This window comes from Periplaneta americana, chromosome 14, assembly GCF_040183065.1.
Source record: "Periplaneta americana isolate PAMFEO1 chromosome 14, P.americana_PAMFEO1_priV1, whole genome shotgun sequence".
NCBI classification, from domain to species: domain Eukaryota; kingdom Metazoa; phylum Arthropoda; class Insecta; order Blattodea; family Blattidae; genus Periplaneta; species Periplaneta americana.
The window spans coordinates 66,488,148-66,604,577 of NC_091130.1; the positions used below are offsets into that span (position 1 = coordinate 66,488,148).

General features: G+C 35.4%; 1 pseudogene; it reads right to left on the reverse strand.

Moving 5' to 3' along the window:
- Positions 1-1,144: 1,144 nt before the first annotated feature.
- LOC138713004 (vacuolar protein sorting-associated protein 52 homolog) lies at positions 1,145-108,282 on the reverse strand (annotated as a pseudogene).
- Between the last annotated feature and the right edge of the window lie 8,148 nt (positions 108,283-116,430).

Sequence of the window (116,430 nt, forward strand, 5' to 3'; positions counted from 1 at the left end):
AATGTAGTTGAAAGAGCATGATATTGTAAACATGAGTCTCAGCAATAAAATAAAAGGGAGAGAACATGAAAAAGTTAACAAGTTTATGAGTTATGAGAAAAATGCTTCATCACTGTACAGTGAACTGCCACCATTTTGAATTCTGAAAAAAAAAAAAAAAAAAAAAATTTAAATCGTAAAAATATATTTTTTTTTTTCATATAGCAGAAGGACAGTGTTTTACATATACCAATTTTCATTATTATACAAGATACAGTAATGGAGGAAAAAAAATTAATATTTCCAAACATTTTTACTCCTGTAAGCTGTACCTAACTCCTTAAGTACTGCATTTTAGCTTTGTTGAAACAGCAGCAGCTCTGTTAAAATTTTGAAATACATGCACACTCGCACACACAAACACACACACATACACACAAACACGGATAATAGCTGAGCATTGTCCCAAATCAAGGGCATCTACCATGGTGATACAAATTGTTACTAAATATATTTTACTGGTCTTAAAAATGACTAATAATTTTTGACAGAAGGCATGAAAGTGAAGGCCAACATGGGTTAATAAGCTAAGGATGCATAACTTCAACAAAAATAAAAAGAACTGGGAAGAATCGTCAAGATTTACGGATGCAAGGTGAGCAACTGGAAACACAGTTGAGACTGTACTGTAAGAGAACAGCAAACTAAAAGATATGTCCAGAAGTCTGCTCAGACAATTGTAGAAGTACTAACACCTTTTTCGCTCATTATCAGGCATCTTCACAGACTTTGAGGGTTACAATCTCCCCAGATAGGAGAATTTCGATCATGTTATAGGAAACTACATGGACTCCGTAACTGAAGTGGACACCACCATCATTGAACTGTGATTGTAACCTCTGAGAAGTGCATAATTTTGAAATGCAGATTTATACCTGTGACTTGTTGACTACTAGAAATGGGGTACAGATCCCTTTCCTTTGATAATGCAAGTCATCTACTGCTGTCAATGAGAATGCCCATGAGTGCTGTTGTGTGTAAAACTAGTCTATTCAAAGCCAATATTTCATTTTAAAAATGTCTGGGGGCAAACATGGCAATTATTTCATTTATTTCATCTCATGCAAGAAGAAAATAAAAATGGAGTCAATTTCGTGTTGACTGCTTTTTTTTTTTTTTTTCATTATTTATTTCAAATAAATATCTATTAATTTCTTTGCTAAAATGATTGTAATTCACGTGCATCATTCTAAGATAAACTGATTTGTGACTACTGAATATGAACAAAATCCGTCAAATAGTTTATACCTTATAAGACTTCTCTGGTGCCGATAATATTAATAATGATTAAATATGCTTGCAACTAATTAAAGTAGGCCTACCGCACATTAAATCTATTAAACACATTTTAAAATTCGGTCATATACCTAACTGAAAAAAAGGCACAGAAATAAATATAACAACTACAGAGGAATCAGCATTTTGTATATAATATGTTGTATTATAAAACATATGCGACAATAATAAAATAAACTAGTTCGAAATAATAATAGATATTAATATACAGCAGAACCACTATTATCAGTGGTAATAAAAGGGATGGAATGAACGGTTAATTGAAAACATCAGATAATCCGTACCACAAAATATTTTCGTAAATTAAGTGAACAATACTTGAACTTTAGGAATTTCCTCCGTGGTCTTGTATTTTACATGCCAGGTAGTGACTCAGAAGTTCATTAATTTAAGTTCAGTTGTCAACGACGTGTTTTTAAGGGGCAATGAAAGTCCTTGTAATGGCTTCCAGCAGAAAGATGCGAATACTAGAGGTCTCATGTTATAGATTTACATACTTTATACACACTTTATCCTTGATACTTATCAAATCGAGCACAGTTGTAACATCAGTTTCGTATTCTGATGCGAGATGAGCCAGTTTCTCTTTCCCCAAACCACTAAAGTATTTGCATTTTTTTTTTCGACATTTAGCACAAACACGTTTTCTTTTGACACGGAATACATTTTGTCTTGAAATTGTACAGTACGACAACTTAACAGTAGACCAAACTGTGTAAATGTAAAGACTTGTAATAACACTCTAGATAAAATACGTACTAATATAATATACAGTAGTACTTCATATGTAGCAAAAAAAGAATAAGAAAAAAGGAGCGAGAAAAAGACAGTCAGATAATCCGCCAATCGGTTAATAGGGAGACGGATAATCGAGGTTCTACTGTACTACTTTAGAAGTTTAAGACGGATTCTGAAAATGCAAGTTTATGCAGAATGCATATTCACAATCAAGTAATTAAAATCAGAGTTTAACATAACACGTACGGTTTTTATGAATTTTAAAGAAGCTTTTGATAATTTCAATAAAACCATATTATGGATTATAATAAAACAAAAAGGCATAACATAACATTTAATAGTAGTGATGATAATAATAATAATAATAATAATAATAATAATAATAATAATAATAATAATAATAATAATAATAACAATAACAACAATAATAAATTTGTAAAAATTTAATTGACGACAGATTAAAAAGAGTGAGAAAGAAGAAAAGATGTACAGACCGATTATTTAGTCCTGACAGCTCGACGACGCGAAAGAGGGGAAGTAATATGAATAGTGGGGAGAGCTCTGGAGTAGAGATAAGAGTAAGCGGTCAGTAAAGGAATGCAGTACAGCTTAATTGTACTAGACACATACCGCTCTACCGCAAGCGACTGACTAACCCAAACACCCCTTGGCATAACTAAATGGACTCGCCTGACCCAGGCACACACTGCTGGTGACTGTCAGGACTAAATAATTGTACTGTAACATAAAGGTGTCATTTTCACCACCATAAGAGCTATACAAGGAAGACATTATAAATACATTTATCGTATTTTCTCGAATACTTCAAATCCTCGCATAAGCTGCACACCCCACTTTTGAAAGGCAAAAAATATAAATAAAATAAACAAAATTACAAAAATGAAACTTCGGAAAAAATGTATTCACGACAAATTAAAACACAGATACAATTCAGTTAATAAATAAATAAGTACATTTTATACTGGAATAAGACGCATTTCAAACCCATCTTATGCACACACACTGCACACATGTCAGCTGTCGTCTTAATTGTCCTTTTACATGATATCCTGAAACATTATTAGCATGCATTACGATTTCCATGTTCCTCAGCATCTTTGATCATTTTAAGATTTTTGCTGTAAGTAAAGGATCACAGTCTCATACTTTAGTGGTACTGATTTTATTCTTAATTCAGCTATCCACTTTTCAGTGGTTGCTTCTAATTCCTGTCCACCATAAGGATCTATCATTCCACTGTCCAGCTTCTAAGTCGAATTTAATCATAACTTTTTCCACACTACCACACCAACTTAAACGAGTCCTTCCTCTTTTCCTTCTGTCCTTGTGTGGGGGACCAATGAATTATCTGTCTGGACCATCTCTCCTCCTCCATTCTTTGTACATTTCCATACCTCTGCAGTATCCGTTTTTCATTCCTGTTTACTACAATTTCTTCTGCTTCCATCTCTGCTCTAATAAAATCATTTCTTACATGCTGCAACCGAGACACTCTCATACTTCGACGTAACCCATCCATCTCAGTGCTCTCTAACTTTTTCATCTATCTGTCATTCCATGTCCAACACTCTGACCCATATATAAGGACACTCTCTACCGCTGTTTTCAAGATACGTTTTTAGTTGCTTTTGTCATTTCTCTGTTCCAAAGGATATCATTCAAGGATCTAGTTATTTTTCTCTTTTCTAGTTATTGTCCTTTTCACAAGTACCAGAACTATCTATAATTGATCCTGAATATTTAAACTGGCTGACATTCTTAATTGTTACACCATTTACAACCGAATCCTCTCCTTTCCCTCCAACAACCATATATTCTGTCTTCATAAAATTCACTTTCAATCCGTGTAGACTATATTCACTTACAAGCTTGCGGAACATATACTCAATATCTTACTGATCTTGTCCCACTATTACCTGGTCGTCGGCAAATAGCAAGGTATGCAACATATGGCTATTAATATTTATGCCCATACCTCTGCATGAGTCATTCCATTTCTTCGAGGCATCCTCTAGGAAGATTTTAAATAAAGGTGGTAACATTCCATGCCTTTGCCTCAAACCTTTTGTAGTACAAAATTCTGCTGATAGATTTTCCCCCATTTTGACACATGCTATACACTTATACATTCTCCTTATGAGGTCTATGAGACGAGCTGGGACTCCATTTTTTTGTAGGGCAGTCCAAAGTCGATTAACTGGTACTGTGTCATATGCCTTTTCTAGATCAATGAAGATAAAATGTATCTCTTTTCCTTTGGTTAACATTCTTTCCATCATCTGTCTAATTGTAAATATATGGTCTACACAGGATTTGTCTGTTGTAAATCCAGCTTGCTCTTTGGATATCTTATTTTGTATTAAAGACTCCAATCGTATCTTGATTAATTTACTGAGTATCCTACTCACTGATGCCAAGACATTGATACCTCGATAATTCATTGGGTTCCTCTTTGTATATTGTACTTATATATGATAAGGTCCATTCTGGTGGAATAGTATCACCCTCTATGATCTGGTTGAAGAGTTTGGTTAAGATGATACTGATTTTCAGAATTGAAAATATAAGACGCACAAACTATACATTTATCACACTTGAACTTGATTCTGATACATGTACTGCTAATTCAAATGCCAATTAACAATGTTAACAATATTGACATACTCACGTGGAAAGTTAGTGGTATGTACTATCACCTTAGGAGTTGCGCAGGAGGAAAATTGGACAATGTTGCCAACTTTACTTAGAATAAGCCACGTACCCGTATTTTTTACTTGTATATTTCGGAAAGAAAAGTGCGTGGGGTATTCGAGAAATTACATTTAATTATGTGTGCGGCACAATAAAAATATAACTTAAGAATACTGGAAAGGAAACTAGACTAAAACTGTATGAACTAATGGCAGTTAAAGTGAAGTTCAGAATTATGGACATTAAGCAAGAATAAGGAAAGAAAAATTGAGGTCGAAGAAATTAGATTTTTAAGAAATGTTGCTGGATATACTCTACTAGACAAGAACAGGAACAAGGATATCAGGAGAGAACTCAATATCTGCAAATCAACAAAAAAAAAAAAAAAATACACCAATACAGAAATGTTGGAAGGAATATGGAGGTCAGATACAGAAACACCACATTATGAAATTAACATTAAATTATAAGGATATAAGATATGTTGGCAGACAGAAGAAGAGGTGGGTACAACAATTCTAATTCATGAAATTTGGAACTGGCCTTGCGAGGCTTAATCCCTGAAAATGATGATGACGACAAGGATGATGATGATAATTAAATTAGTTTCACACATTCAGCAATATCGCAGAAATTATGAAAGGTATAAAAAATATACCCTTACTCTTTTTTATTCTTTATCTTATTAGGAACAAAAACGTTTATTAGGACAATTGTTGTAGAACCGACCTGAGCCAAGTTACAGAGAAGAAAAGAGATAAGTGTCTGTTACGTCACACATCTTGAAATGGCGACTTCACACAGGCTCTCTGCCACAGATTCAGACAAAACACCTCTCACTCATAAGCTGTACATGCTCAGTAGTCATGCTGTTCCTTCATTTAAAATTTTACGGACTAGGATATATGAACGTATACCCTTCCACTATACTGGGTGTAAAAAAATATATGCTACAAGGCTCGGTGGTAGGTAGGTGCGTACTACGTGATCATATTTTGTTAATAAACTCATGTCCGGAAACACTTTGTTTACATGCTAGCGTCTCTGAAATGTGGAAGAGAATATAGGCAGTACGGATCACAAAAACTAGGAAAGAAGTACAGTAAAAAAGACAATTGAAATTGAAATTGCACCCATGTCCAGAGACCCATGCCCAATAGTCTGGCCTCTTCGCTCACCTGACCTGACACCATTGGATTTCTTTGTACATGAAAACCCTGGTGTACGAGACTCCCATGGAGACACAACAAGATCTTGTGGCACGAATTCAGGTAGCAGCTGGAGACATCCGAGATATGCCAAGAATATTTCCAAGAGTTCGACATGACATAACCAGGCAATGCACAAAATGTATCGAAATTGGTGGCAGCCATTTGGAGCACCTTCTGTAGTTGATTAAAATAATGTTTACTTACAGTATTTCAATTGTCTTTTCAACTTCTTTCTTAGTTTTTGTGATCCGTACTACCTATGTCTTCCTCCACATCTCAGAGATGCTAGCATGTAAACAAAGTGTTTCTGGACATGGGTTTATTTAACAAAATATGATCACATGGTACTCATCTACCTACTACCGAGGCTTGTAACTTTTTTTTTTTACATCCTGTATATGTTGTTAAAAACTTGCTACACTACAATCATTTAATACAGTTGATATTAGCATTGTGCATTACAGGCGCTATGTTTGGTTCAAGTTTGTCAAGTACAACGAAGTTCGATATTTGCCAATGTTTGCTCTGCAGGAGGAGGCTGTCGTGTTTGTTCCATCTTGTTAAAAAATATTCTCTGTTCTCCCCTCCCACCCATTCATGTTTTAATCGCTTAAGCATTTTAGCACAGATCTTGCGATTAGTTTTTCATATGAAATAAGGCGAAATTTTTAATGTCTTATTGTCTCTCTCATGTTCAAACATTGCAGACACTAACTGGTACAACTTCCACAAACTGAAGCACCACAAAAGCAGCATGATTGTCGCACGTGATTTGAGAACAATGCTCAACTATGATATGATTCCAATTTTAAATCTTGTTCACATTTTTGTAAATAATTCATAAATAACACCTGAACCACATTACTGCGGATGGGTATCTAGCATTCAAACACTAAAACAAAAATTATATCAACACATTAATTGTTCATATATGATTAATTAAACAGTGATTATATATACACAATTCTCCCACTGTTCAGATCTAACAAATATTTAAATATATTAATTTAAAAAAGTCAAATATTCCTAACTTAAATATATTAAGCTCTTCATCAAACTATTCCCTTATTTACCTATCACAGCAGCCCACAATATATCTTCAGAAATTTGTCTTGTATTTCTTTAGCTCCACCTTGATGTGATGAATATTCATCAGCTGCGCACGAGCATTTGGTGTTAATAATTTTTGGAAACGGAGATAGTACTGTACCAACTGGGTGAGAGCCAACTGCAGAAGTGAGGAACCAGTCACCAAATTGGGAAATGAAGACAGGATCTCTCGATTCAACTCCTCCAAAGATCGTTTCCATTCCACAGAGAAAGACCGAACAAGTGCCAATGCTTTTTCTGGAAAGAAGATATAAACTTTTAACCTTTCAGAACATTTCGCAAAATATACAGTCATTAGGACTGGCTATGTTTACTAAATTTTGAGCTCTCAAGTTCCAGTCATCACTTATCAGGAAAAATGAGAGAATTCAGAAATAGGTGGCATACCTCTTGTTGCATAGGTCTATGTTTTGTGTCACCAAATCCTATCATCGGAATTTCAATTCTTTCATTTTCTGTTAACATTTGAAGGGTACACAGGAATAACGATCAAGGTCCATTTTAGAAAGTTTCAAGAAAAACGAATTTTAAAGTTTTAGTACTTAGTTATATGTGTATTCAATAGAAATTGATGTGGTGGAACGTAAAGAACGATTATTTCTTATTAATTATACAATGCCATTTTGTTCTAAATTTGGATGGCAACAATGGAAAATGCAATATAAACAAACAATGTGTAAACTTCCAAAATAAGAACGATCAAGATCCAAATACGAAACTTCGAGATACATGGGATACAGCGTGCATTAGTGATACACCACTTCTACCTCAGACATTTAATTTGCTTTTGATCGTTTTACATATAATTTCAAAATATAATTCTCGTTTTCCTTTCATTGGTCTTGTACTGCAGGACTGCAGAACTGCTTCTTTATTTGAAAGTCATTGAATGTTGCCGTTTTCAAATCTAATAATCCTTGGCGCTACAGCTCATGAAGGGCCCAGACCGACCAGCCAGTTGCTGGCCTCACGTCCACATGCCAAAACAGAGGCAGACGATCATCCAATCAGAATGGAGGTACCGTGTGGTTAGCACAATGAACCCCCAGCCATTATAGCTGGCTTTCGCAACCGGATTTCGCTACCTATCGTAGCTTCCCAAGTGCATCATGATGCTGGGTGGGCACCGGTCCCATACACTGGCCCAAATTTCATGAGAAAATTTCTTTCCCCATGAGGACTCAAACCAGCACGCATTCCGTAATGCAAGTCTTAGGCAGAACGTCTGAGACCACGACGTCACAGTGCAGGACTTGAAATATGTCATCATATAAAGCGGTTGAAGATTTTCAACTCTTTCACAATGTTCTTCTTCTGATTTCTTTTCAGTGGCTTGAAATATAATTAAAATAATGTTAGAAAATGACTATTATAGACTAATTTGGATGTTTAATAGCATTTGAAATTAAAATGCGATAAATAAAATTAAAGATAAAATAATTTTGACAAATAAAATAGAAACTCACTATATAGCTTTCATATCATCCGCTTGATGATAATCAGGAACACATTTTTAGTATGGTATCTTATTTTACATTGTAGATTGCAATGGACCTCTAGGCGAAAGGGCTTTCTTTTTGCAGTAGCTATTCAGAAATTCTCTCCATCCATAAAATACTTCTTTTTTTTTTTATTGAGTTATTTTACGACGCTGTATTAACATCTCAGGTTATGTAGCGTCTGAATGAAATGAAGGTGATAATGCCAGTGAAATGAGTCCAGGGCCCAGCATTTGCTTATATTGGGTTGAGGGAAAACCCCGGAAAAAACCTCAATCAGGTAACTTTCCCCGACCAGGATTCGAACCCAGGCCACCTGATTTTGCGGCCAGACGTGCTGACCGTTACTCCACAGGCGTGGACTAAAATACTTCTTCTATTTTGCAGTAAACTATGAAGAATGGTTCAGGTTCCTTCCTAGGATTGGCAATCTCATGTCATTAGTCATCAGAAAACTCGTATCTCTTCTTCTGGTTTATAAATTCTACATTATTATTGCACTTGAGGTACGAATGGCCTCTTTTTGGAAATGTTGCCAACAAACAAAATTTCTTCACTATATGCACTAAGAAATGGAAAAATCGAATCACAATAAAATTTGTTATTCTGTCATCAGCAGGATTCACAGAACATATTGAATTCACGCATAGTCAGGCAAAATTTCAAAACAGGAATACCACAACATTAAGCATACTTCATCACGCGCTTTGTTCGAAACCATTTCATCATGTGTACAAAATACAGATTTCCAGTAGAAAGTGTATGGACTTAGTACGAAAAGACTATAGTTGCCTGGAGTAATATGCTTCACTTGTTGAAAGTTTAGGAATTGAAAGATTCTTCCGGTAATCCATAGAAACTGCTTCCTTAATCATAGACTTTCTGGATTTGAAAGGTATCCAAACATTCAGAACACTTTACCTCATACAAAGTATCTCTTTTCCTCTTATGTAGTTCATTTTGAGTCGCTGTTGTTTTTGCCTATTCAAATTGTGTATCTGAGTTGCATCTTTATCATTGTTTATTTCTAATTCAAGTTGAGATATATTGGTTCTAAATTTATCGCAAATACATGCGTCACTTCTGAAATACCCAAAACTTATGCTGTACTAATTAAAAAAAAAATCAATTAATATTTCTTGTAGGACATCATAGTATTTACAATGATAAGTCCTGTCAGGTGAGCATTCTATGTAGCACAGGAAGCCATAAGATTTCATTCGCTCATTAATCTACTCCTTTCTATAAGTAAAATATTCTGAGAACATCTCAATCCTCAACACTTAAACAAGCGTCTTCTGTAATTTATTTGACTCATGATCTGTATTCTTTACGATGAGTTAGAAGTACATCAAAAAATTTTTATTTTCTTTGTACTAGCATTCTGCATAGCTATAATCTCTGTTATTTCTGATATCTCCATTTCACTTATGACTTAATTTTAAGACAACATCTGGAACAACTAACACAAGCCTGAAAGAATGTCCATGAAACAAGCTGCAAATAAGACCTTGTTTACTTTAGTGCAAAAAATAATCATTGCATTCTTACTCAACAGTGGAAAAGTAATGAAATTGTCGTCAGTGGCGCAGTCAACGGGTGGGCCTGGGCCCAAAAAAAATTTGTGAATTTTTAGTTTTTTTTTTTTTACAGAAAACACTCAACATCATAAATAAACCATGGATCCAGAGCAATAATTAAGATAAGTAAAAAATGCGTTCATTGACACCTTATTTTATTTGGTTTATTTAGACCATGTTCTTGCTCTTGCAAATTCATTATCGGAAGCACCTCAGTTTTCAAAAATGGATATTAGTAAATGTTCGTCCCTCATTAAGGCAATGATAGAAAACTTTTCAAAGCTCCGAAACGAAGAAAAATTCGAAGAATTTTATTCTAGTGCTGTTTGTATGACAGAAGTTTTCGGAATCAGTGTCTCTGCACAAGAAGAAAGAAATCATTGATCACCTCAAATGCCACAGGCTCATGTCAGTAGATTTACTGGCATGTAAAAGAACTCCTGCGGGACAAAATTTCGGCACACCGGCGATGCTGATATAACCTCTGCAGTTGTGAGCGTCGTTAAATAAACCATACCGTAATTAAATTAAATCGATCACCTCAGTCTCTGGTAAGAGACTATTTCGTTACTGATGATGGTGAAGCTATGCTGAAGAGTTCCGATTCAGAACAACAAGATAAGATTTTGCTGAGAGCAAGTTTATATAATATACTTGATAATGTCATATCAGAAATGAAAAGATGGTTTGAAGAAAATTCTGTTTTCTGCGAAGCAGTATCAGTTGGTGATCCAAAGTCTTCTGATTTCATGAACTTCAAGACACTGCCAGAACTGGCTGACTTGTATGGATCTTCAAATTGTGTGTTAAACATAAACAAGGAACTTCTAGAGAAACAGTGTTCCCTGTGAATATTAAATCAAAACATGTGTGTGACCTATATTCTAAACTAAAGAACATAAGCATGGGTTTGGCTTCCAGGAACTACTCCAAGTGTTACAAATTATAGGCCTACTGATCTGTTCCATCACGACTGCATCCGCAGAAAGGAATTTTTCTGCATCATGACGAATAAAAACTTACACCAGGACAGCCATGTCAAGCACAAGGCTTTGTAATCTAGCAATTTTATCCATCGAGAGGAAGAAAAGTTGGAATTTGTTGAAGGACCCATCATCAGTGGTCAACAGATTCGTGCTAGGAAATCTCGACAGCTCCAGATCAACTTATGAAGCGTTTGTATGACCTGCATGATTGTTTATCATAATTTTGCATGTTATTCAATAATACTTCCGAGAATGAGTTTCAAGAGAGTTGACGACAGCGTCATTGTCAGGTACTTTATAAGATCCTGTCTTGTAAACGCAGTACCAATCTAAGATAATAGCTCAACCATTACCTTTCTGATTATCCAAGTAGAGCCACAATAATTTTGGTGTCAGAACTGATCATAACAAAACTGATGACCGGTAGAACCAGCCATAACAGCATGTTGGAAGTATCAAATATCTATAGTGTCAGTAACAAAATTAAATGATATGCAACAAAGATACTCACTTTCATGATTTTTCAGTTCATCTGCTTGTCCCTTGTCAACCAGCACTTCACCTTCCTTCACAAACTGCAATATGCCACCAAAGTGAGGTGACAAGATTTCTTCCACATATTCTGCACTGCGAGTATTGAACTGTTCATGGAAGCTTTCTGCCTCTTTAGAATTGTCCCGAGTGCGTTCCTTAATGCAAACATCAATATTTTACTTTACATTTGTTTGTTCATCAACTGTCAGAAGACAGGTCTGAACCTCTTTAGTGACATCAATAAAGGTGCGTACACACATAGGGAACGAACAATGAACAAGTGATGAAGCAAACTTTCACTGTTTGGAGCAAGATACAAATAATCAGCAAATGGTCAGGGAACATTCATGTTTGCTGGTTATTCACAATAATAGTAGACGATTTATTATAGTAAGTGCAGCAGTTATTATGGGCTGTCTAACAAAAATAAAGTTGAAAAATAAAGGGTGATTGTGACAGATTCCACTATACAAAAGTCGCAATTGGTATAGAATAGAAGCATTGACTTGTTTAATTACTTACGTTAAATTCAGTGGGATAGTTTTAAAACTTGTCGAATTTCAGCAACAGACTTTGAAATGTTACTATGCAAAATAGGCTAACACTTTGCAAGAAAGATAGATTGGTGAGAAGCAATACCTGTTCATGAAAGATTAGCACTAACACTTCAATATCTGGCAACAGAGGATTCGTATAAAAGTTTTATGTATTTATTCGAAGTTTCCAAACAGCCGAGTTCCATGATTTTTCCAAAAATTTCCTGGTCCCGATATAATTCAATAAGGTTCATGCGGGACTGTATTTAAAATTTTTGCCACCTCAGGCAACTAAAGAAATGTTGCCCCCTCTACATAAATAACGAATTATGAAAATTAGTCAAAATTAAGACAGAGAATCGAATAATCAATATTCAAATGGAATTAATTAGTAAAAAAGGGAAAATAATACAAAAAAAATAAAATTGAATATAACTTTAAATGTCAGTAATGTATTACAGTACATTCAGTGATCACCGCCCTGCTTTTTGTTGGATCTGAAATCTTCTAGAGGGGCCTATGTTTCACTCCTTGACTGGTGAAATAGTCTCTAGTTACTTCATTTATTGCTCAGAATGCTGGATCTAATATTACTTATTTCATTTCCATACTCATCAGTCATTATTTTAATTACATGGGTGCTGATCAATACTGCCATTCATTTCACTTTCATTATCGTACTTATTGTTAGTTTAGAAGATGTATCACATAACAGTGATGATGTACTCACATCAGTTTTTGAAAGAATACCTCAGTTTCATTTTGAACAACTCAATTTTGTGTCAGTGGCGTATACTGGTTTAAGGACCTGGGCTACCACTGACCCTATTATTACACAAAATATATTTCAAAGTCCCTATAATAAAATTCCTTACCTCTTTATATATGAATTTCAGACGTCTTGATTGGGACGAAAATACTTTGATGACTTCGTCATTGAAATTACAGTTGGGCCGCTTGCGAAGTTTCTGTAGAAATGACTTTTCAATGGACATCAGTGCCAAGCCGGATAAACGTTCTTGTGTACAAGTTGATCTACAGTAGGATTTTATTCTCTTCAACGCAGAAAATGTTCTTTCTACTGATGCTGACGTAGCTGGTATTGTCACAATTAATGTTGCCAATTTAAGGACTTCAGGAATAACTTGGTTCAGCTGGTTTACATATATGGCAGATAATATTTCATGGATAGGTTTGTTCGAAAAATCAAAGACTTCTGCTGAATATATTACACTTAATTCATTTTTCAAACGTACTTGATCAAAGTGACTGTTATAGGACTGAAATAATTTGTTTAGTGCCTCATTCGGGAAGTTTTCTCTATAAGCAGAAAATTTTTGAGAATCTAGAAGATATGTGAACTGAAGCTTTCCATAATCAGAAAATCTGTCAGTAATTTCCATGTGCATACGATCTAGTATGCTGTAGTACAGCTGCCTGTATTTCAATTCATCATCTCCTTTTCTTCGCTTTAATGGTGGTTCCATTGTATTGTCTGAAGAATTTTCATTTTCCATATTACTCCATATGGACGGAAACCCACTAAGTCTGAACTCGAATATAGTATTTTTTAACTTTGATACCTCTTGCAAGCAGTATGCTATGTCTAGACTTTTTGTCTGAAGAATATTGTAGAGCACATCTGTATGTGCGAACACTCTAGCATAGACTTCAAGAAGAAATATATTCTGAAACTGTGTGAAAAAATACAAATATCCTTGAGCCTGCACAATTACATCATCAACCCAGTTTTCTTCAGAGTCATTACAAATGATATTTTCAAAGAAAGCAGTCAGTTGTTCTCTGTATTACTTTACTGTATTTACAAGCCGAGATGTAAAATTGCATCTAGTTGGTGCTACTTTTGGGAGTTTCTTTTTCATAAATTCTTGAGTTTTTCTGATCTTTTAGGAGATGATGAGAAAAATGCAGCTAAACCCGACAGTGTTTTGAAAAAAAAAATGCGGCATTCTGGAATGGATGAAGTAGTTTGTTGCAAAACTAAATTGAGAACATGGCTGTAACAATGGACAAATAGTGCTTGAGGATACTTTTCTTGAACTTTTGTTTTCAAGCCATTAATATTTCCCGCCATAACTGAAGCACCATCGTATGTCTGTGCAATTAACTTATTGCCGACATTGTATTCTGCTTTAACACCTTCCACATGCTGAAACAAAGCAGCAGCAGTTTTGTCCGAACTGACATTTGTGAATCCTATAAACTGTTCTTGAACATTGGCAGTACTGTCGACGTATCTTAAAACAGTGGACAATTGACTCTGATTAGAGCAGTAACTTATTTCATCAACAACAATGGCCACAAAAGGTTTTATGTTCTTTATCATAACCCCACTTATAGCAAATATTAAGTCATTCTGAATTGCGGGAGAAGTACCACGAAATACTGTTGAACTCTCAAGATGATTGGCCAGTAAATGGTCAAATTCACTTAAGGAACTTAAATATTCAATATAATTTCCTCTATTGCCTGATTCCACACTCTCATTATGATCCCGAAAAGCCAATTCTTGTTTTCCTAGAAAGCAGACTGCATTAATAAGATGCAGTAAAATCTCCCGATTTTTTTTCCACAGGAGCATTGTGTTGGTTGATATGTAGAGCTTTTTGCTTATCTAGCTGTAAATCAATTCTTGTCTTCCCAAAGTTTGCAAAGTTCATGCTACTACAAATATGAGCTTTTGATTTGTCGAGTTTTAGGACTGCCGTTCGAAGGGAGTTGATATTAGAAAACCCTCTTTTGACCACACATTAGTTTCGCAGCTAAATAACAAACATGGCCAGCAAAATAGTTTAGACAGTTTAGAACTACCACACAACCAATTCCACTTACCATATGATGTTGAAGTGAAATGGCGTGTGTACTCACGCTGTTTTTCTTTTACGTCCATGGACAAATTTAACTCAGGAGTTGGTCTTTCCATTTTCACAATTTCAACTTCCTCGTTGTATGTACGACGGTTAAAAGGCACTTTGAATAAACCTTCTATTACACAGTCATTTTCAACACAAACCTCTCCAGAAACTTGTTCTGCCATATTTTTCACAATATCACTTAATTGGGAAATTAAAAACTTAATAATTCACAATTAATATAACTCTTAGACACTCGAACAAATCACAAATTTAAAATACTGCACTGCAAGAACACAATTACATTCATGAGCTAGCGTGCTAAGCATACTGTTGCTTCGCGCCTGCGAAGAAACCGATCACGAGAGCAACAACTCACCCGGCCTTACACTGCATGTTGGAAACAGAAGAGAGCGGGGGGGGATGGGCAGTTGTGCGACCGGACAGCGTGCACGGTACGGTCACAGGCTACCTCATGTAGCAAGCGGTTTCTCCAGTGATGCCGCCCTGACAACTTGTTTCTTTTCGAGAGCAGAGAGCGCATATAAATCTAACAATTACTTTAATTTTAATTACTGTGGTAAAACTAATAATACAAAATTATTACATTATGTTATGTTATAAACTTTTTCTTTTGTAATTTCCTTGGGCTACCGCCGGTAGCCCCGGTAGTCCGCAGAATACGCCCCTGTTTTGTGTGTCTTACTACATAAGCACTTTTTATTTCTTTTCTAATTATTTTAAGTTTTCACTGTTTTCTATATTCAGCCTCAATTCTTTTCGTATCCAAACTTAATAATACTAATAACTTAAAACTTCATAATTTAACAACTGCAGACAGTCATTTTAAACCTGTAACTTGTGTACTAGTTCATTACAACTGATAATAATAATAATAATAATAATAATAATAATAATAATAATAATAATAATAATAAAATTTCAAGTATTTAATCAATAAGTTACCAATTTTTGCATAGAACAAGTATTATTTTGCTTTGAGATGTTATGAGCTGCCATGTAAAATTAAGTACGGTAACTTACAAGCTTTAATTATGTGATGCACATGTGAAATAAAGCTTGACTGGTATATTATAATCAGACAACCTTACTACCTTTTACTAATTAGTTAATTAATTACATCCTGTTCGCATATAGTATAAAAATACCTATTGTTCGGATATATAAAAATTAATGTAAAATGTTTGTCATAAATGCACATGTGTATAAAATTTCTCAAATTTTCACAGCTTGAGTATGGTACTCTTAATCCCAAAAATTTGCCATCCAGTGCCATGGCTCATGTTGGTCCATGCGTAAATATGGCCCTTTGTTGATGACATCATCTTCAATCCATTCCAGTTTTGATATACTAGTACTGGTTTGTGAAATTAGGTATATTAACCACTGCGATCTGCTGCTACAACAAACTACGAAAAAGTGACAAATCCCATCCATAGCGAATACCAATTTCCTTTGATGTACTGACAAGCAATGGATCACATACGAAGCAAACCAAATGACTGGTTTACCTTTGCTGTACCATCCACATGTTCCGAATTCAGTCAGCAAATGCATTTGTTCATTGTTCAGTCGGTTAATAGGCTTAAAACTAATTGATAAATTTCTGTTGTAAGATTAATCGATCAAAAATATTTAATCAGTATTCCTCTCTCGGAAATTGCTTACTTAAAAAGCACAACAATACTGTTATTTTTTTATTGCAAAGCAGGTAGCGTAGGGAAAATCTTTGCACAAACACTTCAGAAAGAGATGGAAATATGAGGACAGTGACCTAGTCTACCTCTATTGAAAGTTGAAACACAATGCGAAACCCTTATTAAGTTTTATGGTTTTCCAAGAAAACTTCCACCTTGTTGTCAGCTCATCTCCCTAGCATATGAAATACATACTTTTCAAAATAGCCATGTCTATACTGTGTGCAAGTGAGAGCATAACTACCTTCTTCTCTTTTTAAAATCTGGTAATTCGATTACAACAGGGGCCAGTCTTCTGTTTCGACAGCTGTACTTTTGCAGTTGCAGTTTCTGTACTGGGTTGGTATATGAAGGTTGTGTGTTTAGTTTGATAAAGAAAAAAAAAATCAGTTTTCTATGGTTTGTGAAAAGTGTAAACTCCATTATGTCATATGAGAATTTGAGAAGTAAACTTGGTGAAATGTTAGGATTTAAATTAAACGATCGTGGAGAAGTGCTTGACAGAAAAAAAGTTTTTTCGTGTTTAGTGATGCAGGCACTTAATTCGGAGCATGCGAATGCACTCACATGTTTAAAATCATGGATGAAGCAGTATTAACTAGGTGAGTCTTCATACTTTTTGTTATTTATGCTTGTCTCAAAAATTCCTGGAGAAACTGACACAATAAATTATAAGCCTCATAATAAATATGTTAATAGGTAATTAAAATAGTTGTTCTGTAATTTATAACAATACAATATATACAGGTATACAACATTTAATACTCATGCTAATCGCCTAACACAAATTAAATTTAACAATAATTGAGTGGCTCAGTGCCAGACTTGCCTAAACCACAATTACACTGAAAAGAGTTATTCAACTCTAAATTTGGACGTCATTTTTTTAAATAATCACATGTCAAAAGAAAATTATTTCCCTTTTACCGTAATCTAGTACCGTATGTATCTAGTCCATGTAAAAAAGTAAGTTGAAAAATATCATTAACCCAGAAATGTGTTAACTGTAAAACGAATGATAGGCAAGTTTAGCTCTAAAACAAATTATATTTCAAGCCCAAACATGTGGCATAGGAGTCATTCCATGTCAAAGGACCCTGAATGCAAAAAAAATTAAAATATTTCAAAGTAATTGTAATATTCATATTTCTAGAGTAGATGAACCTTTATACCAGATAAACGGTTAATTTCATGAAAATATTAAATTATTTAATGTCTATGCACATTTGACTTTAGTATTAATAGTACTGCTGACAAAAGGAAAAATACACCTCATATGTTGCCTGCTTTGATCATCTTTGCTTGTCTTCTGATTTTTTGTTGCGTGAGAAACTTGCTGTGTAGATGTTCCACAATCTACTGTGAAATTTTGAAGCAAATCAGATGAGTTTTGCAAGTACATGGGACTAAATCAAAATATTACGATCATATGTCACACCCGCAACACAAAACATGATTTTATTTATCCCCATAAGAAAGTAATTAACTTAGCAAAGTAAAACTTTCAGAAAGTAAGGTTATCCACAAGATCTAAATTTTAACATATAACAACTTTTTTGGTAGCATGACTATTTTGCACTCAAAATTGCGTTGCATGTGTGACATTAGCCTCATATTATCAAACGTCACACCCACAACACAAAACATGAAAAAACAGGGAAAGACAAAAACAAGCTCTTCAAACTGATGAAATAAAGTTAACGCTAAAGCGCAAACAAGATAGAATAAGACAGAGGTGGCACAGAGAAAAACTAAAGTGGGTACCTGAGATAAATAATGCATCTCCAACAAGGGGTTCATATAGGAGTAACAGATCACTAGGGAAAGCAGTTTTTTCAAGTGAATAGAGGTTTACCAAACAGCCTAAGGAAAAGGAAAACAGTGGTATCGAAATTTATATTTGAGGAATTGCCAGAATTTGCAAAAAGACTAAATCTACTACAAATATTAAAAAAAGAAGTACCGTAAAAGATTGAATGATGAAACAAAAGATAACATGGTGCAGTTCTATCTTCATGGTGACATAAGCAGGACTGAGCTAGGTAAAAAAGACAAAGTCACCATAAAGAATGTTCAAACCGACAAGAAAGAAGTGGTACAGAAACGTACTATGATGATGACGACCACTGCTGAAGCCTATGAAGAGTTTGTGAAGGAATATCCTCATTGTGTGATAAAGAAATTCAAGTTTTTCGAGCTTCACCAACCATTTGTATTTCCCGTTTCCTCTATGACCCATAACACATGTATATCATTACCATGGGAACATGCAGTTTTTGGTGGAAAGTGTAGGAAAGAAACTGGTGTATTTCCACGTAGTAAACAAGATTTATTAGCCATCCTTGTATGTGACATTGAAAGCTTTGAATGCATGTCAGATACATGTGAGAAATGCAAGTCGGCCTGCAATTCTGTTCAAAATATCATTAGTGATGAAGAAACAGTTAATAATGAAATGAAATGGCCTCAGTGTAGAGACGTGGAAGGACATCCTCAAATTGTCCTGGAAACTGGGACTGTATCTGAATATGTCAAGAAAATACAAATCCAGTTGAACGGCATACAAGCTCCATAGTTACGTGAAAAGAAAACAGTCCAAACACTTTGAAGAGGTGAAGAAAAAATGTCTAATTCATGATGCAGTCATCCAAATTGATTTTGCAAAAAACTACATATCTTTGAGCTAAGATGAAATTCAAAGTGCTGACTGGAGTCAGTGACAAACCACCATTTTCACTGCTGCTGTTTGGTTGAAATGCGGGAAGAACTATAATTATGTCATTATAAGTGATGACTTGTCACACAGCAAATATTCCTTAAAACCCTTCTCTAAGACTTGAAACTGAAACAAGTTCCGAATATTCAACATGTGAAGATATTCTCTGATGGCTGTGCTGCACAGTTCAAGAATTGCATCGCAATGTTGAACCTCACATATTTTCAGTCTGACTTCAATATTTCTGAAGACTGGAATTTTTTGTCACTTCCCATGGCAAAGGAGCAGTTGATGATGTTGGGAGAACTTTGAAAAGAACTGTTTAGAAAATGCTGAAATCACGCCAAGTAATTATAAATTCGCCTTACGAATTCTATGAATGTACCCAAAGAGAGTGTAAAAGGTGTAACAACACTATTTACATCTGCAGAAGATGTGAATTCATTATCATAATTCCTGGATAATCGTTGGAAAAATGTACAGCCAATTCCAAGCCTGCATAAAGTTTGCTTTGTGTCTCCTATTAATGAAAATTTGGTGAAGGTTTCTGTAAGTTCTCAACAAGAAGAATTAACAACAGTCCAATTATTACATCTTGAAGAAGAAGAAGAAGAAGAAGAAGAAGAAGAAGAAGAAGAAGAAGAAGAGAAGTCTAGATCTTCATGCAACAACAAGGACAATACCAAACTTGAGCCAGGGGACTTTGTACGGTACTTGTATCTTTAACTGCAACAGGAAAGTCTAACAGGAAACAAGACGTCTTCTTTGCTATTGTGATGGAGTATGAGGAAGTGTTGGGTGTTGCAAGTAAATGAGAACAATTTTGGGAGGACTTGTCAGTGATCCTGAAGAAAGTGAAACCTCCTAATTTGCTTAATAACAGGAGTCAATATACCTTTAGCTGACTATGCTTGCGTTTTAGCCTACATGAATGTTTGTAAAAATTTTTGAAATTTGTATGTGTTTTTTTAATTAATTTCAATAGCAGTGGTATTATTTGGGTTAGTTCGTAAATAAAAAATATCTATGTCACATTCCTGCTGATAAAAATATGTAAACTTAACATGTCTTCAAGTGTCACACACGCAACATTTTCAAATTAGAATTTATGTTGAATGTTAATGTTCCTCAGCAACTTCTATTATATCATCTCAAAAGTATACATTTTATTTATGTCACCAACAAGTTACAATCATATTCATAATCCAAGAGAATAGAATTGTAATAAAATCTTCACTTGCGTGAGCAGGAGTTGTATCATTTTGTCACACACGCAACAAAGATTGACATTTTATTTTTGTTAAGTGCATTCTTCTTAACCAACTCAAAACTTCATAACTGTGATGGTTAATATAATATATAAAAATAAAAATGTTAGCTCTTAAAACATTTAATCTACAGTGTCTTTTGTAAGTGAATCTGCTGTTAAAATGTCACACACGCAACCATGGAATGACCCATAGGCAATGTTAGGCAAGTTTGGCCCTCGTAAAAAAATTTGAAACCCAAATAAGTGAGATATGAAAGTTAAGTTCAAAAGTATAAGACATTAAAATCATTGCAGGTCAGTGGTATGATGACCGATTTATTGGACTAATTAACAAAGTTACGAACTATAAATCTTTGGAACACAAAGAAAAATATGGAACTCTTTATTCATTATCCCCGTCAGTTGCTTCCATGTCTGGATTGTTGAAACCTTCTCCTTCTACTTTCAGATTTCGGTATTAATTGTGGTAAATTGGAGGGATATATTTGAGTAGTGACATTAAATCTTTCTTCTTCTCTTTCGTGATTGGCCGACCTCTGGGATACAGGAGGTTCAATTTCTGAGAAAAGTTTCGCGATGGGCGCCCTCAGATCCCTTTCCGTGCTATATCGACCACATCAAAATCTATGCAGTCAGACACACTGTATGTTTTGTAGAAAAGTTTCTTGGGTTCATCTTTCTGAAACTGTAACCATCGAATCTTGAGCCATTCCACTTTTTGTTTATTTTCTGATATCTTTCTGTTTGTTATTTCATTTTCTAAAGTATCTCAACTATAGAATAGTTCGCTAGTCATACGATGGACCTGAAATTTTGGATTTCTTTTCTTCGCATCAGCTATTACTCTTTCCCACTTTTCAGGAACATATACTTCTTCGTGATAGAGTTTAGACCTCTCGATGACTCCAAAGTCTATGTCACAGATATCAAAACTGTGGCCAGGAATGAAAAATTTTTGATTGGGCACTTCAAGGGTTCGATGGTTTTGCAATGCATAAGATAAGAAGAGAGCTGTTTTAATATTACGATTCTGCCCTCCACAGCTGTCAATATAGATTGTAAGAACTTTGGTTGTCTGTGGGAGAAAATTGTTGATATGATTCAGAAGGCATGCCATTCCGAACTCCATAGTCATCAAAAATGACAAAATAAAATGGTACATGTGGTGACATAAGCTGTAAATTTTAGCCAAACAACAACAATTATTCGTACTTAGCACTAAGCTTGCCTAACCAACCTCATCAAGGGATTTTAATAGATTTGATTTCGTAAAATAAGTTACTACCTTTAATTATGTTTCATACGCATGCAAATAGAGCTAAACTTGCTTACATTATAAAATATTAATTGAAAATATAAACGAAAATATCCACCAAAAATAGTGCCTAACCCTCTGCATTTCTTATGAGTTTTGAAAAAATGTAAGAGACAAACTTGCCTAAGCGTCACATTATATAAACTTTGCAAAAAATACAATTAAAAATAAGAAATCATCCATTAAAATATACTTATTACAAAAATAACTTACCTGATGAAGTCAGATCACCATAATTGGGTTGATAATCTTTGTCAGCATCACTGTTATCTTCAAACATGTTGTGAATGGACTCCAGGTCTGACTCTTCATATGCCAGTTTTGTTTGTTTGTTGCTTAGGCAACTGTCGCACAACTTGCATCTAGAGCCTCACCTATCAAAAGCTTCCACTTGAGTAAATAGTTAGAATTTCATTCGCCAGGTGGCAGTGGTGTTACAGTTTTCGTATTAATAGAATCTTTTGACACTAGATGGCGGCAACACTAAAGCCGAAAAATAGAGATGTGTGGATAGTTGTATTACAGCTGTTTGCGTATTGACTGAAACCACGTAATCTGAATTTAAAAAACTAATTTATCTTATTAATTAAGTGTGTTTAGCATTGTATGTGTTAATAAGCGAGATATTGTGTTTTTATTTGTTGTGTGATATTAGGCAAATGCCGGGTAATATTTTGGCGAATCCTCGGACCTCATCTCATCTCACTACATCTCGCCAAAATGTAAATGTAAAAAAAAAAAATGTAAAAAAATTGTACAAAATTGTAAAAATTGTAGAAAATTACTAAATTGTAAAACTATAAAAATTTGTAAAAATTGTAATTGTAATATTGTAAAATGTTGACATGTTCCACATCTTAAAGCTTCATTGCTCATGTAAGATCTATGGAATAAAATAAATGAATGAATGAATGAATGAATGAATGAATGAATGAATGAATGAATGAATGAATGAATGAATGAATGAATGAATGAATGAATGAATGAATGAATGAATGAATGAATTAAGAAGAGAAACTTTGTGTAAATAGTGAATACAGTTTTATTTTAAAGGACAGACTAGTATCCAAACATTGAGATTGGTATTATCCAGTAGTTTAATATAATTACGCCTTTTCTTTTTCTTTCACATACCATACTGTCTTTCAAATCACGCAACACAGATCAAGGTTCCCCGCAAGGGGACTCAAATTCAGATGTGAATTCAAATCAGCTTCATGGTGTAGAAGACGATACTTCTCATCTTGTCTTATTAAGAAGTCAAAAACCAAAAACTTATCTCACGACTGGAGGGCAGGAAGTTATCCCCCTTGCAAAAGTAAATAGTAAAAAAGATAAAGTGAAAAGAATGCTTCCAACTGACGAAAACACCTTCAGAAATATAAACGCATCACAATTACAGACGCAACTATGAGGACACCTTCAAACCAAATCTTCACTGCAACATATTCGGTCATAATACCAGGTAACGAGAACTCATCTGAGAACCACAATCCTCCAACTAATTCCATTTCTACCACAGAAAGTCACATTGTAGCTGCCGTCCGTACACATAACTATTATGATCCACTTAACCAAACTGTAGACGAAGAAATGCAAACAAATGAACCAAGTACCATGAACGAAGATTACTCTCAAAGCAATGACAAACAGAATACGAAAAGATTTCTCCCTATTATAGTTCCAATTCTCCCATCCCATAATAACTACTTTGAATATCATAGGCAACTTGAAAAGGAATTAGGACACACCCTGAAAATAATTTACCATCAGAAACAGGGAACCAAATACCATGTTACTTCGCAAGAAGCTTTTGATAAATTGCAAAATATTTTTCGCGAAAAGCATATAGGTTATTTCACATTTACACCAAAATTTCAAAAGCCACTTCAAATTGTTATCAAAAGGCTCCCAACTCATGTTACAGCCCAACAACTTCAGGAAGAACTGGAAGTCCTTGATTTCCCTGTTATAAATGTCAGACAGTTGACAATTTCTAAGCAAGAAAATGGAACATTTATTAAATGTCCTATTCCAGTCTGGGTTGTATCTCTAACCAACAATGATTATGGCAGGAGTATATACGACTTTAAGGCTATTCAGTATCAACCAGTTTTAATTGAATCATATAATCCAGAATCTAAAATATACCAGTGTTTTAATTGTCAACAATATGGACACACTTCTGCAGGATGCCATCTGCCATCCAAATGTGTTAAATGTAGCCAAAACCACAGAATAGCAGAATGTCCAATAAAAGGACATTCAGTCGAACCCAAATGTGCAAATTGTGGTCAGCCCCATACACCTAATTTCAGGCAATGTGAAGTAGCCATTCAACAAAAAAAAAAACGCCCTTCAACAAAGGAAAATGAACAAACAACAAAGGTTGCAAAACAGAGAAGCTCTCTTTAAATTCTATGAAAAAGACTTCCTACGACTTCCATCAGTTCAGCCTCCACCAGAATGGACGTCTAATGTACCCAACAATCAAGCGACCCCAAAAATTGAAATCATGGAAGATATCAAAGAGTTATATACATTTATTAAAGGTTTAGGACTAAACAAAATTGTAGCCCAATTAAAACTCGTCACGCAAAAACTCAAACAAGCTCCCGATACATTTTCTAAAATGTTCATATTATTTGAGGCTGTAACTGAAATTTTAACTCCTATCCATGCAGCACCATAAACAGACAAATCTCAGGGAACTTTGGCTCATTGCTTTTAAAGCCAATGGTTTAAAAAGACAAATCTTCGAATTCCAGTATTTCCTTGTGCAAAATAATATCGACATCACTCTTATTAGTGAATCTCATTTACAATCGACAGATAGACTGAGCATTAGAAATTACGAAATAATTCGCACAGACAGGCCCTATGGAAGAGGTGGTGGGACAGCTGTTATCATCAAGAGTAATATAACGTACACTCCAGTCCAAATTCACGGCCTCACATCAGCAGAAATTACAGCAATAAAGATCCTATTGCACAACAATGAAGAAGTGATGGTAGCAGATATGTACTTCCCTCCCAATAAAATTCTCACACCAAATGAAATGTCCATCATCACAAACACACACACAAAATGTATCATAGGGGGAGATTTAAATGCAAAACACAGAATATGGAACTCCAAAGTAATTAATCCAAAAGAGTTTTACAAAAACATGCCGATCAAGAAAATTATCTACTCATTATCCTTACAATAAAGAACAAACTCCAGACGTCCTTGACATATTCCTCCTAAAAACATCGGTAATTCCAGGCAATGTTCAAACAATAAATGCCCTTGACTCTGACCATCTTCCGACTCTTGTCCATTTCATCTCTTCTGCTGTTATACGAACTTTTAAAACTTACAGAAAACCTTGTACAGATTGGTCACAATACAAAAATGATCTAAGTGAAGTTGTTCCAGGTAATCCGATATTAAACACTACACAAGATATTGAGGGAGGGATAAAAATTTTCTCAGATACCTTGGTAGATTCTTACAGCAAAGCTTCCCACTTTTCCAAAGGAGATATCAGTGACACAACTGACAATACAGAACTCATATTCCTCATAAAAGCAAAGCACAGAGCACGAAAAAAATGGCAAGATACTGGTGATCCGCAGTCAAAAAGATGCTACAATAGACTGAACAAAGCCGTCCAAAATAAAACTAAACTTCATAAAATTTCTCAATTTGAATCAGTAGTAAAGGAAATATCTGAAAACCCAGATAAGATGTGGACCTTACACAAAAGATTGTTAGGAAAAACAACAAAGACATCAAACACAACAATAAAAGATGAGGCAGGAAGAGTACATTATTCCCCAATAGATAAAGTAAACATTATTGCTCATTCCTTAGAAAACAGATTTAGACCGAATACCTTTCCAATCAATCAGACATTTATTGACAATATAGAATGTCAAGTTCAACAATATCTCAGCCTTTCATCAAGGAATACTATTACTCCTACATCACCATCAGAGTTAAAATCTATAATTGCGGAACTCAAACGTAAGAAATCTGCAGGACCTGATAAAGTGACAACAGAAATGCTTGTGTATATTCCAAAAAATGCTACTACATATCTTACAAAAATATACAACACTTGTCTAAAATTGCAGTATTTTCCTAAAGCCTGGAAACATGCTCACATAGTCACTTTTCCCAAACCAAGAAAAGATCCAATGATTCCAAATAATAGAAGACCGATTAGTCTACTGAACATTCAAGGAAAAATTCTAGAGAAAATTATTGCAAGAAGACTTCTACCAATTCTTCAAATTCCATCAAAAGTACATCACGAACAGTTCGGTTTCGAGAAACATCATTCAACAATTCATCAACTTAAAAGAATCACAACCCATATCATAATTAACTTTCAAGCCGGCCAACATACAATAGCTACATTTCTGAATATAGCATATGCTTTTGACACAGTTTGGCACTCGGGTCTTTTATTCAAATTAATTAAACTGTCAATAGATGATAGCCTTATTCATCTAATACATAGTTTCTTAACAGATAGAACTTTTCAAGTCAAAATGGATGGCACATTATCAATAATCAAGAATATCAAAGCCGGAGTTCCACAGGGTTCCGTCTTATCACCGCATTTATATTCAGTTTATGTACATGATATTCCATTGATTGCAGAATGCAATATGGGATTATACGCAGATGACACCACCTACTTCACCAGTGACATTTCAATCAACATCGCACAACATACTATGCAAAAACAACTCAAAATATTGGAAATGTGGCTAAGTAACTGGAGAATAAAAGTCAATATAAGTAAAACTCAAGCCATCATTTTTACCAGAAGAAAGCCAAAAATACCAGATCATCTCAATCTCTTCTCCGAAGATATCTACTATAAACAATCTGTAAAATACTTCGGCATCACACTTGATAAACAACTTCGATTTCATCACCATGTTGAAGCAGCTCGTAACAAAGCATTAGCCAGATTCATTCATCTATATCCATTGCTGAAGTCACCTTACATCAGACTGCCCTTGAAAAAAATCCTTTACACTTCTGTTATTAGATCTCAAATGACCTATGACTGCGAAATCTGGAGCAATGCAAAATTCCAAATTACACTGGTAAACAAGATTTTGCTTATCATTGTTTTTTGATCATTACTTACAGATTTCGACACGCTGAACATGAATCCGTTAATGGTTTTGTCGTAGTGTCAATATTTTGGATTATATCGGGATATTTTATTTCTCAGAATACTGGTTTAGCAATATGTACATGGAAGTATTTATGTTGATATCCGCTAGGTGGCAACATGGCTCTGGCGTATAAATATCTGCTGGTGACGCTCAGTCACGATAGTAGGTTCGTTATCTTTGCAGTCGTATGTATCTTTGTGTTTAGTAGTTCTTTACACCATGTCTACAGGGCGGAAGTGCAAATTACACTTTCTGCTATGTATGTGGATATTACATTGGACCAAAGCAAGTTAAATACACCATTGCGCCTGGAACAAAGTTCTGTGAGGCATACAAGGTGTGGCCGTAGGTGACCTTGACAAGGCAGTTAATGCAACATCTGGAGCCGGATGAGAAACCCAAACGAGTAGAATTCGCCAATACGATGCTAGACCATCTCGGCACTGATCCTGACTTTAGAGGACCAATCGCACGATGCTAGACCATCTCGGCGCTGATCCTGACTTTAGAGGACCAATCGCTTGGCCCCCAAGATCTCCGGATTTAACACTGCTCGATTTCTTTCTCTGGAGCTACGTCAAAGATAAAGTGTACGCCACCCCAGTCAGAGACCTTCGTGATCTTCGGGAGCGCATCATAAAGGCTATTAGAGCATTCCAGAAGACATGCTCCAACGTGCTTGGCAAGAAATAGTTCATCGCTCGATATCGTCACAGTGACAGCTGGAGCTCACGTAGAGATATGGTGATGTGCATATCGAAACTTGTTGAGTTTTCCTTTCATATAAACGTTACTGTAGGTTTCTATCTTCAACCGTTTACCAGTCACATACAATTGAAATTAGGTACATTTGAGCGGTCCACCCTGTATATTTTCTAAGTCATTCTAGGTCATAGGAGTTAACTATTTTGCATTCCTGTATTGTATTTGTGTATTTACATGTCACGCATGGTTTATTGAAGTAGTGCTAATGACTGTCCTAGGTTTGAAACTGTTTTCATACAATGTTACAAATAAATATCATTTACTGTGTTAATCAAATTTAAATTGCTTACATCATCCAAACTGTTGAAACTACAGAAAAACTGATGTGATATTCGTGATCAGCGGGTCAGAGTTATTGGTATAACCCTAAAAAATCAACATAAGCAAAACATTTATTGGAATTTTTATATGTTACAAATTAACTAATTTACTGCTTTAATCAAATATAAATTGCTTATATCATCCAAACCGTTGACACTATGAAAAAACTGATGTGATATTCGTGATCAGCGGGTCAGAGTTATTAATAAACCACTAAAAAATCAACATAAGCAGAAAGTTGATTAAAATTTGTTTACCAGTGTTATCAGACGTCCTCATGCTATACAGAGAAAAGTATCCCTAACTATCACTGGTGCAGACTATAGAACCACCAATAAACAACTACAAGACATGCTTGAAATAGAATCATTCTACGACATTATACAGAAATTTACAGAAAACTTTCATAAGGACTTGCTGTACCACCCCAATCCTCTGATAAGAGCCCTGGCAACAAGAGTATAAAATAACAACTACTGTCAAGATCGGTCACCTCAATTAAAAATATAAATGTTCCTGTTTGTTAACCATCTCTGTTAAAGTAAAAGCCTTTTAAGGCTGACACTTATGTACCATACATGTTCCTGTTAATTACAAAAAGAAAAAAAAAAAAAAAGATGTGTATTGTTTTATTAAGTCTTGCTGCTTTAGGCCGGGTGCACACAGAATCAGATGTGGCGCGGCGCGACGCGACGCGACATTTTGTCTCATGGTACTTGTCTCCCATTGATTTCTTATGATGCAATGCACACAGAATCAGACGCGGCGCGATGGTCGCTAGGAGACACAAGGCGACATGAAGAGACAACATCGAATGACTGCTAGAACTTCGTCGCGAGGAGACTGTCTGATAGCTGCAGTGTACTGCGCATGCGTTAGTAGTGGCTATGATTGCACGCTTTCATTATCTACAAAAAATACTATTGTTGTGTAGTGCACATTATTCATAACGGAGCTCGATGCGGATAAATCAGTTGTTTTAGTACAGGAAAGATACATTCTATACAATCTTTGAAACAATATCATGAGAATAATATGGTTTTTGAAAATATGTGAAAAATTGCAAATGAGATGAAAGCACCAGGTGAATAATAATTTATAATAATAACACTGTGTAACAAATGTTAACATTTTTTTTTTTTTTGCGCTAGGCATGTGATATTATGTTTTCTATATAATTTGAGCCTCCTGAATACGAATATGACAATAAAAACAGTTGTTGGTTACGGTTTTTGAGAAATTTTGGAATTTATATCTATTCAAAATATTGTTTTATGTAATGACAATAAGGCTAAATATTCACTGTTCAGAAGATTACAGCTTTCTTTTTCTGCATTTTCTTTTACACTGGGCATCAGGTACATCACGAGCTAAAGTCCAACAACAGTCTGCTAACATATTGGTACTCAATTGTCCTTGGTATCTTTTTTCCATAGCTAAAATTTCTTCATGGAAGCACTCATCATGTTCATCACTGAAATCGCACAATTCTCGGGAAAAAAAAGTCAAGATGTGAGTGAAGGAAGTGAATTTTCAGGGAAATTTTACAACCCCTAGTTTAATACGCCAACAGTAAATTTTTCACTAGTTCTTCATAGTTCTCACTTCTACAGTTATCCAGAAAATTAATTCGACCTCCTTGAATGCAATCCAGACGGCTGTCTCTTTTCCTTCCAGCAAAGATTCGAAGTGATTGTCCATTATTTCTCTAATTTGTGGCCCATTGAGAAATCCCTCTTTTATTTTTGAATCACTAATAGCAGGAAATGTTAAGGAATGCGTGCTGGTCCGAGTTCTCATTGGGGAAGAAATTTTCTCATGAAATTTCGGCTAGTGTATGAGACCGGTGCCCACCTAGCATCGTGATGCACTTGGGGAGCTACGATAGGTAGCGAAAGCCGGTTACGAAAGCCAGATATAACGACTGGGGGGATCATCGTGCTAACCACACGATACCTCCATTCTAGTTGGATGATCGTCCACCTCTGTTTTGGCATGTGGACGTGAGGCCAGCAGCCGGCTGGTTGGTCTGGGCTCTTCACGGGGTGTAGCGCCACGGATTATTAATAGCAGGAAATTTTTCCTGGATATTTTAAATTCCTTCAGTTTTATAATTTATCCCTTTAACAAAATTCTTCATTAACCGTAACTTATTGTGTAAAAGGGGTAAAATTACTTCGCTTTGAGGTACAAGAGGTTGATGTACAATATTTTTCTTCCTTGGCTCAAGTGATTTTCGTTTTATTTTATAATGCTTATCTACAGCGCGAGTCCACACCTGTGGAGTAACGGTCAGTGCATCTGGCCGCGAAACCAGGTGGCCTGGGTTCGAATCCCGGTCGGGGCAAGTTACCTGGTTGAGGTTTTTTCTGGGGTTTTCCCTCAACCCAATACAAGCAAATGCTGGATAACTTTCGGTGCTGGACCCAGGACTCATTTCACCGGCATTATCACCTTCATTTCATTCAGACGCTAAATAACCTAGATGTTGATACAGCGTCGTAAAATAACCCAATAAAATAAAACAAAAATAAAATATCTCGAGCGCGACTGTCCAATTCGTACAGAAAGCAGCAAAATTTTATGTAGCCTAATTGCATTCCAAAAAACAATGCTACAACCTTCAAATCCCCACATATAAACCATTCGTATTTTGAATATTATTATTAAAGCACACTTTAAAGAAACTCACGTCTTACACAGAATACTAACACCACATAAATATCCTGGTAAACTAAAGCATTTTCATACGGCGAACCTGTTTCTTCCCCTCTAAATGGAAACGAAAAGGGCAATAAAACAATTTCTGCTTCTAGAAGTGGTTTTGACATGGTGATATATTGCAAAATATAAACTACAGTAATGTAATTAAAGCTCACCGTGAAAGAAATGCACATCTCAAGTAAAATCAGGTAAACTCAAGTGAACTTATACAATGAACCTGTTTCACTCCCTCGAAATAGACTTGTAGAAGGGCAATAAAATAATTTCCCTTTCTACAAGTGCTTCTAACATGGTGCCCTACTTATACTAATATTGTTTTCACATAATGGGTATTCACATTTGTGAAACAAAATAGTTACACACAAAATACGGCGATTTTTTTAATAAAATGCATAGAAAATTAATTATATTGTGCATCTCGAAAACCCGAAGTGATGGAACATTTTGCTTGTTATTTTTTAATTCAGAAGGTCAAAATTAGTAAGAATTTGTTAGTTTTATGTCTGGCGCAAAATGACTGTTGACCAGTGTAATTTGTAGTAAGCCTAATTCTCTGCTCTATACTCTCACTCATTATTGATTTAATATATTATTTTTCTTTATTGTGAGTCGTGAAGTAATCATAAACATAAAAAATGACGTTTGTGCAGTACATTCTAATTTTAAGACTCTTTCAATCGTACAGATTTTTAGGAGCTTGCGTCCTTAGGAAATAATAAGCAAATACAATAGAATTTTTCATATAGACAGTCCTCTATTATTGACGCCATTTTCTAGCCTAGACCAGTTTTCCAATCCCACAGCCAGCAAATCAGTTGTCGCGAGCAGACAGTTTTAAGCTGTCGCGAGGCGTTGTAAAGCAAAACGTAGTGTCACGCCGCACCGCGTCGCGTTTGATTCTGTGTGCACCCGGTCTTACACTCTATTCCCTACTCTATTCAGCAAATATGTTAAAGGTTAAACAATAATTGGCAAAAAATATTAATTTACAAGCTGTCAGACAGGGAATATGATTATTGTAGGTCTACTAATCAAAACCAAGTAATTGCAAACAGAAAGAAAAACCATCATTCTGATGACAAAATGTAGGCCTATTCTGATTTCCTGAAATATAATGATTTAACATAATATACCATTTTATGAGGTCAAACACTGGTCTGAAAATGTCGATTCCTCAACATACTCTCAAATACTTCAAAACAAAATCTCATCTAGCTCTGATAGAAATTAAAAATCAGAAGAATTCAACACAAGGCAGTAATACCAAGCCAAAAAGTTATGTTTCCAATAATATTGCACAATGCAATACAGTCTCATAGCAACACTTTATTGGAGGGGAACAATATTTCAAGATATAAATCTCATAAATTAGATTCTACTTGTGTAAAAGTAGGATCCCATTATGTAAAATTTATCCTTCAACAATTTGATGAATTCTGGAAATAAACAGCTAATGAACAACTTTCTAAAACAAAAAATACGACAATTAAAGGATATAATTAGCCACCCTACCCATTTTCTCCTGGTTTAGTTGCTTTATAGGTGGTGCCTTGATATCATTTGTGACCTGTCTTCGGACAGTTGACTAAACAACAACAAAACAAGGGATCAAGATGTAAAAACAAGGGATATAATTATGCGTTTACTGAAATCAGACGTTTTCCCTAGGACTGGTATTTAATTTTAATATTATGATAAATTACTATCTTGGAAATTTCAAGCTCATAGGGAACTTGCACTCTAAATATCATTCAGTCGAATACAGGGGCGTTTTAAATGAAAATAATACTAATTGATCTTATTTCTCATTACAAATGTCATAATTCTAATAACAATAGAAACTTGTTAAAACTAGGGTTGCCATAATGAAGAAACAAAGAAACCAGTACATGATTCACAAGTCAATTTGATCGACAGGAAAAAACGTACGAATTTATAAGAAACTTGTATATATCATCTATTTTTCATAGACACGAGTACTTTAATATCACTTGTTTACTTAATGTGGACGAGACTGGCCACTTCAGTAATACACTTTACCTTATCTAGCACATTATTTGGCATGCAATTTACATTATTACCATTTATTTTAGCACCACACCATTCATGTCTGTATATCACCATCACAGAACCTCTCATACTTCTCAGAAATGTGAAGAGAAGAAAGGAACTTTATTCGTTTGTGGATGAGTTTGTGAAACTAACTGCAATTTACATTTACCATATTATACTCTATCTGCAGATGAGTTTACTAACTTAAGTGATAATTTGTTTCTTTCTTGTATCCACTGACCATTCATCAAAGAAAATTATCTTTGAACTTTGGCATTATATCCACGTAGAGAGAAATATCAATTCTACAGTTTGCAGCAGTTCTAAGTACTGCACCACGGAAATGCAACTGCGACAAAAATTTACCGAGATTTCGTGGGAAACCATATTTTTAGAAATTTCCTCTTTGTTGTGCAGTAGGAAAAAATTAAATTTTATCACCTAGTCTGACAGAAGGCTCTTACTGAGTTCGTAAGATGTATTATCTTGCATCCATTTGAGTATCATTTGAACACTATCTTACAAATTACTGCATTTTTCCAGATTTCTGTCCTACTTCATTCAAAATCGTGGACATCCGTCTTTTAGGCCCAGACTTCTCCTTACACTAAAAAGCCATGGACTGTCCGCAAAATCCGCGGCATATGGCAGCCCCTTGTTACAACCCAATTCCAATGAAATTTAATGCATTTTCTCAATCCTCTTCATCACATAAATCAGATCATTATGAAGGGATATATGTTTACATCAGAGAGCTGCATCAGAGCGAGTGCGGGATATCGTTATCAGTCCAGGAAGGCACTGACGGAATGAATAACGATCATCTACGAATATTTCCGATAAATCACGAAGTAAAGCAACACAACGAGCAATCGGGTCTGAGGACGAGCGCTCGGTGTTCATGAGTGATCTTCCGGTAGCAGTAAGTGAATGTAGGCTAGTCTAATCAGTACGTTTCATCAAAACGAATGTTGAAGATGATTCAATAGTATCGACGTCGATCTCAAGCAGAGGCTCGGACACCGTCTCTGTTGATGGTAAAAGATTACAAGACCGATGTCAAAAGTATATGCCGAAAATAAAGTTAAATCAGCAGAGTCAGAGTAGTGGAAAAAAAGGGAAAGCAGTTACTAGCTCTGCTTGGACTAAATTCGGAGAAGTATGGGATAAGAATACCTTAAAGTACATAGGATTGTCCACACCTGTGGAGTAAAGGTCAGCGCTTCTGGCCGCGAAACCAGGTGGCCTGGGTTCGAATCCCGGTCGGGGCAAGTTACTTGGTTGAGGTTTTTTCCGGGGTTTTCCCTCAACCCAATACGAGCAAATGCTGGGTAACTTTCGGTGCTGGACCCCAGACTCATTTCACCGGCATTATCACCTTCATTTCATTCAGATGCTAAATAACCTAGATGTTGATACAGCGTCGTAAAATAACCCAGTAAAATAAAAAATACATAGGATTTGTTCAGTGCTTCTGATGTAAAACAGTTGGGCCGAATGTTCTTGCAAGACACATATATTCCCAAGTGTCCACACCTGTGGAATAACGGTTAGCGCGTCTAGCCGCGAACCCAGGTGGCTGGGTTCGATTCCCGGTCAGAGCGAGTTACCTGGTTGACGTTTTTTTCGGGGTTTTCCCTCAACGCAATATGAGCAAATGCTGGGTAACTTTCGGTGTTGGACCCTGGACTCATTTCACCGGCATTATCATCTTCATCTCATTCAGACGCTAAATAACCTAAGCTGTTGATAAAGCATCGTAAAATAACCTACTAAAAAAATAAATAAATGTTAAACTGAGTATACAGAAAATCATTTCAGGCTGTTTCAATCTAAACAAAGAAAATGTGTAATTAATTAAATTTCCACTAAAATATATAATTGTTGAGAACAATCGAATGATTTCTATAATGATTATTCCATTGGAGGATTAAATCATTCGAATGCATGAATGAATTGTTCAATAAAATTACAGTATTGATTACTCATTCTATACATAGGCCTATAGCCAGAGAGCAGAGCTCTTTTTTCTTATCGGCATGTAGGTCCGGTGTTTAAATTACTGAAGATCAGGGTCAGATATTGGGGCTGTTAGAAGAGTCAGTTCGCAACACCACACAGAACATTCGAAGCTTATCATTCTATTGTTGCGTCATGATTCTGAACTCGAAGCTCTTATCATTATCATAAAATGGAACATATTATGTTATGCGAGTACATATTTTGTATAACTTCATATGGCTTGTTGTGGTGGTAAGCAAAGTCAATGAATAATCGAGTGATATTGTGAATACTTCTATTATTTCGAATGGTTTTGATAATCAAATATTCGAATGAATTCATTCGATTTTTACGTAGTGCTGTAGCATACTGCTTCGCGTACAGTGGTTGAAGCGAGCGCTCGTTCTGACTGGGGAGTGATCTCCCGGGCGATCTCGAGCGAGTGGAGGCCAAACCCGAGCTCAAGCGATTACACATGAAGAGCATTCGGTAAAACCGATCTCAGATATCGTTAAGCATCGCTCTCTTGCAGGTCTCTGGTTTACATTCACAAAAATATACAAGTAAGCCCTTGAAGGATGTTTAATTTACATTCAAACAATATAATTTATTGTAAACAATAAATGCATAATTATATCCCTTGTTTTGTTGTCGTTTAGTTAACTGTCCGAAGACAGGTCACAAGTGATACAGACAAGGAACCACCCATGAAGCAACTAAACCAGGAGATAATGGGTAGGTGGCTAATTATATCCTTTAATTGTTGTATTTTTTGTTTTATAAAATTGTTCATTAGCTTTTTTTTCCAGAATTCATCAAATTGTTGGAGGATAAATTTTACATAATGGGATCTAATTTATGAGAATTATATCGTCGGTGAAGAAATAATACCGCATAAGTAACAAAATGCAAATTTTACAGGGCAAACAAAAAACGTAATTTAAAAAAAAAATAATCACTTCCGCAATGTGAAATTCGGCATGGCATTAGTACGGTATCCAAAAATGAAATTATATTCCAATTTTAAGTTATTTATGTTAGTTACATGGTATTGCACTAAATTAGTTTTCACTTAATTTTCAATGATAGAACATTTGTAAAGTGAAGAAGTGTTATAATTAAAAGAAGTAAGCAATGTTTTGGTACTCTTAATTTCTATTTTTGATATTACTTAAGTTTTTTACAGAAAAATATTGTAATTGTTAAACAATATTTGGAAAGGTTTCCTATAAAACAATCACCTTGAAAAAGATCAATATGATGTAATTATAATTATGTTTATTATTTTGTGAGACGTGTTAATGAATTATAGTGTTGCTTTTAAGATTGTCATTTATGACATAAGGAAATACACCTTGCTCATAAACAAAATTACACATAACCAATGTTATCATAGAATACATGACAGTACTTTGGCAAAACACTTTTTATTTGCTGCAAGTGATTTCACTTTGACTTTTTTTATTCTCAGTGGTTGAGAATATAATTTCTTGCAGTCACTTGTGTACTTTGTTTTCTGGGATGCCTTGGCATTACTTGCCAGTCTAAAGCAAAACGAAACTTGAAAAAAAAAAATTGTACCATTAGGACGATATTGTATTGCCCTCGGATCAGTTACAGTGAGTTCATTAGTTCCTCTTCCTGGGCGAATTGAATAATAAATCCAAAATATTTTGTCACCATAATTTCTGAAGAAAGAATAATTTAAATGCTTAACTTAGTAAGGTGTGGGTTTCTTTCTTGCTTCTCTTGTTATTGAAACATTTTAACTTGCATTCAATTGCACTGTGAACTGAGTCACACTCCATCTGAGTGTGACCCTTCTCTAGATATTTTTGGGTAATCAACACAGAAATTGCTAGACCAAGGAGGGCATTAAACATGACTGTATTTCTATTTTGGTATGTACATTCATCAGAGTACAAAATTACTGGCAGATTTTCTTTTATGCAGTCAGTCAATGCATCTATGACACAACAGATGAAAACCAATGCCACCAGTTCTGCCTGCGTTTCGTCAAACCAGTAACATACGACATCATGATTTTTCAAGTTGTAAATTGTAAAGTTATGCACACATTACTTAGTCTTATAATACACAGAGCTTGCCTGTAAGTATGGAACTATTTTGACTGCCTGGAGATCCATGGTGAATACATTGCCCAGTTCCATTTCAGCATCCTCTTTATCCTTTTCTTTTTCTTTTCGAGGTTCCTTCTTCTTTCCATCATGTTGCAGCCATAAAGTTTCACTTTTTTTTCCCGGTTTTGTAACTACAACAATGTCACATTGATTTTTCTTCGGGCTATAAATGCTGATGTTACTTTCCTGGAAAAGCAGGTTGAAATATCTCTGCTCAGAGGGTCAGTATTTTCATGTGCACATATCTGTTTATACAAATCATGTACTGAATTTTGGAATGAACTGTAGACTCTAAATAAAGTTTGCTTGATGACTGTCGACAATAATGGGAAGGTAGTTTAGGGAGACTATCAAAAAATGTCCAGAGAAATTGTGTACCTTCTTCCTTTTTGTCCTTTTTGGCATGAGTGTGGAAAACAGTAAAAGAAGAGGACATCCCATGCTTTGAATTTTCTAAACAATACCTCATACTCCAATCTTTTATTGCAAGAGTATTCAAGAACAGTTTCTTGCACACTTGAAACTTTTCACTGCCCACATGGAAATGATACAACAAAGTACCTTTTCTTCTTGACTCACTAGTACTCTTTCCAGGACGTTTTGTCGGGATTACATCCACAAGACCGTTCACGTATTGTTTTCTCTGATCCCAGGTCATTTTATTCCAAGATATATAAAAAAATCTCTTGTCTTTCAGCATTCCCAATTACATTGCAGTGTCTGAATTTTGATTTTTGACACATTTTGGAATTACATGATGCCCCTAGTTTCCTTGCGTCCCTGTATGTGTCATGCGTTACTTTTCCAGTTTTCAGCCTTTTATACCCAACGTAGGCTCTCCCTTTCTTGCAGTTTTCACAGAATATTGTGTACACTTATTACAACGAAACTCAGTAACTAATAGGTACAGAAGCACTGATGTGTCAGATAAGTGCATACAGCTCGAATTGTCGGGAAAAACGATGCTTTGTGGCACACAGATTGACATGCGTGTTTCCGTAGCATTGCTGAGAAATATTAAATTCAGTCTTTTCCTTCGATGACCCATATCAACTCATCCATATTAAATGAGCATGTATTACATTTCAATTTGTTACTGAAAGAAATGTAAAACTCCTTTAATTCAGTTTCGTTATATTAAACTATTTTCCGCCATACGCATTACTGTAAGAAGATATCTAATTTGAGGTACACAGCTCGCACACTTTGTCCATAAAATAGCCTACAGCATTATTTTATTCTTCAGTGTTGAAATCTTTCTTATTCAGTTATGCGGTATTTCCAACAAATGTACCCTGAATGCAGTTAGGCAGTATTGCATGTAGTGTAGTTACGCGGAATTTCAGTAATATTTTCAGAAATTCAGATATGCGGTATTGTTTCAAATCCTTTTTCTCACATTTGAGTCATTCCACGTCAAATCACACAGCAATAAAACACGACCTTCTCAGAAATGGTCGAATTTTTTTTCATGAATTCCAGACATCAAATAAGGAGACCCGTATTGTTTTATTTTCACAATTATTAATTATTTGTGTAGTTATGACTATTTGAAGTTATGCAAATTATGCGCGCATTGTTACATAAATTCACTTGGAACTCTGTGTCTACATATAATTGAGATTTGCGGTTTGGCGCATTTGAAAGACTAAATACAACACTTTTTATTAATTTAGGCCTATCACAAATAAATTTAAAATTTGGCCTATTTTTTTAATCATTTCTTTTTCAAAACAAAATTACTATATTAAATAGCCAAGTTAAAAATCTGAAAAAAATATAGACTTGTTTGCTGGTGTATTATCTGTAAACTACTGCATTTATAAATATGGGATCGGCACCCATACATTTGTAACAATTTATTTTCCGGAGGCATCCACGCGCTCGCAATGCCCAGCTAATGAACTGCTTGCAGCCATAGCCTACAAGGCTGCCCAGGGAAAGTTTTACGAAATCCCCCGTTGCATCTGATGTCACCATACTAATCATCAAATGATTAATACCTTAACCTTCCTATTGTGAATGGGTCTAACTGACCCATTGCACTTACTAAAATTAACACAAAACGTACAAAAACAGAGATAATGTGACAGGGCTTTGAGTAATCCTAAAAAACATCATTACGAATATTTCCTATTACTTTTATCCAGAAAAATATAGTACTTCGTCATATATTTCACTTTGACACATCTATTGTGATTGGGTCATTTAGACTCAGTCACGGATTTTGATTTTAATTATGAGTTACGTACTGTTGTTGTGTTCCGATACATTTCCGATATACGCTCTCACCCTCTCACACACAGTCACACACTCTCACACAGTCACACAATCTCACACACTTTCATACACTCTCGCACACAGTCACACAATCTCACACACTCTCACCCTCTCACACAGTCACACAATCTCACACACTCTCATACACTCTCACACACTCACTCACACACACACACACACACACACACACACTCACTCACTCACTCACACTGATATTAGCCGGTATGTATAGATTTGCTGGATAATCACTTCAAGAACTGTGGGACAGTATGTATGGTAGACCTGTTTTCTGTGCAACAGCATCACTTCAATTTTTCCTTACTACTAGCAAGTTTCTCAGGTTTGACAAAACTCAGTCTGACCAATTAGGTAACGTCATGATACATTGGCTGCTATTATATTTTATTTCTCCTATATTTGTGGAACAAATGCCAAAAATGTTCTTACCCTACCAAGATATCATAGTATATGAGCAGTTGGAGCCATTTCGAGACAAATATCCCTTCCGCCAGTACACACTTTCAAAACCCAGAGGGTAGTATGGTATAAAATTGTGATGTAAAAACAGCATAATGTTTGTGCAGCAGAAGTTTGCAAAGCAAAACCAGAAAGTGGACCACGAGAAACAAACCAAGGCAGAAATGTTGGTAGCATTGAAAAGACTGATCGAAACATCACCACGGGCAATTTTTTTACCGGCTATATTTTGGCATTTCCCACACATTGACGTCGTGGTTTAAGGCTTCCTGCCTAGGACTCGCGTTACGGAATGCGCACTGGTTCGAGTCCTCATGGGGGAAGACTTCTCATAAAATTTCGGCCAGTGTATGGGACCGGTGCACACCCAACATCGTGATGCACTTGGGGAGCTACGACAGGTAACGAAATCCAGTTACGCAAACCAGCTATAACGGCTGGGGGGGGGGGATCATCGTGCTAACCACACGATACCTCCATTCTGGTTGGATGATCGTCCACCTCTGCTTCGGCATGTGGCCGTGAGGCCAGCAGCCGGCTGGTCGGTCTTGGCCCTTCATGGGCTGTAGCGCCACGGATTATTATATTTTGGCCGAGGAACTTCTCAAGAGGAATCTAACGTCAGTCAGAACTCTGAGAAAAAGCAAACCATAAGATATGCAGCTAAACTGTACGAGACCTGGGTGTCCAAGCATTTTCGGATTTCAGCCCGACGTAACTATGGTGTCAAATGTGTCTTAGAGGAATAAATCAGTGATTTTGCTGTCCACAGTGCATCACGACTGCAGTCCATCTTCAGAAGAGCACAGAAAGCCTGAAATCATATTACATTACAACAAAACGAAGGGAGAAATTGTCACCACACATGTGCGTGCCAGTACCTATTCTTGCAAAAGGAGTGCCAAAAGATGGTCTGATTGTGTGTTTTATAATGTACTCGATATTGAAGGAATAAGTGCTTATGCATTCTATGCTCATGCGAGTACAATCGAAATAAATTGTACAGACGAAGTTTGTTCCTGAAGGGATTGGACTAGGCCTACAATTAACACAAGCAATGCGAGAAAAAAAGGATGACAAGAAGCCTGCCTCAGAAGATAAAACTAAGTTTGGAAAATGTTCCAGGAACGAGTTCAGGAGAATGTGCAACAAAAAGGAATGTAGACCGAAGAAAGACCAAAAGACTGTCAAAAAGGCAATATTTGCAAAGCATTTCTCTGCAAAGATCATGCAAACATTTTAGGCCTAATGCAACATTTGCATAGACTAAATTGGTAATTATTTTGTGTTCACACATTGGAAAATAAGACATTAATTGCTTTTTTTGAACCAAGACATAAATAAAAGTAGATGTTTTACTATTACATCATTTTTCAAATCCTGGGTCAAACTGACTCATTCACAACATGGGTGACAAAGTTTCGAACATAATAGGAAGGTTAAGGAACAGTAAATATCTTATCTAAAGTTATTTTATTATTGTCAGCTCAGCTAAGAGGGGAAGCCCTTCACAGTGCTATATGTTTATACTATAATATAGCCAAGTGTTTGATGATAGCAAGGCTGGGTAAGGCAGTAAACAGATGGCAGGAGACAAAATATAGAAGACAAAAATAATCACTTTGGGTTTGAATTTCATGGAGAGACGTGACTTCTATACAACATGAGTGATGGTAAAGATCGCGTAATATATAACAAGTGTTTAAATCCATTTACCTTCCTAATCACTCTTTTACTCGTAAAAAGGAAAGTACACTAAGACGCTTAAGTCGCGACCAATTGATAAAGCTCAATTTAAAGGAGTCTTTGAATGTGCAAATATGTGATTCGTTCCGTAAAAATCAATCAATTTCCGGATAGGTCAGGTTAAATTATATGTGAAGCCGGTAGTTCTTGTGATATTAATAAACATGAATCGAATGAAAGTGCGGACAGAGAAAGTGATTATCCCAGTTCTTCTTCTAGCAATTCTATGGATACAGTGCTAGAAATCACTAATATTGAGGAATTAAACAAGAGTTTGATGTCAATAGAATCCTCTATCAAAAAAAGAAAGCTACAACAAAAACGATACCACCATGCAAATTTTCAAAAAGTAAAAGGCTCCCTAGCATGTAAAGTTTTTCATGTAGAAGATGCATCGTCATCCCTTCAAAAGTCAACCATATTTTATTTTTGACGGAATGCAAAGAAATGTACAACCTGAAAATTACATAGTCATTGCAGACTTTTCTGAAAATTATTCATTTGTAATACAAGATTCAATACAAGGTGTGCATTGGAACATATGCCAATCCACAATACATCCTTTTGTAGTATATTTCAAAAGAGATACACAAACTCGTCACAAAAGTATTGTCATCTCAGAAACCATGAAACATGACACCGATACCTTTCACTTTTTTCAATCCGAAGCAATCAATTTCTTAAAGCAAGAATTCAACGATATGAAAAAAAATCATCTACTTTTCCAATGGATCAAGTTCATAATACAAAAAAAAAAAAAAAAAAAGAATTTTAAAAATAATTGCTTACATGAAGATGATTATGGAATTAGTGCTGAATGACACTTTTTTGCAACGTTGCATGGTAAAGGTCCATGTGATGGCACTGGAGAAACTGTTAAAAGACTTGCCACGAGAGCCAGCCTATACAAGATCCTATAACAACACAAAAAAAAAAAACTGTTTGCTTGGTCACAAAAAACATTTCTAACGTGTCATTTATATTTTGTCGATTGAATAAGCACAAAAACCACACTGAAAATTTTCAGGCCAGATACCATAATCTAAAACCAATAACTGGTACATTAAAATTACATTCTTTCATTCCGTTGTCAAAAACTGAAGGTTTAGTAAAACAATTTTCTTTCAAGAAAGGCGAATGAAAATTTAAAGTGTGAATGAAAAGAAACATTTAAAAAGCATAATGTACAAATATTTGAAGATATCATAATAAGTAAATTAGCAGCATTTCCTCAAGTGACTTGATCCGTACTGGGTGTAATGTTGCAACGTTCAGTCAATCATCCAGCGCCGATAAACGTCCCAATGCGCTTTAACGCTTCCCATCCACTGCTGCTGCACTGACCACTACACATTGTGTCGTAAGTAATTAAATTTCCATTAAACTATTGGAGATCCCATTCTGATTTTTTCTGGAATTATTAAGAATACTTCAGTGCACCTAGTAAGAATTTTTTTAGATTTTTAATAGGGCTATTTCACATTGATATATAACTTTTAAAAATTGAATTATAAAAAAATATTTGCAATAATTATATTAAAATTAGTTAGTAAATATTTAATAAAAGACAGTACTTTAAGCTTTTAAATGCATTTTTTCAAAAAAATTTTAACATCAATATCGTCAGAAATATGACGCTTTAAATGTTGTATTGTACGACATTTTTAACGAATTTTAACATGTAATATTTTAAAAATATGTGGACTTAGGAGGAAATAAAAATACACTTGTTGGTTTATTAGACCCAGAGAGTTGGTAAAAAAAAATATAAACGCAATCAGAAATATGAAGGTCAAAATTTGTATAATTTTGTCCGATTTGACATGGAATGACTCATTTACATGGTGAAATTACACTTTCCCGCACTATCAAATGGTGCTCGCAGTGTCAGGGATGCCAACGCACTAAAAAACAAAAAATCGTCAAAAAGTCAGTTATGCAGTATTGTTTCTTCACCGACGATATCTTGAAATATTGTTCCTCTCCAATGAAGTGTTGCTATGAGACTGTATTGCATCGTACATTATTGGAAACATAACTTTTCGGCTTGGTATTACCGGTACTGCCTTGTGTTGAATTCTTCTGATTTTTAATTTCTATCAGAGCTAGATGAGATTTTGTTTTGAAGTATTTGAGAATATGTTGAGTGGGAGTGATAACCTGAAGAGGATGTTGCTAAAGACTGGAATTAGAAACCCAAACACAGCTTTATCCATTCTAAAACATTTTCGAAGTGTTGTTGTTATTGTTATCCAATGTTCAGCTATCTTAGCAATGAAGCCATAAACTGTCTTGCAGTCCAATATTTTTCATAGACATTAAAAGTATTTGGGAGAGACTTGCAGTTAAGATATGGTTTTTATCCATGGCTTCATCCCTTCTACACAGAACACAATTTGATGATGAAACAATGCCAATCTAGCTACCACAGCAGTCTAGTGACTACAGCGCTGGACTTATAATCCTGTTGATCCGGGTTCGATCCCTGGTATACCCCCGATTTATAACTTGTGCTGGGCAAGCCCCTGGACCAGGTAATACAGGAATTTTTTCCAGGAATTTCGGTTCCCCTGTGGCATCCCAACAAATCTCCATAATCATCTCATCACGGGTGTAGCGTAGACCAGCCTCCTATGGCACATCTTGGACAATGACTGTGTCGGTAAATTGGTCTACATAACTGACTTCATATGGGTGAATTGACATACGTCAAGTACTCGTCATTAGCTTAAAAAAATGCCAATCTTATAATTTTATGCAGGTGTTTTGCTAGGCAATCATGTCCAGTCAGGAGACGAAAAGCTGATACAGCAGAATTCCTTGTATTATCTGGTATGAGACTGGGGATGAGTAAAAGTTGGACCCATGCACGAACTTTAGACGATTCCTTCATTGTATCCATAAACCTTTGCCTATACAGTGAATGTATATTTGATTTTACAGAAATAAAAGGTTGGATTGTAATATTTGATATTTATTTGTCAGTCAACTTTACAATTCATAGTTATGGTGGATCTTTACATTTCTGCTTTTTGATCCATCATCTCTTTAATAGATACCACCCTTTTATGTTAATATATTTATTTGCCAAGTATTTCCTGATTAATTTCTATTCTTCTGCTTTAACTGAACTGCTATGTATCCTGTTCTATACTTTTATTTTTATTCTCTATTCTCAAATCAATCTGCTCGTACTCATTCTTTCCCAGCTATTTTCTCTTAAATTATTTGTCTGCATTTCCATTTTCTGTATTTTACAACACTTTCATCACTTACTATTTCCCTACTCTTCCAGCCTCTATTTATTTACATATTATCTCTTTCTCTTTGCTTCACTCCTAAATTCCCCTCCTTTATTGCCTCTTTCCATAAATTTATTTCTATAATACTCCTACAATTATAGGACTCCTAATGCTACTCCCAACCCACAATACTGAAACATAAATCTCTAATTTACTTAATTACATTTCCAATTTCTCTCTCCTTCACTTATCATTTGTTCAGATGTTCTTTCATTTTAATTCTCGTTTGATCATTGTTTGTATGACTATCTTACACTATCTTCTTACAATTAGGCCTAAAACTTTCTTCTCTATTCCTATTCTAACGCTTTTGCCATCCCTGACTTTCTGACACTCACTTTTAGCATTCTTCTTCCTCGCTAATTCCATCCTCCTTACTATTCTGTACTCCGTTTCGCCATTTAATAACCTTTCAAAAGTCCTATCTATTCTGTCCTCACAATCACTAATACTGGTAATTGCTTCATTCCTTTGCTCGTTCTTATCAGGTCTTCTCTTTTATTTCTTCTGTTAGTCTTGTCTATGCTGGCCACAGACACTTCCACCTGTTTCCATAATCCTCGTCAGCAGTATCTCCTTCTATCTGCCTCACGTTTTGTTTTTCTCCATGGTTTATTCTGGTCAGTTGTTTCACTTCAATTCCTTCCATTATTAATATTATCACTATAACTGCTCTAATCGCCCATTTTAATTCTTTCTTCTCCTCCTCACTCTCTCGTCTTCTCTTTTCTTTAATTCTCTTTATGCTGAACCTTCCAATTCTTGATCTATACACACATAAATCCACAACCATTTTATTTCCGTTTATTGCTGTTCCTGTTGCCCGACCAGTTGTAATATAGTATTGTAGTTGGAAACATCCTTTCTTAGCAAGTTGGTCTGCTGATTCATTGCCTTCAATTCCATAGTGAGTGGGAATCCTTTGTAGAATTACTTCCTTACTAAGATTATGGAACTGTTTAATCATGAAACTACATTGGTATGCTTTGGATGTTTGAGATGAATCATTATTGACTATTGCCTGGATAGCAGCTTTGGAATCAGTTAAAATAACAGCTCTGGAGAATTTTTTGATTCTGTGAACTAAGTTATTTTAAGAACAGTGTGTATGACTTCCATCTCCTCATCAAAGTTTGTGGTACCCTTTCCAACAGCTTTGTAAAATGAAAAAAAGGTTACACACGTCTCCCACTCCTGCACCATCATGACCATTCAGCAAAGAGCCATCAGTATAAATATGAAGTCATTTTCGAACTGTAGGTCATATTATATTCGAAGTCATACTAGATTCGGGCCAATACAGTAATTGAAGAATGATAATAATCACTCAACCATTAAAGAAGTACAATTATATACAGTTATTAGCTGCCTTACCATTAGAACTCCTAGCACCATGTCATAATTATTAATGACAAAAATGAGTTGTTCCTTGCGCCCTGGAAAGATTGCCGCCATCCACAGAATGAAACACTCCACTTCCTCCTGCAGCTCTGCTAAAAGTCGATTCACCAGCTCTGAAGGGAAACTCTCGCTAATGCCTACCAGAGCAGCACTGAATTCTGCATATCTTCGGGTGATCTGAAATGCAATATGCTTGTTAAATTTGTTTCAAATGCCTCCAGATATGGTCCATTACGACCTAAAATACGTGACAGAATAAAAAATTCCACTTCTGAAGTGTCACTGCACCTGTAAAAAAGAATTCATTATTTCTGTGATAAGACAGCAAATATGTTGTTGTTGTTGTTGTTGTTGTTGTTGTTGTTGTTGACCAATGCTAAGCATCTTGGATTTCTTCCACTTTCCTGTGGGCATCCCAATAGTATTTAGCGAGCTGCGATGGTAATCAGCATCTATTTTCCTTATTGCTGGGCATTGTAGCAAATGATCTTTATCCACGATGGATTTCTGATTTCTACAGAGGTGCACTGTGAATGCTGGTAGATGTTAATTCGATGTAGATCAGAGGCGAGACAATCATGTCCGGTTGTCAAGCGAAATATAGCAACAGCCTTTTTTCGTGGTAAATCTGGGATATTATTACTGTCTAGCAGAATGCTCCAAGGTTTGCCTTCGCTTTTCTTCAGGAATTCATGTTTACAAAAGAACTGGACTATGTGTTTGATCCTGACTTTTGAGGCATGAAAAGAAATTGTATTATTTTGAGTTTGTCTGAGATTTGTTCCTTTTTTGGCCAAAAAGTCAGCCTTCTCATTACCCAGTATTCCACAGTGTGTAATACAAGAGGGTGGAAGCATATTATCTAGCAAAATTTATAAACTTGTACTTGCAATTTGGGAAAAGGAAATTATACCAGACCAATGGAAGGAGTCCATAATCGTACCTATTTTTAAGAAGGGGGACAAGACTAACTGTAGTAACTTTCGGGGAATATCACTTTTGTTGACGTCGTACAAAATTTCGTCGAATATCCTTTTGAGAAGATTAACTCCATATGTAGATGAAATTATTGGGGATCATCAATGTGGTTTCAGGCGTAATAGATCGACTATTGATAAGATTTTTTGTATTCGACAGATATTGGAGAAAAAATGGGAGTATAAGGGTACAGTACATCAGTTATTCATAGATTTCAAAAAGGCGTATGACTCGTTTAAGAGAGAAGTTTTATATAATATTCTTACTGAATTTGGTATTCCCAAGAAACTAGTTTGATTAATTAAAATGTGTCTTAGTGAAACTTACTGCAGAGTCTGTATAGGCCAGTTTCTATCTGATGCTTTTCCAATTCACTGCGGGCTAAAGCAGGGAGATGCACTATCACCTTTACTTTTTAACTTCGCTCTAGAATATGCCATTAGGAAAGTTCAGGATAACAGACAGGGTTTGGAATTGAACGGGTTACATCAGCTTCTTGTCTATGCGGATGATGTTAATATGTTAGGAGAAAATCCACAAACGATTAGGGAAAACGTGGAAATTCTACTTGAAGCAAGTAAAGGGATAGGGCTGGAAGTAAATCCCGAAAAGACTAAGTATATAATTATGTCTCATGATCAGGATATTGTACGAAATGGAACTATAAAAGCTGGAGATTTATCCTTCGAAGAGGTGGAAAAATTCAAATATCTTGGACCAACAGTAACAAATATAAATGACACTCAGGAGGAAATTAAACGCAGAATAAATATGGGAAATGCCTGTTATTCGGTTGAGAAGCTTTTGTCATCTAGTCTTATGTCAAAAAATCTGAAAGTTAGAATTTATAAAAGTTATATTACCAGCTGTTCTATATGGCTGTGAAACTTGGATTCTCACTTTGAGAGAGGAACAGAGATTGAGGGTTTTTGAGAATAAGGTTCTTAGGAAAATATTTGGGGCTAAGAGGGATGAAGTTACAGGAGAATGGAGAAAGTTACACAATGCAGAGCTGCACGCATTGTATCCTTCACCTGACATAATTAGGAACATTAAATCCAGACATTTGAGACGGGAAGGGCATGTAGCACGTATGGGCGAATCCAGAAATGCATATAGTGTGTTAGTTGAGAGGCCAGAGGGGAAAAGACCTTTGGGGAGGCCGAGACGTAGATGGGAAGATAATATTAAAATGGATTTGAGGGAGGTGGGATATGATGGTAGAGATTGGATTAATCTTGCTCAGGATAGGGACCAATGGCGGGCTTATGTGAGGGCGGCAATGAACCCCCAGGTTCCTTAAAAGCCAGTAAGTAAGTAAGTAAGTGAGGGTAGCCATTGAAAAACTGCCTCTTTACGAAGCCCTTGCAGTATTTTAAGAGCAGAAAGAATTTCTCTTACCCGTCTGTTTTCTGAAGGACTTGATGTTGGTGCTTGGAGTCCAGATTTACAATCGCTAAGTATAACCACTTTGTTAAATTTATGTAGGTGATGAAAAAGCTATTTCAGAGCTGTATTGATTGCTTCTAATTCACCACCATAATGAATGGACAGTGTTCCAAGAAATATGTCACTGTAGAGTCCTGCTCCAGCATTACTGTGTTTGTCAAGCAGAGATTCATCTGTATAAATATGAAGCCATTCAGACGGCAAATATAGTAACTACAGTATATTGTATTCTATATTCTACAACTCAAAACTGTCTATAATCTGAGGAAGTGGTGTATCAGTGGGTTGAAATAATAGCAGGTTTAGTTCTGTGGCCGAAAGGAAAAAGGTCTTAAGTCAATTTTTTGTGAAAATGAGATTATTATATATTCTGAAAGCAGAAACAATTCTCTATAATCTGGTAAAACGGTTAAAGTCAAATAAAACTCCTGGCTGGATTTATAGAACGTTACCAAATGTCCTAAGTACTTTTTGAATCTAGCACACACAGAATAAAGAACTTAAGAATATTTAATACTTTATTCCTTACAAACATCATAGGTTTACTTTCCATGCTTCCCTATTAAAAAGGTCTAACTTGTATTTTAGCTATTTTATCACATTCTGATGCCCTTCCCTTTTAAAACTTTAAGCACCAGGTAAACAGTCCTAAATTGTTTAAGACCTATTTTCCATCCCTAATAATTTATATTTCCCATTTATTTTGACATGAAAAAGGTCTTATGTTTAAATTGGTCCTTCTTCTCAGTTTGGGTTTGTAGTCTGTTGTTGTTGTTTTCTAATGCCAGGCGTTTGACAATAAAGTCATTTGACCTCTTGCACTCCAATATTTTTCAAAGATATTATCATGACCAGCCACTGAAGCACAGATTTTGAGGTGTTCCGAATCCATTTCTTGGTTTGAGTTGCACAATGGGCAGTTAGGGGATTGATATATTCCAATTCTATGCAGGTGTTTAGCCAAACAATCATGGCCTGTTGCCAATCTAAATGCAGCTACAGACGATTTGCGTGGTAAATCGGGAATTAACTGTGGATTTTGATGCAGAGAGTTCCATTTTTTCCCTTGGGATTGTGTTATCAAATTTTGTTTGTTGAAGTCTAAGTATGTAGATTTAATAAATCTCTTCACAGAGTAATACGTAGATTTAGTAACAGGTCTGTAAGAAGCAGTGCTGCCCTTCTTTGCTAAAGCATCCGCATTCTCATTTCCCAGGATTCCACAATGGGATAGTATCCATTGGAATACAATTCTTTTATTGAGTGATATTAATTGAGAGAGCATTTTAGTTATTTCTGCTGTTTGAGATGTACTTAAAAGGGCTTAAGTGCGGCTATTTTTGGTAATAATCAAGAAAATTGTTAAATGAGCAACATTACCTATTTTAGAAGAGATATAAACAAATAATATCCAGGAAAAACCTCTTAATTAAAAAAACTCTATAATTGACATCAATTTCAATCTTTCTACTGCTCTCTTGGACAGTATAAAATTTTTACTTAAGACCTTTTTTCTTCCGGCCGCCGAGTTATGTAATGGATAAATGGAATTGAACTGTTGCACTTTTTCAGTGTTACAGAATAATAGTTTTGTTAAAATAGTGTTATAAATAAAGTGAAACCAATGTTTTAGGATACGAGCACTAATGTGTTGTGTAAGAAGTGTTTAGACAGCGAATGTAATAATAGGTTAAGTTTTTAGTGAAATAGTCAACAAGGGTTAGGTCTCATACATTAAATAAGTTACATGTATTGTTATTTACAAGAAGAAAGTACTAACTTAGTTATGAGAAAGTAGGGAATGAAGTTGAAGGTAGGAATGGTTTTGATGTGAACTGAGAATAAGAGAAGGGAAGTAGGATAAGTGAATAAATTAGAAGAATGGTTAAGTGAAAGTGAAGGGATATGAAGGACATAGAAGGAAGAGGCTTCAAGTGTCAAAGTAAGTCTGTGTTTAAAGTTGTAAATAGTGTAAGTAAGGAACTGCTGCTCCAAATACAGAAATGTGAAGGGCCAGCGAGATCGAATAGGTTGAGAAATACATATCACACATATATATCATATTCTACAAATCTTAATATTGAGCTTTCCTGAATAAAATTAATTAACCCTCTTAATGCCACGAAGCCAATCTATTAGCCCGTTGATGTTATACACATACTGTATTATCACCAGTTGATTCACCAGCTGCAATTTTTACACACTCGTAATTCCTGTTTCAATCATGTGATATCGACACAACATGCCAACTTATGAAGGAAAGTCTCTTCTTTCGACAGAAGTCGATATTATCAAACAACAATAAATTTTATATCGATTTTTCCAGTGCATAAGTGTCATATGTAATTAGTATAAAAAGTGTGTAGTATTTTGTAAAATTTATTTTACTGCCAAATTTGAGGAGACACTGGCAAAATTTGTAATAACGTTCACAAATGAGTTCTCTTTATATAATATACTTTATACTTTCAGGGCTCAGGTTTAGCATGTGCAAAATAATAATGTTGTTGTTGTTGTTGTTGCCTAGTGCCTTGCATCTGGCAATGAAGCCATTAGCAGTCGTGCTTTCCAATACTTTTGAACTGTAGTTTCTTCTAATCTTAATGCTTCACAGGTCTGCAAGTGGTCTTCATTCATTTCTGCTGGATCGTTACACAGGACACATATTGGTAAAGCTGAGATACCTATTCTGTAGAGATGACTTGCCAGACAGTCATGATTTGTCAATAGTCTGAAGGCTGGGGTGTAAGGGATAGTGATGCGCCTCCTATAGCCTTTCCTACCCAATTCCCAACCTCAACCTGCCCGTGGTACACCCTGCTTTTAACAGATGAGGATCTGGGGACCGAGTCACAGCGGTATAACTGTTTCAACTAAAATGGAGGAAATGCCACTTACATATGTGCTGGCCTATCACAGCACAACAGCGTCCCTCAGCGGCACATGAGGGAAAGGTCGGTGGATCTAAATAACATCTATTTAGTCCTCCCGGCTAGGTCCGAAGGACCCGTTGACCAACGACAGGTGCGGTCCCCCTTGCATAATGGGGGTTTACGTCGGGTGATGTAACTGCCACATTGTAAAAACTGGTGCCCGTTAAGAAAACAGTTACATGAAAGCCACAACATACATGATTATGAGTCCTAAAGATAAACATTCCGGAGTTAAAACTGTGCAAAATAATGTCAAATTTGAAAATTTAAATTTTGAAAAATATTGGCCACTGAAACAAGATTTCTTTTCAAGTAACTGTGAAATGAAAAACGTAAAAAACGTGTATGAATTTGTTCACATGGATATATCCTTCAACAAGAAAAAGTAATGTCAAATTTGAAAATTTAAATTTTGAAAAATATTGGCCACTGAAACAAGATTTCTTTTCAAGTAACTGTGAAATGAAAAACGTAAAAAACGTGTATGAATTTGTTCACATGGATATATCCTTCAACAAGAAAAAATTTCACAACTTCATCATCAGAAATTGTAGTGAGTACAATTTTTTAAAGAAACATCTGCATTTTTAGAAAATTGTGCATGACATTTTTATAGTACAGAGAGGGCGAGAAGTCCCAGTACACATGTTTATTTTTTCTCCAAAACAAATCTGTACATGAAAATTGTGTCCAATCTTGACAGTGGTGTTTCAAGGTGTGACCACAATGGGAGATACCTGGAGAACCTGAGGGAAACCATAATACACGGAAATATCCAGCCATTCCAAGAGTGCAAAATGGCGAGGTGAATACGAGAGTTTTCAGTGTGGAGGAGAAACTTGTGGGTCCTTGAGCAGCCACAAACCAGAAAAACCATGGACACAACGTTATAGCACATTTATAACATAAGACTCTTCAATTTTACACACATTTTACCATTCCATCTCTGGAAACCACTGACAACTGGTAGCATGTAAGTTTGACAAAATTTAATTTCAATTTTCATTATGTTTCAGTGTTATGGTTATCATTCATTCTGTATAAGGAGTAGTAACAAATTACTTTATTAGCATGTATTGTATTCCAATGGATACCATCCCATTGTGGAATCCTGGGAAACGAGAATGCGGATGCTTTAGCAAAGAAGGGCAGCACTGCTACTTACAGACCTGTTACTAAATCTACGTATTACTCTGTGAAGAGATTTATTAAATCTACATACTTAGACTTCAACAAACAAAAGTTGGTAACTCAATCCCAAGGGAAAAAATGAAACTCTCTGCAGCAAAATCCACAGTTAATTCCCGATTTACCACGAAAATCGTCTGTAGCTGCATTTAGATTGGCAACAGGCCATGATTGTTTGGCCAAACACCTGCATAGAATTGGAATATATCAGTCCCCTAACTGCCCATTGTGCAACTCAAACCAAGAAATGGATTTGGAACACCTCAAAATCTGTGCTTCAGTGGCTGGTCATGATAATATCTTTGCAAAATATTGGAGTGCAAGAGGTCAAATGATTTTATTGTCAAACGCCTGGCATTAGAAAACAACAACAACAACTTTATTAGCATGTGTGTACTTGAAGTACATACAATACTTACATAATGTGGTCCCAGTTCTTTGTTAAACTTTGTTGGATCACAATCCTTTATACTCTGAATGTTCAATCGGAGGATATACTCAAACCTGAAACAAAATGACCAACCTTGTGCAACTATTTCTCATCCATTATATACAGTACATTCTATGACTTTACAATTGCTGATCCAAAATAAAATCTCGTTTTAATATTCCTCTTTTTAAGAAATAATTTCAAAAGTCCTGGCATAACTACCAGATGGGATAGAGGTGCTGCTAGGTCAGTGCTGTGAGCTTCCACAGGTGTTATTAACTGGCTTTTCTAACTGAAGTCGCTACCTATCATAGCTCTCCAATTTTTGCGATTATGAGGCCCTACACCCAGTGTCTCATTCATAGTCAGACAAGTTAACCATTACACCAAGGAGAAGACCAACAAATCTTCGTAACCAAGAGTACATTAGAAGATTATAGTAAAGCAAACATTTACACACACATACCTTGGCCATATAACAGCCTGAAGGATGTCCCAAAAGCGATCTAATGCTGGTACTGCTCATTTGTGGCACATTAGCTGGTATCTCAGTATAAGGTGTATACACAAGAAAAGGGCAATGGCACCGTAGCAATCTTGCACAAACGTCTCCAGATTTTTTCTGTATGCGTAAGAAAGTGTACAGACAAAGTCAGATTTCTTTTTATGATGCATACATTAATAAAAATCTTATTACTCTTCAGTAAACTTCTTGTTCATCTTTCAGACTCTCCCATCAAGTGCATAATTGGATTATTTTGATCTGACTGCATTAATACAACATTGGATTCTCTTACCAATGGGGTCATTGTAAACAATACACGACAGAAATTCACAACTGACAAATATCCTATACTGAATTCAAGGCATACAGTTTCTAAATTAAAGCACCGAAAAACAAAGAAATGCAACCAGGAACATAACAGAGCCGAAAGGCAAACAAATACAAGATGAAAATATATTATATATTTGTTTTTTTGGTTGCAAAACAGTATTTGTCGAATACAGGCGGGAGAGCCATTAATCCTTCTCATTGCAGGCTTTAAGGAACCAACCTGGACAAATACCCAATGTCCCATCCCTACCTTCCCGTGGTGCAGCTGTTAGTAAGCATAATTTTACAAGCTGAACTAAAGGAAGGGGCTGCTCATCAATTAGCACTGGTCAGCTTGATGAGTTAATGACCGAATTTGGTATAAATTTCCTCTATTCAATACCTAGTTCTCTCTTTACCCTTTTCTATCCAGTCCTCTGACTGAACTCTTACTTTCTTCGACCCCGACAGTATTAGAGCATTCAAGGCCTAAGGGTTCATTTCACTTTCCTTCCTACTTTTCTGTTCCTAGTGCTGACCTGCTATGGCACTAAAATCGTCCTCCAGTGGCTTAAGGAGGGAAAGCTGGTGATCAACAAGATCTCCCAACTAGGTCAATGGACCCATCGACCAACAGCAGGTGTGGTCCTCCAGACATTCTGGGGGTTGTGTGTGAATGAAGTAGCCACCAAAACATTAAAATATGGTGTTCACTTAAATCGGCTACAACTTGCCATTTAACTGTCCATTGTGCAACTCAAATCAAGAAATGGATTCAGAACATCTCAAAATTTGTGCGTCAGTGGCTAACCATGATAATATCTTTGAAAAATATTGGAGTGCAAGAGGTCAAATGACTTTATTGCCAAATGCCTGGCATTAGAAAACAACAACAACATATTTGTTTTGATGCAGAATGGAGTAAGCACAGTCATTTTTAGACGTTGACTATCATCTTTGCAGAGGAATGGATGCTTTGCTTTCGTCACTTTATAGGAACATGTGTGTGATCTATGATCATCACAGACTTTGCCCTAATTAAATGATATTTCAGCTAACCATATGTAAGTAACCAGTGATTATAAATGGTGCACCAAAATTACACTTTAACTCCGGTTACTTTTAACCATAATTTCATAACCTATGGTTACTACGTTTTTAACTGAGGTTGATAAACATTGCCATTAGTCAAATAATTTGTATGTTTTGTTTTTTAATCATATTATGCAGAAACATAGTAAACTCTGTTCCACTGACAATTATTAGCCCTACTACGATCAGGTAAGATTAATTTGCCAGGAAGCAAATGGCCAGCTTCCAGTACAAAAGTAAATATTTAAAAGATGGATTCAGTAATTGTCAACAGTACATTTTATATAATACAACATTTTGTAACAAAATTCAGCAACAAAATAATAGTTTGTAAGAATCTTACCACTAAAAGATTCAGTGTTTTCCCCAGGATCTGATTAAAGAGCTCTGGGGCTTGTGGCCCTTGTACTATGAAGAACTCGGCCAAGAAGAGGTACTCACGGCAAGCATTGTCAACCAAGCAGTATTACTCACTGCGAAATATTTTGAAAATATCTTGCATTCGAAAATTTGTTCAATACACCTCTAATGAACTTGAAGAAATCAAAAGTATCTTTGCAAAAACCAGTATTTAATTTCATATCTATTCCATATATAAATACTTCAATTTTTACCATGTTTTAGTGCTACATATGTTTTATATTCTTACAGACAACTAGGAAAATACTCTTCTGGTATCTATTCTTATGAATTTGTATTAATTGTAGATCTGGTTGAATGAAAGAGGTCTTAAAGCCTTAACTCTGCCAGATAAAATAAAATAAATTATTATTATTATTATTATTATTATTATTATTATTATTATTATTATTAATCTCTTGCTATTATCCTGAATATTTATTGTTTTCGCATTTAGTTCCTCTGAATTTGCTGATTACAAACAGCAATGTTTTATTTTAGTTATAATTAACTTCAGTTGTCAAGACAATTTCATTAGCGATGGCTGGGAATGAGTTTACAATTCATTGCAAAAATATGCACCCCATGCAGCCAGTGTGACATACTACTGGCACAATGAGCATTAATGTGTTATGTTTTCTGAATAAGTAGTAATAGCAGATAATAGAATCATTGTTTTCACAATTTTTTTCTTATCGCACTTGAAGGAGGAGGAAGAGAGTTGTTGGCGAACAATCATTCTTATAACGAACAGATAATAGCTAATAATTTTGCAATGAGCAAGGGTTCTTTTTCCCTTTTCCCTTTTCCCCTGAAGTCTTGGACTGCAACCTGGGGCTTATTGTGCTAAGCTGACCTCCTTCGATAAGAATGACTGTTGAAGTCCACAGGATCGCATTCCTTTAAGTATCGTGATTCACTGTTTGGTGCTATCTATGAATTCAGCTACACAACACCCAGGTCCGACAGAGTCCAGGTGGTCAACCAAGAATGTCCTTCTGTCCCCCTGAGAGTTCTGCAGCCTCCTCAGATCGATGCCATCTGTCGTTACTACATCCTGCTGCATCCTATTTGACCTGAAGGTCGCAATACAGTAGGTATCGTGATTCACTATTTAGTGCCATCTACTGATTCCACTACACACCACCCAGATCCGACAGAGACCACTGGGACTACTGCTGCAGCTTTCATAGATAGATGGCAGCTGTATGCAAATCGTGGTAGTATATCCTCGGTCACCTTGAAACTATTGAAAGATGATAGAAGTTGAAATTAATGAAGAAGTCCAATGTCTAAAGTTACCCAGCAATTCTGCTCCAATTGGTTGAGGGGGAAAACCTCCGGAAAGAACCCCAACCAGGTAACTTGTCCCAACCAGATTTGAACCCGGTCAGACATGCTAATCATTATTCCACAGCAATGGACTGACCGAGGATGTTTTTACATAATCTAAATATACGACACACAGACCCCTAAGTTCATCTCTAAGAAGATCACTAAAAAAAGATTAAATAAGACCACAACGAGCCACTAGCCTAATACATGGAAAGAAGATGATCAATTTTTATTGCATCTTAAAAGTTGATTGCACTAGGCCAGATTTGAACCTGTAATACCTTAATTCATGGGCAAACACAGTAGCTATCACACTATCATGGATTAGTCACCAAATTTTATCAGGATTCAAAACTGTGTCCCCAAATATGGGAAGCCAACACTCTACCATCTTGAATAAAGTCAAGGGAAAAATTGTTCTGGGGCCAGGTATTGATCTCGGGATCTTTGACTTAGTGCAAAAATTGAGACAGTGTCGGGTAAAGTTCCTGGGTAGCTCAGTTGGTATAACATTGGTACACTAAGCAAAAGTCCTGGGATCGATACCCGGCCGAAGAACAATTTTTCCCTTGAATTTATTCTAGTCTGCTTCACAGGGAGCTTTACCTGAAAGCTAGATTTGCACTATACCATCTTGTTAACAATGAACTTTCTAATACTTGTAAGTGTAGTCAAAACTCACCCTCTGTTCTGACTTATGAGCAGCATGGGACACAATAACAGGGGCTTCCAGTTATGCACTCAACACATCACCACGGCTGCCAATAGTGAAGACAGTACTCTTATGCTTCAGTGGTGTCTTATAGAAGAGGACACTACCTCGGAATGCTCCGATGTCCTCAATTCTCATCAGATCATCTTTGGTTGCTGCTTCCTCATAGCGAAGTTTAGCTAGTCTCGATGAGTACGATTTAAAATATGAGTAATACATCTTGCTCATAGTGTCTACATACTCGTGGCACACTTCTTGTGCTACACTTCTTTCATTTGAGAGTATGAACTCATAAAAGAACCTGTCAAACAAACATAATTCATACGAGATTTGAGGCGTTTCTAGTGAATTAGCTCGTCATTTCTGGCTGTTTAAACAAGCATTTTACCTTCTCAATATACTAAGAACAAAGAGATATATTGTGATGCTGTAAAACAATCTAATTCCTTAGTTTTACGGAAATACAAGTATTGGGTCACTCCATGAGATGTGGGACATTTCATCAAAATTTTAAAATTACAAGATGAGGTGGAAATTTTATTGTAACCATTGCGTACACCATGTATTTCCTATTTACAAGAATATTTTGGTGGGAAACTGTTTTCCTTATGAAACTTAGTTTCAAAATAAACCTAATCATCAATTGCTGTTTTCTTTCATGCGAATTTCAGTGATTTTAAGGTCGGTAGTTTCTTATCTTATATAATGATATAAGTAAAGTCTTTTAAGATTTGGCTTCTCTAAAGCCCTGAGTTATACAATATAATTGGTAACTTTATACTAAGGTGACATTATACAAGGTGTAACAACTTTAATGTTTAGAATTTCTGGAACATGTTCCCAGACACGTTCTACGTTGATTAAACCTAACATACCTATATCCAAAGTTCTATAGGTTTGGAGTATTTATACCCCAAAGTTAAATTTTTTAGTTTAATTTTATCGCTGAATACTGAAAGAAGTAACACCAATTTCCGAAAGTGACATGTCTATGTCATTATTTTTAATATTATCATATTACATTTTAATATCATCTACTTGTGAGTATGAAAGAAGCAGTGCAAAGTTGAAAAAAAAGTCCTTAAGATTCCAAACACTGTACTTCTTGCGGAAAATGTAATTAATTCTGTCTCTGCTCGAAATGTCCTCCATGAGAGGCAATACAGTTCTCGGCTCTACGCAGAAGTCCATTTGTGGCTGATTGAATGGTATGAGGGCTGTTCTTTATTAATTCAGAAGCAGCAATGATTCTGTTTCGCAACTGTTCACGTGTGTCAACTTCTGTTGCATACACCATTCTTTTCATATCACCCCACAGGTAATAATCCAAAGGCGTTAAATAAGGTGACCTTGGAGGCCATGCCTGAGGACCACCACGACCTATCCAGCAATTGAAAAAAATGTTCATTCAAAAAGTTTCGCACACGGAGAGAGAAGTGAGCAGGATGACCATCATGTTGGAAGTACATGTCATGTTTCACAGCCAACGGAACATCTTCCAGCAAATCTGGTAGTTCATTTCGTAAAAATAATTCATAAACTTCTCCTGTTACATTGTGATCGAAGAGGAATGGGTCTATAAGTCTGTCGTTTAGCATACCAGACCACACGTTAATAGAAAATCGACGTTCAAAATGTCTTTCTCTTATTGCATTCAGGTTTTCATATGCCCATGTATGACTATTTCGAAAATCAGTTTTGTCATTTCTGGTGAATGTAGCCTCATCAGTGAACAAAATCTTTGCAACCAATTGTGGTTCAATCTTTAACCAGTTACATAAATTCACACGAGGAGCCAAATCTTGTGGCTCAAGATGCTGTACTCCTTGGTCGTGATACGGATACAAACATTCCTTATGTAGTGTCCATACCTTCATATGATTTACATCGAGCTGTGCAGCAATCCTCCGTGTACTTAACCATGGATTTTCGTCTACAATATCAATAATCATGTCTTGTACCTGTGCCTGTTCTTGTCGTTGTGCATTCTCCTTCTTCACACAAGCGCTTGGAAGTTGACCAGACTGTGAAATTAGCCAATAGGCACGTGAAAATACCTGTGCACTAGGAATCCTACGATTTGGGAACCGTGCTTGATATGCCAAAACAGCTGCTGTTGCATTGCTATCACACAGTCCATACACATAAACTATGTCGGCGTATTCCTGATGTGTGTACACAAAAGGCAAGTTTTAATGGTCAAAACTCTATAAAAAGACTAGTCACAATACGGTTTATTTTTCCCACAACTGTTATTTTAAACTGTTGTCTGTTTCGTTTCCTTAGCAACCTAAACAATTTTAATTTAATTTCTCTTAAAAGTAAAATTTCCTTCATTCACTGCTTTTCAAATGTTTCTTATGTATCTCTGCTTAGTAATGCCATAAAATAGGCCTTGTATAAACGGTATAATGCTTGGAGCTGCAAGAAGTTCTATTTTTTCCAGCTCTGTTATCTCTGTAACCTCTCAATTTCGGATAAAAGTATGTTAGGTTTAATCAACGTAGAACGTGTCAGAGAACATGTTCCAGAAATTCTAAACATTAAAGTTGTTACATCCTGTATATATATTTTTAATACTAGAAATTGTATGATCTTTTCATTGCATTTCATTTTATAATGTGTTAATGATATATTTCAGTGTCTTCTTAGCATAAATTGCACTTCAAAATAATTGTTCTACTAATTAATTCTGACCAAGTAACGTGAGTGACACAAATACAGCAGAGTTTTCATAATTTAAACATATTCTACAGGAATTTTATTCCCACTCAGTTATCACTATTATAGAGTGATCTCCAACAGAAAAAACCTTATTGTTCCAGTTTTTAAAAGAGTAAAGTTTGCAATTATTCTATATATATACTGCATACATGTCCTTGTCTTGTAATGTGAGTGACAGTATATTTAACATTGTTTTCCTTTTTAATAAATTATGATTTCTGAAGTAACTGTACACCTATTTTCATCTTTTCTACTGGGCAATGAAATACTTTATCAAATGAAAATATACAATTAAAAGCAGGAACTGTATAATTAAGAAAGTGCGGTGAGAGTTGTTACATTGTAATGTCAGTGACGGTGGAATGACCCTATTCAGCAGAGCAAAATAAATTTCCTATGAATCCATGTACCGGCTCAAAAATCTAGGAGCCAAATGAATACAAGTAAAGGTTTGTTGTGGTCATTAAGTTGAGATCAGAGGCCCTGTGTTACCAATGTTCAATTAATTATATTTAAGTCCTTTTATATTAGAAAGTATTATAGATAAACAGGGTGGAAGTGAAATAATCCTGCAGATTGAAAGGGATGATAGGGTACACTGAAGTGAACAGAAAACCTATATTATGTTTTGTGATTAAATGTATGGTTAATTAGAAAACTGAGTTGGAAGTTTCAGCAATCTAGCAACATTGCTGCTAACGAACTGCTCTTTCTTCTCGTAATATAGATGTTAGGGGTCAATGAACTTAGATCTGTCTCCCTATGTGAACTGGCACCCATTTCCCTCTCTGACTACAACGTTGCAATCTGTTCGCATTGTTCAGTGGCCTGAAATTAGTGGTTTTTAAATTAAATTTACACGAAAACCGTTCACACTATTGAAATACGCCAGATGGATAAATGATTCTTTATTAGATTTTCTATCGATATGGCCAAAAATGACGATCCTACTCCCAATAGTTACCGAATAAGAGGATGTTAAACATTTGGGAAAAAACATTTTTTTTTTCTAAGAAAACTATGAACTTTCCACCAATATGGTATTACACTTTTTTTGTTACATACAACATGAGCTATTCATTATGAACATCTACAAGGTATTTCACTTCCACCCTGTATATGACAATTTTACTCCTGATTCTTTATTATCTTACAAGTGCTGAGTTCTTGTTTAGAAAATGTACTTCATGAAAATAGTAAGTTATGATTTTTTCGTAACTGACTACATTTTAAGAAAAATTAAATTACATTAACATACATTAACAAAAAAGTTTTAATAGAAATGAGCTGAAATTAGAGTCCAGCAATCAATATAATACTATACATATGTACTTTATCTCTGCTGGTGACTGACCATTGAGTTTCAAGTGGCTTATCTTGGTCGTGGGCATGAAAGTACTAAAAGCAGAACAATAGATATCTAGTTGCCTTCATTCCAATGCTCTGGTCACTACTTGCCTGAGTGTTGGGGAACTTTTTCCCACATCTCTTCCCCTTCCCATGAACTGTGACGCTGCACAGAGGCAGAGATATAATACAAGATCAGCAGATAAGCCATAAAAATTTCGTGCATCTAACTGTCTTTCGAGAAAAAGGTGCATATGTTGTGAACTTTCAACTTCCGAGAAAATAAGCGCCAAAGTAAACATTACAAAAATTTACACTTTCAAAAATACGTAACACTAAAGTTGTTTCCGAAATTAACAAAGTCAGCCATTACAGTCTTCAACAATGCCCCTAACTCATGAAAGAAACATTCAGCTACAAAACACGCTAAACCACAACTATTTATACCATAGAGTTTCAGAAATATTTATATTTTTATGCAATGATGTGGAATGAAAAAAAAATAGTTTGACACATAAAATGTTGTTGTTATTTTATAATGCCAGGCGTTTGACAATAAAGTCATTTGATCTCTTGCACTCCAATATTTTTCAAAGATATTATCATTGTCAGCCACTGAAGCACAGATTTTGAGGTGTTCCGAATCCATTTCTTGGTTTGAGTTGCACAATGGGCAGTTAGGGGACTGATATATTCCAATTCTATGCAGGTGTTGGCCAAACAATCATGGCCTGTAATTACGTAATTAAAAACACAACTGTAATTTTTTAATAAATTATATACTGGTACCAAACTACGCAGAAAAGTCCAAATACCGTAAATATTTGGAACAAAAAAAAACAAATTTTGAAATTTAAAATTTGACCTTTCATCTCATCTTAACATGTTTTTTTTTTTTTTCTCCTGAATTAAGCTACCTACAGTTTCTGTCAGATCAAAGTCTTGCAGTGACTATCCATTCACGTTGCACATCATGAGATCATTCATACTCTCAGAGAATCTGAACTTATTTTTAATAAGATTCATCGAAATGAACCCTCTTTCACTACAACCGGTGCAGATTTGAAGCATGTGAATAATGAAGAGTATCAGTAACTCACCTAATACCGATACTGGAAAAGTATGACTCAATAATAAAATATTGCAACTTAAAATATTAATGTCATTATTTTAAATGATAACATGTTCATGTGTTACACACGTTCAAATCTTTATGAAACTGAAATGTCAACTAGCATAACAATAGCATTGAGGTATATCACAATGTCATACATAAATCAAAATATTTTTGCACAGAATCTCTAAACATCATTCTTTCTGAATTTAATTGAAGGGAAGTTTGCAAAATAAGACGTGGAAAGGGTGGCAAAGGTGATGTGAAAGAGATTATGACCATTTAACATGGCACACAATGTGCAGGAGCTACAAACTTTCATGACGATTATTAACCAGGATTTTTAAACGAAACACCAACACAAATTTTCTAGGAGCCATGACAACCTGACACTCCGTATTTGTTCTGCTCTGCATATTCAGTATTCCTGATACCAAAATGTCATTTTGACATGTCATCTGTCTGTCATTTTAAAATATGAAATATCAAACATTCATAGATTTGTGGGAAATAACAGAGAAATACAAGATGACTGCGCAAATTTCATCCACAAATTTGGAAATGAATTACTTTTAATACAGCAGTTGTTCGAAAATATTAACAAGTCGGAATAAACCAGAAGAAATATATTATAAACATGCTAAATTTCATTTCACGTGGACTAAAATATAATTTATTGCTGTAAAGTTCATGTATCTATGCCGATGACGTGAATATGTTAGGAGAAAATCCACAAACGATTAGGGAAAACACGGAAATTTTACTTGAAGCAAGTAAAGCGATCGGTTTGGAAGTAAATCCTGGAAAGACGAAGTATATGATTATGTCTCGTGACCAGAATATTGTACGAAATGGAAATATAAAAATTGGAGATTTATCTTTCGAAGAGGTGAAAAAATTCAAATATCTTGGAGCAACAGTAACAAATATAAATGACACTCGGGAGGAAATTAAACACAGAATAAATATGGGAAATGCGTGTTATTATTCGGTTGAGAAGCTTTTATCATCTAGTCTGCTGTCAAAAAATCTGAAAGTTAGAATTTATAAAACAGTTATATTACCGGTTGTTCTGTATGGTTGTGAAACTTGGACTCTCACTCTGAGAGAGGAACATAGGTTAAGGGTTTTGAGAATAAGGCGCTTAGGAAAATATTTGGGGCTAAGAGGGATGAAGTTACACGAGAATGGATAAAGTTACACAACGCAGAACTGCACTCATTGTATTCTTCACCTGACATAATTAGGAACATTAAATCCAGACGTTTGCGATGGGCAGGGCATGTAGCACGTATGGGCGAATCCAGGAATGCATATAGAGTGTTAGTAGGGAGACCGGAGGGAAAAAGACCTTTGGGGAGGCCGAGACGTAGATGGGAGGATAATATTAAAATGGATTTGAGGGAGGTGGGATATGATGATGGGGACTGGATAAATCTTGCACAGGATAGGGACCGATGGCGGGCTTATGTGAGGGCGGCAATGAACCTTCGGGTTCCTTAAAAGCCATTTGTAAGTAAGTAAGTAAGTAAAGTTCATGTATAGCATTAATTCGCAATAAAAAAAAATGACTTCAAAAGGTTACAAAATTGAGCGGTTTGGGGGAAAAACCAGGCAGTTCCAATTCAGTACTTTGCGAGATAACGAAGAAAAACGTACCACCAAGCAATAAGCATGTAGAGAAGAGGCAGGTACAAAATGCATTGTAACCATGAATGCAATTCTTGGAACTACTTGGTTCTTCGACCAAACGATAGAGCGTATTTTTTTGTTCTCTGTGCATAAATAACTCAAAAATGGAACAAATTGGAGCTGCCTGGTTTTTTCCCCAAACCCCTCAATTGTAAAGATAACTGAAATAAGGAGCTAAAAAGCACACTCACTTGGTAGTTAGTCATAGGTTTGCGAAATCTATATATCTGCTATAGAAGGTATGCACGTATCTTCGTGAATGCTTTTATCTTCAATTTTTCCAATATATCTTTCACATCGTGACAAGCTTTGGTTTCTGTAACAACCAACAAATGCAAGTATTAAAACATATAAGCCAAAAACGAGCCAGGGAGGTACAGCTTCTATGAAATTAGCATTACAGTCATGTAGGTAGCATAACGCCCTGTCCTGCCCTGCCCTGCCATGCTCTGCCCTGCCATGCCCTGCCCTGCCATGCCCTGCTCTGCCCTGCCCTGCTATTTTACTAATATAGTAAGTGTATGAATCTTGAACACGTGAACAATACCTTTGAAACTCTGCTCCTTAACGAAGTTTATCTTATGGTTCAGAATCTCTAGCTGCACCAAGAATTCCTTTTCTGTGACTGCTGCATCCAAGATTCCACTGTGAACAACAAAATTTTGTCGAAGCTAGTACAAAAGTTGTACAATGAAGTATAGTTCATATTCCTAATTTTTTTATTCATAAGAATTTTACCTTTTTTTTTTTTATTATATGGACAGAAAGATGTTGCAAAATATTTTGTGATTAGAAAAAATTTGTCCCCCCCCCTCCCAGTATTACGACCAAGGAAATACTACTGGGCATATTGTCTACCTATCTAAGTGAAATAACTGCAGATTGAAAGAGACGATAGATTATACTCAAATTAATAAAAAGACCTATAATACCTTTTATGATTAAATGCATGGCTAATTTGGAAATTAAGTTGGAAGTTACAGCAGTCCGGCAACAATGCTGCAAACACACCCCTTCCTTCTTTTCGTAATACTCATGTAAGGGGTCAACGAACTCAGACCTCCTCGTATGTAATTGTGAAAATTTTGTAACTAATTCAACAGTTCATAGTATAAATATGCGTAAAAAAAAAAATGACAAAATGACTTTCATACTCCATCGGCAAGTCTATCATGCTATCAAAAAGGAGTGCGTTATATGGCAATAAACATTTTTAATAGCCTCCCTATGGATTTAAAAAATGAAACTACAAAACATAAGATTATTTAGGGTAAAATTAAATAAGTACAAATTTCTCACGCCTTCTATTCTGTAGGTGAAATCATGACATTCAACAATGCTTCATGAATATTTCTGTGTTGTATTAAGTATTAATACTAAAACTTTGTGTTGTACTAGTAGACTATATTGTAAAACTCTTCTGTATATATTTCAACTAAACTGTGACTATAATAATTAAGACTTTATATTACTATTAAGATTTTTTCTTTTTCATTTGACATGTCCGTATTCTAGTTGTGAAGCAATGTACGAATACCATGAAATGTAAATAAATACAATACAATACTGAGCATGCACAGTATGTTATGACTGAAACTTCGAAAATTCAGTTTTTGGGTCTGTACAAACAGATTCTCATGATCTACTGGAAGTTGAACTAACAGCATTTGTGATCTCATAAAGCAGCCTTTTCTTATTAAGAATCATTAAGAATCCGAATATAAAAAAATGGACACCCGCCCTTAGTAAAATAGGCTTATAGGATTGTTGAACACTTGAAATCACATACTACAATTTTACCTGATATTTTCCCTTTTTGCATAAATATACAAGTATATTACATACGAAATGAGACCATCCAAAACAGCCATATCATCAATGAACTGACTGAGTTAACCACGAACTGCTTGGCGATTATGTAACTGCTGACTCATGGATACTGATTTCCACTGTAGGTAAAGAATTTCGCTGCTTATACTCCCCAGATCTGATTGGAAACTCAGTAACGATTCCATCCTCTGAGACATTTCAACATATTTTTTTTCAAATATAAGATCCCCGCACACATTAAGTGGTAAAGTTTCTCGTTACTCTTATAAACTGCATTAATATGAAATTATTTAATTATGTTTTGAATTGTAAAGTTATCCAACATTAATAAAATTATACAGTACAAAAGATAAGCATTAATAGCTGAGAGAGTTGAATTTTGACATAAACAATTGGTAGACAAATTTTGCTTTAAGTCCTCTCACTGATGCATTGTTTTTTTAATAAACTTTTACAATATTTACAACACGAAATTTCAAGACATACTTCCATTTTATACATTTTTTGTCTAGGGAAAATACCCGAAAAAAAAAAAAAGTGTTTTCGTAAATTAAGAGTAGCCTATTTCTCTGGACCAAAAATATAAATTCCTTCATTTGATTATGGTGAATGCTTCCTGTGATCTTGGCAGTGAATAAAAAAAAACTCAATGCGCATTCCGTGTTTCTCTTTTCTACCAACAGAGGCGCAAACTTGTTGATGCTTCTCTTTTTTCCACCATTGAGGCGCAAGAAGCATCCCCAGAAGCATAACAAACTTTTGAATATAATTTATCTTAGTACAGTGTTGAGTTAAGTGTTGAATAATCGATCAAACACGTGATATATTATCGACATATAAGTCAATATGCTACTGTAATTTTAATCAATTTCTTTTGTAGACCTTTTTTTTTGTCCACGAAAAATACCCGAAAAAAAGAAGATGTTTTCGTAAAAGAAGAGCACTTCCCTGGAAAATGTTATGTTTTATTTAACGACGCTCACAACTGCATAGGTTATATCAGCGTCGCCGGACGTGCCGGAATTTTGTCCCCGCAGGAGTTCTTTTACATGCCAGTAAATCTACTGACATGAGCTGTCGCATTTAAGCACACTTAAATGCCATCGACCTGGCCCGGGATCGAACCCGCAACCTTGGGCATAGAAGGCCAGCGCTATACCAACTCACCAACCAGACTTCTCTGGATCAAAAATATAAATTCGCTCATTTGATTATGGTGAACGCTTCCTGCGACCTTAGGGGTGAATAAAATGACTCCTTTTGCGCGCCTGGCAGTAGAAATAGAACCATTAGGCTTAATTATTTATCACATACAACTTTGCAGTTACTTTTCTAGTGTTACAGGAGCTGCGAAGTTTATCCGACAGTAAACGAAGGTTTTTTGTTCAAATAAGTATCTCACTTTATTACCTCCAAAATACTATCACAAGCAGCAATTTTGTTGTGAAGGCTGGCAATATTTTGGCTTTCTTTAATGTAATCCTTCATGGACTTGTTCTCAACTACTTTAAGTTCTTTCTCTATCTGAAGAGAATACTGCCTCAAATCTGTCCATTTTTAGTACCTCCTGAACTACATCGTCATCCAAAGTATTCTGCAACTGTGTACCTCCTAAACATTCACTTTCACCTTCCACCACGCTAAAAGATTATTTTACTTGATGGTGATAGGTTATGGTCACTAGTTGTCAAAATGCATACTGCGATATTAACCATTCAGATTCTGTAAATATATTGCTGATAATATAAGTAAAACTATTATGCTAAGATTTTACACTTTATCATGAGACAGAAGTGCCTATCCTGCATTGCTGGCAATTGCGTGTGTGAAGTGAAACTGACAAATTCAGTTTCTGTATTTCTAAGTAAGCTACCTAATTTATCAGATTAATTCTTATATGTTTTAAATGTATAACAAATAGCACTTTCTTGATATTTAAGGTAATGAACAGCAAAAGTAATAGTCAATCGAATGGAAGCATTTTACAGCACATTACCATTAACAACCAAAAGAAATACAGTAGCTACTATTATAAACCTTCTTCTGTTTTCTGAATCTCATAGTTTCCATCTCAGTTCCTCCTACTTGCTTGACACCAGTATTACAGTAATAACACAGTCTATGGTAATAATCCTATAAACAGAGAAGATAAAAATGCCTGCTATTTAATGTGGAAGAGTTGTTTTTATGACACATTGTAGTGACACTAAATTTAGGCAGAAGTGCTTGTCTTCTGATTCAGAGCTGCGCTTGGGCATGGGTTCAATTCCCGTTTTGACTGATTACCTGGTTGGGGTTTTTCCGAGGTTTTCCCCAACATAAGGCAAATGTCAGGTAATCTATGGCGAATTCTCGGCCTCATATCGCCAAATATCATCTCACTATCATCAATTCATGGACGCTAAATAACCTAGTCGTTGATATAGTATCGTTAAATAGGTAACCAATTAAAAAAAGTACATCTATTGAGAGAAAAATGTTTAATGTAGAAATTTTAACACATTATGTGGCATATAATGAAGTCATAAGTAAGTTACCTACCACATTACATTGATTTTATCGAATAATAATGTAAATTTTTCATTTTATTAATGTATCCGAGCCTACAACAAGATTTCAGATTTTTAACCAATTTTAAATTGCAGTTTAATTAACGACGTAATCATGCCTTACTTAAAGATATTTATGCCAAAATATTATAAAATCTTTTAAACTGATGGATGTATTTTAACTTCGTTAATAATATTACTGGTAATTGCTTTGAGTAAAACCCCAGGCTAAAAGTGAAAACTAATGATAATACTGTAGTGGTGGTGGTGGTAGCAATAATAGTATTGTGATAGTGTTAGAAATAATACTTAAAAAATTAACATAAATAAAATTTCTAGCATATTGAGCCAAAAAATTATTATTTGGAACTGAACCTTGAAGACCATGAACAAGAGAATAAAGATAAATACTTCGTCTTTCAGATGTGTGCTGGTGATGGCCTACCTGCTCAGGTGTGTGAACATTGTGTTCAAGTAAACGATTTGTTCAACTTCAAACTACAATGTGAAAGTTCTGATGCTCCATTACAACAGCTTGTAAACTCACAGGCCAGTGAGGTATTTATTATAATATAATACATCTGTATTGGTTCATTATTTCTCTCTTTTAGCTATGAGCAGCCATTGTAGTTGTAACTGATAATTTTTTTAAGTCTCTTTCATACTGTAGAAACTATTCAGGGACGATGAGATGACACAAAGGTAATGGAGTTATGGTGAAATGAAATTGGCAGAGAAAATCATGGGTGTGCCTTGATATTATGAGCATAGAAGGGTAGTGATAGAAAGTATATTGACTATAGTGTGTAGGTAGGTATAAGTTAGGGTGATCAACATCTGAGGGAATAGAAAAAAACACCTATGTCACTTTTCAATATAGTCTCTCTTTACTTCACCACACTTTACAAATCTTTGAATTAACATTTCTATACCCTTGAAAAAATAATCTGAACTTTTGTCTGCAAAATGACTTAAAACTGCCTCTTACATTTCATTATCATCAGAAAATTTTCTTCCTCGAAGATCTTTCTTAAGTTTTGAGAAGAGGTAGAAGTCGCTGGGTGCCAGATCTGGACTGTAGGGTGGATGGTCCAACTCCTTAAACCCACAGGCCTTCACAGCATCCTTCGTGATTTGTGTTGTGTGCACTGGTGCATTGTCCTGCAGAAGGCGAATGCCATGGCTGAGCATCCCACGTCTCTTCTCCTTAATTGCTGCTCACAATTTGTATAGGAAGCCGCAGTAGTACTGTGCAGTGACAGTGATGTTCCTCTCTTTGAATTCAACCAACAGAATTCCCCTACAGCACTTCAACTGGCTGTCCGTCACGAGGTTCATCTTCACCATACACCCCATCTAAATGGTTTTTGATTTCCGCAGGAGAATGTCCTTAGTAAAGAACTTTATTACTGCATGATACTCAATTTTAAACACGGCAAAGATTTACACAGTGAGTTCAACTCAAGAAACTCTCTCCAAGCAACTGAGTGAGATAAAAGCTGCAAGTGTGCATTGTTATTACAACAAACATATGGCTATCTCCACCAAGGAAGGGATTGGCCTTTATCGTGCATTGTCAAGGTTAGGCTGGAAACTTACAGAATTGCCTTCTCTAGTTACATCAAACATTACAAAATCACTGGAACAGAATTTCTATATTAATTGGAACCTACAGATCATTAGTTATCTCGTGAAATCAAATGCATTTGTGCACTTAGCTAATAGTGAGATCTTCATGGTGGAGGTAAGTGAGCTAGCTACCTGCTAATCAAAGTGTAGTGAGGGAGGGAAGCTTACGAATCCATTAATGTCAATTTATATCTAAATATATTTAGCAGTTATTATTATTATTATTATTATTATTATTATTATTATTATTATTATTATTATTATTAGGTTATATTACAAAATTGGCGATCATAATTAATAAAAAAATACGTAAGTTGGGAGGATCCAAAAAAATTAGCTCAAATATGGGAGTTCCCAGAAAATATGGGAGAGTTGGTCACCCTAGGTAAGCAAAACGTATGAAACTGAAACACCAACGAAGTGTGGGGGGGGGAATGAGAGCATAAAATTTCTGAGCAGATAGAGAAGAAATATAAAACAACATTGTGTGACTGAGTGAACAAGAGAGAGAGAGAGAGAGAGAGTGTGTGTGTGTGTGTTTATGTGTGCGCGCATGAAAAAAGAAGAAGGATGGGAGGGAGTGGGGCTGTGTGTGTGCACGCGCATTTCTTTAGTCATAAAGATAAATTTCCTTCAGTGATACCGTTACATTTACACAATAATAATGAAAAATTATGACTCTGATAAGAAACCTGCAGTAGTTGAGGTGTCTCCATTGTGATAAGGCTTCAGATATTTATGTTTTGTTATGAAAGAAACTGTCGCTTTTTTTAAATTATAATGTAGGTGACTCACATTAGTTATCATTCTCCGCCATAAAATGGAATTAGAGTTTGAATAGCTGAAGAGAACTCCTTCCACAAGGCATAAATGAAAAAGAAAGGCCATCAATCAGTGATGGCAACTTTATAAAGTATTCTTAAATTGTGACGTAATATCTTTCTGTGTTTTAGCAAACCTCAACTACGAATCCTTCTGACTATTGTTGGTCACTTGCTGAAGTCAAGGTTGAAGTCAATGAAGAAAATGCTACAGATGAGAACAGTGTTCACGCAGATAATGCAGAAGAGCAGAGGTTGGTTAACTTGTTATTCATTAAATACATAAAATATTTCACTTGCACCTATCTTCAATAATTTAGGCGTTCTCTGAAACAAGAACTTAACTACAAAATCTTGAATTCGAGATACAGAGCATCAGACATTTTAGATTTTGGTATAACACCATTGTCCAGAATTCCATTCAAATGTTTCTACAGAGCGCTGTGTATGTTGAAGGGAAATAATATTTTATCAGGAGGGAGATGTGTTGTTAAGGATTAAATATTATACTGGAAAAGGAAAAATTATGTAACATATGTTAAGTTGTTATTCCAGAGAAAGACTTAATTATTCTACTAATTCCAGTTCCATGTTAATGTTTCACGAGCGTTCTTGGTCATAATATCATTAGACAAAACAGGACAATGGAGTATAAAAAATACATTATAACTTATTTTTATGGAAAAGGGAATACTTATATGATGTGATATTCTTCACATTTTATTGTGACTTTTAAAATTAATTTTTATGTACTTTTCACCATATGAATTCAAATACTACTCATTCTGTACTCGGTATTGAAATTCAGCTGACCAATCAACCACACATTACTAATTATATCATCACTGTGCCTCCAAAATCCGCTGTGTTTTTTTAAATAATTTGCAAGAGAAAGAAAAAAGCATATGTCACTTTTAATTTTCTTGATTTTCAAACCTATTTGCGGTATAATTTAATCATTTTTCTTGCATTTATTGAAGTTACACTGAAAGTAGCTTTGAAAATCAAGAAAATTAAGAGTAACGATGCTTTTTTCTTTCTCCTACAAAATCGTTTTAAAAACACATAGCGGATTTTGGAGGTGCAGTGACGATATATGGAAAGCACGATGTTTTAAAGTTTGAATCTAACTTTGTCTTCAAGAGAAAAAAAGCGGAGGAAATGAAATAATACACGTTGAGGTCATTAGTAATGCTGAAATCTGCTTGAATGACTTGACAACAAAACTGGAGGCAAGTAAATGGAGTCATTTAATGGTTTCAACAAATATGATTCCTTTTCTCTCTCTCTTCAATTGAAGACGAAGGTAGATTCAATATAGACTGGAAGAACCTGGTTAAAGCCCAGGTGAAGGAAGCATTTGATTTCATCATAACTTCCAGAATGGTTCTGGTGTCCAATGCCTGATTGAATAACAGAACTTTCCCAAATATAAAAGGTGGTCAAAGCAATATACTGACTATATTACCTCTTAATGCTGAGGTCAAGCATGGAAATTATATCTCCGTGTATCCTATGGAATGCACATAGGAGTGTGTCGTTGGTATGATGTGGTGCATAACTAAAATGCTCTCTCAATTAATATCACTCAATAAAAGAATTGTATTCCAATGGATACCATCCCATTGTGGAATCCTGGGAAACGAGAATGCGGATGCTTTAGCAAAGAAGGGCAGCACTGCTACTTACAGACCTGTTACTAAATCTATGTATTACTCTGTGAAGAGATTTATTAAATCTACATACTTAGACTTCAACAAACAAAATTTGAAAACACAATCCCAAGGGAAAAAAAATGGAACTCTCTGCATCAAAATCCACAGTTAATTCCCGATTTACCACGAAAATCGTCTGTAGCTGCATTTAGATTGGCAACAGGCCATGATTGTTTGGCTAAACACCTGCATAGAATTGGAATATATCAGTCCCCTAACTGCCCATTGTGCAACTCAAACCAAGAAATGGATTCGGAACACCTCAAAATCTGTGCTTCATTGGCTGATCATGATAATATCTTTGAAAAATATTGGAGTGCAAGAGGTCAAATGACTTTATTGTCAAACGCCTGGCATTAGAAAACAACAACAACATGTTGTAGTGCATTATAATGTGCATACAGAGTAGCTCACATAAAGTGTTACAAGTCAGTATCTCTTAAACGGATCAATAAAACTAAATGCTTCGTAAGAGGAAGAGGATCTGTGAGAAATTCCATCGACAACTTTTCAGTAGTGTGCCCCCCTTCACCCCCAAGGGGGTTTACTTTAGAATTTTAAATTGTATGATATAAGTTAACCACTCTTATCTCTCAATGCAAGAACAGAAATGCGTTACTATACCCCTTTTCATGGAGGTCGCAGCTTTTTAACCTCCTGGAACAACAGGAGTCATTTGTGCTTAAGCCCCTAGTTTTAATATGACTCAATCGTTGTTAGTTAAATATTACATGCTCCTAAACAAAATGTTGTAGCCACAAAGAATAAGAGACGTATGAACCAAGTCACATGAAAAGCAAATGATGCCTCACCACATTTTGCAAGATGTACGCATGAACTGTTAAATAAGAAGTTAGATTACATATGAATTCGAAGTGCTGGACCTGTCACATGGCCAGCCTGCTTACTTGATTATTTTTTATGAGGTACATAAAACAAAAAGTCATGCCTACAGCACCTACAACCAAAGATGATACAAAGGAACAAGTATGTTGTCAAATGTTAGAAAAAGCCTTAATAGAAGTATTAATAAGTATTTAGATGTTAATGTAGGTAATTATTATTATTATTATTACTACTATTGATGGTGCCACCACCACCACCACTATTATTTTGAGCACTTAATGAAGCGATGTAAAATGAAATCTCTGAAATGTTTACTTCTTTAGTACTTTTACCTAGTATGCCTTCGAAATTTCAAATGCCTAATACTTCTCAATATTCTACTGTACTGTGGAGGAAAATATTTTGGATGAAAGTTACATAATAAAAAAGAAAAATCATGATTTCCAAAAATTATAGTAATTTCATTTGAAATTCTAAACTTACACCCCCCCCCCCCGAGTTCCTCATGAAGAGTAAACACTGAAAAGTTTCCAATGTCATTTTTTGAAAGGTCTCTTGCTGTTATAAGGATTGAAAAAAATCAGCATTTATTTTATTGATCCATTAAGAGATATTGGCTTGTAACCTTTCATGTGAACCACCCTTTATATTCTAGGCCTACTTAACTTGATTTTCTCTGTGACAGATTACCTGAAGAAGATGGCTTTTTGAAAAGCACAGAAGGTCTTTGGTCCAGTCTTCCAGCTGGAACGAACTCAAATGGAAACACTGGCACAAAGAAGAGGATCCATGTTCCTGTGGTGGGAAAATTTAAAATGAAAACTGACAAGCAATTTTCTGGAAGAAAATATAGTAGAAATGTTACAAGGATGCAAAAACATGATTCGAATTCAGATGTAAAAGAATCTGAAAAACGACAGAAGGGAAATTCTGTACAGCCCACAACAGTTAACTCTGCGAAGAATTCTACTAAGAGATGGCTACCTGAAAATAAAGATTTAAAAAAAGCTACGGCTTCTAATGAAACTTGTTTACAGGAAGACAACTGCATAAAGGACGTTTCGAAAGACATTTCAAGTAAAGTCAGAGTAGAGAAGTTACAGACACAGCCTAAACCAGAAGTGGACAGGAGGCGATTCCTTTGTCATGATTGTGGGAAAATTTTCACATTAAAGCATCAGCTTCAAGGCCACTTACAGACTCATACTGGTGAAAAACCATATTGTTGTTCTGTGTGTGGGGAGTCGTTAAGTTTTGGTAGCTGTTTGAGAAAGCACATGAGGATACACACACTAGAAAAACCGTATCTATGTAATGTGTGTGGAAGGAGCTTCAGTCGTGGTGATACGCTCACTAAACACATGCGGGGTCACATAGGCGAAAAACCCTACCATTGTACTGTGTGCGGCAACAATTTTGGACGTCGTAGTACTCTCATTAACCATTTGAGGACCCACATGGGAGAAAACGTTATCTGTGTACTGAATGTGGTTGGAGATGTGTTCAGAGTTATGACTTAACAAAACATATGCATTGTCACTCAGGTGAAAAACCAGTGCACTGTAAAGTAGAAACAAAGAGTCTAGCTTTTGTTTAAAAAAAAACGCCGCTTTTCTCTCTAATAAGCAAGGCCCGGATTTTGATAACTTAAAAATGATCAAAATTGACATTACCTTGGAACAGTTTAAAGGAACTTATAAGTTGCAAAAATTAGCCCATGAATTTGGGGCTGTAGTAGTTCATATGATAAAACAATGGACTTTAGACTGGAAGCTCCTGGATTCGAGTCCATTGGATAGCGGAATTTTTCTTGTCATAACTTCCAGGACACACTCACCTCCTGTCAAATTAATTGTATTTATTTTATTGGTTAATTGACTATACTGTACTAGTTATTTAGTGTTGTTGGGATTGATGATAGTGAGATGGTATCTGACGAGATGAAGTCGAGGATTCGCCATAGATTACCTGACATTCACCTTACGGTTGAGAAAAACCTCAGAAAAACCCAACCAGGTAATTAACCCAAGCCTGAATCCAACTTTGGATTGGCAAGCAAGCACCTCAGCTGACTGAGCTATGCTAGTGGCAATTGTATTTATTAAATATAATATATGGGGAAAGGAACTGGTCACCCTACCCCATTATCTCCTGACCTAGTTCCCTCATAAGTGGTGCCTTGTTGGTATCATTTGTGAGGTTCAGACCTGTCTTCGGACAGTGGACTAAACAACAACAAATACAAACGTACAACGTATTTTTCTAGCAATTTTGTATTTGTTCTGTAGGCCTGGCTCAGTACCTCTTAGAATAAAGGGTGATTGTTGAGTGTTAGTGAAATCATGACAATGGTGAAGGGAAACAGTAGGTCTATATCCCCGAGATGGAAATCGAACCCAGGTCATTACTGTGAAAGGCAGAGAAGCTAACCACTCAGCCACTTGAGTACCGATTCTTTCTGTGGTCAAAATGTGGCCAGAGCATGATACTGACCACATCAATTCTTTCTCGTGCAAGGAGAAAACGTGAACTTTACCTCGATGCCTCCATACAATGTCCAATACTGGTATCATGGGATATCTTTACTCTATAAAGTGAACAGCATTATTTATTAAATTACACAACAGTAAAATATTTTCAAGTGAATTAACCTCACTTCTTATGTCTTTGATAACATTTCGCAGTATGAGTATTCACTAATTCAGCAGTTGGATTTTTTCCAATACTGTTCTGTAGATTGCAGAAAAATCAATATGGCGTGCATCTTTGTAATTTAATTTTAGTAGAATAAGTTTAGACTCTATAAACTAATTCAGTTATATTTGTAGAAACGTATAACTGTATTTTGAAATAGGTACAAACTTTTAGTGCTTCGTATGTGTTTGTATTTCATATGGTTTCATACTGCTGTGGTGAGATATTAGGGAGTGTTTTTAATAGTATATCTTTTGCTATTCCTTCTGGTGATAAGTTCAACCTTTTCATAATTGAAGGGTACATGGGAAAAACGAACAATGTCACATTTCCATTAAAGGTGAGACAATGATCTATTTCAGTATATTACTGCAAAATTTATTGGTGTTTCTACTTGAAATGAAGGAAATGATGAGTATATCCATGGTTTTAATTCTCCTTTACCACTTTTGGTAAAAATGACATTAAAGTTAGTAGTAATACAGTGAATTAGATAACGACATCAGCCTTAAAGGAATTGTGATATTGTTCGTTTTTCCCGTGTACCCTTCAATTGCTATGCAACGAACATTGAAAGTGAACTGCAAGTTTAAAAGTTAATAATATAATAGTTATGCAAAACTGAAAAAATTTAGAGAAAAATTATACATTTTTTTGCAACAAAAGTGGCATGATAAGAATTTGAAAATAATTGAGTGCTAATCTACAAAATACCAAACAAAAGATATGTTGTTCAAATATGGGTCTTGCAAATGAGAGATTTCACAGTGAAAATAAACTGTGGGTGGTTAATGTTTATTTGTACTGTCATGTGATACTAAGAAAACATTTCAGAACTGAAGAATAGTTACACGAATAACTTCATTTTCGTTAAATGTGAATTCACTGTTTGTGTACAGATTCTTAACATTGTATATCAGGGTTAATGAAGTTACAATGCTGCCACATCTTTTCATTATCTGGGCTTTCACAATTTTTCATTCACGTCAAATTATTCTATCTATGTAAAGATTAATTTTTGGTCCTACAGAATATATGTTATGGTAACAATTAATTAAATTGTTCTATGTTAAATTATTGGCACAATTTAAGACTTACAAGTCTTTTAACTGTGAAGCATCTTCATTCTGTGTCCTATGCCATAGCTGTGTGGTCTAAGGTGTCATGTCTTGGACTGGTGATATGAAATGAGTGCTGGTTCGAATCTTCGTCGGGAAATAAATTTTCTCACGAAATTCTGGCCAGTGGTGTGGGATTCGTGCTCACTCAGCATTGTGAGGTTTTGTAAGCCAACTATAACAGGTCAGGTGGGGTGGGAATCATTGTGTTGACCACATTTTATCCCTGTACTGTTGGATGATCGTTTACATCTGTTGAGACATGTGAACAGTTGGTGTGATGGTCTTGGGCCTCCATGAGCTGTCATGGCATGATTTAATTAATCTTCATTCTGTAATGCAGAATTTAGGAGAATCAGTGTTGACATAATCATTTGTATAATTTGAGTGAATTAATGTACAAAAGTGATTCTATTTGTTGAATAATTTGATTTGAATTGTCTCACTACCCCGCTTGCGAGTATGGTTTTGTAACACAAATAAAGAGGTATAGTGTGACTGCATCTATACTAAATAAAACAAATCAAACACTTAACGTCACTGATACTTTATGTTCAATCACTGTTGAGTTGTAACACAGTTTTTCTTATTCCTAACCTTGCTCCCTACCTACCGCTTTGCTTACATTACTTTCAAACAAGCAAAAAAGAATGAAATCCATATTTTTTACTATGTCATTATTAATAACTAGAGATCCTACTTTTTTGTACGAATCAGAAAGTTTGGTTCTGACAACTATGCAGAGGCAAAGAACTCAAGCAGAGATGAAATTATATAGCCACGTCATTATTATTTCTGGCAGCCAACCACATTGCAGCTCGACTACATTTAAACATGCGCATCATGTCATTGGGCGCAGGTATGTAGAATGTACAACGCAGTCAGCTTAAGACCTAATAAAGAGAAGCCATGTAGGAAATAACAGTGACATGGTTATAGACCTTTGGGACACAAAACAAATTAATATGTGAATAATTAAACATTTCAAATATAATGGACAGGATAACAGGGGCAGTTATTCAGGTGAAGTACTACTTCACCTATTTATATGTAAAACGCAATTTTATCTCGTATTAATAATTAATTCTAGTTACTACCGGTACCGCATTTCTAAAATAAGTTTTTTCAGTTGTTCTGAACAGTGTTTAGTTGTATAAATAGTACTTGTAATCATCCGCTGAATAGAATAATGTCAACTGTTACGAGCACCGAGCGGTGACTATTGGAAATTACAATACTGTAGAGGTGAAATTATTTGGGCTCCCATTCTCATACAGCACTTGGCTTCCATGGTAACGTGACGTCACGCACTAAAGAAAGATTGTATGAGTGAAGTGCGTTTCTGAGTCTTTCAGTTATGGAGAACTGTCAGACTTGTAGGAAGAGTAACCAGTGTGAAGATCTAACGGTACTAATAATAGAGAAGGGTTGAAGATGGTCTCCAAGGCCGGGGACTATTGTTCAAGGGCTGTGAAATTTTACAGCAGGCTATGTACTACCTGACTGGAGAATAGTATTCTCATTCCCTGTGTCTTAGCAGCCATCCCTGCAGTGGTAAATTTGCTGGCTCTATGTTATTTTATAAGGAATACACCCCACATACATTTGCAAAATTTAAAAGTTGTTTTCCATGGCGTGTATGATTTTTTCTCATGAGCTCGCCAGTTTTGTTCAACCTCTTGTATTTGAAAGTTTAACACGCGCGTAAATGTACACATGTAGGTAGTTTAATACTGTGTACTTATATATTAACTTATTTAATGTATTTAGAGTATATTAGTGATAAGTGTATAGTGTGTATTAATCCTACATCTAAGTATATATTATATGTTTAATCACTATAGCTTTATACAAATACGAGTACTTAGGTACCAGCACATAGAAATTGTTGATAAATGAGTGCGAAATATTTATCCCGAAAATGACACAGCTTGTAATTTATTAGAAATGACGTTTTGTAGACTTAAATATGAGGATAAAAAGATGTTTTAAATTCTTGATGCTCTACAGTTCCATTATTGTTCTTTCTTTTAAAGAGTGCTAAGAAGATAGAGAAGTTGTATAACTTAAAATAACTTTAAAAATTCTTCTGATGAAAGAAGCTTTTCTGTTTGGAAATATTGAAAATTTCACTCGGAATGCTACATCACAGGAGAGACTTTCATCATTAGCTCCATAGCTTTGCAAAGAGATATACTGTCCACCGTCAGTTAAACTCATACATTTTATGAAGATATCATCGACGGTTTACTGCTTTAAAAGATGGGAGGATTGACTTTGTATGCAAGAAATTGGGCGAGTCCTGAATAAATTAGTTTTCCTGTTTGCATGTGTTCTAGAACTATTGAAACTGTACGCAGTTTACGAATAGTAGGCCTACTCATTATATTGGTAAAGCTGTTCATGCATTTGTTTATGTGAACAGCACTTCACCTAATTTCTTGACAGCGAGCCGCTACTGCAGGATAATTATACGAGCACAGATGAAATTGGTATCAACATTTAGGGAGGAAAAAAAAAAGTTATATTCCATTTAAGGGGATCTGCTATTGAGTTTTGGTCATTTTCTTCATTTCTCTTTTAATATGATGTCAAAAAATTTACGGTTTCTTGAGGAATACTATAGTGAAGATTTCATCATGATATCTTTATTCTAAGTCAGAAATTTAGTTTATAAGTGGCTACTACAAATTCAGAATGCATATTATAAACTTTAAAGTAATTTTATCGCAAATCAGAATTTTTACATTTTAACTTACTGGAAATAAGAAATCTCCTAGAGCAATGGTTCCCAAACTGGGGGCCGTGAGAAGATTTACAAAATAAAATAAAAAACGCCTCATTAACATACACTTAATGTGTGTTCAGAAACATGTACAACATTCAACATAAAAAAAGTTTCAGTAGTTATACAGTAAAGTAAAAAATAATTTTATTTATGTTACAAATATGCCTGTTTTTCAGAAAGTATCTCTCAAATCTGGACTCTGTATTTGATAAATATGATACAGTGCAACTCCACAAATAGACTCTCACTCTCGTATACTTCACGATACAAGGTAAGTCAATGCACCCTATCCCGTGCTGCACAGGGCTAACCAGTTGAACCAGTGCAGTAGTGTGCAGATACTCGTACATGTTGGTAGCATGGCAGGGAACAAAAAATGTGTGCTTATGTTGAAGCAGAAGTTACAAATATTAGAACAGTTTAAAAAAGGTGAATCAATCAGAGCCATTGTTCAAGAATTTGACATTTCGATCAGAACAGTGCATGGGATAAAACAAAATTCATCTAAATATGAGGCATTCTGTAGTGATTATAAGAAGCTTTGTTATTACCGGTTAATTGTAGTATGAAAATACAGCTTATTTTGTGTAATTTTCACAATTTAATCAATAAGGTTGATGTATGTTCTCTCTTGAATGGTACACACCATTTTAAAATAATTTAATACACAAACACAACTATTACATGAAATGCTCAATAAGTTTTTGTAGCTTTATTCTCTTCAGCTCTAATCAACAATCCAGGTTGCCAGGTGACGATAGAAAAGATGCGAAAACAAATGAATGAGGTGTATAAATAATTGAATGCTCTTTCATACTTAAGCATAAAAATATTAGGGTGCCATCTGAAATTTCAAAGTGGGGGGAGGCAGGGAGTGGGAGGTGAACTCTAAAATGCAATTAAGCCTGGTTTAAGGCTTCCCCCTCAATATCTAAATGTACGTGGTTTTATTTTTTTAATTGAATTCAATTTAAATAACTAGTTAGAGTGGGAAGTTAAAGTTTTTCCTCCAGAAGTGGTTTTATGTTTCAAATGTATCACGTATATTATACTTAATCATGAAGTTGTTTTAATATATGTTGCATATACTACAATATATTTAAATTATGTACGTTAATTATTTATGATTTGGTCTGCACACCACAAAAAACATTGTACAGAACTTATGTTTATCAATGTCCGCAGTACTCTGTAGAAAGACAGAGTTCGTACCTCGTCTCACACACAGACCATTGCTGTGTTTATTTGTGGAGATCCACTGTATCACTTTCAAGTCCAGTGAAATTTCTCGTCTTTGTTTTGATGAAGCTTATTTTGCATAAATATGATGTTGCAAATGTTAAAAAAATTTAAGAATTCTTTTGCAATCTCGAGATATTCATGCACTCTTTTGATTCATAATTGAGAACTGTTTTTGCAAAACTTGCTAACTGCAAAATTTGCAAAATTGAGATTTTGATGGATTCGTTAATATAAGGCAGGCCTCTACATGATGTTAAAGGCGTCTTAGTAAAATTGGATTATTTCTCTTCATTGTAGTGTGTCAAAGCGTGATTGTTTTTTCATAACTTGCTTTCTCCTATGTGACAGTTAGCAGAAAAATTTGCTTACTACAGTGTTTTGTCTCTCCTGTAAAATTTAGTTTTTTCAGTTAGCAAGTTTTGCAAAAACGGTCCTCAATTGGTCTACACTCTGCGAAAAAAGCCTAGTTTTAACAGTCCATCAGTAGATACGTACATATTTAAATTTATTTCTTTTTTTTAATTTCAGCTAGTTGAAAGAAACTGTCTAAAAATGGATTTAGTACCCATCTGTAACTGTTGTATTGTTCTGAGTGTCTTCCAGAAAATACTAAAAAATTGTTTAGAATTGTGCAAATTTAATTTAAAAAACTCAGTATTTGCCGTATCACACATAGCTAAATTTTCCACGAGTTCTTTAATGCACTGAAATCCATCACATTCCTTTTGTCATATGATATTGACCAGAAATCAAGTTTCTTTATAAATCCTTTGATTTTTATCCCTGGCTATTATTATGTTAACATCTTGGCCTTGAAAACTCATTCCATTCAAAGTATGTGTTCGAAAATAACAGCAAAGTAGGCTACTAGAAATGATCTTCAAGTAATATTTCATGTCATTATTGGACTATATTTTTCTATTTTGGTTCTTTGGGTGGTTTCCACTAATTCCGAGTAAAATTATCCTGGTTTTCGATTTTACAGTTAAGTTATTTGTATTTTTCGAAAGGGGTTAAGTACCCTACCAGTTCAATAGAGATGGTCGCAAAACGAAGTCTTGCCCAAAAGTGGGTCGCGCCTTCAAAACATTTGGGAACCACTGTCCTAGAGTAATGAAGGAATATTGCATAACCATTTACATAATACCTAATCTCTAAATTTCATTGTTAATTTACATTGTGATTTGTTTTATTACTTCTCCCTGACCTGATGATTGTAAAATTGTTATTTTATTCTGGACCTCTATAGACAATGCAAAGGCAGTCGGATGTCTTGATAAAGGAATTTTTATATATTTAAAAGAATCGATGCATTATAATATTTTGATGATTGAAAATAAGTTAAAATTAAGTTATTTAAATAGTTATATGCTTAGTATATAGTACCATTTATCTGTAATCTATTTCACTGGCTTTGATGCATCATCCTAAAACATCTGAGAAAAAAGAAACACGTTCTTCCTCAAAATAATCTGTAGCATTAAGTAGTAATGAAGTTGGAAAGATAAAAATAAATATTTGGATAAAATACTACTACCACCACCATTATCAACAATATTTAAAAAGAAAGCTCCTCTACTTGTCCTAATTACACAATTCAAATACAAAGAGTTAATAGTGAAATAATACACTTGCATATAATATGATACTGTAACGCTTGGTACTCGGATGTTCTCGACAGGTCCATGTAATTTTTTCTCCAGCACTAGTGTCGTCCTCATCTTGGCGTTGCAGTTGAGCACTCGCAGCTGTTAGTTATAGCACTTTAATTTCCTCAAATGACAGTTCTCATTTTCTTGGACTTGGATGCCGATTGATCTGAGATATGATGGGATCAGAAGATACTAACAACATGTGTAGGACATCATCTAAGTTTCTCTCATGAGCTAGGACACTTTCTAGTGTGAGCTAACCTGTACTTTCGTAAATCTTTGTGTCTTGCCTCTTGAGCATCTTCAGATAACATCCCAATAGGAAGTAGCCTATCACAGTTTTTGCAATCTTTCCTTCATGTATCAGTATTTTATGCATGCGGGAAGGCATGTAGTACCATGAATATAATTGTACATATAAGTGGGCTGTATCATTGGTGTACCCTACTTCTTCAGCGCCTCAGTACATATTGAATATCCACATGAAATGGTGCAAAAAAATTACAGAAAATCTGTGAACGAGGTCTTCATTAATGCCCGTAATATTGGCTGTAATTTGTGGATTTTTAAAAAACCTAAGTGCAGTATTACCATCATTTGATGTCCAGGGCCATCAGGTTTCGGCTTGTCAATAAGAAGCCCTAACTGAGAGCGAAATTTTCTTCTTTTCTAGCTGCAAAAATATCTTTGTTGTTGCTTCTGACCTGCCACTTCTTAATTTGAAGCCTATAAGAAATATGCAAGAGACATTCCATAAATTTTATATAGACATGAAGAGGTGATAAATCAAATCTCTAATTTGATTGATCACCGGGACAAACATGTGAAAGATATAGGTTGTTCATATCCTTCGGTATTGCTCCACAAACAGCACTTCTGCATTGATTCTTCAGTTAATGTACTGCATATTTTTCCATCAACCATTGTCATAAGTGTAGGGATAACATTTAATTCATATTCATTTTCTGGTATTTGAATAGGAACAAGGGAATTTATCTGCTGTTCAATTGCAGTAACTTCTGTGATTGTCACCTCGGAAGTTTCTTTAGACATTAATAATTTTATAGGCCTCCAAAACCTTGCAGAAGAAGGCCTCGGATTTTGCCACAAAACTTTATTCTTTATTGCCAATAGGGGATGCATAAAGATCCAATGGGACTAACGATATTAAAAACATGTCTGCATCTAAAAGATGCTTTTCTTCATTAAATTCTACAAAGCGTTGTTTGTATGTGCTGTGACTGCTACTTCCATCGCAAACCCATTCAATAATAGGTGTAAATTTCTTCTTGCCCTGACAAATTTGCTTCTAGAACTTCCTTTTGAAATACTGCTAGACGCTCAATTGTAGTTTTCAAAATAGCGTGAACTTCAATTTCTGCAGAACATTTCATAATAATTGTTTAATTTTCAGGTGGATAACATTCCTGCCTTCTTCTTTTTAATGATCTGATAAGACAGATATATATCTGCGTTTCTAAGTTTGACACCTTTCCGAATGTTGAGATATTGTTGCTTTGTTAGTTTGTTTTCAATAACTAATACCAAAGCCTTCTGGCCTAAATACCATCTAATTGTAGGGGGTGAGTGAAAAGCCTGTTTTATTTTAGTTGCTCTCTTTGGAGTGATTTCTGTCCCTCCTTCAACATTCCTGCAGCATCCCTCTTAAGATGCTTGTAGACAATATTTCGCTGCAAAAACTAATTCCTGATTTGGGGGCCTGTCACCTAATGATTGGATTTTTTTTTTGTTTCCCTCGATCTGTACATTCCTCAAAAAGTTTCTTTGGCCTTCTCCTCCCAGAACTTGTTGATGGCTGATGAAGTTCAGATTTGCTGGACTCTTATCACTGTATGTGGTAAATTTAAATTAACATATAGCCAAGAACAATGTTTTTTTTTTTTTAAATACTCCTTTTTTACTGTGGCACTGCATCCAATGTCTGTTAAAATTATTTATAATTTATATTTTTCAAAATATTACGAATGCACTTCTCACTATTCGAATCACACGTTTCAATACATAATTTGTTCAAAACATCTATATAGTTCATCTAAGTCGCCACTTTTATTGGCAAGTATTGGAAATAGATCACTGCGCGAAATCACCGGTAGCGGTTCTGAATCTGAAAAAAATTAACCACATGCAGGGTGGTCAGTAGGAGCAAATGAAACTAGGTTAGTCTTAAAGTGCATACTTAAACCTGCATTCTGACAAAAATAAATGTGACCCTCCTATTATAAGTCAATGTTTACTTCGATAATAGTTTTAAAAAAATCGAATTTGCCACCCTTAAGTTAACATGTCGTACCTATAAATTCAAGGTTATTATGAACATAAAATTTATATACTAATTATCTACAAACCTTGTTCATTTTCCATTTCAGAAGAACAAAATATTTCACTCTAAGATCACAGAAAACAAGTTGCCTCTTACATTATCTCAACGTGACTGAGTGATAAAACTGGTTACAAAGGGGAATCATCAACATCATTATGTGACATCCGTATGTTTAGTGTCAAAGCTTCTATCTCACAAATAAGCATTCTGTGATTCATGAGCAACAATTTGAGATGGGACATGCATAAAAATGAGAATATATGAAAATTGATTTTGTTCTGGCTAGAATCGAAATCCGTCCCACTGTCCAATGTTGAAAAGTATTATAACTGGCAGGCCTATCATCAAAGATTCTCTTAAGGATTTACAATCATTTTATTCACATTCTTCAGTAATAATTATTATTTTCTATCAATACAATAATTTTCCCCCACATTTATTCATGCCTTTTTTGAGTAATAGGAAGTTATACAGTGAAACCTGTTCAAATCGGAACCCGAATAATCCGGAATCCTATCTATTTCAGAACAATTTATTGGTCCCGGCGAAATTTGTATGTATTATGTGTAATTTTTCCTAAATAAAACGGAAACAATATTTTGGACACTATTTTGTAACTATATTTTGAAACAGCGTGTAATTTCAAGGAATATACGAAATATGTAGGTCACTAAGATAAAAACAAGTTTTCTTTGCAAAATTCTAGAGGGTACGAGGGTGTGTTAGCCTGTCGGTCATAAATTTTATTACCATGTTGACTAGGCAGAGGAGTCCCTTCAAAGATTTTCAATGCTTCACACCCGTATACTGTCATAGCTAAACACAGTGCAAGTGTAGTGATTTCCAGGTAAAAAAAAAAAAAAAAAAAAAAAGTTGCATAAAATGTGGCATTAACATTAAGTGATGAAGTAAAAGTTATCGAGATAAAGGAAAATTAGAAACAAAGTCTATGTGAATTAATGTTGAAGTTCAGTTGTGGAAAACTCAGGTGTGACACTTTAAAAATTAAAGATCATAATGAGTGACTGGCTTGCGGCCGATATTGGCGACACAAAAGGAACCAGAAAGCAACTTTTTATGTGAAAATAAATGAACTGTTGTGGGAGTGGTTCTTCATGACCTTTCAAAGAACAAGCCAATTTCTGGATCTATTCTGCAAAGCAAGCTATTGAACTGGGAAAGAAATGAAATAAACCAGAATTCAAGGCTTCTAATAGATGGCTCCTAGTCTAATTAATTAATAATGTGCAGTGATATGCAGTACAGTATTAGAGTATAGTGTTAGATATTAAATATAATGAGATTAGTAAACTTTAGTAATGTTTAATGACTAATGAGTGAGTTACGATAATATTTATACAGAAAATGAGATTTTAATCAAGATGATTCACCAACGTAATGAGCGACAGAAAGCTGATTTAATGTGATGAGTGTTAAATGGAATATTTTGTACTTCTTGCAGTTTGCGGCATGCCATTTTGTTTTTCATGTATATGAATGACAAAATATGCCATTTTAATGTCACACCTGAATAATACGGAAACCTGTCCACAACGAAAAAAAAAATAGGACCATGTCATTTCCATCTTGAACAGGTTTCACTGTATTATTATTGCACATAACAGTTTTCTTTAATGTAAGTTTCATGTCTGAAACATATTACCAGTTGTTCTGTATGGTTGTGAAACTTGGACTCTCACTTTGAGAGAGGAACATAGGTTAAGGGTGTTGTTTGTAATTATTAATGGACAAATAATACAAGGCTTACATAAAGAAATAATAGTGACAACATATACATTTATTACTGTATTTAATAAATATATACTGTACAATATTGCAGCCACATTTATCTGAGGAATAGGAATTATGACAAGTGACACTGAATGAATACATGAAGAAATAATAGTTTTAACGATACAGCTATTAATGAATCTTTGCAATATTACCACAGCATAAGTATTCATACAGAAAGGAAACTTCATCACTTTTTTCTGTCAGACAGACATGCACGTGCATACAACCAGCAATCCAAGCAGCAAATAACTAACACTATGGGGAAACTCTGTTGTTTATATGTTATGGGATACAGAAGCGAAAAATTTATTTGAAGAATGAGGGTTTCGAAGGGACCATATTGTTCAGGATTGCAGCAGCAACAACAAAGGACGAAACCCAGAGTTGCATTTTTTCGCTTTCTCCAAAGATCCAAAGAAAAAAAAAATCATATTTTAGTGTAGTCCTACTGCCTTCTGCTTGGCGTGTGTTCTTAACATGGTTATCTTTTTGTTTCGTTCAATCACTAAGTTAAATTCTGCTGTAATGATTTCAGCTAAAAAAATGAACATGGCTTGAAAACTTGCTAAAATAAAATATTCAAATGCAAATTGCTGTCCTTGCACGCAACACTTCCAAAACAGTCAGTTTATGAATTCCAATAAGAACTCGTTAATTAAAAACTAAACAAGATCGCTCAGACGGTAACGTTTGAGACTCGCATTCAGGACCCCTGACTAAGTATTTTTTATGATTTTCCTCAGACACTAAGCCAAATATTGGATTGGAAATTTACACACCATGATTTATCACTGCCTTAATCACCAATGTCATACATATTAAAACAAAATCCAAATTAGTTATGGACATGAACACAAATGATTTGTAACACATGACATTAAAAACAGAATTTCAACAATACTCAACGGGATACTGATATACCCAAATATCCGACACGCAATATGACACTGATGTTAAAGTTTGTATAAAACAATGCTTAAAAAGAACTAGACAGGTGTACTTGACGGTATTCTTGGACATCTCGTATATTCACGTTTCCCAATTGGAGCGTCGAATACGAGGCCTTTATGAGTTCTTAAAAATCCTAAACTTTTGCTTGCCTAAAGTTACTACGCTCTCAGGTGTTGTTAAAAAGTGTGAATTACAGCTTTCGTCAATTACTGGTAATATCACAGTATGTGTATGTACATATTTTTTGTTTATAATTGCTGAATTGAATTTATTGTATGCTAATGATGTTTCTATTCTATTGATTTGTCATGTTTCTCTTTAATAAAATCAGTGATATTAACCTTTCAATTAATCATTTTTGGAGTCACTGAACTTATAATAAGGCCTGCAGGATACTAAATTACAGATTAAGTTAACATTTGAAATTAGTGCCCATTAAATAAAATTCTATGCTTTTCATATTGTTCCTCTGTTTAAATTTAAGATGTCAGACATGCAATGATGTCCACTGTTTTATTTAATATTACATATTTTGTGATGTGTGTATTTTTCCAAGTTATAGATACAGTGAGCATGTAGTTAGGCCTATAGTCATTTGCACCAGTCGCGCTTGTGATGCTTAGCCAACATGTTGCCATACTCCTATTAACACACAATTTCCTTACTGTATGAATATTTATACTGGGATATTACCACAGTCTAGTATATACAGTCGCAAAGCTCAATACGTAGTAAATTTGCAAACATTAGATAGTTGCTCACCACTAGGATCGCTAATATCACCTCATCACAGGCAATGCAAAATAGTACCATCACAATCTATTGTTTCTAGCACCCTCAAAACTCAAGCTTCGTGATTGTATATAGTAGACTGTGATATTACTTCATGACAAAACAGTCGATCCAAAAACTACAAAGAAAATCTATACACAAGTGTGACTTGATGTTATTGTAGGCCTATAACATTATAACAGATCAATAATATTTATTATAACATTAACTACAAATCAATATGTCTACATAAGCAAAAAGTGATCATTACACAGTCATTATTCTATTTAATAAATCTATACCGTACTGGTACCTTATTGGAACCATATTTAATCTGGATAGATGTGAAGAACAAATAGACTAAATTCTATTCTACCTTTAATTTCTATTTTAATGCTCCATGTCCAGAAATAAATAAATCAATAAATATACATAAAATAATGGACAAACTATGACATTAAATCAGTAAAATAGAGGGTAAAATTCTACTATGACAACTATATGAAGCCAAAAAAATGTAAAAGATAAGGGATAAAGGGAATTATTTAATTAAAAAAAATAATACTGTATAAGAAACTGAATAAAAGAAACAAAAGCAAAATACCAGTACATACACAAGTATAAAAAATCTAACAATACATCCAAATCGTTATGGATATTCATTAATAAAGAACAAGATAAATCAGAAAAAAGAGTAGGTAATATAGAATAGAAAACAATGTAATAACAAAAGACCCTAAATTAACGGGTGATATTTTCAATAACAAATTTCTAGGCACTATAAATTATCTAATGAACGATATATATATATATATATATATATATATATATATATATATATATATATATATAATATGATCCTCTATAACCTGCAACAATATTATGGAAGCAATGTTTATGAAAGTAAAAGAAATACACTATTAAAGACTATAAAAAGAAATAAAAATGCAACAGGACCTGGCGAAATATCTTCCATACTCCTCAAACAGTGTATACTGATCATAATAGAACCTCTTACTTACTTACTGGCTTTTAAGGAACCCGGAGGTTCATTGCCGCCCTCACATAAGCCCGCCATTGGTCCCTATCCTGAGCAAGATTAATCCAGTCTCTACCATCATATCTCACCTCCCTCAAATCCATTTTAATATTATCCTCCCATCTACGTCTGGGCCTCCCCAAAGGTCTTTTCCCCTCTGGCCTCCCAACTAACAATCTATATGCATTTCTGGATTCGCCCGTACATGCTACATGCCCTGCCCATCTCAAACGTCTGGATTTAATGTTCCTAATTACGTCAGGTGAAGGATGCAATGCGTGCAGCTCTGCGTTGTGTAACTTTCTCCATTCTCCTGTAACTTCATCCCTCTTAGCCCCAAATATTTTCCTAAGAACCTTATTCTCAAAAACCCTCAATCTCTGTTCCTCTCTCAAAGTGAGAATCCAAGTTTCACAGCCATACAGAACAACCGGTAATATAACTGTTTTATAAATTCTGACTTTCAGATTTTTTGACAGCAGACTAGATGACAAAAGCTTCCCAACCGAATAATAACAGGCATTTCCCATATTTATTCTGCGTTTAATTTCCTCCCAAGTGTCATTTATATTTGTTACTGTTGCTCCAAGATATTTGAATTTTTCCACCTCTTCGAAGGATAAATCTCCAACTTTTATAATTCCATTTCGTACAATATTCTGATCACGCGACATAATCATATACTTAGTCTTTCCGGGATTTACTTCCAACCCTATCTCTTTACTTGCTTTAAGTAGAATTTCCGCGTTTTCCCTAATCGTTTGTGGATTTTCTCCTAACATATTCAAATCATCCGCATAGACAAGAAGCTGATGTAACCCGTTCAATTCCAAACCCTCTGTGTTATCCTGAACTTTCCTAATGGCATATTCTAGAGCGAAGCTAAAAAGTAAAGGTGATAGTGCATCTCCCTGCTTTAGCCCGCAGTGAATTGGAAAAGCATCAGATAGAAACTGGCCTATACGGACTCTGCTGTAAGTTTCACTAAGACACATTTTAATTAATCAAACTAGTTTCTTAGGAATACCAAATTCAATAAGAATATTATATAAAACTTCTCTCTTAACCGAGTCATACGCCTTTTTGAAATCTATGAATAACTGATGTTCTGTACCCTTATACTCCCATTTTTTCTCCAATATCTGTCGAATACAAAAAATCTGATCAATAGTCGATCTATTACGCCTAAAACCACACTGATGATCCCCAATAATTTCATCTACATATGGAGTTAATCTTCTCAAAAGGATATTTGACAAAATTTTGTACGACGTCAACAAAAGTGATATTCCCCGAAAGTTACTACAGTTAGTCTTGTCCCCCTTCTTAAAAATAGGTACGATTATGGACTCCTTCCATTGTTCTGGTATAATTTCCTTTTCCCAAATTGCAAGTACAAGTTTATAAATTTTGCTAGATAATACGCTTGCACCCTCTTGTTTTAATTCTACTGGAATTTGATCAATACCTGGAGACTTGTACTTTTTCAGATTTTCTATCGCAATTTCGACTTCAGAAAGTGTGGGTTCCGGTATAAATGGCTCAGCAGTTTGTATTTCAATTTCGTCCCGATCATTTCTACTTGGCCAATGTATATTTAGCAGTTGCCCAAAGTAGTTTTTCCATCTGTTAAGGATTGAATGAGAGTGTCTGCAAGCAAGTCACCATTCTCATCCTTGATCACGTTTACCCTTGCCTGATATCCATTTTTAAATTCCTTTATACCCTTATATAAATCTCGAATGTTTTTATTCTTACTATAGATAATAGATATAATAGATCTAATAGATATAAATGGATCTATTTCAGTAGAAATATTTCCATATTGCCTAAAAAAAATTCCATATAAAGCCAATCCATAGAAAGGAAGAAAAAAAAAAAGCAATACATCAAACTACCGTCCAATAACCCTAGCATCTGTGTCATTCAAGGTTGTTAAAAAAAAAACAAACATAAATCAATTACTATATTATTTCTAAAATAGCATAACATTATAAACTATGATAAATTATAAATTTGGGTTTAAAAAACACATCAACAATAACTGAAACTACAGAATATACGAGTGTAACTGCTGAGATAACCATATAAAAAAATAATTGTATACTTCTTGATCTCACAAAAACTTTCAATTGTGTGAATTGTATCATAGTTACCCACTAGATATAATGTGCCAATATGAAATATGTGGAATACTACAGAGACTAATAAAGGACTACCAGTACCAGATACGACACAATGGGTAAAGATTGTAGCCTACATGCTGAGGATGCACACAAAAGGAGCACTATTCCTCTAATATTCCGGTAAAATAGGATTGAATGCTGGAAGCAACATGCAAAACTTAGAAACTACACACTGCAAAGTAACAAAATAATGGTCTTTTCAATAAAAGAAAACAAACTACATTGTATGGTATTCCAGATAGCTCAATCCAAAAATGATATTCCTATTAGTATAATCATAGATACAGACACAATAAAAGATGTCATGTGTCAGGTGAGTAGCACAAACTTTCTGGAATTAAAAATTGATAGTCACATAGTCACATTGCATGGGAGAAGCATATAGACAAAGTATGCAAAAAGATCTCATCTGGTCTATCTTATGAAAAGAATTAAAGATCTAAAAGACACAAAATTACTTAGAACCAACTACTATCGAGTAAAATAACCCCACATGTCCTATGAAATTACGGTTTGGGGAAACTGTGCAACCACTTATAACAAATAGCTTGATGGCAGTATTTCAGGAAACTGCCATAAAATATAAAATGCATAAATTCCCAATATACATTTAAATACAAGTTAAAAGAATACTCAATTAGTGGATGTTATTACTCAATAGTACATTTGGAAACAAAATGAAGTATTCTTGTCTTGCTTAATTGGAATATGTATTATACTCTCTATTTCTTTATTTAGGCTATATGATATATTTTCACACTATGTTCAGAAATAGGACACTGGTAACGATCTTGTATGATCTAGTGATGTGGGAAAGTTATCTGATGTTAGTATAATTGTGATCATTAGAGGCATTTGTGGAAACATGTACAGTGTCAGTTAAAGATTCTTTAATAACAGTGATGTCTTCCTTGCTTGGCTTCTTCACTTTCTCCTTCTTCTTCCTTTTCTTTACTTTAGTTGAAAAGAAGAACTGCTTTTCAACCTTCTTATTGGCTGGTTCTTTTGAATTTTCTGCACATTCCTTCAATAGAACATGTGATTTAGACAATCCAGTTATTGATGCAGCAGTTTTCACATTATTTAGAATTAAATTCAGTTCATCCTTACTATGAACTCTTCTCTGTAAATTACTTCTAATAACGTTCAAGGATTGTTCAATTTCTTTTATTATAACTTCATTTGTTCTTGACGTTGATACCTGTTTTATGAGATTATTCACTTCATCAGCATGTATTTCATCCTGTGATGATTGTGATGGATTTTCTTCTTTCATTTTCATGGATACATAGTGTATGTGCTTGCATATTGCAGCTTTTAAATTGAAATCTATACATGAGCACTCATATGTATGCACACAGATATGACAGCATTCACATTTTAATTTGCAGCATGAAGTGGTCATTCTTTTTGATACAACAAAATCTTCGTCAGGACACTTAGGATGTAGTCATCATTATAAGTTTTTTCAATTTCATAATCAAGTGACAATGCACTCTTGTGTCTTATTTGTATTGCACTGTGATGTACACTTATTTTCCCTTTGGTGAGTTTAATAATTCGATCAACCACTTTGTCTCTCATGAATTTTTGTAAAACATGAACTTTATCTAATCTTCTTATTTTTTTCCCCTCAAAGTACAGTAGCGTGCAAATTAATCCGAACACGACATATTTTTACATTTTCTGCCATTGTTGGCCTCACAGCTGCTCATACCGCTTTAATTGACATCTGTAGTACGTGTAATTCCATTGTTGAAGGTCTGTTGTTATTATTTTTTTTATAATATGTGACATTTTGCCTGTCGTTTTGTACTTATAAGCATTTTAGTTGTGTTGAAGATTTAATACTGCAATCCTGTGTACATTCTGTCGTCTTCACAAATGGATACAACTCCACGAAAACGGTCTAAAATTATAACATTAGCAGAGCATTCTTCTATGACACAGAGGCAAATTGCTGCAGAATGTCACATCGGTTTGGCTACTGTTAATTCGATCATAAAACGATACAGGGAGACTGGATCCATCACACCCCTGAAAAAAGGAAGCTGTGGCCGGAAAAGGAAGACTTCACCTGCAGATGATCATTTAATTGTCAGGAAAAGTAAATTAAATCCTAGACTAATGGCCAATTTTTCCAAGTAATGTTTAATTTGGCTTAACAAATGTTAAATTAACAGCTGGTTTATTTTTAACGTTTTGTTAAGATATTTTCCATTTTTCCAACATAATTTTGTTTAAAATAACCAACACTTAACTTTAACTGTCGTTAATACTATTCTAACTACTCAACAGCAGTTGGTAATGATTTTGCATATATAAGACAACTTCTTATTGGCTGATATTATTATTTAAATTCTGTACTATGGAGTAAGTCATGAAACACGTGTAAAATCGTAACCTATTACAGTAGCCATGATTCAATACAGTACAGAGAATTGATAAATGAAAGTTGCATTGACTGCTATTGAATAATAATAATTATTATGTATGGTTACATTTTATAATGCTAAATATGAATTTCTGTTTAGAAAAATCTCAGCATTATGACCACCAGGTGACAATAATTACACGAATGTGTGTGTAGTCAACTGTACAGAGAACCCCGAGGAGAATTCCGTATCATATAAAATTCTCTAATTTAGGTTCATGTATAAATTATATGTAATTTCGTCCTAAAGAAGCAATTGCTGCTGAAACATTTTATTATTTACTCACTGCGTATTTTGAAGCACTATTGACATCGGCTATAGTTGAAGAGCTAGTAACATAGAATCTAGAGTTAATAGTAGCTAGTGAATTGAAACAAGTGGCCTATTTCAACTAGGTAACATACAACTGAGTTTTATTTTAAGACATGAAAGTGATTATTATAACTACATACCGGTCCTAAGAAATATTAGTAAATTAATACATAATGTGCATTCAAACATAACAAAACTTAATTGGTATATTAACTTTCATTTATTAGAATTATATTATAGCTAGCGATAAGATATGTTTGCACTGGCTTTAAAACAGAAGCGAAAGAGCTGGATTCTTGGAATTTATAATCGTTTTCTTTCCAATGGAAATTTAATTTTCCAGCAGGATAATCACCCCGCGCACATCGCCATAAACGTTCAAAGACGGTTCACGGAAAAGCATGAAAAAGAGGATTGACAAATATCGAGACATCCCACCTCAAAATCCAGATCAGTTCTGGGATCAAGTTCTGGTTACCTGGGAAGATTTCGCTAAGGACCAGAACTATTTCCGCGATCTGGTGGACTCAATGCCCTGAAAATGCCAGGCAGTGATAGACGCCGATGGCATGTGGACAATGTATTAGATCCACATGTGTATTTCTTTTATTTTTCTTTAATTTGTTTGTTTATCTTTGTTTTATTCCGGGAAGAAAATTGATCTCCCAAGAGTTTTTTAAATTCTCCTAGTGGAGCCAGAGTTGCGAAATAATAAGTTCCACTACACAAAATTATAAAAATGAAGAAAGGTAACATGTATAAAAATTAGTTACGTTAAAAAAAAAAAAAAAAGAAGTTATCGCCGAGAACCAAACACGGGCCCCTGGGATAGCAAGCCAACACACTACTGACTACTCCATCTGGGTACCATGACGTAACCAGCGTGACGAGGCACATATAGCTGCTAGGCTTGAAGTCTATGGACACAGCTCACATACAAACGTAATCGTGTAAATATTTCAATGTTCAGTACTAGTTAATGTTTCCTTTGGACTGGTTTACTGAAGCTTGGTGAAACCGTCCCTTACTCTAAACATTCCTCAAAGAGAAACATAACATGTTACTTTCACAACTTTTGTCTGAACAGCTGTGGTGTTATCCGCCATGTTTAACTGTTTGTTAAATGAGTTAACGGCCTGAAATCCTACATTTAAAGTTAACAAACGGTTAAGAATCTGTTAAGCCAAACTGGTGTTGAACAAATGGAAAAACTGTATTTAACAAACTGTTGAAGGTTTAACAGTCGTAAAGTCTTCTAACAATACTTGGACAAACAAGCCATAACTGCTGTCGACTTAACCCGCGAGTTAATGGCTACCACTGGGGCGAATATTCACGTCACAACAGTGCAGCATAGGCTTTTGGAAGCTGGACGAAGGGCTCGTAAGCCTATTAAGAAGCAACTGCTAACCCCTGTTATGTGCAAAAAACGCTTAATGTGGGCAAAATTACATCAACACTGGACAGTGAATGACTGGAAGAATGTACTTTTTTTCCGATGAGTCTCATTTCGAGGTCCACGGCCACCGTGTTTCTTATGTATGAGAAGGATCCGAAAAAGTAACAGCAGCTCATCTCCAACAAGCACCCAAATACCCCCCTAAAGTAATGTTTTGGGGTTGTTTTACACATGAAGGGCCTGGAGCATTAATACCTATCAAGGGAATGATGAATTCTAACAAATATATTCACTTATTGGAAACCAGAATCGTACCCCAGTTGCAAAAATCATTTCCGGATGGCAGGGGTATGTTCCAACAAGACCTGGCACCGTGCCATACGTCTAGAAAAACTACAGAATTCTTCAACAAGACAACTGACCCGACATCAACCCCATTGAGAACTTGTGGTCAATTTGCAAAAGAAGAATGCAAAAAATGGATTGTTCTACAAAGGAGATGATTTCTGCCCTCATTGGTGTATGGTTTCGCTATGAAGAAATGAAGAATATTTGTGGGAAATTAGTGGAATCCATGCCAAATCGTCTCAGAGCTGTTATTAGGAACAAGGGAGGCCACATAGATTACTGAGGTATATCTTAGATCCTTTTTTTACCCCATTTGAGTGTTTTTGCATAAGTAATTACGTTGTTCGGATTCATTTGCACGCTACTGTATCCATATTTAATTATCTTATGCATATTCTCAAGATGCATGTTGGTGTCGATTTTGCACAGTTTTCGAAAACAATATGCCCATTTTTCAGTATTGTTATAATAATGCATTCTGAGGTATTCTGCCATGCTTTTAGTGTTCTCGTCTTCATATAGTGATTATAAGAAATTGTCAAAACCAAGCTTGAATTCATTTTCTTCTAAAGTAACTTGTAAATACTTCAAGGTTTTGTAAATCCACTTCCTTTTTTCAGAATCATTTACCTTATTTAAATTTTGCTGCCATGCTCGATCAACATGCCATAAGCAATAAAGTTGATGTGGCACAGCTCCCATTGTACTAACCCATGCATTGTAGAATATGTTTGTGGTATCTGTCATAAACACATTAGCTTCTATTTGCCCAGTCTGTTCCTTAATTTTTCCAAAAAAGATCTCATGGATATGTGTATCTTTCCTGTTACTGAACATTGTTGCAACAGGAAATCCTTCATAAAATTCGTCTATGTCTAATACTGTGGTCATTTCAAAATCGTATGAGTTGAGACCATGTGTACTGTCAACACATACAATGTTCCCCCCAAACTTTTTTAGCATTTCAGACTGTGCAGAATTCATTAAAATAATGCAAAAATCTTCTGCATTTAAATCACTTCCCTCCATATCTACACCTTGCTTTTTATAAAATAACACTGGGTTTTTTTCATTTGTCTTACATTCATTCACCCAAAGTTCAACACTTGTTGCATCATTGTGGTGGCGACATCCATCCCTAATGTCAATGTTGAAAGAACGTCTGATATTATTTATGTCTTTCCTCGTGACAAGATCCACTCTCTTCAGGTTGGAAACGATATTGTCTCTAACATTATCAAGTATCCTCCAAACATGAAATGACATATGTATGAAATAAAGTTTTAATAAAACTTATCTTTCAGATTATCACATTAAATGGGTGTTATGATCTTAATGAATGACCTAACAGAAGCCTGTGATGCATTAAACATTCATATTTTTCTCTCTGAACTTTGTACCTATGTAATTAAAGGAAATTTTGGTTAAAATCACATTTAGAAAATAGAAGACTGCTTGTTGAGTTAAATTACAAACTAAGACGAACTAAAGAAATTGTATTACAATATTTGGTAACCATGTTTGTTACTGAAACTGAAATATTACTTGGGCAAGAGAAATAAAATACCTTCAGTTTATAAACATAAACATGCATTATAATTGGTCTTACAATCAGTAAAAAATGTAATTTTAATATTAAATATAGGCATACTTTATTGAAAATATAAAAATATATTTAAGAAAAATTAATACTCTACATGGATATAACTTAGTCACTGTAATGTAGCCTAATTAATTGTTGTACAGTAGTATCCTAACTGAAACATCACATCTCTAGAAGATATTGAGAAGTAGGCTTCTTTAGTCAGAATCTAATTCTAATGTTTGAGATTTTGAAGCATCCTGAATCAGCTCACTTTAGCAAATAAAACTATTCTGTGACTCACTAATGAATATCTCTGAAATCAGTTTACACTCAGTGGATAGCATTGTTAGATTGTTGAGTTTTTCTTAACCTAAACGTGTTCGCAAGTGGCTCTTGATCAACTTCAGTTTACTGAACCCACATTCTCCAGATGTTACACTGACAGGGAGAGTGACAAAGTGTAAAGTCCCAAACTTGTTGCAAACATAATTTTCAATAATATGTGACTTAATAGAATTATTCTTTCATATATGAGGCGCATCCAGAAAGTAAGTTTCCCGATTTTTTCCCCATGAAAGTAAACATAATTAGCCGTGTCAATTTCATATGCATAACAGATCTATGACGTATCAATCATATGCCAGCCGGACAGGTCCCGCCTGGTGCCAGTAGCGTGGCAGCAGTGATCCGAAATGGAAGCTCTTATTCCTTCTCCCACCGCCTGCGAGGTTCGGTCGGTGATAAAGTTCTTTAATGCACAAAGCATTGCGCCAATTGAAATTCATCGGCAATTCTGTCAGGTCTATGGGCCGGACATCATGAGTAAGCAGATGGTGCGTCGCTGGTGTAGGCAGTTTTCCGAAGGTCGTCAAAGTGTCCATGATGAAGAGCGCAGTGGGCGACCGTCCCTCATCAATCATGATAGTGTTGAGCTGGTGCGGCAGTGCATCATGGAGAACCGTTGCTTCACGATTATGGAGCTGAGCAGCCATTTTCCGCAGATATCGCGATCCTTGTTGCATGAGATTGTCACTAAGCACTGCTGTTCAAAAAAGTGTGTGCCAGGTGGGTGCCGAAAAACCTGACACCCGAACACAAAATGCAACGTTTAGGAGCAGCACTGACATTTCTGCAACGGTATCACGATGACGGCGACGAGTTCCTCGACAGGATCGTCACGGGTGATGAGACTTGGATTTCGCACTTCACTCCGGAAACCAAGCAGCATCAATGCATTGGCGGCATAGTGGATCTCCGGTCAGGACGAAATTCAAACAGACGCTGTCGGTACGGAAAGTGATGTGCACGGTGTTCTGGGACAGGAAGGGCATTCTGCTCATTGACTTCCTTCCAAGAGGTGAAACAGTGAACGCTGACTGTTACTATGAAACACTGCGAAAATTGCGACGTACCATTCAAAACAAGAGGGGCGTGGAATGCTTACTGCAGGTGTTGTGCTCCTCCATGACAATGCTCGTCCACATATGGCTCGTCCACATATGGCTCAGCGCACAGCTGCTGTTTTGACGGAATTTGGCTGAGAGTTGTTTGATCATCCATCCTACAGTCCTGATCTTGCTCCCAGCGATTTTCACGTTTTCTTGCACCTCAAGAAATTCCTGTCCTCCGGTGAGCGTTTTGGCAATGACGAACAGCTGAAGACGTCTGTCACACGCTGGTTCCATTCACAGGAGGCAGAGTTGTACGACAGAGGGATACAAAAGTTGATCCCACAATACGACAAGTGTCTCAATTCTGATGGTGGCTATGTTGAAAAATAGCTGAAACATTGCTGTACCTGTTGCCAGTAAGTTTTTTCCTGAAAGTGTGTGTTCTTTTTAAAAAAAAACATAGGGAAACTTACTTTCTGGATGCGCCTCGTAAATAAATCTTGTCTGAATATTTTCTGTCTTTCTCTCCCTAAAAAGATAATAAAAAAAATAGGGAACCAGGGCCTTCCACCTAAGTTCTCTGCCCCCCTCCAGACAGCCTTGAAGATACATTGAAAGTTTAAAGGTATCCACATAAATGAATGCATGAAATGAAATGGCAACATTAAATCGTTAATATGAAAACTTAGTTCCATTTCTTTTTTAATTCAATCACTAAGAGAAAAAGTGAGTTTATACATGTTACAAATATCTATTTTCCTCATTTTAATTCCTAATTAAGGTCTGGTGTAACTTTTTGGGAGAAATGACCAAGGAAGTGAAAGTGTTTTCAAATTACAAAAGAGAATAAGCCTACATAGTGTAATAAATGGAACAGGAAACAGGAACTCATGTCGAGAACTATTTATATTTTGCAATATCCTTCCGCTTCACTATATTAATATTTTTGTATTTTTGAAATTGTTATCTTAGAGACCAATTGCGAAATTTATAAAAAAAAGATAGAAATTCACAATCATAGTTCACAGGAAAAGGTCAATTTAGATATTAAATTCCATACAGCGGCATAACATTAGGGTCTGCAGGGCCTGCAATGCAGGCGGGCCCGCAAACACCATGCAAAAAAAAAAAAAAAAAAAAAAGCCAATTAATTAAAGGCTGCATGGAACTAGTCAGATCATTATTCACGACGGTTTCATAGAATCGGACTATGTTGTTGAATCCAGCACAGCTTTAAACAATGCTTGCCCTGTGCCCTTGCCAACAGCCTGGTCATATAACACATATTACACGTGGTGTGCGGCATCACTCTCAGTCCTCACAAAAGATCAGCGCAAAGTTATTTTATCATAATGACAACAATGAAAATTGATACCAAAATATCATATTTTAGTTGTAGAATTGTATTTTTTTGATAAGTAGTGTATTACCTGAGTTGGTTTTATGCACATTTTTCTCTGAACGTTTAACTTTTGTTATACATTTATTCGACAACAATGGAATGGGTTTTTATTCAAATTTATAATGCCAATAAATTATCCAATAAGTTGTTTGTGTAGTAAAGATCAATCAACTTTACTCAGTTTGGAAAGAGCTCTCTTTGAAGGAAGTTAATGTCAGTTGTGTGGTCGGTGTGATATTTTTCCAACTTTAAATTTAACTTTGTTCGTATATTTTTCTGTGTTTTAATCCAGTAAATTATTATTAGAGAGTATAGACAGTATAGTACTGAAAAATGAAACCGTTTAAGGTTAAGTATGAACATCTAAGTGGTGCACAGAAAAGAAAGAAGAAGTGAGAGTTAGAAAAAGAAATACACAAATTAGTGAAAATAAGTGATGTTTTTTCTCTTTCTGATCCTAGTAGTAGTGCTAGCTCAACAGTTACAAATGTTTGCAGTGCCACAAGTGAGTGCGCGTCTGAAGTGAAAAGTGATATAGAAATAGATGTTAGTAGAGACAGCAATTGTGAAAGCATTAGCGAAAAAGAAGATTGTAACAAAATTGCCTTAAATGTAATTAGGCCTACCAATATCGCAGTTGTAGAGTATTCAAATGATCGTGCAGAATATGGGTTAGAAGTAGATAATGAAACAAAAAAGTTCTTTGTTAGACAAAATCCTTATCAGCCAGAGCCAGCGGGTCCTTTCCCTAAAGATCCTAAGCAGGATAACAGAAGCTTTTCCACGAAATATTACGATAAATTCACATTGACAGGGCAAAGAATTAGGAGAGAATGGTTGTGTTATTCAATTAAAAATGACTCTGTTTATTGTAAACCATGCTGGCTCTTTGGACAGCAGAAGTAGTCTACAGCTTGGAGGGAAGGGGTCCGAGATTGGAGGTGGTTAACCAAAAGTATAATGCGACACAAAACTAGTTACACACATTTGAATGCATGCGTCGTTTTCAATTCGTGGCGTAAGAAAAACACAGTTGACGTGGGTATGGATTCAGAATTAAAGAAAAGTGAAAACATATGGAAACAGGTCCTTGAGCATATCGTGAATGTGACGTTAACTCTGGCATCCAATAATCTAGTTTTTCGGGGACATAGGGAACAAATTGTAAAATCAAACAGTGGAAACTTTTTAGCAATCATCTAACTTCTCTCAAAGTACAATCCAAAATATACACAAAAGTACCTTCTATTCAAAATGAGTTAATAAATGTTTTATCCCATGCAGTTGAAAAAGAAATTATTAATGACATTAAAGCTGCCCCATTCTTTTCTATACAACACAGGACATAAGGAAAAAAAGAACAATTAAGTCAGACATTTAGATACGTTACAGTTTCACATAATGTAACTGGAAAGCCTTGTGACGTGAAGATAGGTTTTCGCGAAATGAAAGATCAAAGTGCATTAAGAATAGAGAAGGAAATACTCAGTGCAATAGACAAAAAGGGACTCTTTTAAGTAAATGCCGCGGTGAGGAGTATGACAGTTGTGCCAATATGTGAGGCGTATACAAATGTGTCAGAACGAGAATTGAACAAAGACAAAGAACCGCAAAATATGTACATTGTGCAGCACATAATTTAAATCTAGTACTTAACAATGCTGCATATGGAATTCAAGAAGTTAGGTCCTTTTATGACACAGTGAAAATGTTGTATCTTTTCTTCAGTCATAGTGTTAAAAGATGGGAACATTTGCCCAACATGTTGGTCTTAGAGATACCAGTCTGTTAAAGCCCTGCGTTATGCTTATGTCGATGTACTTAAGGCTCTGTCAAAATTAATATTGATATCTAAAAAAAGGAAGAAAGAGAACAAGCTAGTGCTTTGAAAAACCAATTAGAGAATTTTCAACTCATTTTTCAAATAGTGTTGCAATCAAAGATTCTAGAATGTACTAATCTAGCATCACAAATTATGCAATCGGAAAATTAGAGCTTGATAAAGCGTGTTCTCTTATTCAGAATGCAGCCAATAATTTATCTTGTTACCGAAATAATTTTGAAGAAGCACTGTCATCAGCTACATCTTTGGCAAAGAGCTGGGACATTCCACCACAATTTGAAAATTAAAGAATTCGAAAAGTAAAAAAACATTTTGATGAATTGTACCAGGACGAGCAGCTAGTAGATCCAAAGATGTATTTCAGAACCACTGTTTTTAATGGTTATTTGGACATTATTGTAGCTCAATTAAAAAACAGATTTGAGGGTATGCATAATGTTAACCATTTCTTCAAAATTATTTCCCCAAAACTTCTAAACTCTGCTTCTGGCTAAGAGATTCATAATGCAGCAGTGGTTCTTCAAAATGAATATGAGGAAGATTTATCCAGTGAATTCCCAGACCAGGTAATAGGTTTCAGAAAAGCTCTGAAAAAAAATAGCCTCATTAACTTCTGTATCTGAATTAACAAATCTATAATAGAAAATTCAATCGTAGCTGCTAGAGTTCCAGACTTATGCACGGCATTTTACCTATTTCTAACTATTCCGGATACTGTTTCTTCGGCCAAACAATCATTTTCGAAGCTAAAACTTACAAAGAACTATCTGTGGAATTCTATGACCCAAGACAGACTTAGTGTACTCAGCCTCCTCAGTATCGAATGTGAAAGGGCTAGATCCATTGACGTCAGTGACATCATCAATACCTTCGCATCACAGAAAGCACGCCGCATGGTCCAGTTTCACTAGAGTTCAATGTGAGTACAGTAAAGTTTTGTAAGTACAACAAACAGGAGATAGCAGATAGAAGTATATACTTAATGATAGGCCTACCCACCTACTTAATTTCAATCACTATAGTATATATTATATGCTTTTTAATAAAATTTATTAATAATAATTATTTTAATAATCTTACAATAATGAACGATTAATCTCCTTGTTCTTATAATTTGGAAATATATCGCATTAAAGTTGAACTTCTATCAGCTGTAAATATATTTATGTCATTATTAGTTATTGATAGGTTATACATTTAGGTGCACTGATACATTTTATTTTAGGGGGCCCGAAATTTTATTTTTGCAGGCATTCGTTATGCCCCAGATTCCGTATAACATATATAGACATAAACAAAATTTATTTAATAGGGAAGTAACATTAATAACTAATTACAAACTAGCATCAAGGAAACACAAAACAAAGACAGCTTCAAGAAGCAAGTAAAATCCTTTATATCGAAACATACCTTCTGTTCTATAGATTAATTCTTGTGTAAGTAGATGTTATTGAAATTTGTGTATTAGACTCTGCATTTCATTGAAAACGACCATCCAAGAGTCATGATATATACAAAATCGAAGCTTCGTACTATACACAGTAACCACCTGCCATGTGTACTGACTCTGCAGAAAGCAAAACGCTCGATGAAGCATCACAGCCGACTGGATGTCCCAGTTGCTCAAAGAGTATCATAGACTGAAAACTGTCTTTGATCGGTGTGTTTATAGTATGCGCTATAAAAATGTTAAACTGCTTGATGCTCTGTCACATGATTAGTGATCCTTGTAGGCATACAGGCTATCAGACTGAATAAAAATTACAGTAAAATATTTAAATAATAATAAATTAATAAAGCAATAAAATAAAATAAAATAAAATTTTAACAAACTATGTTTTCTATCAGAATATATATATAAAATATAAGTAGCACTAAAAAATTATAAAAAAAAATGTTAGTAGTCTTTCTCCTCTAGTTCAACGGAACAGTTAACTTATAATATTTTGTAACATTCGTAACTTTGCATTCGTAATGGCACAATACAAAAGTAAATACGTACATTAAACAAACCAAAGAGGAAATTCTAGACAAGACTGAAAAAAAAAATATATATATATATATATATATATATTAATTTTAAAACAAATGGCGATTTTTCCATTATTTTAATTTCGGAAATAACTTCAGAACGAATTATGTTTGGTGCATCCTTGATATTTCGTGATAAGATCATTGAATGTGGAATAACAGAATCTGCATCCACCTTACCATAAGTAGCTGCAACATCAATCATTGTCTGCGATTAACCGTCTCTTAATATACATTATTGTACAAATGTTAAGCAAAGTGAGCATGTAGATTTGCTTTATTTTTATTAAATATGTAACTAAAATCGATTATATCTGCTTTTGAAGAAATTTGAGATGCATCACAAAATCTCTGTTCTTTTTAAGCAATCATATATTTAATAAGCCACATTAAACATTCATTACTGATATAATGAATTAGACAAGATGGATGCTGAATAACATTACTGATTGATAATATAAAGCAGGGGTCATCAGCACAGAGCACGCTGGGGCTAGGCTCTCTTACCCGCGGAAAACGCAGTGCACTATATGCTCTCATAGCTACTAGCGGGTATGCTCTCCCTCTCTCTCCCTGTTGCACGACGGTGCGCACGGGATGACACCACGTACCCATTGCACATTTCAGCGAGTGCTGACGACCACTGATATATAAAGCATTATTTCATTTAAAGAATTGTGTTATTTAAAAATTATGTTTCCTTGTCTAAATGTTCATATGGTACTTCCTAATTTTCGTGCTATCTGAAATAAAAACAAAGTGGTAACCTTCTTAAGTAGGCTTTTTTTGGATATCAGGCAATAAAAGGTGATGTAATTGTAGTGCAATAACCTCGAGTGCATGCAACAGATCAAGTAAATGTTTCAACCGGCCGGTTATAAATTCTCGACTGTATGCGCTCGAGCATATCATTTCCCAGTTACTTTCTTCACAACTGAGGACTAATCAGCGAGCTCGGACGGCTGTTTTCAAGAGAATGCAGAGGTCTAGTGTGTATATGAAATAATGCAATTTGTAATTATTCTTGAATTAATGCAACTTCTATTTCTTTAGAATACCATACAATGTTTGCTCATTCAGAGTTATTTATCTCTATTATCATCCATAACCACGACCACACTCATGATCCACTCTGTCACAAATATAAAAAAAACGAGGAAAATGTCGGTACTTACTTTGTTGGTGAAATTCCTTTAATCAGTTCTGTAGCAATTTCCATGTGATCAGTCTTTGGAACAGTTAAATGTTGCAACTCATTTTTATGGCCATAATGAGTCTTATAAAACTTTGCATTGCACTTATTATTTGTAAGATCATGTACTACTATTATTTGGCTTGTGCCAAATCTACCTAGTTTGCAAGATCCTTGAGACTTCAAACTTCTTTTACGTACTGTTAATGATTGACGTGTTTTTCCTGAAAAAAAAAAGTTTTCTTTCTATAAATTATAACAATATTTGTATGATTAATTAATATAATGAACTCAGATTCGATCTCACACATTCAAAGTAGGTATGTCCTTTCAATATTTTCACCTCCTGTCTCTTACTAAAAGTTTACTTTCTAGGATTACAACAATATTTGCATTATTAATTAATATAATGAACTCATACCTGAACTCGAAGTGAATATTTTGACCTCCCTACTCCTAACTGAAAGTTTACTTTCATGAATTACAACAGTAATTTGCATACCCTAATTAATATATCCATTCCATATAATGAACTCATACCTGATCTCGCACATTCGAAGTATGTCCTCTCAATATTGTCACATCACTGCCTCCAATTGAAAGTTCGATAAACTTCAGAACACGGTTACCTTCTTTCCTCTCTTCCCACAAAATTCCAACCTTGTGCACACAAAATAAATTATTGGCACTGAAAAATGCCTTGTCGTTAGCATGATGATGCGCATTCGACAAACACAGACAATCTGTTCTTTTAAGTACCGGTATTTTAAATAATTGTTGTCAGTGAGGTAACCGTATACTGAAGTTTTTATTTGCTTGAATTATAATAGTATTTGCATCATTAATTCATATAGTGAACCCATACCTGATCTCACACATTCAAAGTATATCCTTTCAATATTTTGATCTCTTTTCCTCTTACTGCCAGTCACTTTCTCGTACTGGACCAAGTGTTCTTTCTCTATCCTCGCCATCCATGCCATCATTTACTATAGCATATCGCTTAATTTTCGTCAAGTTGGACAAACTATGACGTCATAATATGGCGCCAATGACGTCACAACGCAGTGACGTCACAACATGGCCGACGTAAACCAAAACAATAAATAAAACTATCTAAAAAAAATTAAAAAACAAATTGACGATATCCCATTCTACAATATAACCCAACCGCTCTTATTCAAAATACGATATCACCAAAACAATTCACGATATCCCATACTGGAACAGAGCCCATCCGCTCTTATCAAAAATGCGATATCGCCAAAACAATTCACGATATCCCATTCTGGAACAGAGCCCATCCGCTCTTATCCAAAATAGGATATCAGCAAAACAATATCACAATATCCCATTCTGAAATATAACCCATCCGCTGTTATTCTTTTTAGTTGGTTATTTAACGACGCTGTATCAACTACTAGGTTATTTAGCGTCGATGAGATTGGTGATAGCGAGATGATATTTGGCGAGATGAGGCCGAGGATTCGCCATAGATTACCTTGTATTCACATTACGGTTGGGGAAAACCTAGGAAAAAACCCAACCAGGTAATCAGCCCAAGCGGGAATCGAACCCGCGCCCGAACGCAACTTCAGACCGGCAGACAAGCGCCTTAACCGACTGAGCCACGCCGGTGGCTTCCGCTGTTATCCAAAATACGATATCACCAATACAATTCACGATATCCCATTATGGAATATAACCCATCCACTCTCATCCAAAATACGATATCACCAAAACAATTCACGATATCCCATACTGGAACAGAGCCCATCCGCTCTTATCCAAAATAGGATATCAGCAAACCAATAACACAACATCCCATTCTGAAATATAACCCATCCGCTCTTATCCAAAATACGATATCACCAAATCAATTACAAACATCCCATCCTCGAATATAACGCACCCCCTCTTATCCAGAATAGAATATCAGCAAAACAATTTCAAAACATATATTCATCTCGTCACTAAAATATCACCTCAACGATCATCATCGGGGCTGCAGATACCCCGCTTTTTACATCATGTGCTACACGTCGAATCCCCCGCTTCTATTGGTGATATCGTATTTTGGATAAGAGCGCAATTTTGAACCCCAAATAAAAACATTAAAAAGAAACAACGAACAGATCCACACACACACACCCATATATACAAAAATAAAAACATATAATCTACAATAAATAAATTAAACATTATTCTCGATACATAATTACTACCCTAGCAAACGAAAACCCATCCTTATAAAAGCAAATAAAACGCTCACCATCCAAACCTTCTTTTTATCCTCTCAGATCCAAACACATCCTCAACCGCTACGCCATGGATAAATATATATATATATATATATATATATATATATACATCCATGGCTACGCCATTCAAACCTCATGAATACCAACCAGCGTTGCCAACAACGGAACTACATTTCCACATCGACGTGGCGCGCGCAGTTCTGGTCCGCGTGGTTAACGTATCGTCTGCTTGTAACGTCACTTCCGCGCGTGCGTACTTAGTGGAACGCGTTCTTGCAATCAGTCGCTGCTGACGAAAGGATTCGTAATTCTGCTTTCAAACAGTGGCGCCAACTTATATGGGCTCGTGGAATCCGAGCCCATCCAATAAATTTATCGTGTTGTGAGATTTATTTAACTTAAGGCTCGTCAAATGTTTGAGACCACCCACTGTTTTCCAAAAGTTGGCGTCACTGCTTTCAATAGTACCAAACATGTTCCGTTCTGTGGAACAGGCGTTGTCATATTGTCAGTAGAGATGGGTCGGAGTCGTTCATTGATGCGAGCTAGCTCTTTGACTCCCGCTCCTTTTGAGGAGTCGTTCATTGAGAGTCGTTCAAAAGAGCGGAGCGGTATAGTGGCCTCCCTCTTTCTCAACCAGCTCGCTCCTAGTGATCACTCACCCCACGCTTCACCACCGCACCGCTCCGACTCTTCTACGATAACTGCAGAGCGGGTTGTTAACTGTATGACATAGTACACATGCTTCTCAATAGATGCCATTGCAATAGACATTCGAATCGGTTTGCATCGGTCTGTGAATGCGGAGAAAAGCTTCTTGTACACGTACAGTAAGGTAAGTTTCCATGTTATCCCAGAGGGAGAGAGCCCATTTACATTACTTACGCTATTTTACGAACCAGTAACAATCGTGAAGTATCGGTATGTAGTATAAACAGATCAATTAAAAACAGTTCTGAAAGTGTTGGTAAACAGGGACGTCGCTAGGGGGGTGCGAAAGGGTGCGCAAGCACCCCATAAGAATCGGAGCACCCCTTTCCACACTCCAAAGGGCAACTTATTAACAAAATACTAGGCATAAATTATTTTGAAGAACAAAAACAAACAAACAATTTCTTGCATGTGAAAAAACTGCGTCCCATAGTGTATCGTAATGGATTGAATAATAATAATAATAATAATAATAATAATAATAATAATAATAATAATAATAATAATAATAAACAGATGTATAGTATGCGCGCAAGTCATGAAAGAACATTTTGAATTTTTTATGTACCACATTTTTACAGCTCGCACCCCATTTTTAAATCTCGCACCCCATCCGCACCTCCCTTGCTCTGATCCTGGCGACGTTACTGTTGGTAAAGTAGTATAAATAGCAATTATGAAAGTGTACAATGGTACATAAAAACGGCTAATGTGCAAACATGATCTATTCAGCAATAAGGAGAACAGAAACATGACAATAGGCAACGTTTAAACGTGTCTGTATTGAAGTGTAATTTAAACATCGCACGTCTCACTCTTTGTCATTGCGCATGACCACACTGACAGACGTGCTGCGTATCGTTACAGCTGTAATGGAGCTGTGGAGCGCTTGCTGTTGTGGAGGGAGCGGATCGTTGGGAGTGAGCCAGAAGCAAGAGAGCGAGCTGAAGTTGCCTTGCTCTCCCAAGAGTAGGGAGCGAAATGCAATGAACGACTCGCTCTTTTGTAAGGAGGGAGCGGAGAGCCGCTCCAGAGCGGGAGTCGTTCATTCGAAACGACTCGCTCATGAGCGGCCCATCACTAATTGTCAGTTCTACTTAAGATACGTTACCAGTTAGACGTGCACAAGTGGTCCTCTTTTTTTCGTGAACCTTCTAGTAGTATAGAAGTTTCAGTGTTATTATTCAGCTTTGTATTCACTTTTCATTTCATATATTAGTCGTTCGATAAACAAGAGCCCCTTCGGGGGTCTCTTTAAACTTACATATGGATATCATGGAGGAAGATCCGCCCAGTACATCTTTTTCAAATCAACATTTACTTACCAGTATTAACCCCCATGTAACACTCAGAACTAACGAAAACCAGGATAGGTCTGATATAACGAAACCACAGATATCTTATCGATATATATTCTCAGATTCTGGACCCTTTTTTGTCACTATTAGAAGCAAGTCTGCTAATATTAATAAATTACATCCGATGAAGTTCGGTAAATGGCTATACACCAATAATTATGACGTTTTGCAAATTTTCAAGTCAGGATTTAACCAACTTGAAATACACTTCACTACAGCCGATCAGGCTAACAAATTCCTTGATTCTGATTTCGACGAGCTGTTTCAAACAAAATCATTCATTCCCAATTACATTATCATGGTGCATGGGGTCATTGGTGGAGTTGACCCAGACATTTCAATTACGGACATCATAAATGATATTTCGGTATCTGAAGGATTTACGGTTACAAATGCCTACCGCCTGAATTATAAATCCACAAACGAGAATGGAGAAACGTGTTATAAACCTTCCTCTAAAGTTAAACTCACTTTTCGAGCACAGAAACTCCCACAATACGTGGTATTATATTATCAGAGACGTGAAGTGCAAGTGTATAAGGAGCATATTATACAATGTAATAATTGTGGGTTATTTAACCACAAGACCAAATTTTGTCGCAACGTTCTTCATTGCATGAAGTGCGGAGGCTCTCATAACACAGATGAATGCCAAGCAGAAAAACTTTGTTGTGTAAACTGCAAGCAGGCCCATTGTAGTACAGAGCTGGATAAATGCCCGAAGTAACCTAGAAAAAAATATTGCCGATACCATACAAAGCCTCCCAGTATCTAAATATCAGGCGAAACAAATTCTTAAAGGACAAACTACTTATGCCTCTATTATTAGAAAGAACAGTAACTCCCAGGATAGCACAGCAGTTAACTTCCCGCCCCTACAGACGCCAGCACCAATCTCAACAAATAGTAAACCATCATCTCACAACCCGTGTAATGTTAACAGAACCCCGAACCACATACATCAGACAAAAGAGGGAAACGAAAACTGACTCACAATACTCCAGGATACAATGTTGCTGAATACAAAAGGGCACTCAAAGACAACTTTGAACATCCTAGTTCTAAAAATCTAACAAATGCGATTAATCCAACAGTATCTAAGGCTTCTCAAAGTACTTCTAGAACAACCTCATACCACACCGACGAGATGGAATACAATTCACAGAAATCGCCAAATACCCCAATTGAGGGTCAAACTCAAATACAAATACCTACTAAGCTAAATAAAACTCCCTTCATTGCTGTTATTAATAATATTATTCAGGAAGCACCTGATTATATCAGACCCCTTTTGGAAGAGTTGAAAACTACATTTGCATGGATCGACTCCAAATCCTATACTGGAACGCCAGAAGTCTAAACAACAAGATTCATGATATATCATATTTGGTATCCCAAAAATTTTACCATATAATCATTATTACAGAGACTTGGTTTCAAAAATATAGACAACAAAACATCAAAGCTTACCATTTAATCTCCGCCAACCGGGAAGATACAGGAGGTGGAGTAGTGATGTACATACACAAATCTGTTTATCTTTGCCAGAAATATGAAATGTTTAATATTAATAATAAAATACAAATCATCTCTATAACTATCAACAATATAAGTATCATGGGAGTATATTGCAAACCCAGAGAAACAATTTCATTACAGCAATGGAATCACATTTTATCAAACGCTTCATCGCTTTCCATACTAATATGTGGGGATTTTAATATACCAAACTTTCATATATATCAAAGATGGCAGAACATTCATCATCCTATCATAGAATGCGCTCTACTACATGATTGGCAATTAGCATCTGAAAATATTTTAACTAGAAAAGGCAGATGGGGACAGGATGACTCGCAACCGGACTTAATTTGGTCATCCGAGGACTTATTACAGCATATTAATATTAATAAACATTTGGATACCATGAATAGTGACCATTATCCTCTAGACATTGAATTACACTTAAATCACCCCATTTCTTTCAATCAACCCAAGTTAACACAGCCCAGACATATCAATAATAACAGAGCAGACGAGATATTAAACAAACTACATAACCTTCATGATACAATTAAGGATTTTGAAGACATACACACCTTTTTTATAGAAGAATGTCAGAAATGCCCTGGCTCGAAACAAGACACAAAAAACAAAACGACCTCGAAACCCCCTTGGTGGAATGAAGCCTGTAATAGAGCAATTGCCAAACGAAGATTGGCCTACAGGAAATACAGATTAAACCCCAATTTTTCTAACTACTTAGGAGCCAGGAAACAAGAAGCCTACACCAAGAAGGTGCTCTGTTACTACAGACGTCTTGGATGGAAAAAATACACTTCAACCATTACATCACAAACTCCTACTACGACAATATGGAAAAAATTAAACTGGTACAAGACGGGCAAACAAACAAATTTCACCCTGATTCTGATTGATCATGAATTACAAGATACATTCTTACAAGATCTATCCCCGGATACTGTTACAGCTCCTCCACTTATTATAGACATTCCTAATACTATTAATGATCATCAGCTCTTAAAATCTGTTACCTCTCAAGAGATCTCGCACGTCCTAGCCTCTCGAAGAAACACTGCACCTGGCCCGGACAATATTCCATATCTGCTACTAAAGAAATTACCAAACAAGTATTTACTGCTCCTCGCAAATAGTTTCAATGAGATTCTTACTACAGGTGAAGTCCCGGATAAATGGAAGTCATTCTATATACAACCTATAATTAAACCCCTCAAGAAAGGAACTGCAATTTCTGATTATAGACCTATAGCTTTATCCAACACAATTCGTAAATTTTTTGAGAAAATCCTCACCAACAGAATTACTTTTCATTTAGAAAGATATCATTTATGGCCCTGTAATCAATACGGATTCCGAAAGGGATATAGTACATCATATAATATATATCAATTAATAGCCGATGCATACCTAGCACTCTTATCCAACAAAGTTATGTTCACTCTATTCCTGGACATATCAAAGGCCTATGACTCGTTTCAATTGAACTTACTTCTGGAGCAACTGCCTGCATATGATATCCCACCATCTCTTATTAAATGTATTTATAACCTTATGAGCAGCAGATTGGTATCATTAGCATCTAAATATAATAATCACCATCAACGTTATTCATCTCTGGGAATTCCACAAGGGTCTTCAATTAGTCCCTTACTGTATACTTTATATGTAGGAACATTGAATATACCAAATAACACCTCCATACGGGTCCTTCAATACGCGGATGATATTGTTTTATATATGTCATATCATTACAGGCATATATCAGAAGGATTACGACTTTTCGAAGACCAGTGCAATCAGATCATTACATATCTCCGTACTAAAGAACTCAAGATTAATACTGCAAAGACACAATTTCTAATTTTCAAGAAAGGTTGCACACACTACAAACGTAACATACGCATACAAAATGACTATATTACATCTCAAAAGACAGCCAGGTTTCTAGGGATAATTCTGGACTACCGCCTCTCAGGGCGCCAACATCTGGAGCATGTCATACATAAAATAAAAAATATTCAAAGATTATTCCAATGTATTTCAAATAAATCGTGGGGTATTGAACATAATATCCTATTCAAGTTAATATACCCCCTAATAATGACTAGATTGGAATATGGATCTTTACTGCAAAATGATGGCTATACATATTTTACTACCTGGAGGAAACAACTTTTTTACCAACTATACAAAAATATATTCAGTATCAATGGCTACCCGTCATATGCACAGATGGAACAAACTTTTCCTTTCTTCGATAAAAAATACCGAGAATTCCGTTTGGCAACGAAATTCATTACTAGACTGTTTTCACACACATCTACTCCGCTTTTCCATAAACTCAAGCTTCTATCCGAAATTTCACAGGAACCGGCAAACGACATTACTCAAAATATACTGTTTTTTTTAATTTTCTCATCCTTCTTACTACAACCTAACATTTACAAAACCCCTATTTTTCCCTGTTACCTTATAGACCAGCAGGAAATAGACGAATCAATAATTGATACATCTTTTACATCACAAACAACTGCTTGTATCCCCCAGGAATGGGAGGAATATTTCAAAACTTTCTGTCCAAGTCCCGAAAATAAACACATATATTTCACCGATGGATCTAAGAAGCAGGAGCTTGCTGGAGCAGCCTATTATAATTCCAGTAACTATTACCTCAAGGGCATCCGACTGCATAATAACACCTCAAGTTTCAACGCGGAGATCCTGGCTGTTTATACTGCTCTTAAGGATATTCAAAAGCATAATTATTCGCAATCCATCATATGCACGGACAGCAAATCCACATTACAGGCATTATTCAAACCATATTCAGATACCAAACAAAATATTTATATAATCCTACTAAAATCACTGATTAATAAAATGAAACAATCACAAATGAATTTGCAGTTCTTATGGATACCTGGTCACAAAGGCATCAGAGGCAATGAAAAAGTCGATCAACTAGCACAATTAGCCACATCATTCCCAAATGCCGCAACCAATTTTCTTATCACTCCACAAGACTTGGGACACCATTTTTTTATCTAATCCTACGGAAGGATGTCAGGAAGAGATTCAGTATAAAAAGGAGGACAAAATCCGAAGCATTAAAAAATTTACAACCACTTGTGCAAAATTGCCTAGAAAAGCAATTGTCATGCATTACCGCCTGGTTATGGGAACTTTTGCAACTCCACAATATCTTTTCCATATTAAAAAACGCGCCAACAACTTATGTGAATGTGGAGAGGTTGGGAACCTGAATCATATCTTTTTCGGATGCACATTTCAACAAGCCAATAGTAATAAATTATTATCTGAGATTCATGACATACTACCTACGCAAGGACCCTGGAGCATACATGACCTAATTAACCAACAATCCCACTCCATAACTAAATGTTTATTTAGATTTATCACCAGAACTAGGATGAAATGGTAACTAATCAATACCTCAGGCTCACATATACTACGTAATAGAGATGGGTAAAAAATAACACAACAGTTATTTTGGAACTGTTCCGGTCTCGGAACTGTTGCAAAAATGAACAGTAGGTCGGAACCTCCTGTTCCGAAATAACAGTGTTCCGACTCCGAGCTGCTCACTTGCCCAGCTGTTGCGGGCTCGCAGTACCGCGTTGCACAAGGTATGTTCCGACTCCCTCGGAACTGTTGCAAAAATGAACAGTAGGTCGGAACCTCCTGTTCGGAAATAACAGTGTTCCGACTCCGAGCTGCTCACTTGCCTAGCTGTTGCGGGCTCGCAGTACCGCGTTGCACAAGGTATATTCCGACTCCGAGATAACAGTCGGAACGTCGGAGCTTGTTCCGATGAACCAACGACAGCAGCAGTTACACTGTTCTCGTTGTTCTTTATGTTGTACTTGGAACTTCGTTGGATGAAGTTGGTATTTGAAACT